Source organism: Schistocerca serialis, chromosome 10, assembly GCF_023864345.2.
Source record: "Schistocerca serialis cubense isolate TAMUIC-IGC-003099 chromosome 10, iqSchSeri2.2, whole genome shotgun sequence".
Taxonomy (NCBI): Eukaryota; Metazoa; Arthropoda; class Insecta; order Orthoptera; family Acrididae; genus Schistocerca; species Schistocerca serialis.
In genome coordinates, this window is record NC_064647.1 from 62,333,371 (window position 1) to 62,477,549 (window position 144,179).

Consider the following 144,179-nt stretch of genomic DNA (forward strand, 5'->3'; position numbering starts at 1 on the left):
GTAAAAATGGTGTCGGGACAACAGAGAGCATTTTGTGTTCTACGTTTTGCACAGTGCAGGTCAGTAATAATTGTTCAGTGTGACTTTCGTACTAGGTATGGTGGGTGGATTCTCCTACAGCACAGAGCGTTAGACGATGGCATGGACAATTCTGAGAAACAGGTTGGTTGTGTAAAGGCAAATCGCTGGGTTGCCCCTGAGTGTCCGATATAGACATCGAATGGATCTGCCAGTTTCACAAGGAGTCCTTAGAAATCCGTTCACAGTGCAGCTCAACATGCTCCCGATGTCCATCTGGCATGTGTTGTGTTGACGTTTACACATGAAACCATACAAAATTCAGCTACTGCAAGCTCTTCATGAAGGTGACAAACAACAATGTGTGGAGTTCTGTAATTTTGTCCCTGCCAAGGTGGAGGATGACAGTTTTCTTCCATGCTTAGTGGTTAGTAATGCAACATATCATTTTAATGGAAAGGTGAACCATCATAATGTGAGAATGTGGGGTACACAACAACCACATGAAGCCATAAAACATGAGAGGGGCTGTACAATTTAATGTGTTTTGTGCAGTTTCACAGGAAAAGGTGTACTTTGCCGAGAACACTGTTACAAGAAGCACGTATCTCAATATGCTTGAGAACTGTCTTTTCCCGTAGTTGGAGACTGATTTGAATGATTTCATTCACCAACAGGATGGGGCACTGCCACACTGGCATCTGGAAGTGTGGGAATTTTTAAATCAAAGGATTACTGAACGATGTATCAGTCACACTGGACCAAATGATTCAGCCTTACATTACTGGCCTCCAAGGTCACCAGAACTGACTATGCGATTATTTCTTGTGGGGATTTATAAAAGACTCTGTACATGTGCCTCCAGTACCAACAACACTCAGCTAACTGAGGTATCGCATAACAGCAGCTGCGAAAGCTGTATCTCAAAACATGTCCGCTGCAATGTGGGAACAATTTGAAAACCGCACTGACATATGCCACGCATCTCAAGCGGGTGTATTGAACACCTATGAAAAGGAATGAGAAAAAACTTGAGTATCCTGTTCATCAAAAAACAAAATTCAATGTATATGTTTATCTGTTTCAGAAATAGACAGGTGCCAAAACAGATGATTCTTTTTGATACACCCTATATAATTTAAAAATACATATACACAAATATGAAATGACATTGCCCAAGTGGAGGACAGTAAAGAAACAAAGCAAAGCAAAAGAGTTTGGATGTCCAGTAACTGGCCAACTCAATGCTGAAACTGTTAAAACTTCTACGTCAGCACCAAGTATTCAAAAAGCACCAGATCAAAATGGCATGGAAGAAGTAAAATTATCTCAATCCGAGAGTGAACTTGTAGATAGTGAAGATAGTTACAGAAGCAACAAAAGTTAAGAACCAGTTAGAGAGGGCATTCATGAAGAAACTGAAAAGTTCAACAAAAATGTACGATAAATTGCAGTTGTTTCAAAGAAAATGCTTTTTTGCATCTGCACATCGAAATTTTTAGTTTTATTTATGCACCCAGACACGTTTTGCCTTTTTTACAAGGCATCTTCAGTGAGTGTCCTGAAATATTACATGATTTGCCCATTTTTACATATAGGTTATGGTTTCACATCTAGATTATGGATTTAAAACCAGTTCCTTAACTTTTTTTTTATGGAATGGAAAGGTCCAACACGTAACTTCTAATTCATTGCATCTAAGCAAACTGATTTTTCTCATCTGTCAACCAGGTGGACATCTTACAGTTCACTCTTTATGTTACACATCACCGTAACTGCCATCTTTTTAATACAGAGCTCCATTTGTTTTTCTAATTGTTACCAACATTCGCAGTTTCAGTTTTCTGCATTCAACTGTTTTGTGTGTGTGTGTGTGTGTGTGTGTGTGTGTGTGTGTGTGTTTGTGTGTGTAGAGAGGGAGTGAGATTTCTTTTTTTAATAAAATAAAAAATATTTATTTTATTTTTATTACTATTTTTATTCATTTATTTATTTTTAATAATAATAATAATAATAATTATTATTATTACTATTATTATTATATTTTCCTGTATATACTTATGAGAGGAATCATATGTGTATTAGTTGTTTCTCTTCAGCTTTTGTTTTGTATATATGATAATTTTGCTGTAATGTTAGGAAATGTCTTTCATTATTTATTCTAATTATTTTCATATCATTTTCTCTTGTAGTAGGTTTGTGGTTATTTTTGCTCACTGTTCTGCAAAAGGTGAGTGGCTCATTCCATATTTCCATGCTCTGATATGTTCTTTGTACCGGGTGTCAAATGTTCTGCTGGTTTGTCCTATTACCTTTCCAAAACATGTTGCTCTGTAGTTCGTGTATTCCTGGTTTTTGGAAGATACATGTGTTTTTTGTTATTTGGAATGTGCCTTTGGTTTGCATTGTCTGTTTTGAATGCTATGTTTATCCCTTGTCTTTTGAAAATGTTATTTTATGTGAAGGTTTGTGTTTGTATGTCATTGTGTATCATCTTGAATCTTCTTTCTTGTTTTCCTGTATTCTTTGTGTCGTTATTGTTCTGTCACTGTTTGTGTAGTGTTTTGCTGTACTGACATTTGTGGGTGTTTACGTACTGTGTTCACTGACTGTATTTGTTTTTTAATTTTTTTGTTTAATTTGGTGACTAGATCCCTATTGTACCCATTGTTTGTTGCTGTTTGTGTGATGATGTATAGTTCTTTCTGGTAATTTTCTGTGTTGAGTGGTATTGTGTTGAGTCTACGAAGGATGTATCTGAGTGCTGATCGTTTCTGTGAGTGTGGGTGACTAGAAGTTTGATGTAGGATTGTGTCAGTTGTTGTACATTTACGGAAGATTTCAAAGCTACGCTGATTGTTTTCTTTTTTAATGGTTATATCTAAAAAGAAAAGTTTATTTGGTTGTTTTTTCTTTTTCAATTGCGAATCTTATCTTTCTGTGTATTGTGTTTATATCTGTATGCAACTGGTCAATTTTTGCCTGAGGTTCATCTATTAAACAAAGGATGTCATCCATGTATCTAACCCAATGAAGTATGTTGTAATTCTTCTTGATAAAATTTTTGAAAATTAAGTTTTCTACATGGTTTATGAAAATGTTTCCTAAGGCACCTGATACTGGGGATCCCATTGGTAACCCATCTTCCTGTAAATAGTATTCATTATTAAAATGAAAGTAGTTCTGTTCAGTTATCAATTCCAGCAACTTGTGTATTTCTTTGATATGTTCATCTGGTAGCTGGCTGTTGTCCTTCAGGTTTTATTGTACGCTATTTATTGTTATCTTTCATAAGTTGTATTAACTGTGAGGTGTTCCTTATAGTTCTGCCACCTTCTATTTTATAATTTTCTGTTAGTAATTTCAACATGTGTCCTGCAAGTTTGTAAGTGGGAGCTTTTTTGAAGTTTGTAATGGATCTTACTAGAATATTTGGTTTATGGATTTTTGGTTGGCATTGGAGGGTGGGTGCTGTAGGATTGTTCTGTATTAATTTACCTTTTTCTCTGTCATCCAGTGTGTAGTCTATATTTTTTAACATATTCTTTATGTGGGGCCAGAAATCTGTTTGTTGGGTCAGTCTTATTTCAATTTTTTAATATTATTTTGTGAAATGAACTCTTGTGTTTTGCCAATGTATTGTTGTTTCAGCATAAGAACTACTGTATTTCCTTTGTCTGCTTTAGTAATAATGTTGTTTTCATTTTGGAGTTTCTTTCTGAGTTTTCTGAGTGTTGTGAATTCTGTGTTTTACTGTTTTTGTCAGTCTGCCCTTTTGTATCTGTAATAATTTTATGTATTTCTTTCTTTATCAATTCCCTTGTTAGCCCAGTGTTTACATTGCTGTTTTCACTTTTCTCATATCACTTTAGAATGACTTCTGATTGTATTTTGATGTTTTCTATGTATTCTTCATCTACTTTTGTATTCATGTTATATTTCTTATTTTTTAATAAAATAAAAATTATTTCTAAGAGCTCTTTTTCTTCATTGTTTAATTGTGTGTCTGTGGTGTGTGTTTTGGTTGTTTATTGTTTATGTTTCTTTGTTGTCTCATGAGCTGTGTTATCTTTTTCTTCAATTTCTTTCAAAAGTGTCTGTAACTTTGAACTTCTTTGACCAGATCAGAAAAAAACAGCACGACTGTTAATGTTATTGGCAAGTTGTACATGTGTATTATATAGTTTTCGAGTGTAGAGCTTTGATTTTGTATTTTAGCCAAACTTTCTTTCTTTCACTTTTATAGCACTAGACAAACTGTTTTTAACCTTTACATTGATGTGGTTAGGCACAAGGTTATTGGATTGACAAATATTGTTGAACTTTATATGTTCCATGGTTTTATGATTGTTGAGATGTAGTCTTCTGAACCTGTGGTAGAGGCCAACTGGAAATGCCTAGCAGGGCTTATATAACACGTTTCTTGTAGTGGCCATTTTCGCAGCAGCTGTATATAAATTGCAGTTGTTTCACAGAAAATGCCTTTTTTGTATGCTTCTAATCGAAATTTTTAATTTTATTTATGCACCCAGACGTGTTTCGCCTTTTTAACAAGGCATCCTCATCGGGTGTCCTGAAATATTACATGATTTGTCCATTTTTTACACATAGGTTATGGTTTCACATCTAGGTTATAGATTTAAAAACAGTTCCTTAACGTTTCTTTTATGAAACGGAAAGGTACTTACAGGTAACTTCTAATTCATTGCATCTATGCAAACTGCTTTTTATCATCTGGCAACCAGGTGGACATCTTACAGTTCACTTTCAGTTCACTGTTTACGTTGCACATCACTGTAACTACCATCTTTTTAATAAAGAGTTTCATTTGTTTATCTAAATGTTACCAACATTCTCAGTTTTCTGCAGTCAACTGTTTTGTGAATGTGAATGTGTGTGTGTGTGTGTGTGTGTGTGTGTGTGTGTGTGTGTGTGTGTGTGTGTTTTACAGAGGGAGAGATATTTCTTATTTTTTAATAAAATAAAAATGATTTATTTTATTTTTATTACTATTTTCATTATTTTATTTATTCTTAATAATAATAATAATAATAATAATAATAATGATAATTATTATTATATTTTCCTGTATATACTTATGAGAGGAATAAGATGTGTAATCATTTGTTGGGATTTCTGTCTATCATATGATCAGTCAGTGTAAACAGTGAGTTGGTCATTTAGTAGTTGTTTCTTTTCAGACTTTGTTTTGTATATATGATAAGTTTCCTGTAATGTTAGAAATGTCTTTCATTATTTATTCTAATTATTTTCATATCGTTTTCTCTTGTAGTAGGTTTGTGGTTATTTTCTCTCTGAGAGAAAAAGAGGAAACTTAGTACGAGGCGATGTCACGTTGGAAGCTGGACTGATGTTCACATGAAAAAATTTTGTAACCGCTACTCACTTTGTTCTTCTGGCGTGGCAGTCTTATTGTGATGAGCTAAGGTGTTTCTGTTTCTGTGGCTCTCTTGATCACTGTTCACAAATTTTCACTAACAAAAACAAGTCTGTAGTGCAGTGGACAAGGTGGTAATCAAAATACAGTTGGTTTCGATTAGACTATCAATCTGTCGATCTATGTGGTGTCAGAATTTTACATGTCTTCTGCACATCTTGTTATCATATTATAGATGTAGGTTGACAAAATACACTACAAATTAAGCACCTGTTACAGTATTAGTGTACAAATCTTGATATGAACTCTTTATTTTACATATCTCCAAGTTATTGCTGGGGTTAGAGTCAAACGACTGTCATGCTATGTATCTTTTATTCTAAGAGTACTGTAGCGAAACTGGAAAAGAAATGTGAATTTTTGAAGTCTGTCATTTGATTAAGGATCTTGTTATTCCCCATGTGGCCATGGATGAATATTTCAATTCCTTCCAAGATGCCCATTTCTATAAATACCAATTTCACTGTTCATTACTGTTGCATATTTTCCCACTAACCACTCATGATGGTCAAATTTTCTCATGCACACATTAAACATCTTCAAAACAGTAAGTTGTTGTATTTGTGTCTGCTTATTTGGTTATCTAAAATAGTGGGTAGCTGCTCCCAAAGATTCAACTTTGTCAAAATTTGTGCCAAATGTAACACAATTCTTGACAGGCCATCTAACAAATAAGACTTCACAGTTCCTTTTGAACAGATAGTCTTACTCACTTTGAGCTGTATTTTTCAGTTTCTTGCTGGTCTGGAGGGGACAGTCCCCAGCTTGACTTGTTTTGACAGTCCCAATTGCACAATAACCCAGATATCTGAGATGAATCAGAAGATTTCTACTAATGAAGAAAGTTTTGAAGTACACACAATGGTTTTTGGCTTTTGAATGCAATCCAGCATGTTTGGGACTACTGTTGATCCCAACAGTAGGTCATCCCTTTCAGTATCTGCTGGATCTTTTCCACAGTGCAAATAAAATTTGAAACAGTACACACTTTCTCCACAAAGAGACCATAACTTATAGCCAAATGTAATAGGCTTGCCTCGGATAAAGTGTTTCAATCAACTCTTTCCACAGTATTTGAATATCATTTAATCAGCTGGCAGATTTTTCTCAAATATTCCAAATTTTTGTGAAGATTTATTTATAATTTTCAAGAGAAGTCTTATTTTGAATCTCCGATTGTATTTATTTTCACTGGATATGTCATTATCTTGGGATGAATCAGTGTTTTCAACTTTTGAAATTTGTTCCTTGACATAGCTTTTGTGCGTGTGTGTGTGTGTGTGTGTGTGTGTGTGTGTATGTGTGTGTGTCTGTGTGTATCCGAATTGAACCCTGCCTGGAACAGTTCTGTCCTCCGTCACAGCGGGACACACCTCCTCTTCCTCAAAATACCCTTTCCAAACCTTCCAGGAATTTCTCACTTCCAGCCTCTTGCCTCTCAATCTTTCTTGAAAAACCTTAATCCTGCTTCCAACATCACCGCAGCTGAAGTCCAGGCTATCCGTGATCTGAAGGCTGACCGATCCATCGTCATTCTTCCGGCTGACAAGGGTTCCACAACCGTAGTCAGGAGTATGTGGCTGAGGGACTGCGTCAGCTTTCGGACAACACTACATACAAAGTTTGCCAAGGTAACCCCATTCCTGATGTCCAGGCGGAGCTTCAAGGAATCCTCAGAACCTTAGGCCCACTACAAAACCTTTCACCTGACTCCATAGGCCAGACATACCAACAATTAAAGGGAACAGCCATGGGCTCCAGGAAGGCCCCCTCGTATGCCAACCTATTTATGCGTCGCTTAGAGGAAGCCTTCTTGGTTACCCAAGCCTGCCAACCCAAAGTATGGTACAGATATATTGATGACATCTTCATGATATGGACTCACAGTGAAGAGAAACACCAGAATTTCCTCTCCAACCTCAACTCCTTTGGTTCCATCAGATTCACCTGGTCCTACTCCAGATCTCATGCCACTTTCCTCGACGCTGACCTCCATCTGTCCAATGGCCAGCTTCACACATCCGTCCACATCAAACCCACTAACAAGCAACAGTACCTTATGACAGCTGCCACCCATTCCATATCAAACGGTCCCTTCCCTACAGCGTAGGTCTTCGTGACAAACGAATCTGCTCCAGTCCTGAATCCCTGAACCATTACACCAATAACCTGAAAACAGCTTTCGCATCCCGCAACTACCCTCCCAACCTGGTACAGAAGCAAATAGCTAGAGCCACTTTCTCATCCCTTCAAACCCAGAACCTCCCACAGAAGAACTCCAAAAGTGCCCCACTTGTGACAGGATACTTTCCGGGACTGGATCAGACTCTGAATGGTGGCTCTCCAGCAGGGATACGACTTCCTCAAATCCTGCCCTGAAATGAGATCCATTCTTCTTGAAATCCTCCCCACTCCACCAAGAGTATCTTTCCGCCATCCACCTAACCTTTGTAACCTCTTAGTTCATCCCTATGACATACCCAAACCACCTTTGCTACCCTCTGGCTCCTACCCTTGTAACTGCCCCCGGTGTAAAACCTGTCCCATGCACCCTCCCACCACCACCTACTCCAGTCCTGTAACCCGGAAGGTGTGCACGATCAAAGGCAGAGCCACGTGTGAAAGCACCCACGTGATTTACCAACTGACCCGCCTACACTGTGAAGCTTTCTATGTGGGAATGACCAGCAACAAACTGTCCATTCGCATGAACGGACACAGGCAGACAGTGTTTGTTGGTAATGAGGATCACCCTGTGGCTAAACATGCCTCGGTGCACGGCCAGCACATCTTGGCACAGTGTTACACCGTCCGGGTTATCTGGATACTTCCCACTGGCACCAACCTATCAGAACTCCGGATAAGGGAACTTGCCCTTCAATATATCCTCTCTTCCCGTTACCCACCAGGCCTCAACAAGATCATCTGGACTTCTTTCTTCATCAGTCAGATAGTTACTTCAGAAGAATATATGGCGACATCAATAAGGTCCAGATGATCTGACATTGCATTTAGACTGCATCACTGTCTATTATTTCTTCTTCAGTGAGGTATCAGTTTCTTCTGAAGGCCATATAACCTAAATAAAATGAAATGAAATAAAACAAAATGTAATAAAATCAAATACAATGAAATTAAATACAATAAAATACAGTGAAATAAAATAAAATACAGTGAAATGAAATAAAATAAAATATAGTGAAATGAAACTAAATAATAAATATGTCTGCTTGTGTCTGTATGTGTGGATGGATATGTGTGTGTGTGCGAGTGTATACCTGTCCTTTTTTCCCCCTAAGGTAAGTCTTTCCGCTCCCGGGATTGGAATGACTCCTTACCCTCTCCCTTAAAACCCACATTCTTTCGTCGTTCCCTCTCCTTCCCTCTTTCCTGATGAGGCAACCGTTGGTTGCGAAAGCTAGAATTTTGTGTGTATGTTTGTGTTTGTTTGTGTGTCTATCGACCTGCCAGCGCTTTCGTTCGGTAAGTCACCTCATCTTTGTTTTTATATATATTTTTTCCCATGTGGAATGTTTCCCTCTATTATATTAATAATACACTCATTTTCAGAAAAAACACAATGACTAAAGAGAGGACATTCATATTCACAGGACATTTATATTAGTATGTTCTGCAGAACTGATTAGTATTTCAGTCATTATTGGTTCAACATGCGTCCTGTTGCCTAGTAGGCACAGTGTCCAGCATGGGCCCCGAATAACTTGTTCCATGTGTGATGGCACCAACCCGTGTATGACACAAATGGCGTCCTGTGGTACAGCCATCCATATTCAGACATGCCAACTTTCGAAAGTGGAAAATCAGGAGAATTTTGTTGGTGTACTATTGTGAATTACAACACATCCCTGACGATTAAAGTTGCAATAATTCAATAACTGTAAGAATGCAATTACATTTGTTTTATTATTTACATGTTGTTGTTGTTGTGGTCTTCAGTCCTGAGACTGGTTTGATGTAGCTCCCCATGCTACTCTATCCTGTGCAAGCTTCTTCATCTCCCAGTACTTACTGCAACCTACATCCTTCTGAATCTGCTTAGTGTATTCATCTCTTGGCCTCCCTCTACGATTTTTACCCTCCATGCTGCCCTCCAATACTAAACTGGTGATCCCTTGATGCCTCAGAACATGTCCCACCAACCGGTCCCTTCTTCTTGTCAAGTTGTGCCACATACTCCTCTTCTCCCCCAATCCTATTCAATACTTCATCATTAGTTATGTGATCTACCCATCTAATCTTCAGCATTCTTCTGTAGCACCACATTTCGAAAGCTTCTATTCTCTTCTTGTCCAAACTATTTATCGTCCATGTTTCACTTCCTTACATGGCTACACTCCATACAAATACTTTCAGAAACGACTTCCTGACACTTAAATCTATACTCGATGTTAACAAATTTCTCTTCTTCAGAAACGCTTTCCTTGCCATTGCCAGTCCACATTTTATATCCTCTCTACTTCGACCATCATCAGTTATTTTGCTTCCCAAATAGTAAAACTCCTTTACCACTTTAAGTGTCTCATTTCCTAATCTAATTCCGTCAGCATCACCCAACTTAAATCGACTACATTCCATTATCCTCATTTTGCTTTTGTTGATGTTCATCTTATATCCTCCTTTCAAGACACTGTCCATTCCGTTCAACTGCTCTTCCAAGTCCTTTGCTGTCTCTGACAGAATTACAATGTCATCAACGAACCTCAAAGTTTTTATTTCTTCTCCATGGATTTTAATACCTACTCCGAATTTTTCTTTTGTTTCCTTCACTGCTTGCTCAATATACAGATTGAATAACATCGGGGAGAGGCTACAACCCTGTCTCACTCCCTTCCCAACCACTGCTTCCCATTCATGGCCCTCGACTCTTATAACTGCCATCTGGTTTCTGTACAAATTGTAAATAGCCTTTCGCTCCCTGTATTTTACCCTTGCCACCTTTAGAATTTGAAAGAGATTATTCCAGTCAACATTGTCAAAAGCTTTCTCTAAGTCTACAAATGCTAGAAATGTAGGTTTGCCTTTCCTTAATCTTTCTTCTAAGATAAGGCGTAATGTCAGTATTGCCTCACGTGTTCCAACATTTCTACAGAATCCAAACTGATCTTCGCCGAGGTTGGCTTCTACCAGTTTTTCCATTCGTCTGTAAAGAATTCGCGTTAGTATTTTGCAGCTGTGACTTATTAAACTGATAGTTCGGTAATTTTCACATCTGTCAACACCTGCTTTCTTTGGGATTGGAATTATTATATTCTTCTAGAAGTCTGAGGGTATTTCACCTGTCTCACACATCTCGCTCACAAGATAGTAGAATTTTGTCAGCGCTGGCTCTCCAAAGGCTGTCAGTAGTTCTAATGGAATGTTGTCTACACCCGGAGCCTTGTTTCGACTCAGGTCTTTCAGTGCTCTGTCAAACTCTTCACACAGTATCTTATCTCCTATTTCGTCTTCACCTACATCCTCTTCCATTTCCATAATATTGTCCTCAAGTACATCGCCCTTGTATAAACCCTCTATATACTCGTTCCACCTTTCTGCTTTCCCTTCTTTGCTTAGAACTGGGTTTCCATCTGAGCTCTTGATATTCATACAAGTGGTTCTCTTTCTCCAAAGGTCTCTACATGTAAATACTAAATAATGGACATACCTGAGCCTTCAGACTGTATAATTTATCTTTGAACATGCTGAACAATATGAATCATGAGCTCTGCAGGTTTCTTTGGATTCACACACATTCAAATTAAGCACTCTCGAGCAAACTACAGTTCGAAATTACGATCTGAGGAAACAAATTAACATATATCAGATTTCTGTTTAGACATTAGCCCAGTTTTTGCATGAATAAATCACTGTTAAATGATCACATTTTTTCATTTCATAATGCAACCCATATTTGCGTGGCATCTTATATCCGTAAGACATCTTTCTCAAATTTAAATCAATTTTGTACATGATGTACATGTTAGGCTTAGCAAATAGTCTGAATAGTTTATCAGTCTGAATTTGTCTGATTACGGTAGTTACTTATGCAGCACATCTGTAACTGACTTAGCCTTCTTCAAAAACTCTGAACTAAATTTCTGCTTAAAGCACTTGCTTTTTGAACTGATTTTACACTCAAAAATTTCTCCAAAGACGTTTCTGAAAGCATGGACCTGAACTGAGTTTTGGTCTTTGTAACTGTGCTAAAAATTCTCTCACATTCCACATTACTATGTAGAATTGACAAAATAGCCAGCATCACTTTTGCAAGGTTATCATATTGAAGAACCCCATCACCCGATTTCTTCTGACCTACCAACGCCCACTGAACATCAATTCTCTCTGCTGCCAAGTTGGTTTCTTCCAGCTGAAAGTTACAGAACTGAGAGTGAAGAATATCAACTTCTGTATCTAAGTGTTCACTTTCGCTAGTCAGAATATTAAGAAATCTGTTTATGAAAAACCTAAGGCTGGAAAATGATGCTTTGCCAATTATAGAAATATTTGAAACTTCTGCATGCATTAAAACTTCATCTTTGAATGGAAATTTGTGTATCATGTAATCACTTGATGATAAGAAACATTTTCTTACAGACTTAAAGAATACAGACTTCTCCTCAGGCTTCAAAGTGGTCACCAAAGCAAATGTAGGTTTCCCTATCATCAGATCACAATCATCCTTTTGATTTGCTGGAGTGTGATAATCTACATCAATGAGAGAGCTGGAGGTTTTAATAATGAGTGGTCTCACAAATCTTGCCATCACATTCTTCAATAGTTTGTCCAAAATTGATCTCAATAAGTGGATATGCCTTCCCTATGAACCATGGACCTTGCCGTTGGTGGGGAGGCTTGCGTGCCTCAGCGATACAGATGGCCGTACCGTAGGTGCAACCACAACGGAGGGGTATCTGTTCAGAGGCCAGGCAAACGTGTGGTTCCTGAAGAGAGGCAGCAGCCTTTTCAGTAGTTGCAGGGGCAACAGTCTGGATGATTGACTGACCTGGCCTTGCAACGTTAACCAAAACGGCCTTGCTGTGCTGGTACTGCAAACAGCTGAAAGCAAGGGGAAACTACAGCCGTAATTTTTCCCGAGGACATGCAGCTTTACTGTATGATTAAATGATGATGGCGTCCTCTTGGGTAAAATATTCCGGAGGTAAAATAGTCCCCCATTCGGATCTCCGGGCGGGGACTACTCAAGAGGACGTCGTTATCAGGAGAAAGAAAACTGGCGTTCTATGGATCGGAGCGTGGAATGTCAGATCCCTTAATCGGGCAGGAAGGTTAGAAAATTTAAAAAGGGAAATGGATAGGTTGAAGTTAGATATAGTGGGAATTAGTGAAGTTCGGTGGCAGGAGGAACAAGACTTTTGGTCAGGTGAATACAGGGATGTAAATACACAATCAAATAAGGGTAGTGTTGGAGTAGGTTTAATAATGAATAAAAAAAATAGGAATGCGGGTAAGCTACTACCAACAGCATAGTGAACACATTATTGTGGCCAAGATAGATACGAAGCCCATGCCTACTACAGTAGTACAAGTTTATATGCCAACTAGCTCTGCAGATGATGAAGAAATTAATGAAATGTATGATGAGATAAAAGAAATTATTCAGGTAGTGAAGGGAGACGAAAATTTAATAGTCATGGGTGACTGGAATTCGAGAGTAGGAAAAAGTAGAGAAGGAAACATAGTGGGTGAATATGGATTGGGGGAGAGAAATGAAAGAGGAAGCCATCTGGTAGAATTTTGCACAGAGCATAACTTAATCATAGCTAACACTTGGTTCAAGAACCATAAAAGAAGGTTGTACACATGGAAGAATCCTGAAGATACTAGAAGGTATCAGATAGATTATATAATGGTAAGACAAAGATTTAGGAACCAGGTTTTAAATTGTAAGACATTTTCAGGGGCAGATGTGGACTCTGACCACAATCTATTGGTTATGAACTGTAGATTAAAACTGAAGAAACTACAAAAAGGTGGGAATTTAAGGAGACGGGACCTGGATAAACTGAAAGAACCAGAGGTTGTACAGAGTTTCAGGGAGAGCATAAGGGAACAATTGACAGGAATGGTGGAAAGAAGTACAGTAGAAGAAGAATGGGTAGCTCTGAGGGATGAAGTAGTGAAGGCAGCAGAGGATCAAGTAGGTAAAAAGACGAGGGCTAGTAGAACTCCTTGGGTAACAGAGGAAATATTGAACTTAATTGACAAAAGGAGAAAATACAAAAATGCAGTAAATGAAGCAGGCAAAACGTCTCAAAAATGAGATTGACAGGAAGTGCAAAATGACTAAGCAGGGATGGCTAGAGGACAAATGTAAGGATGTAGAGGCTTATCGCACTAGGGGTAAGATAGATACTGCTTACAGGAAAATTAAAGAGACCTTTGGAGAAAAGAGAACAACTTGTATGAATATCAAGAGCTCAGATGGAAACCCAGTTGTAAGCAAAGAAGGGAAAGCAGAAAGGTGGAACGAGTATATAGAGGGTCTATACAAGGGCGATGTACTTGAGGACAATATTATGGAAATGGAAGAGGATGTAGATGAAGATGAAATGGGAGGTATGATGCTGCGTGAAGAGTTTGACAGAGCACTGAAAGACCTGAGTCGAAACAAGGCCCCGGGAGTAGACAACATTCCATCAGAACTACTGATGGCCTTGGGAGAGCCAGTCCTGATAAAACTCTACCATCTGGTGAGCAAGATGTATGAGACAGGCGAAATACCCTCAGACTTCTAGAAGGATATAATAATTCCAATCCCAAAGAAAGCAGGTGTTGACAGATGTAAAAATTACCGAACGATCAGTTTAATAAGTCACAGCTGCAAAATACTAATGTGAATTCTTTACAGATGAATGGAAAAACTGGTAGAAGCCGACCTCGGGGAAGATCAGTTTGGATTCCGTAGAAATATTGGAACACGTGAGGCAATACTGACCCTACGACTTATCTTAGAAGAAAGATTAAGGAAAGGCAAACCTACGTTTCTAGCATTTGTAGACTTAGAGAAAGCTTTTGACAATGTTGACTGGAATACTCTCTTTCAAATTCTAAAGGTGGCAAGGGTAAAATAGAGGGAGCGAAAGGCTCTTTACAATGTGTACAGAAACCAGATGGCAGTTATAAGAGTCGAGGGGCATGAAAGGGAAGCAGTGGTTGGGAAGGGAGTGAGACAGGGTTGTAGCCTCTCCCTGATGTTATTCAATCTGTATATTGAGCAAGCAGTGAAGGAAACAAAAGAAAAATTCAGAGTAGGTATTAAAATCCATGGATAAGAAATAAAAACTTTGAGGTTCGCCGATGACATTGTAATTCTATCAGAGACAGGAAAGGACTTGGAAGAGTAGTTGAACGGAATGGACAGTGTCTTGAGAGGAGGATATAAGATGAACATCAACAAAAGCAAAATGAGGATAATGGAATGTAGTCGAATTAAGTCGGGTGATGCTGAGGGAATTAGATTAGGAAATGAGACACTTAAAGTAGTAAAGGAGTTTTGCTATTTGGGGAGCACGATGGTCGAAGTAGAGAGGATATAAAATGTAGACTGGCAATGGAAAGGAAAGCGTTTCTGAAGAAGAGAAATTTAAATGTCAGGAAGTCGTTTCTGAAAGTATTTGTATGGAGTGTAGCCATGTATGGAAGTGAAACATGGACGATAAATAGTTTGGATAAGAAGAGAATAGAAGCTTTCAAAATGTGGTGCTACAGAAGAATGCTGAAGATTAGATGGGTAGATCACATAACTAATGATGTATTGAATAGGATTGGGGAGAAGAGGAGTATGTGGCACAACTTGACAAGAAGAAGGGGCCAGTTAGTTGGACATGTTCTGAGGCATCAAGGGATCACACATTTAGCATTGGAGGGCAGTGGAGGGTAAAAATTGTAGAGGGAGACCAAGAGATGAATACACCAAGCAGATTCAGAAGGATGTAGGTTGCAGTAAGTACTGGGAGATGAAGAAGCTTGCACAGGATAGGGTAGCATGGAGAGCTGCATCAAACCAGTCTCAGGACTGAAGACCACAACAACAACAACAACAACAACAAGTGGATATGTGGGGCACTTGACTGAAGAACTACATTTGGGCTCTCAAAGACAGGCATAAAACTTGAAAGGAAAAGGCATATAGATTTATGTAAATTTGATGACAGAAACGTGAACAGTCGTTCCTCACATGATAAAGCATGGTCCACAGTGTCAATGGTTTTCCGTAAAACTGATGATTGGGTTTTTCTTTTAAGTGAGGAGTGTGGTGAAATCTTATCACAGTGCCTGGACTCGTGATATGAAGTAGACACATCTACATTTTGAGTATGTTTTGAAATTTTATAATTCTTCAAAGTTTCCACTTCATAATCCTTACTTACAATTTCACTCTTGAACAAACTAACCAAAGGGTCCCACTGCTCCAAAATCCTATCCAAACATCTTTTCAACGATAACCATCGAGTAGGCACATGTTTCAGAATTTTCCTCATTTCTGTGTCATGCAAAGTTTGAAACTTTCTAAATAATAAAATATGTCAACAATATTTTGTTCAATGTTTAAAGGCAAACATGCCACCCCCTTCTCAGCAGCAAGATTAATTAGGTGACAAGAACAGCCTACAGTGATTAAGTTAGCAATTTCTTGCTTCAAACATCCTGCCACACACTTCTTTAGCCCTACCATTATAGCCCTACCATTATAGGAGCATTATCGGCGCCAAAAGCGAGACAGTTTTTTAATGGAATACAGAATTCCCGTAAAGTTGAAAGTAGAAGATCAGCAATATTAGCTCCAGTGGCATCCCCTTGTAAATTAGGCACAGAGAGTAGGCAATTTTCTATTTCATGGAGTTCAGGGCCGAAGAACGATACGATAATAGGATATAACTTAAAGTCCGTTTTATTACTACTATCGGTAGCAATAGCGAATAGATTCGACTGCAAGTGCGTAATAACTTTCGCTTTTTCTTGCATGCACATTTCCGTAAGGATAGTGGTCGTTTTTGTTCTGGTACACCCATATCGTTTCGCAGTTTCAGAATCGGGAAACATTTTGCGAAACAAAGGCCCAGCGTGGTCGGCACAATTTATAGGCAAGTTATGCTCTACAATAAATGCGGTAAATAAAGCCTTGGCATTCGTCACAGAATCTACATTTTGGAGTTTACACGAGAGGTTAAGTTTCTGTTTCCGTTCTACACAATGGACACTCTCCTGGTGTTTTTTAGTTAACACATGTTTAAGAATGTCGCATTTCCCGCCATGAGCTACTGAAAAGTCACATCTACATACACAACAAAGTGCGTAAGATTGTCCCTTCCTCGATTCACTTAAACACGGAAATTCTTCCTTATACACGTTTCTGAACACTGAATCATATTTCTTCACCATTCTGCACACAAAATAATCAACACCTCCAAGATACGCAGCCAAAAACTACTCTTGAGTACACAAATCGTGCAACAGAACTGAGAACACAATGATCCTACGTTCTGGACAATGGTCTTGTAGCAGTGATGCCAACCCTTGCGCACCGTTTCCCCCTATATTGCACTTCAAATTCCCCTAAATAATTTATCACACCTTCGGGTAAGCAAGCGGGGTAGTGGGGTGGTAAAAGGGAGTCCAGAATGAAATTGTCGAGCGGAACATTTATTTCTCTAACTTCCCTCTAGGCAGCTTAATTCCCCCTAAATTTAGGGAGAAATCCCCTAACTTGGCAACACTGCCTTTTAGACACAACAATGTTAATCACTTTGCTTGGAACAACTATCGACTACTCCTTGTCCACAATAACTTTACGATTGTGCTGGTGCTACCAGAAGCAGAGGAAATTGGCACTAGTTGAAAGATATTAATTTGTCTCCGACAATAAGTTCTTTACTTCCTTGTAGATACGAAGCACGAGCTATGCTTACTGCCGCTCCCGACAGCCACCGCACCAATCTACCAAGTTAACATAGACAAGTAGCAGCCATACCTTGTCATCCACCAATATATCGAAGGCGCAGGATTTTCAAATAGTAAGGAAAGTATTGAAACTGCTCTGAAAATTGGGAGATTGGTCTTCACTGTCGGGAGATCGGGAAGAAGAAGGAAAAATCGGGAGTCTCCCGCTTAAATCGGGAGAGTTGGCATATCTGCATATTGCATACACCTGGTTCTAAAGTTCATCTATGGTGGTTGGTATTGGGTCAGAGCACTGCACCCATTGTTTCACCATATTGCACACATTTTCGATTGGTGACATGACGGGCCAGGGCAAAAGGCTAACATCCTGGGTGACCTGGCAGGCCAGGGCAAGAGGCTGAGATCCTGTCAACACCAAGGAGGAATGTGCTCATGCAGCAACATGTGGTCATAGATTGTCTTGCTGAAAATGGCGTTCTGGGATGTTGTGCAGAAAGGCTATGGCTATGGGTTGCTGGATGCCGTTCACGTAGGTCACACTGCTCACAGTGTCCTGAACATGCACCAACTGTGATTTGTGGTTGTACCCAACAGCACCACACACCATAAGGCCTTGAGTAGGTGCTGTATGTCTTGTGTGAATGCAATCACTGTGATGTCACTCTTCCTGCCTGCGAAGAATGAAAATGTGGCCATTATTTCCAAACAACCAGGACCTGGATTCGTCCAAGACACTATCTGATACCATTCATGTTCCCAGTGGCTTCATTCTATACACCACTGCCAATGTAGCTCATTCCTGCACATCATCAAATGTAGGTGGATAATGCGCACGTAACCGTGCTGGTATAAATGGTTACAGACTTTCACACCTGGTAGTGTATGATGTGTTTCACTGTTCCACTGTTGCACCAGAGCTGAGGAGGGCACAAATCTGTCCTGTAACGCCATTCGGATGAGGTGTAGATCTTATTGGGGGGTGGTCTGGATGGTGTGATCTGAACCATCTCATTGTATTCTACGGCTTACTGTGAACCATTCTGCACACACCCTTGCATTGCTGAAACACTTTGTCCCACACAAACAGCAATTTCCTGGATGGATGCATCACATTCTCTCATGCCAATACTGTGCCATCTTTCAAACTCACTGATTTGACAGTACGGTTTGTGCACATGTTTGTGAACCATCCTGCATGTCTGCTAAAGTCACACTGATCCATTACCTTTGGTTTATAGTGACAATGGGAGAGCTGGAGGCACATTTTACTGGTGGGTGATGTTGCACTGCAATATCGATGCTGACCTTGAACCCGTGGGCAGACATGGTTCAAATGCTTATCATTTCTGCAGAACACACTGTGAATATGAACTTACTGTCTCTCTTCATTCAAGATGTTATGTTTTTCTCAACAAGACTGTACATATGTACACTAGGGGAAAAGGGATGTGTAAATTCCTTAGTCCATCTGTATGATTTAATGAAGGGCAACATATTGACAATAAATAAACCTATATAATACACTATGAAACTCCTCACTCAAGGACAAATAATTTCTGCAGAATTGCAGTTACATCCCTATGGCTGCTAAGAAATAAGTAACCTTCTTTAGATAATAAAGTGGTGCCTTAACCATTTCACAATTTAAGTTACTTCATAAGTAATAAAATATATTTAATATAAACATAAAATATATTTAAAAATATAATTAAAAATCATTATTTACTTCAGTACATAAATATTTCGAGTTTCAGTATCTCACACAAAAATAGTATACTGAATGTTTAAACACATCACTTGGTATCTGCAATCCCGGCATGTCACATTGGAACAGGCACCAATATGACTGAATGGAATGATAATACCAAGTCCCAGTGTCCTATTTAATTTACACCAAAATTCACAACAATGCAAAATAATGAACAAGATTGATATCCAATGTCTAGCTAACAATGCAAGGAGTTCAAAAGGCAAATTGTTGGCTATAAACTCTCACAGAAAGGTCATTGTCACATACTTAAAATATCCATATATTATCAATAGCGTAAATACCTGTAATAACAAAAAGTGTCGCTCAGTATTCAAGAAGCAATTATGGGTGGAATTTATTGTTTTTAATTTTCAGTGAGAGTAATTTTTTCAAAAAGCATCAATAAATGTCACAGAGCAGTAATTTTAAACAAATAATAATTAATTATTGATTTGTAAATTAATATGTTTACTGTCTTCTAAATAGGACACTGGGACTTAGTCGGTTAATGACCTAGATCACAATACAATGTAATAACAGCTAGATTATAGCTGGCTAGATGATAACTGGTTAAGGCTGATTAGCTACCATCCTCAGTTCAAGCTTACATTGCAGTTGGTATCTAAATACAATGTTAATAAACAATGTTGTTGTGAAGTGTGACTTGAAAATAAATAATTATATTTTGTGCTTAATTTTTTACTGCTACAACTTTTTCAAATAGAACATAACAACAATAGTTTTAGCATATCTGACTCAAAATGCCAGTTATAACATTAACTACACTACCTGACCAAATGTATCCAGATACCCTATGTAATGCGGATTTGACCACTACATGTCATTAAAGGCAGACCTACCAACATAAAAGGAAGTGCAGAGTATTGTGTTCTCAATAGAAAATCAGTAAAAGCAGAATTTCTCTAGGAGGAGAGTTCTGTGACTTTGAACGTGGACTAGTCATTCGATGTCACCCAAGTAACAAATCTATGAGGGACATTTAAACCCTTCTAACACTACCCAAATTGACTGTTGGTGATGTGACTGTGAAGCAGAAATGTGAAGGAACAACCACAACTAAACTGAGACCAGCCAGACCTCACATACTGACAGACAGGGACCATTGTGCATTGCAGAGGGTGGTTGGGTGGTTTCAAAAAATTGCACAAAATAAGTGGAAGGAATCACTCGAGTTCCAACGTGCTATCAGCATGCAACTAGCAGAATGACTGAACACATGGAGTTAAGAAGAATGGGCTGCAATGGTCAAACAGCTCCTGATAAGCGACACATGAGGTGGTGTTAACAGTCATGCCACTGGACAGTGGATGACTGCAGAGAAGTGATTGGGAATAATTATCACACTATACCTTGTGGCAGCATGATGGACGATTTTGGATCTGGTGAATGCCTGGAGAAAGTTAGCTTTCATCAAGTGCATTGAGAACACTTGTAACGCGACATCCTCCTGTAGCATTGCTTTCCCTCAACAGTAGTTGTCGACACCAGGATTATTTTTCAAATTCTGGACAGGTCAGTATTATCTGAGTTGCTTTTCTGAAAATTTTCATCAATTTTATACACAGTATGTTACATTTCAAGCTAACATTTATGTAAATGGATTACTTTATAAAATGTTTTAGTCTTGATTTATAATCGATAAGTACCAATTTTGATGTACAGTTAAAATTATTTTATTTTTGGAAACATGCGAAATTACGAATGAATGGCACACTTAAAATTTCTATTATTAATTATGCAATACTGTACTGGTTACTATGTTTATTTCTGGGTTTATTTATGAAATAATAATTGAAAGTAACAATGTAACAGAAACTAGTAGAAATTCATTTGTTAAGAAAAATTGGAATTCATTTCGAAAATGATTCTTTCTGCGGAGTGTGAGAGTCTTAAACATGGCTCTGATGTGATCAGAGGTATTTTTGTGCAAACAATGTAATTTCAGCTTTGTTAATGTGAAAAATCAAAAGATTGTATGATATACTAAAATGTGAAAAAATATATTTACATAAAAACAAATATTCTGCAACAACAATCTTCAAATTTATTTAGATCAATCCAACTGTGAGGACCTAAAATGTGACACTTTTAGCTTCAAGAATCAGACCCATAGGCAAGAAGAACTGGAGCCAACTATACACAAAAAGCTAAGTAAACTAGAAAGTTAATTGTAATATTCGCTCCTCTCAAATCTTCATAAAAGATTAAAATGGACAATAGATGGAATTAGGAAAGAGGGGGAAGATTACACACTGGAGAAAATGTTAAAGTATGAAGGTGCTTTTCGTAGTTAGGATATGATCCCCTTATTGCACTTAAGAAAACTTGAAATGAGTATTTTTACAAGGTTGTCTACTGATTAGAGTAGAGGAACAGTTTGGAGATGATGACTGTATGACAATGCACCCTGTCATAAAGCTGCATCTCTGATGCAATCATTTGTTGACAATTACACTCCTGAAATGGAATGGCCTGACTGAAGTAAAAAAAAAGTGCATCATATAGAGGGAGCAGGTAGAAAAGGTACAAATGTGATGAATAAAATTATAACACAAAGAGGCAATTTTGGCTTCCCCCAAAAACAATCATTTAGAGTATACCACCAATCCATATTACTGTCAGTCATAGGATGTGGTGTGAGCTCATAGATTGCAGCTAGTGAACTCAACCTTATTAGTGAGAAGAGTTCAACAAGGAGTGCTACTAAGATTAACAAGTACCAACTGCACTACCCCAAATGATTCTTTGTTAGTAATTCTAGGTATATATATCCACTGGACTTGGAAATCAGGAAATGGGGAGCCTTTTACTGGTTAAAGAAAAGCTATCAAATGGAAGTACGGAGGATGCTTGGAACTGAAGCCAATTCAAAAATGTAATAAAAAATCATATATGACAAGTGTGACAAAATGAATGAGATACTTCAGGCACAGCCAGGAGAACATACAAATTGCTCCCTAACATTAAGGAGAGATTAAAGGTGAGATTTCTTAACCTCTGAGTGGACTGATAGATTACTTGACTGGGTGTGGCATGTACGTTACATATCTATACAAAGTCAAAAGACAGATGAATGGTTGCTGTGCACACCAGAACGTACACTGAGGGACTGCATGCTCTATGAAGATGTGGTGGGTTATGGACATCAGGAATTAAGGATATTGGTCATAAAGCAGTACAAAGGAGCACATCAACCTGGTACATCTTGGACGATACTGCAGCTGCAGTATCCAAGACGGTCAAGGGAGACTTCACAAGGCATTCAACCATAGGTCAGCAAACTGCCATCCAGGATAGACAACATACTCTGCAGATGGAGAGAAGATAACAGGGCTGGTGACCACCGAATGAAATAGACTATGAAGAATCTACATTGTTGTGGTACAAGTAATCATGGAAGTGTGGACTCTATGACATAACAGTGATGGGTGGAATTCCTTGCTGTAGTGGAAACGCTGCTGATGTGCTGCCCGACACCCAAGGAATCGAGCAGACAATGGCTGTTGGCCGGGATAGTGTGAGGGTGGATCCAATAATGGAAACAACCATCTGCAAATTAAATGTATCAAAAGAATGAATGAACAGAGAACAGATTATGTAGGGCTTATAATAGTATTACTAGTTGGGTAACAGGTTAAGAGTTTTATTATAGTTTTGTGGTAGTAGAAGTAGTTCTAATATAAAGCATCACAAAGAAGTAGTTTATGTATTAATTTATTACTATCCACGAAAATGTTGTTTGTATACCCTATTTTAGCTAAAAAATAGTTTGGACAAGAAGAGAATAGAAGCTTTCGAAATGTGGTGCTACAGAAGAATGCTGAAGATTAGATGGGTAGATCACATAACTAATGAGGAGGTATTGAATAGAATTGGGGAGAAGAGGAGTTTGTGGCACAACTTGACAAGAAGAAGGGACCGGTTGGTAGGACATGTTCTGAGGCATCAAGGGATCACAAATTTAGCATTGGAGGGCAGTGTGGAGGGTAAAAATCGTAGAGGGAGACCAAGAGATGAATACACTAAGCAGATTCAGAAGGATGTAGGTTGCAGTAAGTACTGGGAGATGAAGAAGCTTGCACAGGATAGGGTAGCATGGAGAGCTGCATCAAACCAGTCTCAGGACTGAAGACAACAACAACAACAACAACAACAACAACAACAACAACATTTTAGCTTTTAAGATAACAGCCTGTAATTATGAATAAATAAATAAATAAATAAAACCACAATCTACTGGTTTTGGCTCTTGAGGTCGAATGGGCAACCATTCCTCCATGGATACCCAGACATCTCACAGAAAGTGTGCCGCCAGCAGTGTTCAAACTGTCATAAAGGCAAAGGGTGGAAGCAGTGCATGGAAGGGAGGGGAAGGGGGGGAGAGGTAAGGTCACTGGAACATTTCCAAAACACAGTACATCAGGGTGTTTAAAATTACAGGGGCTTCTTGTTCACCCCATTGGCCATTCAAAGTGAACATTACAATTGAAAAATCGTAACAAATGTGAAACCCATTCATTAATATGATTTTAGTGGTAAATACTCTCATAGCTGTTGACACTTGTTACAAAATTTATGCTGTATGTGGACTGAATGTGTTGAGGAAATGTGTTCTGTGTCAGCAGTGTCATTTGTTTAGAGTGGGAGGACAAATATTCATGATGAGTGAAGTGGCCCTATGTCTGGAACCTGCAACAAACTGCTGCATAAAATTGACAAAAAAATTTGTGAAAACTGGTATTTCAAGAACCCTAATTCATGAAAAACTCTTCAAAAGTTTATCAGTGTTTTGAATGAGTTTATGGTTAAAAATTCACTGCACTCAATGGGTACCAAATCTTCTTCCTAAGAACAGAAAAACGTAGTGGATGATTGCTTTGCTGGACCTTCTTTTTCATTATGACACAGAACAGAAGGCCTACTAAACTGAATTTGGCCACTGAGAAGACATGGATTTCCTATGCTAACATGGAGAGGAAACAGCATTCAATGATGAGGGGAGTTATACTGCTGCACACAACAAAGCAAAAAGACACGACACATTCCATCAACCATAAAGATTTTGATATATGGAACTTGAAAGTACTACCAATGCTGAAATTTACTATGACACATTAAGAGCCAAGTCTATAAAGCAGCTGATCTTAGGTTGCATTTATGCTGCCACCTTGCTGCTCTCCACCACAGCCTGGCAATAATGGAATGAGCCCACTGAGTCTTACCGAACCACTTAAGCTGCACCATCACTGTTCACCCCACAGCTAACTACAATCCTCACCAGATGACGATATCGAGCTGGTCTCCATTTCGTGCTGCGACCATTGCTGTGGATCCTGAAACTTGAACAGCATATGGCTATTTCAAAGTCACTCTAGCAGTTCCACGTTTGGCACTGCTAACACTATGCTAGATATGTGAACAGCTACAGGGTAACTACTCCTGGTGAACATTGAGGCAACAGCATAAACGTAACAAGATTCCTGGCGAGCGGCAAGGTGACAGCGGTGAGGCTGCTACATAAACACACCCTTAGATTAGCACAAAAAACTAACTCTGATCGAACAGAATTCTGAAATCTTTGCTGTATAACTGCTAATCTCAGATTATATCACTGTGAACTAGGATCATCTTTGGTTGGGAAAACTGGATCAGGTCCAGTTCAACTGCAACTGTAAGTTCACAACATAGTCGTTACAAAACCACAAATTTTGTTTTGGACAAATGCATTGAAAACAGGTAAATAGTGAAGAGGTTATTAAAACAAGAAAAGGTAGGTAAAGATGTGAAGACACCACTCCTACACCACTGAAGTCTGATATTTTTTTTTCCCAATCAGTTGAGTTAGATTAAGTAAATTACCAGTAACGTAAGTAATAAGAGCAGATAATAACTGATCTCTTAACAATTCTTAGAGATGACTCATAATTAATGTAATTAGTTTAAACACATTTAATAGAGCGAAATAAAGTCATTGAATGTGAATAACTTGGCATCGGCTGTATTAGGTACAAACATTCTACCTGCTGGTGACCTGTGAAAATCTGTGCTGGATGGGTACTCAAACCCAAATACCCTGCTTGTCGCAAGTGGTTGCCTTACTAATAGACAGACAGCGGATGCCTCCTAAACCAACCTTAACTTCAAGATGTCACACTGCCTGCATACCTATACATTAGTCTCTAAGCTTTGGTCGGTTTGGAAGTCATGCACAGATAGGCTAATAGTAATGTGACCACTCACGGCAGGCAGGAAATCCAGGTTTGAATCCCAGTCCAGTACAAATTTTCACATGTCACCAACAGGTGAAACATTTGTACCTAATGCAGTTGACACCAAGTTATTCACATTTAGCAAATTCATTTTGACCTAATTTTGAATGGCTGTCAATGATCATCAATGTAAACATTACATGCCGGCTGCTATTCTCCCATGGAGATGATCGTAGAGATGCTGGATGTAGTCCTGTGGAACGGCTTGCCATGCCATTTCCACCTGGCGCCTCAGTTGGACAAGCGTTCGTGCTGGACGTGCAGACCGCGTGAGACGACGCTTCATCCAGTCCCAAACATGCTCAATGGGGGACAGATCCGGAGATCTTGCTGGCCAGGGTAGTTGACTTACACCTTCTAGAGCACGTTGGGTGGCACGGGATACATGCGGACGTGCATTGTCCTGTTGGAACAGCAAGTTCCCTTGCCGGTCTAGGAATGGTAGAACGATGGGTTCGATGACAGTTTGGATGTACCGTGCACTATTCAGTGTCCCCTTGACGATCACCAGTGGTGTACGGCCAGTGTAGGAGATCGCTCCCCACACCATGATGCCGGGTGTTGGCCCTGTGTGCCTCGGTCGTATGCAGTCCTGATTGTGGCGCTCACCTGCACGGTGCCAAACACGCATACGACCATCATTGGCACAAAGGCAGAAGCGACTCTCATCGCTGAAGACGACACGTCTCCATTCGTCCCTCCATTCACGCCTGTCGCGACACCACTGGAGGCGGGCTGCACGATGTTGGGACGTGAGCGGAAGACGGCCTAACGGTGTGCGGGACCGTAGCCCAGCTTCATGGAGACGGTTGCGAATGGTCCTTGCCAATACCCCAGGAGCAACAGTGTCACTAACTTGCTGGGAAGTGGCGGTGCGGTCCCCTGCGGCACTGCGTAGGATCCTACGGTCTTGGCGTGCATCCGTGCGTCGCTGCGGTCCGGTCCCAGGTCGACGGGCACGTGCACCTTCCGCCGACCACTGGCGACAACATCGATGTACTGTGGAGACCTCACGCCCCACGTGTTGAGCAATTCGGCGGTACGTCCACCCGGCCTCCCGCATGCCCACTATACGCCCTCGCTCAAAGTCCGTCAACTGCACATACGGTTCATGTCCACGTTGTCGCGGCATGCTACCAGTGTTAAAGACTGCGATGGAGCTCTGTATGCCACGACAAACTGGCTGACACTGACGGCGGCGGTGCACAAATGCTGCGCAGCTAGCGCCATTCGACGGCCAACACCGCGGTTCCTGGTGTGTCCGCTGTGCCATGTGTGTGATCATTGCTTGTACAGCCCTCTCGCAGTGTCCGGAGCAAGTATGGTGGGTCTGACACACCGGTGTCAATGTGTTCTTTTTTCCATTTCCAGGAGTGTATTTCAGTCTAATTACAAATGGCTGTCAATCATTGTCAATGTGAACATTTACTAGACTCCATGGTAGAATAAGGAAATGTAATTAAAACTATCTGTGGTACACAAAAGGTAGGCAATAATTACTGGACATTTCTTACAAAATGCTCTCTAGGCTTGAATAGCAGTAACAAATCAAAACTTTTTACTTCTGAACATACAATTAAACTGCTATGTTGATAAACAGAAACAGTAAGCATATGTAAGTCAACTACAAATGTGATATTTATTAGTCATCTGTTAAGAAGAAATGGTTTTGGTGGCCCCATGGTTACATGATGGACTACAGTGCTTAAGCTCTGCGACTTGCTCTCAGGTTAATGCTTGAATTTCCCCTCCCTTCCTCCCACCCCCAGCCTTTCCACTTACCACTCCTACTGCCTCCGGCAATATTTCTTAATGTGCAAAATTCTGAGTTGCATCATGACTTGGCAACATTAAATTGTAGGTCCCTACATACATGTATCGGTATCATTAGAATGGATTACAAAACGATGGGGAAGGAAATCAAACATGCCCTTCTCAAAGGTATCATCCTGGGATTTGCCAGGCAAAATTCATGCAAATCACCAGGAACCTAAATCTGGTTGGCCAGATGAGTATTTGAACTGATGTCTTTCTGAATGAGAGTCCACTGAGCCATTGTGCTGTCAGTGCTGTCGGCGAAAAGCGTTTACCATGTGGGTACAGAAGTGGCAGCTGTAAAAGTTTCTTACCTCAATTTCTGGAAAAGTATGAGTTTTTGGACCCCATACCTGATGATGAAAAATGTTCTATTTACAATTATCTACCAAAACCGCCAATTTTGAGTCAGCTGCTCATCATAACCTTTAGGGGTGATTTTCTCAAAAACGCAGGGCTGTTGATCCAAAATATCTTAGATTCCTTCGTTTTAGGTTGTACACAAGCGACCTGCCAAATTTGAGCCGAATCGGTTGGCCATGTCTGAGGCCTTCCCCTAGTAAGATCAAAACTGATTTCCAGTCGGAACTGAGAAAACCCTTTCAAAAAAACCAATGTTGTATCTCTTGTATATGGGTGTCACACTTTTGCACAAAAATGCAGTTCACATTCTGCCTGGGGGCAGGGAGGTGGGAGTTGTTGCATCAGTTCAGTTTAAATGTGACCTTCGAGCATCCAGTCTACAGCACAGCCTTGGTTCAAAGTTCCATCTTATCGTGCACAGAAAGAAGTGGGTTGGCTCCAGACATTTTGACTCAGATGATGAATTTCAGGATACTGTCATTGGAAACACTGTAATCCGTGATGGCAGAATTTTATGCACAGGGAATTTGTAAACTTGTTAAGATCTATGATAAATACTTAAATCGGAATGGTGACTTATGCGGAGGAGAAATATTAAGATTATTAGCAGCTTTAAAATTTTTCCAATAAGTTTTCCATAATGATTCCAATATTTTATCTACTGTCCAACAAAGGTTACTTTCTGGACAGCCCTTGTATTTATAACAGAAATGAAAAAAAACTATATGCAGTTTCCAAAAAAATTTTTAGACTTAATTTCACAAAACTTGACAATTAATAAATGGTTTGCCATCAAAAATAGCATAGAAGGTGTTGACAGATTTTTAGATTAAAGAAGATAAGAAAGAAAGCAAGAAGAAGGGGGAATTTTTGTAGCAATGACATGTCACTAGAAATTTGTATCACAGCTCTGTTATTCTAAAACACTGCACTGTGCAGGATTGCACTGCCTGACAAGAAGCTGATTATTAAAGTGTCAGTATATCAAATTAAAAATAACTGCAACTGTACAATACCTTTCTGGTTCACTGGCACAACTTGTCAACTCCACTTCACTTTGGAACTCCTGAAAGGATGAAGAACATTAATAATAATGATCATAGTAACAGATCAATTACTACAGTGGGTACTGGAACATGGACCATTAGCACACCTAATAAAATAATGTTCATTCAGACAGCTGAAATGGAATTTGCAAGAAATGCCAAAGGATGTAATTTCTGACATAATGTCACAAATAACACACATGAGGAGCTTCTAACATGTGGAACGGAAATAGGAAGTCATGCAACCCAAAAATATGGTATAATGTGATTTGGCAAAAGCAGTGCCAACTAACAATACAAGTAAAGGAGTGACTCATAAAACTAGAATGGATCTGAAGCCTCTGCATGGATGAATGATGATTATATTGAATTAAATAAAAGCTCAATCTGAAAAACAGACAAGCAAATAACCATATTCATCACAATAAAAATCTGATCATTTTGCACCATGATATATAAAAATTTCTGACTCTCACAAATACTTCTGCTCTGTAGAATGGGTGACTGTCAGAAAGAATGAGAAATTTAAGAATATTTTCACACCTATTCAGAAAAAGCCATTAATTACATTTCATACTCTAGAATGTCAGGAAACCATGAACAGGTCACTCAAAATAAAGCACATCTCACAAACAAGTTGGGAGTTCTGTTGTATGGCAAATAATGGTACCTAGTATAGAAATGGCAGCAAGGAATTAGAAGAAACACCAGGTGCAATCAGTGTGTATGCCTGTGGGCCTCATTCAAAATGTTGGAGCGGCTGTTCTGGAAGTCATTGATGGAACAGAGCACAACAAACTACATATTCTGGCATATGCTGGAACAAACAATGCCTATCATTTGTGTTCTGGTACCATACTTGCATCATTCCAATGACTGACAGAAAAGATTGAGATGACAAGCCATGCTGACAATCTGAAGCAATTGTTCCAGGAGCTGATTGTGGCCCCCACCCGAGTCAAGTGGAAGGTTCTGTGGCAATCTAGGCTGCTACTTCCTACATCTATGCCATATGGCTGAGAACTGTAAGATCCCCCCTAAATGGGTCAGGTGTGCAATACACATCAGAGGCTGCTGCCCAGATAGGTAACTGTATGGGGTACACACAAGAGATTTTTAGATTAGGTGACTCTCCATCCAGTCCAGATGATAGCTGTAAGAGACCCAGAAGTATCAGAGTGAGAACCAAAGAAATGTGTCTTACAGGCCAGATGGATGGGTTGAAATCCCATAGCTGGATAAACAGGACTACTGCTCACATGAGAACAGAGTTATAAATGCAATGTGGCTGCACCTGAAATTTTTCTTAATCCAACATCGAGGTCGCAATCTGATTTGTCGATATGAGCTCTCAAAAACAATTACACTGTTTTCCCTAAGATAACTTAATCTTATGCTCATAAATTATGGATCAAAATAACAAACATAAATCAATGATATAATAATGAAGAGTTTATCTATTCTTCATGTCACCCCAACAAAACATTATCATCAAATAAGGAAGACCAACAAAAAACTATATAAAAGTGAAATGTTAAGCTCTATAGGCAGGTGCATGTGTAATAATGAATAAAAGAATAGTAATGTAGGTAAACTACTACGAAAAGAGAACTGAACACATTATCATAGCCAAGACGGAAATGAAGCCTACACCCACCCCAGTAGTATAAGTTTATATACAGGGTGTTTAGAAACTGTCTGAAAAGCTTGTAAGGCTATTGCGCGGTAGATTGCGTTGAGAAACAATTGTTAAGGAAAAAAATCTGATACATTGCACTGTTTCCAAGTTAATTAACATTCAAGTCAGCCAATCAGGCTGCACGTGCAAATTCAAGCAGCCTGCCAGAGACAGTGTCGCCAAATTTGTTCTTGTTTGTTTTCCTAAAACCAAACAAGAGAGCGACACAAAAACTGGACATGGGGCAGTAGTAAGGACTGAACCCTGCCAAAGGCTGAACTGTCTTGTGCACTATCATGTGTGCTATGAGGACAACTGACACTAACTGTATATGGCTGGCTACTGGAATTTACATGTGCCACAGCCTGATTGCTCAACTCCAATGCAACGTATCTCTTTTTTTCTTAAAAATTATTTCTCGGCACATTCTACCCTGCAACGCCCTTACAAGCTTTTCAGATTGTTTCTGATCACCTCGTATACGTCAAATAGCTAAGCAGATGATGAAGAGACCAAACAAATGTGTGACGAAACAAAGAAATTACTCAGACAGTAAAGAGGAAGGAAAATTCCATAGCTGTGGGGGATTGGAATCCATAAGTACAAAAAAGAAGAGAAAGGAAAACAGTAGGAGAATATGAATTAGGAGTGGGGCAAGGGAGGGAGGGGGGGGGGCGGGGGGTTGATGAAAGAGCAACCTGCCTGGTAGAATTTTGCACAGAGAATAATTTAATAATAATAATAATAATAATAATAATACTCAGTTTATCAACCACGAAGGAAGATTGTGTACCTGGAAGAGATTTGAAAACACTCGAAAGTTTCAGAATGATTATATAATTGTAAGACAGAGATTTCAGAACCAGAGTTTAAACAGTTGGACATTTCCAGGGGGAGATGTGAAAATAATTTATTGGTTATGAACTGTTCATTAAAATTTCAAAATAGTAAGAAATTAAAGAAATGGGACTTGGGTAAACTGAAAGCACCAGGGGTTGTTGGGAGCTTCAAAGTGAGCATTATGCAACACTTGATTGAAGCTGGGGAAAGGGACACAATAGAACACAAACAGATAGTTTTGAGAGATGAAATAATGATGGAATGGATGTAATAGGCGAAAAGATGAGGTCTAGTACCAATCTTTAGGTATCAGAGGTGATATTGAATTTAACTCGTGAAATAAGAAAATATAATAATGCAGCAAATGAAGGAGGTGAGAGAGAATACAGAAATCTAAAAAATCAGACTGTCAAAACATGCAAAAATATCCATAAGGATGTCAACATGGTATGTGTGATACGTTCATAATGGAACAGGAAATATAACTTTTTTTTTTTTTAATCACAAGATGACTGTCTTAACTGTTGAAACCAGTAATCAGGAATAAATAATACTGAATGCAATCTTGGCTATTAATTTTTTTCCAATATGTGCAGATATTAAAATTAGACATCTATTTTTTATACTTTTACAAGTAGTTATAGCCTCACATTGTAGGTTGTCATCTATTCTTGGTAGAACACATTTCTGTCTGCAAAGAGCATTGTACCTCAAATAGCATTTTTTATTTTAAAGAGTTTTGGCAATAATTTTTTTCGTCTTTATGACATTTTCAACATATAAATTATGGAGATAGTTTATACGGAGCACCTTTTTGTAAGTTATTGGGTTATTTCAACTTGCAAGGAGTATGAGTTGAGTCTATTTTTATTTGCCTTACCAAGAGGAATGGAAGACAAGTTCCCTGAACGTAAGTACTTCTCAGTCCATCCTGCATTTGTGGAATTAACAATTTTCTGAACTGAATTTTCCATCTCATACATATACATAGAGAGCAGGGTGTCTGGTTGTGCAGAGACAGATACATGTGACATAGTTTAACAGACAAACTGCAGTGGTTAAGTGGCAGATTATAGACTCACCAAGGTTAGAAAGTGGTTGACTAGCAAGAAATATTTTTAATATTTTTGTTCACCGACTGCTGAAGTTATTTCTAACTGCAGGTTTACAAACAGGAAAATTCAGCCAAAGGCTATTACACAATGTGATGAATGAATTTTGCTGTTACATGCTCTACAGCATAGGACCATGAATTCATCCCACTGAGGCCTGACTTGCAGCAGCCACTGAAAGGAGTGACATTGATAGCTCCATAGGACGCACTAGGTGTGCGAACCACTGGCCAATTACATTGTGTAGCTTTGCATTTAACTGCACCTGACACCATTATATGTTTCATCTGAACAATCACACATTAATTATGCACTTAAAAGACAACACACCATGAGGTAGATGTGACGTAAATGTACAGACAAACAAATGATTACAATTTCAGAAGAAATTGGCCATTTATTCCACAGAAAGAGTGTCACAAATTAAGCAAGTCAGTAACATATTGGTCCACATCTGGCCCTTATGCAAGCAATTATTCAGTTTAGCATGGATTAATAGAGTTGTTTGATGTCCTCCTGAGGGAGATCATGCCAAATTTTGATCTACTGGCATGCTAGATTGTCAAAATTTCAAGATGGTTGAAGGTCCCTGCCCATAATGCTGCAAATATTCTCAACTGGAGAGAGATCCGGTAACTTGGTTGGCCAAGTTAGGGTTTGGCAAGTATGAAGATAAGGAGTATAAACTCTCGCTGTGTGCGGGCAGTCATTATCTTGCTGAAATGTAAGTTGAGGATGGCTTTCCACGAAAGGCAACAAAGCGGGGCATAAAATATTGTCGAAGTAGCCCCACACTATAAAGGTGCTGCAAATGACTACCATATGGGGAAAGAAGTGGTGCCCATGACCAAAACTCCAAGCAGCCGGCTGTATTGTGGACGAATCAGTTTAGTATCCACTGCCATCCAGGGCATCTCCTGACATGTCTTTGCAGGTCACTGGGTCTCAGCACTGAATACAATTCTACTCCAGTCAATGAGATTTTAGGCCAAAGACGTGTCTGGAGATTCCCTGAACATTGGCTGTTCCTATCCACACAGCCTGACAACCAGGAGTGATTGTTTGGGGATGTCATTTCTTTTCATATCAGGACCCATTCAGTTGCCATCCAGGACACTATTACAGTACAGCAGTACACTGATGATTTTCTATGCCCTGTTTAGCTGCACTTCATGGCAAGCCATCTGGTCTTACATTTCAGCAAGATAATGCCTGCCCACAAACAGCGATAGTTTCTACTGTTTGTCTTCATGCTTGCTAAACCCTACCTCAGCCAGCAAGGTCACTGGATCTCTCCCCAACTGCGAATGTTTGGAGCACAATGGGCAGTGCCCTCCAACCATTTCAGGATTTTGACGATCTAACATGTCAATCGCGCAGAATGAGGCACGATATCCCTCAGGAGGAAATCCAACAGCTCTAGCAATCACTATCATTCCAAATAACAGCGTGCAAAAGGGCCAGGGGTAGGCAAATGCATTATCGTGTTGCTCAATTTGTGATATTCTTTGTCTTGAATAAATCATCCAATTTCTCTGAAATTGTAATTAGCTGCTTTTAAATGTACATCACATCTATCCATTTTCATCCCATTCAGATAATTCCTTCATGGTGTGCGTGTTTTTTGTCTTTGAGTGAATTTTGTCCAGTGACAAACTGTAATTAATACACTGTTATAATCTGTGTAATGATTTTTAATAGTGTGTGGTGTTTTGTGTTATTGATGCAGTTAATTCTTAACAGAGAGATAATCTGCTACTTTATTCTTCATCAGTCAGACTTGTTTGGGGGGGGGGGGGGGGGAGGAGGAGGAGGAGGAGGAGGAGATTAGTTTTTAACGTCTCCTCAACAATGAGTTCACTGGAGACAAAGCACATGCTTGGGTTAGGAAAGGATGGGGAAGAAAAACAGCCATGCCCTTTCAAAGGAACCATCCTGGCATTTCCTTTGATGTGGTTTAGGGAAATCATGGAAAACCTAAATCAGGGTGGCCAGATACGAGTTTTAACCATCGACCTCCCGAACGCAAGTCTAGTATGCTAACCACTGCACCACCATGCTCAGTAGGCTTGTTTGACCACCACCAATCCAGCAAATGATGGTTCATTGTTGCTGTACACCAGGAATACAGACTTGTGCCTCCTAGAAAACAAAAAAGTTATGAAACTTATATTTTTTGAAATGATGATTAACATTTATGACTATGCCCATGAATGTAATATGGCACTGACAATAAGAAAGGTTTAAATCTTACTGATACAGATAATAATGCAATTAAGAATGATTTTGAAGAATTTGCAGAAAAATATAATTTCCTGCTGCGAAAATGATTTGTAATTTCACTAAAGTGATGACAATAAGAAAATAAATGAAACTACATTAAAGTGAAGCATGATGTGTATTTTTATACAAATACTGGATGATGCATCAGGTTGGCTGACAAAAAATATGTCAGCAGTATCACCTATCAAACCTCACTAGTGTTTCAAGCACCTTGCTTTGTGGATGAAGTTGGGAGACCATATCAATAACTTTGACTGCACAATTCCTGGAATTTACTGTGACTCACAGCTGACATGATGTGAAAACATCAGACATCATCTTTCAAGGCTAAAATAGTGATAAACTTTCCCTATGCATTGGCTTGGACTTGGTGGGGCATATATCCATTACTGATTGCTAGCGTGACCTCAATTTGATCATTGTGCTATCTTTCACTACAGTGGCATTGAGTCAGCACTCACCAAAGTAGGCAAAGTACAGAACTGCTGTATTAGAATTTGTCTCAGACTAATGCTTTCAATATTGAAAGTTATGTCCTCTGAAGCAGTGAAAGAAATGCCTCTCTGTGTTCTGCCTCAGTACTTTTCACATAAAACCAAATTCTGCAGCTTGAAAATATTCAGAAATTAACTGATCTACACAAGCTCCTTTGTACCAGTTATGATTTTTCTACTGGAACAAAGCATGCTGTGAAACAGTAAGTGCTACTCTGTGGGAATGCTCACTCCCCTGCTGCCCAGGTCACAAATGAACCATGACTTTGTAATTCTTTTTCGGGGGTATTCACATACTGAAACATCTATTGACTCCCAAAACAAGAAACAGTAATCACTGACAATATATTCATGACAATATATTCATGACAACTTTGCAGATGCAGAGTCTAGACGTGAGTAGAATATTCGATGATAGGTCAAAAGTAGCCTGGAATGCCTTCTTTTCTCCTGATGTTGAACCAGTGTCCAACATGTGCAACAGGACCTGTTGGAAATTGAGGCAAGCAGCATTGCGAGTTCAAGATGTGTTCTAAGGATAACTACCATCTATGCTATTCAGAAAAGCTGGTATTGAGGAAGAGTATTTACAAGAGCTGGCCAACAAAGACTGAGATTGATTTTTTCGTGTAGCTTCTGTGATAGTTTCCTATATGCACCATGAATATTTGAAAAGAGTGGGTTTTTATGTATAGTGTCCATAGGCATCAGTACTCTTATAGCAGTAAGTTGGCAGTAATGCTCTACTTTGTAATACTTTTTGTATTTTGCTTATCGAACAGTGGAGGTGATGCAAAGGATACAGACTCTGAAACTTATGAAAAGCTGCAGCAAGCACATGACGAAGATGCAGTGCCTTGTGCAACATTGTTTAAGTGGTTCAAGGACTTCGAAGGAGGTCAACTAGTCTGTCTTCCAAGGTGAGCTTGGTGCTTTGGATTCTGCTGTGACAGAAGTCACCATCAACACAGCTGCTGTGACTGTTTGAGAGGATCAGTGGATAACATTACATAACTCAGTGAATTGTTGAGAATTTTATATGGTAGTGTCCTTAACATTATGCACAATCATCTCCATATGATCTGTGTTTATGCCTGTCGGGTGCCACATCTGTTCGCCCACGAACAAAAGGTTGTGTGAATGGAGACAAAGCATGAGGTTCTGAGTGTAGTGTCACCGCCAGGCACCACACTTGCTAGGTGGTAGCCTTTAAATCAGCCGCGGTCCATAAGTATACCTCGGACCCGTGTGTCGCCACTATCAGTGATTGCAGACCGAGTGCCGCCACACGGCAGGTCCAGTCTAGAGAGACTCCCTAGCATTCGGCCCAGTTGTACAGCCGACTTTGCTAGTGATGGTTCACTGACTACATACACTCTCATTTACAAAGACGACAGTTTGGCATAGCCTTCACCTACGTCATTTGTTACGACCTAGCAAGGCGCCATGTTCAGTTACTAACAGATAATATTGTGAATTGTCAAGGGCGACGTTCATCATTAATGGATTAAAGTATCAAACTAATTACGTCCGCTTTGTGAATTCTATTTCCTTGTCATGTTCCAGACCTCACATCAGTATAGTCCTTCCCTCCTCATGCCAGCCTGCGTGAGCTAAAACGCGTGCATTTCGGTCTCCTCTAGTAACACGGTGTTGGCTCTTCTGCCAACACAACACTGAGTCTCTTTGTTGTTGGAAGGGAATCAATTATCACCACTGATGCATCATAACTTTTTCATTATGATCCTGAAGGAAAATGACAGAGAATGGTGTGGAAATCACCAAGTTTTCGAACACTAAAAGGAGGTGAAAGTTGCTCCATCTGCAGTGGAATCGATGGTGGTCACATTTTTTGACCGTCATGGAATGATTTATCAGTATGCAGTTCTCCCTCACACTTCTGTTACAGCAGCTTATTATACATCAGTATTGGCTAAACTGAATAGCACACATTGCAACGAAATGACCAGAACTTTCTTGGACTGAGTGGTAGCTTCATCACAAAAATGTGTGTCCTCGTGTCACAAATCAACTCTTGCAGTTTCCGGTTCAATTCAACATTACTTGTGTACTGCATCTGCCTTATAGCCCTCAATCTTGCAGCCTGCGATTGTACTCTTTTTTTATTCCCATCACTAAAGTCAAAGCTTTGCGACATTCAATTTGAGAACTCTTGAACCAATGATCGAGTAAAGTGAGACAATTCTCAGGACCTGACGATGAATGGCACGCACTGTGTGTTCGAGGACTGGTACAGATGCTGTACAAAGTGCATTCAAGTTGGAGGGAAGTACTATGAAAAATATCTTGTAAACACTGAAATGGCGTAATAAACATAACATAAAAAAAGAATCAGTCCGAGTCTCTGTTGATCATCCCTCGTAGTTGGCACTGGTTATGAAGTGGCCTTTGGATACCAGCATACTGTGCTTGGCAGCATGTTCTAACCCTATTAGTCTACTGTCCTCCCAGCCACAGTTTAGTGGTAGCCATATAACAGACTGGGCTGAATGGCTGGCTAGACGTCACACCCATCTGAATGGCTATCCAGACGTTACAGCAGAGCTGGTATATGACACAAATGCTTTCACAGGTCATACTGCTCATGTTAGGGTGGGACATGTGTGTGATGGGAATCAAGTAGGACAAGCTGGTTGAGTGCATAAGACAGATCTCAGTCCCTGTGTCCCTTTGATGCCTCTCCCTCTCTCCGAGCCATAAGTTTTTCTTCCTTTGTGCCTCCCATCCCTCTCCTCCTCAATTTTCTTGCCACCCACTCCACCAGATGCAACTCCTTACCCCATCAGTGTGGTGACATAGTGCTATGGCCATGATAATGAAGCTCTCTCTCTCTCTCTCTCTCTCTCTCTCTCTCTCTCTCTCTCTCTCTCTCTGTGTGTGTGTGTGGGGGGGGGCAGAGGGGGGGAAGAGGGGGTAGGCATGTGTGTATCTGTGCGCGTTTTAGCCAGTCAGTCTGGAGGGAGGACATCGTCCCAGTCTTGGTTTTCCACACTATTAGAAGTCACAGTTATCTAGACTCAACTAAATCATAATGCTTTCACCATATGACTGCTCTTTATTTCCTTCTGAGTACACTAAAGCTGTTTGAGGTTCATAAGTATTTTCAAGTGATCTACAATCATTGTTTCACAATCACGTACATTTTATATCCGAGTATGTGTTGTCAGTGAAAGTTAGGAACAATTGCAGTACCTGTTTAATGTAATGAACAGTAATGAGCAAACATTTTGGATTCAGAGTGAAGTAAAGGAAGACGAAACTAAGGATAGTTAGCAGAATTAGAATAGAGAGAAACTTAACATCGAAATTGGAAGCCAAAAATAACATGTGACAGATGAGGCAAGGAGGATGTAAAAATCAAACATGTAGATGCTAAGATGGCATTCCTGAACAAAGAAAGTCACCTAGTATCAAATATTGAACTTTATTTGAGGCACACATTTTTGAGAAAGCAGAATTGTATACTAGAGAAACATAGACTGTGGGAAAACTGGAACAGAAGAGAATCAAAGTGTTTGAGATATTGGTGCTACAGAAATATTTTGGAAGGGAGGTGGACTGATAAGATAGGGGTTAGGTTATTCACAGAATTAGTGAGGCGATGAATGTGTGGATAACACTGACAAGAAGAAGCGACAGGATGATGGGACACGTATAAAGACATTGAGGAATAACTTCCATGGTGCTAGAGAGAGTTGTAGAGGGTAAAAACTGTAGGAGATGGCAGAGATTGGAACACATCCAGCTAGTGCTTCTTTTACGACATATCAACAAAAGTACCAATTCTACAAAAATATATGGCAACTTTTGTATGTTTGTATTACTTACAGGTTCTTCCTTTATGTGCACTGCATCATGTGGAGAAGTGATTTCTTCCTCTGACACACCATCCTGTCCAGAAAGAACAGCAATTACACATTGAATGTGCAACAAAGGATGCATAACAAACTAAAACAGTTATCTGTTTATGGGAGGATGCAAAAAAGTTCCTGGCATTGTTGCCCTACAGTTGAAATACAACAACAATTGGCGGTTCATTTGGAAGTTTGTAATCTTAACATGTAACAGTGTAAATATCAGGTGTTCATTATTGATACAATGTGCACTGTTGCAGCTGATAACCAAGATGGCAAGGTCACAAGCAAGTTTCTCGTCGTGGGAGGCACGAGCTGTCACGAAGTTTTCATTTCTGAAGTTCACAAAGGACATTCACACTGAGATGTCACAAATACTGGTTCCTATAGCACTGCAAAAAACTTTGACATCTAGTTTCAAGACTGACCACTGAACACAAGCCCAACAGTGGTTGCCCTCAAACTTCACCAGACATTGCAACATCGGATGCTGTCCTGTCTTTGAGATGATTCTTCACAACCTACAAATATCTACCAGAAACATAGCCAAGATGCTGGACATCTCCTGGGAGCATGTTTTCATTATCACCATAATCCTAGACATGTGCAAGCTTTCAGCAAAATGGGTGCTAAATCGTATTTGAACTGTGATCAGTGGAAGGAACACAGTGAGACCCTGAAAGTCATTTTGAAGCTATAGAGACCTTTTTGGCAAGGTTAGTGACTGAGGATGGAACCTGGCTTGACATTTGTGACTCTGAAACCAAGGAGCTATCAAAAGAATGGTGTTACATTGGGTCCCTATGGCTGGAGGAGTTTCACGCTCAGTAATCGGCCAAAACAATGATAATGTCTGTTTTCCAGGACAAAGATGGAATTGTGTTGGTGGGCTATTTACCTCGGGGACCTACTATAATTGGACAATATTACACTAATCTTCTGGATCAGTTGAGGGAAGCAGTTAAGAATAAATGCCAAGGGAAGTTTACCAAAGGGATCCTTTTGTTGCATGACAACATCGGGGCTGCCAAATTGATGAACCTGGATTTGCAACTTGTCAACCATCCTCCCTATGTGCCAGACCTAACCCCTTTGGACTACAATCTGTTTCTAAAACTTGAAGAAACACCCGAAGAGTAACTATCTTCAGGACAGTGAAGTTTTTTAAGAGGCTGCTGAGTGCTGGTTTCGCGACTGAACACGACTTATTTGCATGGACTAGAAAAGCTGCAACAACAATGTTCCAAGTGTATCATTCACAGGGGAGAATATATTGAATAAATGAGTAACTTAAAATCTCTAGCTATACCCTTTCTAAGCAAAGTCAGGAACTTTTCAGCACCCTCTCTTATACACTCATACTCATAAATTAAGGATAATCCTGATACATAGTGAAACAGCACTCTGGTGGGCAGTTTGCGGGTTTAAATCACCTCGGAGTATGACCATAAGGTGCATGTTCACAGACGGGTCCAGGTATAGTCTGAACACTGATTCTTGCCGGGTTTTCATCTGGCGTGAATCAGGAACCAGATACCAACCCCTTAATGTCCTTGAAAGGGACCTGTATGGAGGTCATGGTTTGACGGTGTGGGGTGGGATTATGATTGGTGCAAGTACACCCCTGCATGTCTTTGACAGAGGAACTGTAACAGGTCACGTGTATTGGGATGTCATTTTGCACCAGTATGTCTGCCTTTTCAGGAGTGCAGTGGGTCACACCTTCCTCCTCATGGATGATATTGCACGGCCCCACAGAGCTGCCATCATGGAAGAGTACCTTGAAACGGAAGATATCAGGTGAATAGAGTGGCCTGCCTGTTCTCCAGACCTAAGCCCCATTGAGCACATCTGGGATGCTCTCAGTCGACGTATTGCTACACTTCTTCAAACCCCTAGGACACTTCAGGAGCTCCGACAGGCACTGGTGCAAGAATGGGAGGCTATATCCCAGCAGCTGCTCGACCACCTGATCCAAAGTATGCCAACTCATTGTGCGGCCTTTGTACGTGTGCACGGTGATCATATCCCGTATTGATGTCAGGATACAGGCACAGGAAACAGTGGCGTTTTGTAGCACATATGTTTTGGGATGGTTTTCTCAACTTATCACCAATACTGTGAACTTACAGATCTGTGTAATTTGTGCTCCCTATGTGCCTATGCTATTAGTGCCAGTTTTGTGTAATGCCACATTGTGTGGCACCACATTCTGCAATTATCCTTGATTTATGAGCATGAGTATATTTCCACTAGCTACAAATGAAGTTACACTTCTCTCATAGTAGAAATGCTAGGAATACTAACATTGAACTACTTGTTGCAGACTTCAGTTCAAAGACTGGTTTAATGCACCTCACTGCACTAGTCTGTCCTGTACAAGTCTCTATGCCTCTGTACAGTTACTATAGTCTACATCCACTTGAACCTGTTTACTGTAGCCAAGCCTTGGTCTCCACCTACAATTTTTTTGAACACCCGTACTACCCTTCATTGCCATATTAACTGATCCTTGATGTCTCAGGCTGTGTCCTATCAACTGATCCCTTTATTTAGTTTAGTATGCAGAAAAAAGGACATCAATGGATTTAGGGCACTACAATTTTTTTAACTCCTCGTCACTGTTACCTGCCTAGTTTAGGGTCCCCACAGTTACATAACGTACACCTAGCGGGTATGGAGATTCTGGTTCCACCTTCAATGCACTCTTAATCTCTTCAGTAACTCTGTTGTGTCCCAGGGCTTTATTTAGTTCAGATTTTTCTGACTTATTACACACCTGTGAGGATCACTTCACTTAGGACCTGTGGAATGAACATTAACATATCTCTTTTTTAAAATGTCTGTTACATATTTTTTGTATTATGACATTGTGAGCATCCTGTACACTCAATTGTCACAAATAATGGTTATTTTTTTGGAAAATTTTTTGCTGAGTTAATTCTTTCTTCTAACTGTAAGGCTGATGACAACTGACAGTCGCAAAGCACAGTTAGTTATGTGGTGCAGAGTGAGAGAAGATTACCGTTGCTTGAGACAGTGCTTGGAGCTGATCTTTGGTGTTGTCATAAATTAGTAGTAGTGGTAGCAATTTGTAGTTTTAAGTTTCATTCGTAAGTAGAGAGATTGCAGTTGGCTGAAATGTTGCTGCACAACATGTGTGTTGGAGCACACTGTACTGCTGATTATGGTACATATGAGATGATTAGTTTTAGATTAATTAGTTGCTACAGCAAGAACAAACATAATTTTTGGAACATAGTTCTATATAAGGTGACATGTGAGATACTGCAGAGTACAGATTGTACGTAATACTGAACACATGGACTGAACAACAGTAATTCAGGTTACAGAATAGGTTGGGCTCTCGTTTGCGATCACTTAAATAATACTGTTTCTTTGGGGCTCACCAGAGCACACCGGGGAGCACCAGAGAGACAAAGCACGTGGCCTCTATAAGCAGGCCTGTGAACTGTATAGACACAGGATATCTGAAATCACATCCACCAGGAGGGAAGGTATTCACTTCGCCCTTACAGGGGATTGGAAAACCACATATGTACATAAAAACACTAGGTACATAAAGATACATGGTACAGAAAAATGCATGGTAGAGAAAAAAGAGACACTGGTACTGAAAAAGCACTGGTACCATGAAAAAAGCACTGATTACAGAACCACTGAGCTTACGAGTCATGGAAAACACCAACGACAGCGCTGATGTCCATTTTATTGCTAGATGATGCTGTAGCATGTGACGGGCTGTCACCAGCGTGTAAGGAAGTAAGTGATGAGGGGGCAGGTTGGCATGTGATCCCCACTCTCCACCTAATCTCACCGTCTTGTGAGAGGCCACAGAGCAAAACCGAGGACTGCATCTCCACAGTGATGTCCTCATCGAGGCCAGTAGTCGGTGCCAGGGCATCAGCGGGGGCATCTGATACGACAGCTGCACAGGATCCAGCAACGGAGGTAGCTGCGGCTGTAGCATCAGCTGCAGGGGGAGCTGCACCAGTGACGACAGTCGAAGAGGGGGGACACAGGTAGGAACTCCAGACAGCGATCTGCCAGGCAAGGACCCTCACTATTGTGCGAACCCGACCACTTGCGACTAGGAACAGGTATCGATGGTGGAGGAGGCAGTGGGCCCTCGAGACGGTACAAACTCAAAATGTGGTCTAAAGCAGCTTCAGGCGACTTCCCAGATACGTATTTCCTCGTCCAAGTGTTAAATATCCGAATCGTGCGACCGTCCTCACCATTAGATTCAGGATGAAACGAGTGAACTGTGAGATGGTGAATACCACTAAACATACAAAAACATGCAAATTCTCAAGAAACAAACTGGGGGCCATTATCAGTAACAATGGTACACAGAAGTCCCTCAATTGCAAAAGTTTTAGACAGGGCCTAAACAGTGGTCACCACAGATCTGGGTGGACAACATGCCACGTAGGGAAACTTGTAATAGGTGGCCACTACAGTGAGCCAATAATGATTTGGGAAGGGCCTAGCAAAATTGATGTGTAGATGCTCCCACGGGCACTATGGTGTCAGCCAGGGGAAAAAGACACCTGTGGGGCCACCTATTTCTGAACGCAGTGAGTGCAATGCCCAGTCAATACAGATACTGGCAGGCCAAAGCTTTGGTGCGAGAGGACCCCCCCCCCCCCCCCTCCGCCCCTCCCCACCCCCACTCCCCCCCCTCCAACTGTCTTGCAGAGGCCGGTGTACATTACAGAGTAAGGAAGTGTGAACCACGACTTGAAGCGGTGGCGCAGGGGGAGGGGGGGGGGGGGGCGGGGGAGGCGTCCTCCATAATTACAAAAGAACCCCATCAAATGAAGATATGTGGTGTGAGAGGGAGAAGGAATTATGCAAGGGATCCGAGGCATGGCGCATGGGTTTTTCTGGCCAACCGTGCTGCACAAAAGAGAGGATATGACCGAGTACAGGATCTGCGGCAATGGTCAATGCCATCGTGGCACTAGTGATGGAAAAACCATTGACTGTGTTCTGGTTCTCAGTGTCTAAATACAAAGATAGCAACTCGTCCTGATCGAACGCGGGGTCCAGCCTGATCACAAGGCGAGATAAGGCACTGTTGCTGGTGTGTGGTAATGGATCTGGTAATGACAGCGGGAGAGGAAGGGAGCCCGCCACGGCGAATGACACACTGTCCTGTCCAGTATTAAAGCCAAAGGGTTAAAAGGAGCAACCAGTGGCTTGTGGTTCATGATTAAATAGAACTTGGAACCATACAAGAGGATGTGAAATTTGTTGAGGGTGAACACCATCACTAAAGCTTCCTTTTCAATCTGAGAATACCACTGCTGAGCAGGAGTTAAAGTCTTAGAAGTGTAAGCAATGGGTCATTCAGACCTGTCCTCTTATATGTGCACCAACATTGCGCCAATGGTGCTGAGCGGCATCTGTAGCCGACACAACATTCTGATCTGGCTAAAAAGTGGCCAGATATGGGGTGGATTGAAGCTTAGATTTAAGCAAAGTAAACACTCGGTTACCAGCTGGGGACCATAAAAAAAAGACACATTTTTCCACAAAAGTGCATGCAGGTGCTCAGCAACAGTGGATGCATCCAGCAAGAACTAATGGTAGTATGTACTTTACCTAGAAATGTCTGCAGTTCCTTAACAGAGGTCGACCATGACAAAGTTGCATGTGTATCGACATTATGATGCAACAGCTTGGCCCCTGTCTGAGAAACCTTGAAAGCTAGGTACTTAACTGACAGCTGAAAATATATTGTCGCGGTAATTGAGGGTTTGAATGAGCAACTTCCAATATCCTCCTCCCCCCCTGCAGCAATCTGATTGCCTACAACCTGTGACACTTCAAACAGGTGTGCTATATTGAGCTCATCCGTATGTGTCTGATTCTCACACTGAACTGCTTTCTCGTGGACTTCCCTATTCACAGCCAGACGAATAATAACATTGTGCACCATGTGATCAGTATATGATGGTTACTGGTGACAAATTTACGATGGCTCAACCATTTTAATTCTGCAGCCCAGGCTTTGTAAGATTGGTTTGGACGTTTCTGAAACTGTCACAGCGAGACACTGAGAGAAGCTTTCACATTTCATCAAATGGATAACAACTGATGAATGCATGCTGAAAGCCAGGCAAGAAAGAAAGACCTGCACCTGTTTGCACTGACGATGTGAAAAACCTGGAAATGTTGGCATAATCGTGTCTCTTAGGAGTTCCAATGTTCAGCTGACTCATCATATGCTGGAAGGGGTTACAGTTGAACTGACAGAAGAATACCTTGCTGCGAATATGCAGATGCCACTTGATTGAGAGCAGTGGCTGGAGCCTGCAGCTGTTCTGTAAAAGCTTGCTGCTGGGCAGTGATATGTTGGAGTATTTCTTCCACTGAGACTTTGTCGGTTGATGGAGCACTGACACTAACATGTGGAGAAAACATAGCCGTCTCCTATCGCCAAGTTTGCTATAGCAAGAACAAACACGATTTATGGAACATAGCACTTTATAGAACAACATACACGACACAAATGAAGTACGGGTTGTACGTAGCACTGAACACATTGATTGAACAACAGTAATTCAGTTTACAGTATAGGTGGAGCATTCATTTGTGATTGCTTAAATAATTTCTTTGGCAGCTGACCAGAGTATGCCAGGGAGCCGAGCTAGGTGGCCTCTATAAGCAGGCCTGTGAACTGTATGGCTGCACAATCTCTGAAATGGCACATGTCACAAGTGAAGGTACATCACTAGTCATCTCAGAAAATTTGGCTGAGTTACACTTTCAGTGCGGAAAGATTTATTGGAAGTTCTGGCACACAGGTAATAGATATTATGTAGCCCGTTATTTGGTGTTCATGTAACAAATGTAAATTGTCTACATCACTGTCCAATGCTAATTAAAATTATTTTGTAATGATATTAAATCAGAACAGAGACTTTGACATATTGTATAATAAAGGACCAAATACAATGGACTAGGAGATGAGGATTAACAAGACACGACCATTCTGATAGGAATGTCAGAACATGTTCTACTGTCTTCAGGATCACCCCACTAAGGATCTTTGGAACAAAAGATATATCTAATTAAAGACCTCAGTTGCTTTTCGACACTACACATATAATGTGTGATAACATTAACAGAAATGACAGTTATCACCACAATGTGGTACATCATGTTAAGTTCTAGTATACCATTTAAGCGATACATCACAGCACAGTAAGAGCATTAACTTACTAATCACAATGCACTGTGAGTACAACAGCATTGCAAGCAACTGAAGCTGATTTTTTACTGCCATCCTAATGATGGCCTGAAGTGATTTCGGGAAAACATGCAGTGTTTGGGACTAGTTTACGGAGGATAGGGAATGGTGGAGATGGAGGGGAGGGGGGGGGGGAGGGAGGGAGGGGGAAGTAGGATGGATGTGGCCTCATCACGAGAAATGTTGAAGCACACAACTGAAGTGACTTAGGGAAAAATGAAAAATGCAGATCTGGATGCTCAGACAAATTGAATCTCAATTTATTATGTTGCATTTTAGAAATTTTCCACGCTGTAGCAAAGGAAAGTAGCCGACAAATTATTTGGTGGTCACAGCCGAGTGCTACTAGTGTTCAACTGTCACTCACTTTATTAAACTTTTAATTTGGCATCGCTCAGGTCTCTTTTACCGATCTTTTCAATCAGTATCTGGGCAATGTAATTACACAAACTGCGTAATTTTGAGATTGGTCACTGGCCTCTAAACAATGCCATCGGTCAATGTTCTTGTCAGTCTGATGGCAATCTGATGCTAGTTGGCGGAATATAATTTCATTATCAACAAGAAAAAATTTTCTATGTACCATTTCTGAAGCTTTGTCACTAGCAAGAGTGATAAATATAATATTATTTAACTCTTTAAATATCAGTAATATTATAATCCCTGGTTTACAAGAAAGAAATGTCAGCACCTGGTTTTAAGGCAAGCAAAACCTGCATCACTGCTACAGTATACAGAAATGTTACTGGAATACATAGGCTATACTTGCTGATTACATGAAAGTCTACAAATCTGTTGTGGTTTCAGGGACTACAAAAAACTGCTTGTCACCTACAAGTATCAAAAGAATTCATAGATGGATACAAGCATTTTTACAGAATGGTATGACACTGTATTTATTTCTGAAGTCAAAAAGCATCAACATACAACTGGTGGTTGTTAGCAATGTTTTGTTTTTGACCGATAACACCCCAAGTCTTCCCTCAAACCTTTCAATGAAAAGAGAAAACGGCAATTTTAAGGTTGGTCTTTTTACTTTTTTTCCCTCCTAACATTATTTCAGTCCTCCAACAGATGGATCAGGCAATCATTGAAATTTTCAGTTTGTATTATAGAAAGGCATTTCCACGTGTGGTTCAGATTGGGGAAGAAAGTCAAAAAGCAATTGAGGATGTGTACACTGAAATTAACTTGAGGAACACTGCGTACCATGGCAGCAGAAGATGGGGCTACTGTGGAGGACACCACCATGGCAAACAATTGCAATAAGCTCCTCCTACCATATGAGATTATCACCACAAGTGAAGACCCACCAAACAGCCAATTTGTTTCACAACTGCCTGGGATGATTAAAGAATCTTCAGGATTTGAAGACTGTGACCACAAAAACATTCAAGACTGGATGGAATGTGATGCTGGTGACCCTGGTTATCAGTTACTGAGGGTATGAAGTCATTGTTAGTGACATTGAAGACCAACAGCCTTGCAACAACAAAAAAGAACCTAGGACCATTCAACGACGAAGCTTTTAACAGCCTTGAGATGGCTATTAAGAAGTTTGAAAAACAAGAAGAGTGAGATGTTGTCCAATTGCTGTCTTTAATAAGATGTGCTGATTTAGAAGCAAAGAAGCATGTCTCAGGTCTGACACTAAAGTCAATTTTGGAATTCTTTTCATAAACTGTAGGGCTAAATGACTAATTGATGTAAGGTATGTACAGAATTTACAATACATATAAAATATATCCAGTTTTGTGTTTACCACATATATCTGTTGCTCTGTTTCATTTTATTCTCTTGATAGTGGCACATTTTCTCCACAAGGATTGGTTATCCAATAAATCAGTCATCTGAACACCTCCAGTCCCAAATTGTTTTGGATGATGGATGCTCTCCTGTACTTGTATAGTGGGATAGATAAGAAAATTTTGCATGTTAATTATATCCCAAAATATTTTCCTCTTGCTGTGCAATAATTGGCTAAAAATTTGTACTGATACCTGGAAGCATTTGTAAGATGCAAGGGATGTTATGAATAGTTCACTCTTGCTGTATTGTTTACGCATGTAGACAGAAGTGAGTGCTACACATAATTAATTTCCTCAAGAGTGGACATGTCTTCCCAAGTTTAAAGAAAAAAAGTATGTGTTAGCTACATGTCATATGCAGTAATGTATAATCAACATTGCATCAAATGTAAACTTATAGTGACTCCTATTTTTCATTGCAAACTATTCAAATATGGTGTGTGGGTTACTTAATTTTCATATAACTATGACTATTAACAAAAAGATAGGCAGTTCAATATCAAACTGACGAATGAGGCTATGCTTTACCACATATTTTCTTTAAAACCAGAGTACTAGTGAAAAGCAACCAGTGTCCTAGAGATATCCTATTCATTGCAATGCTGCTTCACCTCAACTGGCAGATTAACAAGTGTGTGCTGTGTCCACCAGCAGATGCATGTAATTGCACTTAGCCGTGTGGGCGGTTAGCATGCAGACTGCCAGCTTTCTTTGTGCTCTCACGCTACATTGCATTACACCTCTGATAAGGGTGGAAAAATGGTATCAGAAGTAGTCATAGAAATAATTATTGGCACAAGCTTACTAAATGTTGTAGCTATTTACAAAGGATTTGGAAATACAAATATACATGTATTATCTAGTTCAAAGAAAACAATGTGCAACAGTTAAATTTTGTCAGAATGAATGATCTTAGTTCAGAATGTATGTTTTAATTAGTAGTGCCATTTGTGCTGTTTTGCAATGACCTAGAAGCTAGAGCCCCACCTTTTGTAGACCGTGCCCTAACTGAACGAGATATCTGGGCAAAACAAATGACCCACACTCACAGTTACACTGCTGCCTTGCCTCTGTCCTATAGCTCACAGTCCACTGCAAATGTCTAGTGTGTGATAAATTGTTTGGACTGCTTCATATAGGAGTATTGATTTGTGGCAATTAGACTGATGTCACAGTGCAATTTTTTAAATACTTCATTCAATTTTTTTGTTTCTAATTCTTAACACTTTATAAACAATAAATAAAGTTAGCTCATATCTTGCGATCTTCGATTGACATTTGTTTATGACTTTTCTAACACTACAACAGGAAAAGTCACTGGCGTTATCAAAGATGCACCGTCCATTGCTAGTGGCAGACCACTAGCAATGGAGTGTGAAACTTTGGTAATGCCAGCTACTCGTGTTGGCAAAATGTCAGAAAAATTATAGAACAAACTTAGGATGCAGATTCCAAGACAAAAGCCAACACACAATATGTCAGCAACTGGCCATGAAAGCCAACAAAATTTTGAAATAAATAAACTGCATATCTACTAACCGTACATATGACAGATACAATGAAAAGACTGTTTCACATGTAGCTTTTGGCAAAAGCCTTCTGCAGAAAAGAAAACACACACATATTCACACAAGCAAGCATATCTCTAGCACACATGACTGCCATCTCTGGCAGTTTGGACCAGAATGCAACTGTCACACTGAGTGGCAATCTGGAGTGAGGCAAGGAAGAGAGAGGGATAGCAGGAGATGAATGGGAAGAGAGAAGAGCACTGTCTAGCGGAGTGTACAGGAACTAGATGCAGGCATGACATAACTGCAGCATTGGGAGTCTGTAGGGGAGGGAGATTTGGTTTGGGTGGGGGAGGGAGAGGGGAGTAGCAGGGAGCAGAAAAGTAGAGAAGCAATGGAGAAGAATGATAGGTAGGGGTGTTGGCAGAGGGCAGCACACAACGAGGGTGTGGGGACATGAAAGGGAGGAGGTGATAGAACAGAGGCGGTGGAAACTGTTGGTGGAGGGTTTGGGGGCTGTGGGTTGAGGATGGGATAATTTGGGAGCGGAGAATGTGTTGTAAGGATATCTCCCATTTACGCACTTCAGAAAAGCTGGTGGAGGAGGGAAGATCCAGATGGCCCGGGTTGTGAGCTCACAACTCAGGCCATCTGGTTCTTCCCCTTCACCACCAACTTTTCTGAATTTCGCAGATGAGAGTTTGCCTTACGACACATTCTCCACACCCAAAATCATCCCAGCCTCAGTCTACAGTAACCTACTGTCCAGCAAAAAATTAACTCACTAACTTTTTTTTTTCCAAGTGACTCTTATATGACTTCATGTCTGTCTGTCATACATTATTAATTATGGCAATTACATCGACATTAAATAGACCAGAATATTGCAAATAAGATATCACTTACCTCTTTCTTCATCTGTAGTGGGTCACATGCATCAGAATCTTCAAAAATCTGCAAAAATTAATGTGGCTTATATTAATTTACCTTCATTCACAACATACTAGTATGTACATACACAAATAAATTTGTATTTATAATTCCTATTCTTAGTAACTTTTTCTGAAAATCACATGATATAAGAAACTGGTGCCTTTCAAAATGATATAAGTAAGACCTTTTATCTCAAACTCAATTACAAGAACATGTTAAGCACTGTGCTTAGAAAATAGGCTTGCTCCCTTACTATGTTTTATGTGCTATTCACCGTCTAAATAAAACACACACTGTTTGATACCTAAAACCTTACAAGACGCAAGCATATTCTCTTTCCCACATCTCTGGTAGGCTATGTCACAAACAATAATGCTGTTCCTTGAGGCTCAGTAACAGCATGCAGCTATGAAGCGCCATTTTTTGTACACATTTTACCTTTTGTAAAAATAAGTGAAATCAAACCTGTTTGGATTCACTACATAATCTGTTCAGACCAATTTTTTGAAAACTGTTTAAATAAAAAATTTGTCTTTTTTTATCTGATAGTTTCATTTTGCAACTTGATTCTGAACTGGCTATATTTTAGTTTGTATTGTATTGTGTGGAACTGGGGACCTAGAAACGACAGAGAGGCTTCGTCCCCATCATAGCCCTCAGTGGTTCACAAACCCACAAGAGGCTGCAGCAGTTCACGTCACCCCACCGCCGCCCCACACTGAACCCAGAGTTATTGTGCAGTTCAGCCCCTGTGGACCCCACCGGAAATGTCTCACACCAGACAAGTGTAACCCCAATGTTTGTGTGGTAGAGTAATTATGACATATGCGTATGTGGAGAAAGTGTTTGCGCAATGATTGCCGACATAGTGTAACTGAAGCAGAGTAAGGGGAACCAGCCTGCATTCACCAAGGTAGATGGAAAACTGCCTTAAAAACCATTCACAGACTGGCCAGCACCCCGGACCTCAACACTAATCCGCCGGGCGGATTCATGCCGGGGACCGGTATGCCTTCCTGCCAGGAAAGCAATCCGTTAGACAGCACGGCTAACCTGGCGGGCCATATTTTAGTTTAGTCATATAATACATAGAAATTAAATCAGCTGCCAAACTCAAGTGAAAGGCTATGCTGTTAGAAATCTGAGCACTACCCACTTTGTGGAACAGTGTACTTTCAGTCAAACATTGCTGGAAGTAAAATCTGGCTAACATATTCCCACTGTATGGCTTTTCATACATGAATGTACCAATCCAGCAAAGGCACAAATGGATACAAAGGAAGTCTCCACCTCTCTAATCCAGCTGTTGAGCATGCTCTAAAAGGAGCCGAGTGCCTACTACTGCAATTACACACATAACATTTACTTGCTCCCACCTAAACTACATTTCCTAGAATTCCAGATATAGGAACTTGTCCTCTAACATATCTCCTCCTCCTGTAGATTTCCTGAACTTTACCATATTAATGACAGATTTAAATAGAGCATTAGATAATAGGTAACAGTGAGGGGAAAGTAATACAACAGAAGATGGATGAGTAGTTTTGAGTGATGAAGTAGTGAAAGCAGCAGAGGGTGATCAAACAGGTAAAAAGACAACGCCTCATATAAATCATTTCATGAAACATGAGATATTGAATTTATCGATAAAAGGAAAAAATATCAAACTGCAGCAAATGAATCAGACAAAATAAAGTAAATATGCCTACAAAATTAGAGTGACACGGTATGCCAAGTGGCAAAGTGGAAACATGTAGAGGAGAAATGTAATGCTGTAGAAACATATATGGCTAAAAGAAAGAAAGTTGTCACTTATAAGAAAAACTGAAGAAACTGTTGGAGAAAAGAAGTAGCTGTATCAGTATCATGAGCTCAGATAGCAAAACAGTACTGAGCAAGGAGGAGGAAGTTGAGGTGTGGAAGGCATACATACAGGGTCTATAAGAGGGACACAAAATTTAAAAAAAATTATAGAAAGAGAGAAGGAAGCAGAAGAATTTAACACAGCACTGAGAAACCTAAGTTGAAATAAAGCACCAGGGCTACCCGACTTTCCCTCAGAACTATCCCAAGGAATTCCAGCAATGACAACATTGTTCCACTTGGTGTGTAAGATATGAAATACAGGAGAAACATTCTCAGACTTCAAGAAGACTAATAACCTCAGTACCAAATGAGGCAGATGCTGGTAGGCGTTAGTATTACCAAACCACCAACCATACAGAAAAATACTAACATGAATTATTCACAAAAGACTAGAAAGACCAGCAGAAACTGACATGGGAGATGATCAATTTGTTTTCCAGAGAAATGTGGCAACATGTTAAGCAATACAGGCTCTATGACTTATTTTTAAGATGGATTTGAAACAGGCAGACCTATATTTAGAGTATTTCTATGTTTACACAAAGCTTTTGATTATGTTGACAGATATACATTCCTTGAAATTTTGAAGCTACCAGTAACAAAATACAGATAGCAAAAGGATTTACAGAAACCAGTTTTTAGAAACCACTTTCTGTTACAGTCAATATTACCAAGGTTCTCTGTAAATCTACAAATGCTATACATAAAGGTTCACCTTTTTTCAATCTATATTTTAAGATGTCCCTCCCCTCTGTCCCCAAATTTGCCTCTGTCTGTTGTCTCATTTTTTTACTGATAATTTGTGCTATTATTCTGCAACCATGACTTGTTAACATTCACACGGGTCTTTGGTATTGAGAGAAGTCTAGGGTGGTTTGCTTATTTCATACATTCTACACAGCAGACAGAATAGTTTTGTCATACCTGGTTCTCCCAAAGGTCTTGATAATTCTGAGGGAATGTTATCTCCTCTAGGTGTCTTACTTTAGTATTTCTCTCAGTGCTCTGTTAAACGTTCCTTGCAATATTACACATGCCGTGTCATCTTCATCTACTTTCTCTTCCCTTTCAGTAACATTGTCTTTGAGTTTATTTCCTTTATATAGATAGCCTTTCTGTACATACGTTCCACATTTCAGCTTACCCTTCTTTGCTTGGTCTTGAATTGCCATCTGAGCTCTTGATATTGTAAAGCTGCTTCGCTTTTCTCCAATGGTTCCTTTAATTTCCCTGTATATGACATCTGTCTTTCTCATACTCATTCTTACTGCTCCATATTTGCATGTTTTGTCAGTTTCTCTTTTTATGTATGAACTCAGTTTTATCTGCTTCACTTACTGTGTTATAATATTCCTTCCCCCCCCCCCCCCCCCTCCCTATTTTTCAGATTCAGTATTCCCCCTCCCCCCCCCCCCCCCCCCCCCAAGGAAGTTGTATTCACCATTGACTGTAGAAGTTATTTATTTCACAATTGCAATTTCAGTCTTTGGGCCATTTTCAAGTGGTACTGCAAACACTTATGCTTCAGCACATGCCAGAGTTTAAAATCCTTCGACATGTATACAAGCCCCTGTGGCGTCGATGGTCGTATTGATCACGATTAACACAATCTTTGGACTCTGATTGCTCTGCCGAGCCACCATGTTAGTTTTTAGTTCTGGTCTGTATCGCAAGCTGTGTACACATATATGACTTACTGTGAAATATATCTTTATGTGGAATTTAATGGGGATAGTTATTGCATTCAACCAATAATTGTATACTGTTCCCATACTGGTGACCCCGAAGTTTCTACGTCTTCCGCGACTTCCGCGGTGGGTGTTGTAAATCAATAGGTTATGTGCCCAACACCATGGCTACCTCAGCCAACGCTTTGTTCGAAGATTTGGAAGCACAACAATGACTGCTGGACATCTTCATTCCTTCACCAACGACCGGTTCTACATTAGTTCATAGTGATTCACGATCTCCAGCCATGTCAACTTCAAACTTTGTCACTCTACAATGGTTGAGTGCTACGCTACTAACACAAACAATGGACTTGGGTTTTGTGTCGCCGGACTGGGCTCACCAACACGTGAAGTGAATAATATTCAGAACTGTGTACTTACTGATCGATCGTATAATGCTCAAAGTGATCTACATTCGCACACATACTTTGACTCCCAACAGACCGCAACAACAGTTTACTGTTGTGCAGTGTGCAGCACCGCCATTATTGCAAAATGCACCTGGCCACTATCAACCGCGACCTATTCTGGTTTCGCCTCATTGGCAAAATAATCAAGAACATTTTGGTGCACACAGTTCTCCATTCTCACTTAAGAAGAACTTAAACTTTGGTCATACAAGTTACTGCCCCCCCCCCCCCCCCAAACACACACACACTTGCAGGGGGCCCCGGTTTTGGTTGCTGAGCCGCTCGCCTCTCTCACAGCACCGCCTATGTCTGCCAGGCCAGCATTCCATGTCCAGAGTGGGTCAATTCAATTCAGTACCTGTAATCCCCGGTCCAGTTTATGGGACCCCTGCACGTATTGCGCAACCACTCATTCCTATGGTACCGACCGTGCAAGCCGCATCGTGTTTTCACGACATGTCAAGGACAGTGCAACCCGCTGTTGCTATGGGCGTGCTTGCCAGTAACGCACCTACGCCTACTGCGCCAGTCTGCTGTACGGGCTCTCCTACCACGGACCAGCCGGTTTTCCAAGGGACACCGAAGCCGCCTTCGTCTCCTCCCCCTGGTCGTCTGCCGAAGCTGCTTCCTTTATATGAGGACAACCCTGTATCGTGGTCTGCCCTTGTTGAGCATCTTTTCGAGTTGCATCAAGTGTCCGACAACAACTCTAAATTCTTGCGTCTCATCATGCACCTCCATGATCACTTAGACTTAATTTGCAATCTACTCCTCTCACCACCGCCTCCACCAAAGTTTTTTTTTTTTTTTTTTTTGGTCATCAGTCTACTGACTGGTTTGATGTGGCCCACCACGAATTCCTTTCCTGTGCTAACCTCTTCATCTCAGAGTAGCACTTGCAACCTACGTCCTCGATTATTTGCTTGACGTATTCCAATCTCTGTCTTCCTTAACAGTTTTTGCCCTCTACAGCTCCCTCTAGTACCATGGAAGTCATTCCCTCATGTCTTAGCAGATGTCCTATTATCCTGTCCCTTCTCCTTATCAGTGTTTTCCACATATTCCTTTCCTCTCCGATTCTGCGTAGAACCTCCTCATTCCTTACCTTATCAGTCCACCTAATTTTCAACATTCGTCTATAGCACCACATCTCAAATGCTTTGATTCTCTTCTGTTCTGGTTTTCCCACAGTCCATGTTTCACTACCATACAATGCTGTACTCCAGACGTACATCCTCAGAAATGTCTTCCTCAAATTAAGGCCAGTATTTGATATTAGTAGACTTCTCTTGGTCAGAAATGCCTTTTTTGCCATAGCGAGTCTGCTTTTGATGTCCTCCTTGCTCCGTCCGTCATTGGTTATTTTACTGCCTAACTTAACTTCATTGACTTCGTGACCATCAATCCTGATGTTAAGTTTCTCGCTGTTCTCATTTCTACTACTTCTCATTACCTTTGTCTTTCTCCGATTTACTCTCAAACCATACTGTGTACTCATTAGACTGTTCATTCCATTCAGCAGATCATTTAATTCTTCTTCACTTTCACTCAGGATAACAATGTCATCAGCGAATCGTATCACTGATGTCCTTTCACCTTGCATTTTAATTCCACTCCTGAACCTTTCTTTTATTTCCATCATTGCTTCCTCGATGTACAGATTGAAGAGTAGGGGCGAAAAGCTACAGCCTTCTCTTACACCCTTCTTAATACAAGCACTTCGTTCTTGATCATCCACTCTTATTATTCCCTCTTGGTTGTTGTACATATTGTATATGACCCGTCTCTCCCTATAGCTTACCCCTACTTTTTTCAGAATCTCTAACAGCTTGCACCATTTTATATTGTCGAACGCTTTTTCCAGGTCGACAAATCCTATGAGAGTGTCTTGATTTTTCTTTAGCCTTGCTTCCATTATTAGCCGTAACGTCAGAATTGCCTCTCTCGTCCCTTTACTTTTCCTAAAGCCAAACTGATAGTAACCTAGCGCATTCTCAATTTTCTTTTCCATTCTTCTGTATATTATTCTTGTAAGCAGCTTCGATGCATGAGCTGTTAAGCTGATTGTGCGATAATTCTCGCACTTGTCAGTTCTTGCCGTCTTCGGAATTGTGTGGATGATGCTTTTCCGAAAGTCAGATGGTATGTTGCCAGACTCATATATTCTACACACAAACGTGAACAGTTGTTTTGTTGCCACTTACCCCAATGATTTTAGAAATTCTGATGGAATGTTATCTATTCCTTCTGCCTTATTTGACCGTAAGTCCTCCAAAGCTCTTTTAAATTCCAATTCTAATACTGGATCCCCTATCTCTTCTAAATCGACTCCTGTTTCTTCTTCTATCACATCAGACAAATCTTCACCCTCATAGAGGCTTTCAATATATTTTTTCCACCTATCTGCTCTCTCCTCTGCATTTAACAGTGGAATTCCCGTTGCACTCTTAATGTTACCACCGTTGCTTTTAATGTCACCAAAGGTTGTTTTGACTTTCCTGTATGCTGAGTCCGTTCTTCCGACAATCATATCTTTTTCGATGTCTTCACATTTTTCCTGCAGCCATTTCATCTTAGCTTCCCTGCACTTCCTATTTATTTCATTCCTCAGCGACTTGTATTTCTGTATTCCTGATTTTCCCGGAACATGTTTGTACTTCCTCCTTTCATCAATCAACTGAAGTATTTCTTCTGTTACCCATGGTTTCTTCGCAGCTACCTTCTTTGTACCTATGTTTTTCTTCCCAACTTCTGTGATGGCCCTTTTTAGAGATGTCCATTCCTCTTCAACTGTACTGCCTACTGCACTATTCCTTATTGCTGTATCTATAGCGTTAGACAACTTCAAACGTATCTCATCATTCCTTAGTACTTCCGTATCCCACTTCTTTGCGTATTGATTCTTCCTGACTAATGTCTTGAACTTCAGCCCACTCTTCACCACTACTATATTGTGATCTGAGTCTATATCTGCTCCTGGGTACGCCTTACAATCCAGTATCAGATTTCGGAATCTCTGTCTGACCATGATGTAATCTAATTGAAATCTTCCCGTATCTCCCAGCCTTTTCCAAGTATACCTCCTCCTCTTGTGATTCTTGAACAGGGTATTCGCTATTACTAGCTGAAACTTGTTACAGAACTCAATTAGTCTTTCTCCTCTTTCATTCCTTGTCCCAAGCCTATATTCTCCTGTAACCTTTTCTTCTACTCCTTCCCCTACAACTGCATTCCAGTCGCCCATGACTACTAGATTTTCGTCCCCCTTTACATACTGCATTACCCTTTCAATATCCTCATACACTTTCTCCATCTGTTCATCTTCAGCTTGCGATGTCAGCATGTATACCTGAACTATCGTTGTCGGTGTTGGTCTGCTGTCGATTCTGATTAGAACAACCCGGTCACTGAACTGTTCACAGTAACACACCCTCTGCCCTACCTTCCTATTCATAACGAATCCTACACCTGTTATACCATTTTCTGCTGCTGTTGATATTACACGATACTCATCTGACCAGAAATCCTTGTCTTCCTTCCACTTCACTTCACTGACGCCTACTATATCTAGATTGAGCCTTTGCATTTCCCTTTTCATATTTTCCAGTTTCCCTACCACATTCAAGCTTCTGACATTCCACGCCCCGACTCGTAGAACGTTATCCTTTCGTTGATTATTCGATCTTTTTCTCATGGTAACCTCCCCCTTGGCAGTCCCCTCCCGGAGATGCGAATGGGGAACTATTCCGGAATCTTTTGCCAATGGAGAGATCATCATGACACTTCTTCAATTACAGGCCACATGTCCTGTGGATACATGTTACGTGTCTTTAATGCAGTGGTTTCCATTGCCTTCTGCATCCTCATGTCGTTGATCATTGCTGATTCTTCCGCTTTTAGGGGCAATTTCCCACCCCTAGGACAAGAGAGTGCCCTGAACCTCTATCTGCTCCTCCGCCCTCTTTGACAAGGCCATTGGCAGAATGAGGCTGACTTCTTATGCTGGAAGTCTTCGGCCGCCAACGCTGATTATTTATCAAAATTTAGGCAGTGGCGGGGATCGAACCTGTGACAGAAGACGTTTTGATTATGAATCAAAGACGCTACCCCTAGATCACGGGTACCGAAGTACGAGTTCGCAAAAAAAAAAAAAAAAAAAAAAAAAAAAAAAAAAAAAAAAAAAAAAAAAAAAAAAAAAAAAAAAAAAAAAAATCGTGGACCGGCTCGCCTGCTTACCACAAGAATTAATCATCAAGATCCTGTACGAGGAACATCTGGGGGACCGGACTCCGTCACAACTCTGGTGCCACCTTCAGTTGCTCGTGAGTGAGCATACAGTGCCGGACATCACTCAGTGGGCGGTATGGTCCGCCAAATTGCCTACCAACCTACAGATTCACCTGCTACCGCGTTCCTTCGAGCCAATCGTCTCTTGCCTCTACATCGCATACCAGCCGTATGCATTTCTACGACAACACCAACCAGCTCACCACTCACCACTGTTCGCCACAACTGCTCCTGTTTACCTGCTGTCTGCTGGCAGAGGCGGAGCTTGCCCCACATCTGCACATTCTACACCACTTGGCAGTATCCGCTTGCTCTCTCCACTGTCCGAACATTTCAGGATCGCCCATACACCATATGTGCCGGTATACGTGCCAGAACAAATCGACGAGGACAAGCCTCCTCCGCTGCTGCAGTCACCACCACCACCACCACCACCACCACCACCACCACCACCACCACATCCGGCTCATCCGTACTGCTGGTACCACAAGATTTTCGGCGATAATCCTAAAAAGTGCCGGTTACCTTGTCAGCACCAAAGCCGACCGCAGGACCTGAAAGATGCCGAGTCCTGCAGGGAACCTCACAGGTGTCCCCATACATTGCACTCCGTCCACTCGTAGCCCAGCCGAGCAGTCGTTTATACGTGACCGACATTTCGTCGCGGCTCGTTTTCCTAGTCGACACTGGTGCTGATGTGTCTATCATACCTACATCGACGGCTCCCCCCGTCTTTTCACCAACGAGGTCACTTCTGGGAGCTGTCAACAAATCAACATTGCAAACCTCAGGCTCTGTCAAAGTTACGGTGCACCTATCTCCTTCTCTGTGTTTTCCGTGGACTTTCTACATTGCCGACATTGGTGAACCAATTCGTGGTATGGATTTTTTGTCCCATTACAAACTCTTTCCGAACATGGTTCAGGGCTCAGTGCTACACCATCCCACTAACATTCAAATACTGTGCCCCCGCACTTATGTTCCACATTCTGTTTCTCTCGCAACATGTGAGTTAGTACACGAGTGCTCTGCCCTCGCGGGCAACACTGTGAGCTGTGTCACTAACCTACTGTCAGAATACGACTTGGCGGCACAACTCAGCCAGGAAAATGACGAGCTGAAACAATGAATAGCACACACTTACAAAGAGCTCGTTGCGGCTCGTACCTCACTGCTGAAACTGCAGTACACAGTGCCGCCACATAACCTTGTTTCTCCAGCAGACACCAGCTCGGACTCTCAGCAGGTTAGACCTAAAACATTAACTGCGTGTGACGATTCGCGTCCGGTAGACACCGCATCCCTGACGCGCTCGCCACATTCAGTGCCATGTGTTTCAAACAGTGTTTCTAATGACAGTCATGCGTGCGATACGAGCACGCCCACTGCACAGGCATCTACATCAACATCTACATGATTACTCTGCAATTCACATTTAAGTGCTTGGCAGAGGGTTCATCAAACCACAATCATACTATCTCCCTACCATTCCACTCCCGAACAGTGTGCGGGAAAAACGAACACCTAAACCTTTCTGTTCGAGTTCTGATTTCTCTTATTTTATTTTGATGATCATTCCTACCTATATAGGTTGGGCTCAACAAAATATTTTCGCATTCGGAAGAGAAAGTTGGTGACTAAAATTTCGTAAATAGATCTCGCCGCGACGAAAAACGTCTTTGCTTTAATGACTTCCATCCCAACTCGCGTATCATATCTGCCACACTCTCTCCCCTATTACGTGAGAATACAAAACGAGCTGCCCTTTTTTGCACCTTTTCGATGTCCTCCGTCAATCCCACCTGGTAAGGATCCCACACCGTGCAGCAATGTTCTAACAGAGGATGAACGAGTGTAGTGTAAGCTGTCTCTTTAGTGGAATTGTTACATCTTCTAAGTGTCCTGCCAATGAAATGCAACCTTTGGCTCGCCTTCCCCACAATATTATCTATGTGGTCTTTCCAACTGAAGTTGTTCATAATTTTTACACCCAGGTACTTAGTTGAATTGACAGCCTTGAGAATTGTACTATTATCCAGTAATCAAATTCCAACGGATTTCTTTTGGAACTCATGTGGATCAACTCACACTTTTCATTATTTAGCGTCAACTGCCACCTGCCACACCATACAGCAATCTTTTCTAAATCACTTTGCAACTGATACTGGTCTTCAGATGACCTTACTAGATGGTAAATTACAGCATCATCTGCGAACAACCTAAGAGAACTGCTCAGCCGCCCCATGCATTGATAAACATTCCCCTTCTCTCGTGCGCCAACCATGTGACTCGGCAGTCACTGCTGTTACCTGTGAGACCCCAACACCTCTCTCGCCCACGCCAGTTACCCAAGGCAAGACTGACAACAGACAGTCGCTGTGCATCCTGACCCGCTCCGTGCCGCACACGCATCCGACCTCTCCAAACAAGCGCACACCGTGCTGATGTAATAGACATGTGACTTTCGTGCTGAATTTTCCCATCCACGCTAATGGTTATGCCTTGTCGTGCCCATTGTCGTGTCATGAGTCGTGCCCAACTCATCCGAAAACTTCACGTCAGGATGTTACTCAGTTTCGTGTGGAGTTCTCAGTTTCTTCGGTCACTGATGGAATGACACACTAGATAATTACCACTGCCAGCCCTCCTATTAGGCACAAGGTTAGACGCCTCAACCCCATTAAATTGCACGCGGCCCGGCAGCAAATTAATGAACTTTTGCAGGCAGGTATTCTACAACTGTTGGACAGCAACTGGTCTTCACCAATTCGTCCCCTAACACGACGGTTCTTTTCGAATGTGCGGTGATTACAGACACTTGAACGCTCGTACTGTCATGGGAAATTACCCCGTGCTGAACATAAGCAATTTCACTCGTATGTTATCAGGTGCCACAATCTTCAGTGTGATTGACTGTAAAAGTGCCTATCACCAGATTCCTGTAGTGCCCGAAGACATTCCATTGACAGCTATTATCATGCTGCTCGGTTTGTTCCAATACAACTTCATACCGTTCGGCCTGAAAAATGCGGCACAAACATGGCAACATTTCATCAACTCAATCTTATGACAGTTCGAGTTTTGCTTTGCATATCTGGATGACTCATTTTCAGCAACTTGGCAGAGGAACACGAAAATCATTTATACAAGGTTCTCCAGAGCTTGAACTCCAATGGCGTCGAGGTCAACAAGAACAAATTCTAATTGCACCAGTACTCTGTCACATTTTTGGGTTACACCATCTCCACAGACGGAATACAGCCTCCCAAATCCCGCATGCAGGCCATCACGTCACTGCCGCCTCCGGCTACTTACAAAGAACTCTGACGTTTCTTGTGTACAATAAATTACTACCATCGGCACCTGCCTTCTGCTGCCACCATGCAGGCCCCGCTGACAGACTTGTTGTTGGGCAAACAGACTTTAGGCCTTAAACCAGTTTGCTGAACTGAGCCTATGCTGGAGGCCTTCAAGGCACTAAAAACTTCCTTACCTCATGCCATGACATTCGCCCATCCCGACCCGTTGGCTGAGTCGTTCATCACTACGGACGACGACGACATCGCTGTGGGGCAGTACTACAGCAATGCAAGGGCGACACAGTTTCTCCCCTTCATTTCTTCTCTAGAAAACTGTCAACAGATCAGAAGAAATATTCCGCTTTTGATAGGGAACTTCTGGCGGTCTATGATGCCGTCAAACACATTTGCCCCGACGTTGGGGGCCGCTTTTTCTTCATCCTCACTGATCACAAACACTGGCAGATGCTTTCTGCAACCGTCCCGAGGACCAACCCGCTCGGCATCTCCACCACTTTGATTTAGTCTCTCAATTCACAACAGACATCCGCTACATCAAAGGCACAGAAAACATCCAAGTTCCCCAGAGTTTTGGATGAGGTGTGGTGGGATTCTTCTACCGGCATCCTGCGGCCGTTGCTCTGCCCCACATTGCGCCGGCAAGCCTTCGACGCCTTGCGTAACCTTGCTCACCCTGGCGTCTGCACCACTACATAGCTCGTATCCGAGCATTTCATTTGGAAAAATATTGAACGAGTCTGTCAGACTTGAGCACGCAGCTGCGTCTCCTGTCTATGCAACAAAATCGGCCACCACACCACTCCTTCACTAGGCAAGTTCGACATTCCACAAGGACGATTTCATTACGTACCTATTGACCTTATAGGTCCACTACCACCGTCGGAGGGCCACAGATATACTCTCACCACAACTGACTGCATATCTCATGGGGTGGAAGCTGTTCCTTTACTCAACATCACTGCTGAAACCGTGGCCAAGGGTTTCGTCTCCTCATGGATTGCGAGGTTCGGCTGCCCGACCACCATCACTATATACCATGGTCGGCAGTTTGAGTCTGCCCTGTTCACCATTTTACGTAACATCTGCAGCATTAAAAAAATTAATACAACAGCCTACCACCCGCAAAGCAATGGGTTACTTGAACTGTGGCACCGCACCCTCAAAACTGCCCTCAGGTGTCATGACTGCCTCTGGTCTGAGGCACTTCCATGGGTGTTACTCGGTCTCCGTTCGACCTTTAAACCAGACTTACAGGGAACCATCCCTGAATTCGTTTGCAGGGAGAACCCAGTCCTACCAGGGGAACTTATCCTGCCTTAAGCACCCGAGGATTTTCCCCCCTCCACAGATTTCATTAGTCGCATGTGCACTCACTTCAAACATGCACGACTACACCCGCCTATCAGCCATTGCCCGCCGGACACTTAGATGCCAACTGCACTCAACACTTGCTCCCATGTTACGCTCAGGGATGATTCCGTTAGACAACCCATGCAATCACCCTACCTCGGCACCTTTAAAGTACTCTGGTGGGATGAGACAACGTTCGACATTATGGTTAAAGATCGTCCTCAAACTGTTTCATTGCACAGGCTCAGACCTACTTTCATGGACTCTGACACCCCTCTGCCATCTCAGTTGGACCATCCTGGTGACTTTTCCACCACAGAGCCTGAAAATGCTTTGTCTCATCCCATGACGCTGTTTTCTCCAACCCATGATTCATTGTTGCCATTCGCAGGTTTTCCAGGCATGTCGCCATCCATCCCATGTGTGGGTTTCACCGCCACTTCACCATCAGCGGAGACTCACTCTTCCACATTCAACCTGTGCTGCAACATGCCACCACACTGCGTCGACAACGTGTCGATCATCACCTTCGATGACCGTGTGCTTGTGCTCCTAACGGACACCGTGGCCTTGCCATCGAATGGGCAGTTAAATGTCAGAAATCCACACATTCATCTCTTTGGATGGCTCAATCTGCATAGGGGGTGGACACGTCTGCACCACGCCGCAGGCCGTTGTGCATGCCTGTTCTCGGGCCGGTCGATGCATCGTCTGCCCCCGCTGGTTAACCAACCACGAGGTGGACCTGCCGCCAGTCACTCCGCCTCAACCGAGATGGAAATACCAGTTGTGCGCCTGCCAACTCACATGACTACTACTGACGCCAACAAGACCTCCACTCAAGCCTCTCTGGCAGTACTCCATACTGCGGAGGAGAGGGGGGGGGGGGGGCGGAGGGAGGGAGGTGATCTGTGTGGCATCGATAGGTCGTATCGACCACGATTAACATTATCTTTGGACTGTGATTGCTCCGCCGAGCCACCATGTTAGTTTTTAGTTCTGTTCTGCATCACAAGCTGTGTACACATATACGACTTACTATGAAATATATCTCTATGTGGAATTGGGATAGTTATTGCATTCAGCCGATAATTGTATCCTGTTCCCATACCATCACAAAAACAAACTTTTTAATCTAATAAAATCTGATGATGTTCACATTTACCTACAAAAGGTCTCAACGAGGTTAAATACTTGGCCAACCAATAAGTAGGTGCATCTACATTACTCACTATTGGTGTAAATGTCAATCATTTTAGACACCACACTTGCTTTGTCTTATTCTTAGAGGCATAAAGTTTTATCTATGACTGACACTCATTACTGTCAGTGTTATCTCTGACATGCGTGTGTTTACTCCACAATGTACGGCACTTTAATTTTGCGAGCACCTTACCTTGAGAACGACTGAAAGGTTGTCAACCATAATATTGGAACAAGGTTTAATAATATCTCAGATGTAATGTTTCAAAAAGAGGTTATAAATTGAACATCAACCAAAGGAAGTCAAGGACAATGGGATGTATTCGAATTATAAGGGGTGCTCAAAAAGTTTCCATCTGAGGATGTTGTTGCAGCATTTGTGCAATAAAATGTGACTCTAATGAGGATATACAAGTACTGACATACAGGCAAGGAATTAGTGTGGCATTTGTGTCCTTCTGACATGTGTGTGGTAAATGTGGAAACGTGAAATATGACAACGTTCTTACCAAATGTGTCCAAAGAGGACCAAGTTGCTGTAATTCTTTTCTTAGCTGTCAAAGAACAAACACCAGAGAACCGGAGAATGAAGAATGTGTGTGGGACAGCATATCTGTCAAAAAGCACTATTGTGGAATGGTATGACAGCTGGTGCTGCTGCTTCATGATAATGTGTGTGCTCAGATCACAAATATCTTAAGACGGAAGTTATGCCAACTCAAATGGGAGACACATGAGCACCAGCCCGATAGTCCTGATCTTTCCCCATGTGATTATCATGCCTTCAGTCACTTAAAAGAGGCCGTGAAGGGTCAATGATTTCTGTCGCACAATAATGTCCAGCAGGCTGTTACAGACCTCTTCACACAGCAGGACACAGTGTTTTACTAAATGGGTATCTACAAGCTGGTGCATTGGTTGGATGATTGCCTCAATGCCCACAATGATTTTGCCCAATTGGAATACTGGTTCTGGACAGTGTAATGGTTTTCGGACAAAAACTTTTTGATCACCGCTTATAAACTATCTGATGCTGAGGGTAATGGGACACTGAAAAGAGTATATGTGTTTCATTTTATACTGGCAGCAAAATAACTGTACATGGCTGAAGTAGAGAGAACTGCAACCTGGCCATAGCAAGAAAAGAAGTGGTTCTGAAAAAGAGGAATTTGTTATATTGTGTATAAATTAAAGTGTCAAAAAGTAAATGTATAGATAAAAAAAATCTACTTGCCAAACGGCGGCAGAAGAAGACACACACAAATAAAAAATTTAAAATAAAGGAATGGTTTAGAAAAAGGGGAAGAGTTTGGAAAAGTCACCTATAACACCGGGTTAGGGGAGACTTGCTGTGTGTTCTCCTGCTGCCAAATCGTGAGTACATTTTTTTACCCATCCAATTACTTTACATTCTCCAAAAGTGTTAAGAAGTGTTTTCCGAAAGCATCAGCCTTGAATTTCGCATTATATGGAAGTCACCCATGGATGTCTAGCTGTTCAGACTAGAAGGGAATAGAAGTTTATGCAATGTGGTGCTTCAGAAGAATGCTGAAGATTAAGTGGGCAGATCAAATAACTACTGAGGTGATACTGAATCGAATTGAGGGGAAAAAAGAATTTTTGTGGCACAACATGGCTAAACTAAGGAATGGCTCATAGGGCACATCTCAAAGCATCAGGAAATTATGAGTTTGGTAAAAGATGTTTAGTAATGCCACCAAAGTTCCAATTCCAGCAGGAAAAATGCCAATACTGTATTCTTGCCTCATCTGCTGTATTCCAACTCCCCTCTGCCTGTGCAATGTTCCAACTGTTTACTGTGTATTTAGTGTGATAAATCAGAAACTTGTGGTCTGCCGACTGGAACTTTGATTACGAAACACATGTTATACAACTGACTTTATTCTACTTCTCTGGAATGATCTAAGAATAATTTCTGTGTGTGATTCAGATGAATATTTTGCCAAGAACTATTACCATCTGGTTCACAGACCAACTGACAATTTACGTCATCGTTACCTAAGTTATTTATATTCAATAAACGTTGTTGCTTGACGTGAGCTTCACGACATTGATGACAAGGTGATCACAGTTTTGTTTCAAAAAGTGCTAAATGGATGCCACATTTCTTGAACTTTGGCAGCAACAGCTAAACTAACGACAGCAACATCATCACAAGTTGATCAAGCACTTATTTTGTTCACAGGAACAGTAGCACCACTTAAATGAACGACAACAGCAGCTGCAGTAGTCACAGATGGTCCCAGCCATACTCACATTTCAGTCATTTAACAAGGTTCAACAATAATGGTAAATACATCAAAAAAGCTTTGTGGTGCTTTTCGAGGCAAGTGACGTTAAATGTCCGCATCACAGACAGGTCTCTCTGCTGCCTGCGAATCCTCAATCAATTCCTTGGCTGAAAAGTTAGCCCCATTGTCTGATCCTTTAGTGTTACCATAGTCTGACATATTCTCTTTATTGTCTGAGCATTTTTCCAACAAAAGACATGTGGTGGTGGCAAGGCTAGAAGTCTTACAACATCACAAGTCCAACATTGTATGTTACACAGCTTGGATTGGGAAATTTTAGGGACTGATTTGAAAATGCAATTTCACACCTGAATGTGGTAAATCATAAACAGATAGTTTAATTTGTGACTTAGTGAGCCACTTAGCCTCGGATAAAGAGGTTCACATACAAGCCTTACAACAGTCTTACACTCTCTAGCTAAAGTGCCACAAACTTCTCGTGCATTTGAAATCGTGCAAGTGTCACAACAAATGTTTTCTGCAGGGTTTGACATTTTGTATGCGGCCCAGAGGCATAGTAATGTAATGCAGTGAGTTCTAGTATCAGATTGTAAGATGGTAAATAAGTTAGGCAGTGGTGGCCAATCTGACACATTCTCCACAATCCCAGGCTAGTACCAGGTTTTGTTCACAACGATACACTGTTTTCCAATTGCCCTGATGGTTATTTCTTGCATCCACATTATGAGGACAAGTGTTGTGAAGTGCTTACATAAACCTTTACATAAAGGTCACACTGTGTAATTATCCCACAGCACAGGAGGCACCAGGCAGCAAATCTAGCTGATGAAAATTTATAACATTCCCAGCAGTGATGTGGTGCTGGTGTCACATAACATTTTGTTACAGGCAACAGTGCAAAACAGCTCTGTGACCCTTCTTTTTTTTTTTTTTTTTGACCTGTCAACCAAGACTATACTCGGTCTCCAATGCATTTTCTGCTTTTGGGTTTTCATTACATCATGCAGTACTACGTTTCCTCAGCTGGAAGGTTCCTTGTGCTGCTACTGAGAAATTTCATACACAACTCGCACAACTCTTTGAACGTGTTTTGGGGAAAACAGTTGAATTTCCAGCCTTTATTGTCTTAAAACCTACAGCAAATTCTGGATTTTGCAAAGTCAGTGCAATTCCATTAGGCATTACAGATTCTGTCAGGACTCAATTGTATCAATTACAAAAACAACAAGTCCCATTTCCTACAGTCATTAGGCTTCACTGTTGGTGATGGTCAGGAAACTTGGGGGTTTTGAGATGTCAAGCAAACCATTACTGATCATGCAGACAATGATTCTGATCTCTTGCCTCATTCAGATGAAATATTTTTCTAAATTTTCAGGAGGTAAACAATCCTCCAAAACTGATCTTGCAAAGTGTATATTTACCTCCTGATGAAGATTCAGAGACAATATTAGTCTCAAATGCACCATTCAGACTATGCCAATTTCACGCATTGCTCTTTGATGTGAGTAGCACCTCCATCGTGTTCCAGAAGTTTCTTCAAAGATTACTGCCAGAATTCTGTATTGTGTCAGTCACACTGATGATATTTTGGCCACTGGTTGCACAAAGGATGAACATTCGAGCAATCTTTGCCTGGTCTTTGCAGTCCTTGCACAGAAAGAACATTAATGCAAGATCTCAAAATGCACCTTTTTTCAGTCACCAATCACTTACTTAGGTTACATCCTCAGTGGAGAGGGTCTTCTGCCCACCACAGAATATGTAGCACACACTTGACAAGGGCACTGCATCAGGAACAAAGCCAATATCACAGGTTGGTCACATGAACTTTTGTTGCAATACAAGTACAAGGTAAAACGGTAGTGCTGTCCACCTCATTTGACCTGTGGCTTCAGACTCTGCAATGCTCTGACTGTTTACTGTGCGATTAGTGCTTGCCTATTGGGAACTCTGATTATGAAATACTTGTTATCTAGCTAAGTTGTGTTTGGGCTTTATTCTACTACTTGGGAATGACCTCAGGACAATTTCTATTTGTGGATAAGATTAATATTTCACCCAAAACTCTTAATGTTTGATTCATGGACTAAGTGACAATTTACTGAAGTTATTTATTTTCAATATATGTTGTACCCTGAAGTGAAGCTTACAACGGGAGGGAAGTGTGGAGGTAAAATTTTTTAACGAAGATCAAGACTTGACTACTGTTAGACAGATCAAATAGATGGAGGTTGCAGTAGTAATGTGGAAATGAAAAAGCCTGCAAAGGGTGAGCTAGCACACAGAGCTACATCAAATCAGCATACCCATAAAAACAGCAACAACATGAAGCCACGCAAAATGGTAATTCAGTACTGTCATTTCATTCCACAGTTCCACTCAGTAGATTGTGATCAATTTAAGAAACTTTTGAAGAGGATATAGAACAATATAACATTCACAAGCGGTGAAACGAGCAGATTTCAAATCACTGGCATCAATATAACATGCACAGTAGAACACTGTAGATTGAGTACTTTGAGATAAGACTTAATCGTCAGAAATAAATACATAGTTTTTCATTATTATAAACAACTTACAACTTACACCTTACAGCAGCAACTTAAGCCCAAAGCAACTGGCCATAGTGGTGAGTGGCAGTCTCAGTCTCAATGCATGTAATCGGGCTAGTGTTCTGACACAAGTGCGACTTGTGGAATTCCATCACCCCACACATGGCTCCAATGGCAGTTGATGGAACCAACACAGCTGAAAGAGGCCTCATCATGAGCAGTTCATGCTGGATAACATACTGAAACAACTGAACTCTGGCTTCAGAATTAGACTGGCCCATTGCTTGCAGACGTTTATGATACAGGAGTGCTATTGCTGCATCACCACGACTCCACATAATATATGAGGATTATTACAAAAGTAAAAAATGTTTAGATCTTAGAATCTGCACAATTTGCCCCCCCCCTCCGCCCCCCCCCCCCCCCACTGCTACTGTCAGTGGGGGAGAATCATCAGTGCCAGTATAATGCTAACAATGACCGGGAACACTTGTTTATTGTCTATTTGTCTGATTTTTAAAAGTGAGAGAAAAATAATGAACCAGATAAATGAGAGGTTCATACTGTAATATGGTTTCTGAACGAAAAAATAGTTCGATCAAAATGTATTGACAGATAACTGAAATTTATGGAAATGTTTATCATGTTCATGGTAACCTTCAGTTGTGACTGACAAAACTAAAATCAAGAACAGAGTAAAAATTTCAACACAAGAGACGTTTCACAATTAAGGAAATGAGCTTATCTTTCTTCAGTAGCTCTACAGCCCTTGGTGAGCCGTGGCTTCTTCAACAATCTTCCTCCACACTTCTCGGTTATTTGCTGCTCTTTTCCACCCCCGGACCCCCGTATTGCTGATATCCATTATTACCTCATCGATCCATCTTCTTCTAGGTCTCCCTTTTCGCCTAACTGAATGGATCATACCTTTCATCATTTTCTTTGGAATTCTATCCTCTGCCATTCTCTCCAAGTGTCCTAGCCATCATATTCGCTGTGATTTCACAAATTTTACTATGTCCCTGCCTTGTATTAACTCTTGTAATTCGGGGAAATGAGCTTATGCTTTCCTGAAATTTCATGATCAGTTCCTTATCCAATTGTTATGGTGATCTGGATACAGAGAAGTCAGTGTGTCAGGTGAACCTTCCTCGCTTGGTATTACCATGATGGTAAGGTGTTTTTGAAATATTTTGTTACTGATGGTGAGACTTGGGTTTCACATGAAAGTCCAGAAATAAAATGCCAGTCAATGGGATGGCATCATTCACAACCCATAAAAAAAATCAAGACAAATTCTGAGCACCAAAAAGGTTATGGCAATGTGAGAGTCATCTTAGGAAATCTATGGACAGACCAAGGTGGCCCCACTGCTCGGTCACCTATGTTGCCTGACCTCGTGTGTCGGGATTTCTTCCTCTGGAAGCATATGAAGCACCAGGTGTTTGAAACAGCTGTGGGAGCAGATGAAGATCTCTTTGCTGAAATTGCCGTTGCTGCTGGTACCATTGTGGACATGCCAGGAATCTTCCAACAGACACAACAATCGATGGCCCAATGATATAATGTGTGCATACAGGCTAATGGTTGTGCATCCTAGTAGTTTCTGTGAATGCCACTACTGTAATAAGCTTGCTAAACTACCTTCTGCATAAATAGCCCCCAGCATCAGAAAGTAATGTCAGAGACCATATATACCACAGCTAAATTTCTTTGGTCTTGATGGTCTCTATCTACGGTATTAATTTGAATGAATAGTTTTGGAACACCCAATGTATCCAGCTTCTGTGGTCTGCCTTGGAGCACAATTACAGGTCTGTTGTTATGGTCCTGCACCTCTATAGGAATTGGAACAGTTTCTCTGTGAAGAATTAATTGCTGTCAGGTCATACCACAGAGGTACGAACAATATGGCTGTAGATGGATGTTCACAGCTGTAACTATATGTCATGATGGTATAAAAAGTTGCATAAAAACTTATGTTACATATGTGCCAACATTACCTATAGCTGAGGAGGCATGGTCTCATGTGCATGTAACAGTTACTTCCAAACTGTGTGTGTTATTTAGTACACAAATTGCTACTTGCTTTTTGTTACTCTTATTTCAGAAACTAATACACTACAGAGGGCAGTGACATTCATGTGGAGCAGACGCCAATCTCGTTGCATAAATACAGACGTCACACTGTAGCTCGTGTCTTCACTGGATTGTCTTGAAGGCCATAGTGAAATACAATCAATGTTTCTTGTTCTATGTCCATAGTCTGCAAATTATGGGGTGTAACTGTGTATATCTTTTAATTAGTTGAGCACTGATTGTTGCTCATTAATGACTAAGTATGAAAGGTTGGTGTCATAAAGAAATAACTTACTAAAAAGGCTAATATCTCATGATTATGAAATCAACAGACAAATTATACTGCCAGAGTTAAATTCAATGACAAAATCAATACGATTCTAACTCATATACGCTAAAACATTATGACAACTGCCGCCCCCCCTCCTCCCACCAACATTGGATGCTGGCTTGTAGTGTAGTGTAGTGTACATGTTAAGGAAACTATTTAAGTTTAGCAGAGAGGAACAAGGTGTCATTCCAGCCATGACATGGTCCATAACTGGGGAAATTCACTAACATAAGCAGCTTTGACAAAGAGGAAATTGTTATAGCCTGATGCTTAGCAATAAGTGTCTCGGAAATAGTGATTCTGGCAGAATGTTCACATCTTGCTGCCACGAGTACCTATGGAAAGTGGCCGAATTACGTTGAAACCACGAGATGGCAACGAGGAGTTGGACATCCACACCTCATCGTAGAATATGTAGTTTGGAGCCTTCCTCACTTCTCCCCCTGTACTGGTGGAAGTAAAGCTTTTAGGTTGGGTCGTCAGTCGTGCTTGATTAGCTCAATTGATAGAGCACTTACTCATGAAAGATAAAGATCTTGTGTTTGAATCTTGGTCCTGCACACAGTTTTAATCTGCCAGGAAGTTTCATATCAGCACATACACTCTGCTGCAGAGTAAAAATTTAATTCTAAAATAGCCTGTGATCTATGGCAAACCAGATGACAAGAGTACAGTGCTGCCATGGGCACAAGTGGTTTTGAGCATACTGTTCAGCACACACTATTGAGCATGTTGATCTGCAGCATATGACCACTGCATGTTCCCATGTTGACACAATGACATCATCAATTGTGATTCCAGTAGGTTCTGGATCATCAAGTGAGGACCACGGATCAATGGACATATCTCAGCTGGTCACATGAATCGTGTTTCTTGTTATATCGGATTGATGGTGGTGTCAGGTGGGGGCGGTATCTTGTCACTGGGAACATTCACCAAGGATTCTGCGAGGCTTGTGGTAGTAACCGAAGGCACGCACACAGCTGTGGGTGATGTGAACCTCATTATAGACCAACTGCATCCTCGCAAGTGTGATGTCTTTGTCAATTGGGGTGGCATCTTTAAATAGGATAACTGTGCATGTGACACGGTCAGGAGCAAGCTGCTGAACTACCACTGATGTGTTGGCACTGACATCATTTACTTGGAATCTGGCGGAACATATCTGGGACACTATCGGGTGCAATCTTCACACTCATAAACCAACAGCTAGTAACTAATGGAACTGCACGACCTGTGTGCAGACATCTGGTGGTTCGTACCTTCAGACACATACCAATGACCTGTTGGATCCACGCCACACGGGCTTGCTGCTTACTGCATTCCAAAGGGGGAGTAATATGCTATGAAGCAGCTGGTCATAATGTACGGACTCATCTGTGTGGAACAGAGTGTATACGTGACATCAGAAGCGACAGCTTGAAATATGTGGGAGCCCTGGTACCACTAAGAGCTCATATGATCTTTCAGGAATTGTGTGCTTCATTCCCAGGATATTATGACTGGCCTAAGAATTACATTAGACAGAGAGTAATGTTATTTTATGCAACTACCACATGAATAATCTACAAGCTGTGGGTGCCAACACTGTTGTTGTCTGCAGCAGCTAAAGAGGAAAAGTCTTAAAACCAGTTAAATCTTTCTTTTTAAACCTCATATATTTATATTCCATAAATGTGTATTAGCCCTCTTTTAACACTTTCGCAATGTAAAAACCAAATATTTGTGTAATATACACTATTTAACTAAAAACTCCACATAAAATACAGGAAGAAATAGCTGGCAATACTTACAATATTTTCTTCTTTAATGATGATGTGTTCATCTTCTTCACATGGTTGCTGGCTGGGTTCAGTTAATATCTGCCAGTAAGAAAACTCAATGAGACCCCAGACACACAGGATTTTTTTTTTTTTTTTTTTTTGGGGGGGGGGGGGGGGGGGATAAAAATGCCAATTATACATTTCTGTATATAACATTTTAGTTTGTGAGTTAACTTCAGTTAACGCATATAAAAATGTATGAATACTACCACCAGGATTGATATACTCAAAGAATGATTAATATTTTTCTAAATTCAAATCTCTCTTAGCTCGGTGCCTGATACTTTAATCTATTCATCACCACTAACTGTAGTAAGCTTATCACTTTCTTTAAACTGGGATAATTTTTAGATATAAATGCATGATCCCTCACCCTTTACAGAAGTCCTACAATAATAGTTAACGTTCCAATATGTGGACTTCTGTCCCCCTACACCAGTTTCCTGTAATGCGCACTATTGTAGTATTTAAATATTGAAGTCGGATCTGAAATTGTTGTTCTTTATTTTTAATTGATTGCACACTTTTACAATGATCTGCTTCATCTGTATGTGTTTCAATTTCACAAGTCATCTTGAGTACATTTTTCAACAATATTATGAAAAGGTTAGATTGCTACTAATTGTAACGAAGGCACATCGAGTTGCTGACATGCACAATAAAAAGCTGTTATACATTGAGCTTTTGCCAAAGCCTTCTTCAGAAAGGAAAAGAAAAATACACACACACATTCACACAAGCAAGCACACCTCACACACACACACGACCACTGTCTCTGGCCAGAAAGCAACAGTATCATGTTGAGCAGATGCAGCAATGTTGAGTGGGGCTCCAGAAATCATCCCTGTCTCAATCAAGGGTAACTACTGTCCTGCAGTCCTCCACCCAACAGTTTCTGCCCCACTGTCCCATCACCTCCTCTCAACTCATGTCCTCTCACCCTCATTATGTGCCACTCTTTGCTAATGTATCCAACAGTCTTTTCTACTTCTCTGCTCCTCTCCTTTTCTGCTCTCCACTCCTCCTCCCTAAATAAATGCCTTCCCTGAAAACTACCTAGAAAAGGTAGTTAGGAGCTCCACTCATGGTGAAAATATATGTGATCTAATGGCAACAAACAGACCTCACCTCTTTAAGAACGCCCACATCAAAACTGGTATCAGTGACCATGATGCAGTTGTGGCAACAATGATTACCAAACATATGTATGTTAAGTAAACATGATAAAAAGTCAGTAGTTTCATATCTCAATGAAGAACTTGAAACTTTCAGCACAAGGCGGAAGCGTGTAAAGGAACTAAGGCTCAAGTTTGAAAGAATAATTCACCATGCGCTGGATAGATATGTATCCAGTAGAACAGTTCATAGTGGTAGGGAATCTCCATGGTATACAGTCACTGTAAAGAAATTTCTAAGGAAACAGAGATTACAGCATAATATGTGTAAAACAAAGCATAGGGCTACAGCTAGAGGGATGCTGAATGAAACACATTTGGCTGTCAAGAGAGCAATGTGTGATGCCTTCAATGACTATTGTAGCAGAATACTGTAAAGTGATCTTTACAGAACCCAAATAAATTCTTGTTGTATGTAAAGGCTTTTAGTGGGACTAAAGTTAGTGTCCAGTCCACAGTGAATGAAACAGGACCTGAAACTGAGGATAGAAAAGCAAAAGTTGAAATGCTTCACTCCATTTTCAAATGTTCCTTTTCCCCGATTTAATCCTTGTATCACTGAAGTCGTTAAAATTGAGCATAGGTTCAGTCATGGGTAAAGCAGGTGGTAGACTTCGGTTTATTGGTAGAATACTGGGGAAGTGTAATCAATCTACAAAGGAGATTGCTTACAAATCACTCATGTGACAGGTTCTAAAATATTGGTACCAAATAGGATTAACGGGGACACTAAACATCTACAGAGAAAGGCAGCACGAATGGTCACAGGTTTGTTTAATCCATGCGAGAATGTCACAGAGATACCAAAGGAACTGAACTGTAAGACTCCTGGAGATAGGTGTAAACTACCCCAAAAAGAAGTCTATTAACAAAGTTTCAAGAACCAGCTTTAAATGATTACTCTAGAATATACTGCAGCCTCCTACGTATTGCTCTTATTGGGACATGAGGATAAGATTACAATAATAACTGCATGTGTACAGGCATTCAAACAATCATTCTTCTTGCACTCCATATGTGAATGGAACAGAAAGAAATCCTAATAACTGGTACAGAGGGATGTACCCTCTGCGATGCAACTCATCTTGGTATGAAGAGTATGGATGTGGATGTGGATTCTGCTCACAGCCCTGTTGTGACACTTCCAGATTTCCATCTTTTCACTGCTCTGAATTTGTTTACAGGCTAAAAGGATTTTCTACTGAAGGTGAGGTCCAGTGTGCATTCAAACATGGGACAAAGAGCCAGACGATTACATCAAAAAATACTGTCTGATATACAGTTCATTTGTACATTCCTCATTACTGCTTTTTTCCCACATACACTCCTGGAAATGGAAAAAAGAACACATTGACACCGGTGTGTCAGACCCACCATACTTGCTCCGGACACTGCAAGAGGGCTGTACAAGCAATGATCACACGCACGGCACAGCGGACACAACAGGAACCGCGGTGTTGGCCGTCGAATGGCGCTAGCTGCGCAGCATTTGTGCACCGCCGCCGTCAGTGTCAGCAAGTTTGCCATGGCATACAGAGCTCCATCGCAGTCTTTAACACTGGTAGCATGCCGCGACAGCGTGGACGTGAACCGTATGTGCAGTTGACGGACTTTGAGCGAGGGCGTATAGTGGGCATGCGGGAGGCCGGGTGGACGTACCGCCGAATTGCTCAACACGTGGGGCGTGAGGTTTCCACAGTACATCGATGTTGTCGCCAGTGGTCGGCGGAAGGTGCACGTGCCCGTCGACCTGGGACCGGACCGCAGCGACGCACGGATGCACGCCAAGACCGTAGGATCCTACGCAGTGTCGTAGGGGACCGCACCGCCACTTCCCAGCAAATTAGGGACACTGTTGCTCCTGGGGTATCGGCGAGGACCATTCGCAACCGTCTCCATGAAGCTGGGCTACGGTCCCGCACACCGTTAGGCCGTCTTCCGCTCACGCCCCAACATCGTGCAGCCCGCCTCCAGTGGTGTCGCGACAGGCGTGAATGGAGGGACGAATGGAGACGTGTCGTCTTCAGTGATGAGAGTCGCTTCTGCCTTGGTGCCAATGATGGTCGTATGCGTGTTTGGCGCCGTCAGGTGAGCGCCACAATCAGGACTGCATACGACCGAGGCACACAGGGCCAACACCCGGCATCATGGTGTGGGGAGCGATCTCCTACACTGGCCGTACACCACTGGTGATCGTCGAGGGGACACTGAATAGTGCACGGTACATCCAAACCGTCATCGAACCCATCGTTCTACCATTCCTAGACCGGCAAGGGAACTTGCTGTTCCAACAGGACAATGCACGTCCGCATGTATCCCGTGCCACCCAACGTGCTCTAGAACGTGTAAGTCAACTACCCTGGCCAGCAAGATCTCCGGATCTGTCCCCCATTGAGCATGTTTGGGACTGGATGAAGCGTCGTCTCACGCGGTCTGCACGTCCAGCACGAACGCTGGTCCAACTGAGGCGCCAGGTGGAAATGGCATGGCAAGCCGTTCCACAGGACTACATCCAGCATCTCTACGATCGTCTCCATGGGAGAATAGCAGCCTGCATTGCTGCGAAAGGTGGATATACACTGTACTAGTGCCGACATTGTGCATGCTCTGTTGCCTGTGTCTATGTGCCTGTGGTTCTGTCAGTGTGATCATGTGATGTATCTGACCCCAGGAATGTGTCAATAAAGTTTCCCCTTCCTGGGACAATGAATTCACGGTGTTCTTATTTCAATTTCCAGGAGTGTAGTACGCCCATTTTTGGAAGTTCCAATCCCAGCTGCCTTAAACACATGTTAACATGACTTGTTTAAATGTTGATATCTGAATCTGGCTGTTGGCTTAAGTGTACATGTCTGGCAGCTTGGGTTTCACTAGTGGCACTATATTTGAAATATTTTTACTTGTTATATACTAATGCATACTTTTGAGTTTCTGGGTGTTATATCCCATACACATTCACAAAATGACGCATTTAGAATTATAAGTTATTGATACAGCATGTCAGGAAGTGTGGTGTTATGGGATCACATATTGCCCCAATGTGCCACTTTTAACTACACAATTTCACTGCCGAATAAAAATCAAATCGTTGCCAAATTATGTATTTTTTCAGTAGTACATTTTCCCATCAAATCTGTGGTCCTTTAGAACCTAATCTAAAAAGTGAGGGACTTGATGATATTTCAAATACCCAAAAATCAGGCACTGAAACAATGTAGGCTCTTTTCGAAACTGGTTTGGGGGACAGAGCAGTCCAAGATGTGGAAAAGATCTCTAATAAATTGGACCAGATCAGGATCAAAGCCTTGTCTAGGGCACAGAGGAGGAAACTTCTAAGAGAACTAAGAGAAAAGGAAGCCAAAGAATGGCTTCCTAAGAACAAATATGGGAAATTAAAGCGTCTTGAACCTAAGGTCTCCAAGAAAAGTGCCATCTCCAAGTGAAGAGGGTAAACAGACCTGCACCACTTCCACAACAGTGAATAAGAGAATGAGGGAGGAGTTCCTTACTCCCACTTCCCAGGATAACTGAATCCAGCAAAAGCTGAGACAGGACACAGGGAAACAGACTTACAGGACTGCAGTCTCATATTTTAGGATGGTGGTAATCCACCAAGGATATCCACTTGTTAACATCACTGTGCAGCAGGAGGAGCTATTTCAGTTTGCTCTCTTTCAAAAGATTAGGGCAAGTGTAAGTCAAGTCCCCCAATTGAGGAGGTCTCTAGTCTTTGGCTGTGAGGAGATGGGAACAGCAAATTGGATGAAGGAGATGATGCCCAAGATATCTCCATAGGAGGAGGTGAAGCTGCTGGTCAGTACAGCACAGGGACTCTTGAAAACCGCTGAAACTGTCAATCTGGGTACTTACAACTACTTAAGGGGACACTGCATGTGAAATTCGTTGAAATTTGACATTTTCTGTTTTCTACTCCATACTCTACTTAGGATTTTCCTGAACATTTTGGTATACAATACCTTAAAATCAGACAATTGTGAGATCTTCAAACAATATTTTGAATGTTGACGTGTGACAATCAAATTTTGTGGCTACGCATATACTACCACAGTTGAGCAGTCATATCTTGGGAACTACACAGTCTAGAAAGCTGTGAATTGCTTTGTTTTGTGCCTTCTGCTATGTCTCTAAAGTTGGCATTACGAATAAACTAATCAGTCCTTTGTTTCTGATACAAGTTTCTCTTGAAAGTGTGATTATCAGCTATTTATGTAGTATGCTAACTTCTATTGCTTTTTATATGTAAATAAAATGACTAAGTGTAAAAGTAACTTCAAGAAACACAAAGTTGCGGATAACAGATAAGTGAGACCTGCATTTTCTTCTGAAGTACTTGAAAATACGTGTGCTAACAGTGAAGGGATCCACGATTATGTTTCTGAAGTGACCCCAACCCCTAGTGCATCAAAAAGGAAAGTAACTTTAGGAATAGATGACAGTCGTAAAAGTAATGATATTAGGGCAATCAAACCTATTTACAGAGATTTGGCAAATCCTAAGCTACTAAAGAAGTGTTTACATGAGAAGATCCAGAATGTGAATGAGTCTTTCAATAATGTTGTGTGGTGCCATGTTTGTTGGCCTTATGACTTTAAAGTTAGCAGTCACTGTAATAACTTTCAATGGTGGGAACTATAAAAGACTTAAGGTTCTGGAGAAGTTAGGGGTAAGATTTGGACAGAACACAGCTAAAGGACTGCGGGAACTGGACGAGCTTCATGTACGTGCAGCAAAGTTAGCTGCTCAGCAAATGACAAAAGAAGCTAGAAAGAAAGGGAGGAGGCAAGCACTGGGCTGTTGTGACACTGAACAAGACACAGATTATGGGCCAGGGCAACTCTAGTGCATAAAAGACGTAGAAATGTAAGTCCGCATAAGAATTTGCAATAAAAAAGTTTTAAACCTCAGTATCTCTGAACTACATTTTTTGCAATAAATAGCCAGTTTTCTAAAAAGTACTGATGGTATGGACATGAAATTTTCACAGCATGCCAAGTGTGAGATTCAACACATATGGAACTAGAATAATTAAAATATCCTGAGTTGTTTTGTTTTTATGTTCATTTATTTACAAAATTCTGTCAAAAAATTGAGTGTTTGACCAAAAAAAGAAAAAAAAGGATAACATGCCCCGCAATACAATTTTAGTAATACCTCTAATTCAGTGTATCTAGAAAGGTGCATTCAATAACTATGGAAAATTGTAAGTTGGTGTCTTAAAAAGTTTTCAAGATAATGGGTCACAAAATTTGATAATTTAACATTAATGGTGTAGGACATACAATGTCCCCTTAAGGATGTTCCTCCAAAGACAGTGTTTGAGAAAGTACAGATTCAGAACCAGAATGTCTCAAGAGATATAAATGTGTGAGAAGTTTACATATTACATTTTTCATGGAAAATAATGTGTTCTTGAAAAGATTTCAAACCACGTGGGGGCAGATTTGTCCACCTCCCTCTTCTCTTCTCTCACCTTCAACATCCTGTGAACAGAAGGGCTCTGGCTATCACTCTGTTGTACACCAGTTCATGCTCAGGCATTAAGCAGCTGCAGTGGGGTGGATCAACTGATACATAACCGGTGCATGAAAAACTTTACAAGCTTTATTTTCAGAAGGTAGTAACAGCATACTGTCAGAAGCACACCCTGTAGGCCGCTGCATGTGATTGACTGCTGGGGGAAATATCTTAAAGTGTGCTTTTTTTCTCCTTAGAGTATGGGGTCAAGTTGGTTATGTTTCCTTGTAAAATAAGAAGGGAAACCTGAAATGTGGAAGCAATATACAGGAGGGCTATACAAGGGAAATAACTTGTAGGCAGTAAACCAAGGGGTTATAATTAAACTTTCCCTATTTAACACATCATAATATATAGACCTGTGGTCTGGGGCAGCATCTTTGACAAGTAATCTAAATGTCTTTGCTCCCAGATTTGAATCCTGCCACTGCTTAAATTTTGGTTAATAATCAGCACTGGCAGCCGAAGACTTCCAGCATAAGAAGTCACTCTCATTCTGACAACGGCCTTGTCAGAGAGGGTGGAGGAGTGGACAGAGGTTCAGGGCACTCTCTTGTCCAAGGGGTGGGAAACTGCCCCTAAAGGTGGAAGAATCAGCAATGATCAATGGCATGAGGATGCAAATGCATTAAAGGCACATAACGTGTATCCACAGGACATGTGGCCTGTAATTGAAAAAGTGTCATGATTCTCTCCATTGGCAAAAGGTTCCAGAATAGTGTCCCATTCTGATCTCCAGGAGGGGTTACCAAGGGGGAGGTGACCATGAGAAAAAGACTGAATAATCAATGAAAGGATAATGTTCTACTAGTCGGAGCGTGGAATGTCAGAAGCTTGAACGTGGTAGGGAAACTAGAAAATCTGAAAAGGGAAATGCAAAGGCTCAATCTAGATATAGTAGGGGTCAGTGAAGTGAAGTGGAAGGAAGTCAAGGATTTCTGGTCAGATGAGTATAGGGTAACATTAACAGCAGCAGAAAATAGTGTAAAGGGAGTAGGATTCATTATGAATACGAAGGTAGGGCAGAGAGTGATTTACTGTGAACAGTTCAGTGATAGGGCTGTTCTTGTCAGAATCAACAACAAACCAACGCCAAGAAATATAGTTCAGGTATACGTGCCGACATTGCAAGCTGAAGATGAAAGGATGGAGAAAGTAGATGAGGATATTGAAAGGGTAATACAGTATGTAAAGGGTGATGAAAATCAAATTAACATAGGGGACTGGAATGCAATTGTAAGGGAAGGAGTACGAGAAAAGGTTAGAGGAGAAAATGGGCTTGGGACAAGGAATGAGAGAGGAGAAAGACTAATTTCAGCTAGTAATAGTGAAAACTCTTTTCAAGAACCACAAGAGGAGGAGGTATACTTGGAAAAGGTTGGGTGATATGGGAAGATATCAGTTAGACTATATCATGGTCAGACAGAGATTCCAAAATCAGACACTGGATTGTAAGGTGTAGCCAGGAGCAGGTATAGACTTGGGTCACAGTATAGTAGTGATGAAGAGTACGCTGAAGTTTAAGACATTAGTCAGGAAGAATCAATATGCAAAGAAGTGGGATACGGAAGTACTAAGGAATGACAAGATACACTTGACGTTCTCTTAAGGCTATACATACAGCAATAATGAATAGTTCAGTAGGTGGTACAGTTGAAGAGGAATGAAGATAGAAAGAGAAACATAGGTACAAAGAAGGTAATTATGAAGAAACCACGGGTAACAGAGGAAATACTTCAGTTGATCAATGAAAGGAGGAAGTACAAAAATGTTTTGGGAAACTCAGGAATACAGAAATACAAGTCACTGCAGAATGAAATAAATAGGAAGTGCAGGGAACCTAAGACAAAATGGATGCATGAAAAATGTGAAGAAATAAAAAAAAAAAGAAGTGAATGTCGGAAGGACAGACTCAGCATACAAGAAAGTCAAAACAACCTTCGGTGACATTAAAAGCAAGTATGGTAACATTAAGAGTGCAACAGGAATTCCGCTGCTAAATGCAGAGGAGAGAGTTGATAGGTGGAAAGAATACATAGAAAGCCTCTATGAGGGGGAAGATGTGTCTGATGTTATAGAAGAAGAAACAGGAGTCGATTTACAAGAGATAGAGGATCCAGTATTAGAATCAGAATTTAAAAGAGCTTTGGAAGACTTAAGATCAATGTTCCTCCAAACAATTAAAATGCAGCCTTGCTTCATCAAGCCGACCCTATTACGCCATTTTATTGGTAAATAATGAAAACATTATTATTGGAAAATGACTGTCAAAGCACTCAGTATTTAGATTTATGTCACAGTCTGTATTACATGTTATGAAGTGGTACTGTAAGAGCCAGCAGTCTTTATCATCCACACAATTCCGAAGATTGCAAGAGCTGACAAGTGCTAGAATTATCCCACAATCAGCTTGACAGCTCATGCATCCAAGATGCTGACAACTGAAGAATGGAAAAGAAAATTGAGGATGTGCTACATGACGATCAGTTTGGCTTTAGATAAGGTAAAGGCACGAGAGAGGCGATTCTGACATACAGCTGGTAATGGAAGCACGGCTAAAGAAAAATCAAGACACCTTCATAGGATTTTTTGACCTGGAAAAAGTGCTCGACAATGTAATACGGTGCAAGGTGTTTGAAATTCTGAGAAAAATTGGGGTAAGCTATAGGGAGAGATGGGTAATATACAATATGTACAAGAGCCAAGAGAGAATTATAAGAGATGACGACCAAGAACAAAGTGCTCAGATTAAAAAGGCTGTGAAACAGGGATGTAGTCTTTTGCTCCTACTGTTCAATCTGGACATTGAAGAAGCAATGGTGGAAATAAAAGAACAGTTTAGGAGTGAAATTAAAATTCACGGTGAAAGGATATCAATGATACAATTTGCTGATGAAATTGCTATCATGAGTGAATGTGAAGAAGAATAATATTAGCTGCTGAATGGAAGGAACAATCTAATGAGGAGAATATGGATTGAGAGCAAATCGAAGAAAGATGAGAGTAATGAGAAGTAACAGAAATGAGAACAGCAAGAAAACATCTGAATTGATGGTCGCGAAGTACATGAAGTTAAGTAATTCTGCTGCCTGGGCAATAAAATAACCATTGATGGATGGAGCAAGGAGGACATCAAAAGCAGACTAGCACTGGCAAAAAGGGCATTCCTGGCCAAGAGAAGTCTACTAGAATCAAACATAGGGCTTAATTTGAGGAAGAAATTTCTGAGAATGTGCGTTTGGAGTGCAGCATTGTATGGTAGTGAAACATGGACAGCGGGAAAACTGGAATGAAAGAGAATTGAAGCATTTGAGGTGTGATTCTACAGACGAATGTTGAAAATTAGGTGGGATGATAACATAAGGAAAGAGGAGGTTCTGTATAGAATCGGAGAGGAAAGGAATATGCAGAAAACACTGATAAGGAGAGGGGACAGGATGGTAGGACATCTGTTAACACTCTGCCATCTGCACATCTCGTACAAACTTATTCGCTTGGCACTGGCAGCGCTAATTCGGATTACTTGGCATGTCGCGAGTCGTTCTAGACATTATCGAAAAATTATAAATTGTTATGTTTGACTAATATCATCGTTAGTTATTGTAAGTTCTCAACCCTGCTCCCCTACTTTCACGAAATTTCGAAGATATACATGTGTGTTATAATGTGTTAAATACGGAAAGTTAAATTATAACTACCCAGTAACAGAATGGAGAGAGGAAGTAGATAAATGTGAGTTGGGAGATACGATACTGTGAGAAGAATTTAGCACAGCACTGAAAGATCTCAGGCAAAATAAGGTCTTTGAAGTAGACAACATTCACTCAGAATTATTAAGATCTGTAGGGGAGCCAGCAATGACAAAACAGGTCCACATGGTGCGCACGATCTATGAGACAGGCTAAGTAGTCTCAGAATTCAAGAAGAGTAATTTGTACCCCAAAGAAAGCAGGTGATGACAAGTGTGAATGTTACTGAACTTTCAGTTCAAATAAGTTGTGGTGGCAAAATACTGACATGAAATATTTACAGAAGAATGGAAGAACTATAGAAGCCACCCTTGGAGAAGATCAGTTTAGGTTCATTATAAATGTAGGATCATGCCAGGCAATGCTAACCTTATGGCTTATCCTAGCATGTAGTTGAAGAAAAGAAAACCTGCACTTACAGATTTTGTAGATTTAGAGAAAGCTTTTGCCATTGTTGACTGAACACTCTTTCCAATTCTGAAAGCAAAAGGGATTAAACCCAGGGAGCAAAAGATCATCTACAATTTGACAGAAACCAGACTGCAGCTGTAAGAGTTGAAGGATATGAAGGAGAAAGAGTGGTTGAGAAGGGACTATTAGATACCTGTAGCCTATCCCAATGTTATTCGATCTGTGAGCAGAGCAAGCAGTTACAGAAACAAAGGATAAGTTTGGAAAGAGAAGTAAATTTCAGGGATAAGACACTCAGAGGTTTGTTGATGACATTGTAACTCTGTCAGAGAAAGCAAAGAACTTGGAAGAGCAGCTGAACAGATGGACAGTGTCTTGAAAGGAGGTTGTAAAATGAACATCAACAAAAGTAAAAGAAGGTTAATGGAATATAGATAAATTAAATCAGGAAATGCTGAGAGAATAAACTTAGAAAATGAGAAACTAAGAATAGCTAGTAAGTTTTGTTATTTGGGCAGCATAATTGCTGACAATGATCAAAGTAGAAAGGATATAAAATGGAGACAAGCTATAATACGAGCAGCACTTCTGGAAAAAACTAATATAAATCTAATATAAATTTAGGTGTAGGCAAGTTTATTCTAGTACAGAACTGAAACTTGGACAATAAGCAGTTCAGACAAGATGAGAATAGAAGCTTTTGAAACATGGAGCTAAAGAAGAATGCTGAAGATTAGATGGGTAGTTTGAATAACAAACAAGAAGTTATGGAAGCAAACTGCTGAAAAAAGAACCTTCTGGCACAACATTAAAAGAAGGGATCAACTGACAGGACACATCCTGGTGCATCAAGCAACTTTCAGTTTGGTACTGGATGGTACTGTTTGTGTGTTGTGTGTGGGGTGGAGAAGGGCAGAGGGGGAGGGGGGGGGGGGTGAATCACAAAGGCAGGCCAAGGGATGAATATAGTAAGTAGATTGACATCCGATGTGATCACAAAGTAATGGGAAATTTTTAATTTTGCAGGCTTTAAAAACCCAATTTTCAAATGTGTTTCTTTTTATCTTGTTGGTACATATGTTCCTGATGTACATTTATCTTTTCAGATGTTTCAGTTATTTAGTTTACTGTTGACAGTCGAAAAAGTTATATGTGTTTTCAAGTGCTTGGTGAATTTTTACTTTGCAAAAAGACAGAGCAAAGAATTTCCATTAAATTTTGCTTGAATAGTGGAATAAAGAGCAGTGTAACATTCAAAATGTTGACTGTGGCTTTTGGCGAATCTACTTTGAGTAAGACAAGAGTTTAAGAGTGGTATAAACTTTTCAAAGAGGGTTGAGAAGGCACTGAAGAAGATGACTGCCATAGACATCCTAGCACAACAAATACTGATGGCAGAGATGAAAAAGTAAAGAATTGGTTCTGGATAATCTCCATCAGAAAGGTTGCTGATGATGTCAGCATGTCCTCTGGCTCATGCCAAGCAATTTTTTTTAGATGCTTTGGGTATGAAACATGTAGCAGCAAAATTGTTGAATCACTCGGAGATTGCTGGATCCAGCGCTTCTAAATGAAGTTATAATAGGTGACAAAACATGGGTATACAGGTGTGATGAAACCAAGGCCCAATTGTCCCCGATGGAAACTGCCTGAATAGTCAAGACAGAAAAAAAATTAAGTTCAATCAGATGTGAAGGTTCTTCTCACCGTTTTCTTCAATTATAGTGGCATAGGGCATCATGAGTTCCTGCCTTATGGTTGTACCAGTCAATAAGGAATACTACCTGGAAGTCGTGCACCATTTGCATGAAGCACTCCTTGGAAAATGACCACAACTGTAGCGAAAGCACTTGTGTAAATTGCATCATAGTAATGCTCCTGTTCACACCTCAATGCTTGTTTGTTATTTTTTGACAAAACAAAACAACATTTTTATATTGCCTCAGCCACTGAATTCAACAGAAATTGCCCCCCTATGAGTTCTTTCTATTCCTGAGGCTGAATAGAACTATGAAAGGATATCATTTTGCCACCACTGATGTAATAAAAACAGAATTGCTGAAAAGCTGAATACAATAATGAAAAATGAATTTCAGAAGTGCTTCAAAGGCTGGGAAAAGTGCCCAGCATAAGTGTATTATAGCTGAGGGAGATTGCTCTGAAGGGGACAAAGTTGATGTTGATGAATAAATAAAGGTTCTTTAAGAAAACAAAAATTCGTGTTACCTTTTGATCACGTCTTGTATATAGGTTGAAGCAGTCATTCAGAGATGATGAGGCTTGAACAGGATGACTAGCATTGAGAACTACATCAAACTATTCTTAGGACTGATGATGATGATGATGATGATGATGGAGACAACAACAAAAACAACAACAGATTTGAAACATTGGGAGACTTGAACCGGGTGCCTCTCTTTTTGCAGACAAGTGCTCTAACAGTTGAACTATTCAAGCACGAATTAAAATTTGTGTTGCAGCCGGGTCTCAAACCCAGGTCTTCTTGCTTGCTAGGCAGAAATGATAACCATTACACCACCACAGCACTATAATTAACATTGCTGCACGAACTATCCAAACTGAGTGCCCTCCTAAACACAAACTTCTTCTGCATATTTTCCCTTACATTGTCACTACTGCCAGGGCTCTCCAGCATCAGAATAGTACCACAGCATTGGACGTAAAGGGAAAGTCCTGTACCATAGGCGACCTTATAATCGTATAGATATAGGGCAAAATATAAAATCTATAAGATCACCTCTGGTACAGGACTTTCCCATTACGTCCAATGCTGTGGTACTATTCCGATGCTGGAGAGCCCTGGCAGTAATGACAATGTAAGGGAAAATAAGCAGAAGATATGAACTGAAGTTTGTGTTGAGAAGGGCACTCAGCTTGGGTAGTTCGTGCAGCAGTGTTAACCATAGTGCTGTGGTGGTGTGACGGTTAGCATTTCTGCCTAGTATTCGAGCATAGCTGACAATCCACACTCACAGATTCACTTCTGTCAGTACCTGTCTCCTAACTTTCAAATGGCAAAGATGTTCTCCCGCATGCTTTGTGGGAGTAGGACTCCTGGAGGTAAGGAAATGACAACAGATATCACGTGACATAATGACAAGAACAGTCTTTGGAAAAGGGGTGGATGGGTTAGGGGATAAAATGAGGTAACTTGTTAGAAAATGTTTGACTGTAATCTGGTAGTCAGGTCAGTAGGTGATAATGGGTGCTGCAGGAGGAGTGGCTGCGAGCAGAGCTACAGCATGCCAGAGATGCACCAGAGACAGCTGGTAGGACACCAGCTGTATAGATACAAACCAAAGTAAGACATACAGATGGGCTTTAGGAGAGAGGAAAAAACAGCTACAGAACACAGTACAGCAATGGAGGACAGATGATATGAGGTAATAGGATGAAACGGAGCCATGTGGCGGTATAAATACGATAATGAAAAGTTCTGTGTGGAACAAAATAAAGGAAGGGGTAAAGGTAACAACTCAGCATACAGTTGCAACGTTGACTGATCAATAGGCACATAAAGAAGGCTAACAACATTGCTAAACTTTTGGACAAGTATCTTATTCAGAGATAACTAGCACAGAAAACACACACGCACTGCAGTACCCCAATAAAATATAGTCTGCCGCGAAAAAATATATATATCTGTGTGTGTGTGTGTGTGTGTGTGTGTGTGTGTGTGTGTGTGTGTGTGTGTGTGTGTGTGTTTGTGTGTGTGTGTTTTAGGAAAGCAATGCACTGACTTTATTGCCACAATGGCTACACAAAAAGCAATATGTCAATGAGAAGCTACAATGAGTATTTGCATTCGTATGACTTACTGGTTCTTCCTTGATATCCACTTCACCACACACTGCTACTGCATCTCTCTCTCCTGCAGATTCCTGTGAGAAGAGAACAGGCCAGACAAATAAGCAAATATGGAGAGAAAACAAAAGCTCAGCAGACGAATATTCACTCATTTATTCACAGATCACATTCGATAAATCTCATTGTGTACGACAGCCTTTAGGGACATGAAATGAATCATGAAATTACAATGAAATCAGATCTTTAGTTGCTTACAGGCATTGATGAATATCAACTGGGACAGTTGAAAAATGTGTGCCCCGACCGGGACTCGAACCCGGGATCTCCTGCTTACGTGGCAGATGTCCTATCACTGAGCCACAGAGGATAGTGCGACTGCAGGGACTTATCTCTGGCACGCTCCCTGTGAGACACATGTTTCCAATTTACTGTCCACACACTACATGTGTAGTGTCCCTGCCCACTCTACTAATTACTCGCGGCAGTCAATCTACCGATTCCTGTAAGAGTTTGAGTAATGTGAGTGCATCCGCACTGAAGAAGACCATTGGCCAGTAAGCCATATCTCTACGAATATGGTATCTGTTCTTTCAGACATGTTCAAAAGAACAGATACCACTGGTGATCTCGCAGCTCTTTTCAACTGTCCCCGTTGATATTTATCAATGCCTGTAAGCAGCTAATGGTCTGGATTTCATAGTAATTTCATTCTTTGAGAGCTGCAAGATCACCAATGGTACCTGCTCTTTTGGACATGTCCGAAAGAACAGATGCCATATTCATACGGATAAGGCTTACCGGCCAATGATCTTCAGTGAGGATGCACTCACATTGCTCAAACTCTTACAGGAGTTGGTAGACTGACTGCCACAAGTAATGAGTATAGTGGGTAGGGGCACTGCAAATGTAGTGTGTGGACACTAAGCTGGAAATGTTTGTCTCACGGGGAGTGTGCCACAGGTAAGTCCCTGCAATCGCACTATCCTCTGTGTCCTCAATGGCTCATTCGGATAGAACATCTGCCACGTAAGCAGGAGATCCCGAGTTCGAGTCCTGGTTGGCGCACACATTTTCAACTGTCCCCGTTGATATTTATCAGCACCTGTAAGCAGCTACAGGTCTGATTTCATTGTAATTTCATTCTTCAGGAACTGTAAGATCACCAATTGTATCTGTACAAATAACAGCTTCATATTAAATGAATCAAGTTATGCTTTAACAGGCACAAGCTACAATTGCTGGCTAGTCCTGTGAGGTAAATTAACCACAAATTGTGGATATCACTAATTTTTTCAAACGATTTTTGTTTAACACTTCAAACAAAGTATTTCCTTTACATGGATCCCTATTAACTGTCTCCTCACTTTAAAAGTAAAGATCTGTTTAATATATACATTTGAGTTATGCAGAATTTACATCTGTGAGTCATCAGACAAATCATAGATGTGGTTAATGAGGTATTTTTATGGAATAAGATTGTGGCTAAAATTGCTCCTGATGGATCTGTCATTTGCAGGCCTCAAGCCAATGAGAGAAACAGCTGGCCAAGGCTGTGTTGATATCCTTGTGATAGTTATTAATGTCCAGTGATGTCAACACGGATACACTCAAAGCTTTGAGACGGGGTAGGAAGTACTGAGCAGAATCACAATGTGGCATGTTATTTTGTTGCACTGGTGGACCAATACCCTGTAGTCCTTCTGGCCAAACAAATGCCTTTACCAATAGTCACGCTGTAGCATTTAATCCAGTATGGGAGAAGCTGTAGATGGCAAGATTGCTTGCTTAAGCAAGCACACTTGATATGAAGAGATGCACTTGTGAAATTAGCATTTTGCAATACAGTGCTACATTTTAGTATGGGATATGAAGAAGCCTGGGCAGCAAGCCTTCGGTTTATTGTCTCCTGCTTGAGTGTCAGCAAGTGCTAGCTAGCCAATTCCGTTTGTAATGGCATCAGTCAGAGACAAAACTGTTGTGACAGTGCCACGACATTTAACATTGCCGTCACGACAGTACGCGCAAATGGCAACTCGGCTGAGCACAGGAGCGCCATCTAGCTACGAACGGCGCCAGCCGCATGTCACGGCACGGCAGTCGAATAAGAGATACTGAGTTGTTATCATGTAATGAGATATTGTTCCTAAGTGAGAGTGTTTGAATATCCATGCAATTATTAGTGGTTAAAGGTTATAACACTTTTTGGTGACGAGAATGGGATATTTTCACTGCGTTGTGGATTTGTGTGTTCATGATGGGGCAGACATGGAACAGCTTATGCAAGCGCTCATTGAACAACAAACACAGCTGACAGCTGCTATTCAGGCGTTGTCGACGTCGCTTACTCATCGTCTGTCTTCCTCTTCTCCACCTCCATTCCCTCCTTACGACAAAGCCACTGAAGACTGGGAGGATTATGAGAAGCGTTTGCGGCAACACTTCTTGGCTTTCGGCGTTGTCGACGCTCCTATGTGTAAGTTGTTATTTCTATCTTGGATTTCCCCACAGATCTATCAGCTGCTATCTCAGTTAGCCCTTCTGCGGGAACCTGCCTCTCTGTCCTTCCAAGAAATGTGTGACTTATTGTCTAACTATTACCGAAAAAACACCCACGTCGTTGCCGCCCGTGTGGCGTTCTACCGGTGTCGTAAACAGCCCCATCAATCTTACTGGGCTTGGGCAGTGGAACTACACGGTTTGAGTAGGAAATGTCAGTTTGTCATGGACATTCATCATGAGTCTTATGCTGATTCAATGGTTAGCGATGCTATTCTACAGCTTGCTCCTGATAAAAAACTTCGGCAATGTGCCCTACAACTGCCAAACCCGTCGTTGTCGGAAGTTCTAGCATTGGTCAATCCTTCGAAGTGTTCCACGCTGCTGGCACGCAAATAGACGTGTGGTGTGATGTAAGCGCTGTACAGTCAACTTTCGACATGGACAATTTGCCTGTTCACAGGAGAACGAAGATGTGGCGGCGGTTCACTCGCGTAAACAACGTCGCGTTGAGCCGCAACGCTCGCAGCGAAAACAGCAACCACAGAAGCAGGTTCGTTCTGCACTTCCTTCTTGTCCACGTTGTTTCGTACAGCATGACAGGGCCACGTGTCTAAAACGTTCGGCCACGTGTAATTCATGTAGGAAAAAAGGCCACATTGCTTCTGTGTGTCAGTCCCCTAAAGTTTCTGCCAACGAGGACGAGGCATCAGACATGGATGTTAACTGTGTGCTTTCTCAAACAAATAAGTTGTTTGTTACTGTTTGTGTTCTGTATAAAGACATTCGCATGCAAGTGGACACTGGCTCTGCAGTAACTCTCATTAATTCTCGCACGTATTTGGAGTTGGGCTCCCCTCCCTTGTCTCCAGTTACGCGAAATCTGAGAATTTATAATAAACAGAAAATTCCTATCACTGGCCAGTTTGATGCTTCCACTGCCTACAAGTCTGTCGTTAGGCCCCTCACGTTTTATGTGGTGGATCATGCGGGCACTGAAAACCTGTTCGGTTATGATGCTTTCCAGTTGTTCGGGTTCTCCATTGATGATGATGTGCACCTCATATCTGAGGATATTCCGTATCAACAGCTGGATGGATTGTGTTCTGAATTTTCGTCCGTGTTCTCTGCTGGTCTGGGTCGTGCCAAGAATTTTGAAGCCCACATTACTCTTAAACCTATAGCTCACCCTAAGTTTTTCCGGGCACGCCCTATTCCGGTGGCGTTGCGTGCACCTATCAAGGCTGAGATAGACAGGTTAACAGCTTCAGGGATTATCCTTCCTGTTACCTCCAGCGAATGGGCATCGCCAATCGTGGTGGTTTCTAAACCAAACGGGAGTCTGCGACTGTGTGGTGATTTTAAAGCCACTGTCAACGCTCAGAGCCTCATTGACATTTATCCTCTTCCCCGTCCTGAGGAGTTATTTACCAAGCTCGCTGGGGGCCAGTTCTTTTCCAAACTTGACTTATCGGAGGCGTACCATCAGTTGCCGTTGGATGCTTCTTCCAAGGAATTTCTCGTCATCAACACTCCTTGTGGGTTGTATCAGTACCAGCAGTTACCATTTGATGCCGCTAGCACGCCGGCCATTTTTCAGCGGTTTTTGGAACAGCTCACGGCTTCCGTTCCCGGCTGCATAAATTATCTGGATGACATTGTTGCCATGGGGGCCTCCACTGAGGAGCACCTTCGCAATTTGCATTCACTGTTTCAGGTTTTGCATTCGGCTGGGTTGAGGTGCAATCTGGACAAGTCACAGTTCTTCCAACCCTCCATTGTGTATCTTGGTTTCCACTTGTCCCATGAGGGTATACGTCCTCTACGTCAGCACGTTGCAGCCATTAACGTTCTACCCCGGCCGTCTATGGTAAAAGAACTTCAGGCATTTGTAGGCAAGATTGTGGATGGAATGAATTCGTGATCATTCCATCCACGGCGGCGGTAGCTCATCCTCTGCATCAGCTGTTATGCAAAAACGCCCCTTTCTGTTGGTCCGACGAGTGTGAGCAGGCTTTTGTCCACCTGAAGGCTCATTTGCAGTCGGCGCCTTGTCTTGCCACATTCCGTCCGGGTCAGCACTTGGTTCTGGCGACTGACGCGTCCCAGTATGGCCTAGGGGCTGTTCTCACCCATCGGTATGAGGATGGGTCGGAACTACCCATCGCCTATGCTTCCAAGACCCTCAACGATGCGCAACGGCGTTACTCTCAAATTGAAAAGGAGGCGCTCGCTATCATTTATGCTCTAAAAAAGTCCAGCGTTTTTTTGTATGGTTCTAAGTTTCACCTCATCACCAACCACAAGCTGCTGTCTCTCTGTTCAGCCCATTGGCGTCACTTCCGAATAAGGCAGCTCACTGTCTGCAACATTGGGCCTTATACTTGCCTCGTTTTCACTATGAGATTCACTATCGCCCCACGGCCCAACACGCCAACGCTAAAGCATTGTCGCGTTTGCCGATGGGCTCCGACCCGGTTTTCGATCGTGATGAACTATTCTGTTTCCACATTGATGAGGCAGAACATCGTGCGGTCGAGGGTTTTCCACTTACAGGTTCACAGGTCGCGTCGGCTACTGTGCGGGACCCGGTCTTGCGTCAGGTGATCGGTTTTATTCAACGGGGTTGGCCGGACAGGACCAAGGGCCGCGCATCGGATCCCCTTCGCAACTACCATGCCTTGCGCCTTCGTCTGTCTGTTCGTGATGGTGTTGTTCTTCTGGCCACGGATGGCGCATCTCCACGGGTCGTGGTGCCAGCCTCTCTTCGCAAAGATGTTCTCAAACTGTTGCATGAAGGCCATTGGTGGATTTCTCGGACTAAGTCGCTGGCCCGCAGGCACGTTTATTGGCCCGGTATTGATTCGGACATCGCCCACGTGGTTGCTGCGTGTGGTCAGTGTGCTCAACAACTGGCTGCACCCCATACAATGCCCTCTCCGTGGCCCGACCCGGCGCAGCCATGGAAACGGGTGCACGCTGACTTTGCCGGCCCCTTCCTCGGCACTTATTGGCTGCTGTTGATTGACGCCTTCTCGAAGTTTCCGTTTGTTGTTCGATGTCCGTCGCCCACCACTGCAGCGACAATGCTGGCTTTGTCCAAAATCTTTGTGCTAGAAGGTCTTCCATCCACGATCATCACAGACAATGCCCTCAGTTCTCTTCGCAGGCCTTCCGTGATTTTTGTACTGGACACGGGATCATCATGTTACAGCACCACCCTTCCATCCGCAATCGAATGGGGAGGTTGAGCGCCTTGTCCGCACTTTCAAAAGCCAGATGAAAAAATTCCTTAGTGATTTTTCCACAAATGACGCTCTGCTGCAATTTCTGAGTTCTTATCGCTTCACGCCTCTGGGCGATCGCAGCCCTGCTGAACTCTTGCATGGCCGCCAACCGCGCACTCTACTGCACTTGCTTCACCCTGTCAGGCCTTGTGCTGTGTCCCCTAGTGCGGGAAAATACTCGGTGCGCGCCGACGTGTGGGCACGAGGGTATGGATCTCGCCCTAAATGGATTCCAGGGGTGGTCAAGGCTCTTCGCGGCCGCCGGCTTTGTGAAATACGTACGGACGATGGCACGGTTGTTCGCCATGTTCCCACGAGTGGTGGCCACGCTGGTGCCACCGCCCCTTCCTTCGCCTCCACCAGCCCGAGAAGCCAGTCCTGTCGCTGCTGCCGACCTCCCGTGTGTGTTGCTGCAGCCGACGTCACTACCGTTTCCGAGGACGCCGGAACCGGCCCCAGTTGCGACGCCGCCTTCTCCGGGACCCATCTCGCTGGAGCACACCCCCAGGTCCACGACACCTATGGATGCTGCTCCGGAGTTTTCACCCATCATCTCATCCAGGAGGCACGAGCTTCCGTACTGGACATTTTCGACCGTACTCTTGTGTCTCTCCGCGGGATCTTCTCGGGGCCTCACAAGAAGCCATGGATGTCTCCGCACTGTCCGTGTCTCCAAGGAAGTGAGTGTTTTTTTTTTTTCAAGGGGGGAAAAGTGTTGTGACAGTGCCACGATATTTAACAGTGCCGCCACGACAGTATGCGCAAACGGCGATAGAGGCGCTCCGCAACTCGGCTGAGCGTGGGAGCGCCACCTAGCTACGAATGGTGCCGACCCTATGTCACGGCATGGCAGTCGAATAAGAGATACTGGGTTGTTATCATGTAACGAGCTATTGTTCCTAAGTGAGAGTGTTTGAATATCCACGCAATTATTGGTGATTAAAGGTTATAACAAAAACATTTGCTCATCCATTCTGTTTACCATAAACATGTTAAATTTCTGGAGTGAAATGCACCATAAAGTCCAAATCCCACTACTAGCGCAGTGATGAATTACCTTGCTTCTGATGGAAGGTGAAAATGAGTGGCTTGTGGTTCACAATAACAATGAAATGTCACCTCAAAGCATATACAAAAACTTTTTGAGGATGCCATATGCTATGTAGAGTTTGCTGTTGTATGTTAACCAGTTTGCTAGCAATGAAGATATTTTGCAGCAACAAATACTTTCCTAGACAACTGAAGATCTAGAACAATTACTGCTGATGAAAAGGTGGCAAACTGAGACAAGCTCAAAGCTATTCAATTACGTTAATGAGAAAATATTAAACTATTCTAACTACCCCTCTTATTCGTTGCAGAAAAAAGCATTTCTGTAGGCTATATGTGACAACTTGTGTGATAAGCATCCAATCAATACAGATCACTCCACCATCTTCCAGATAAATAACTCTCTCAAAAGGAAAAATTCTGATGAGTTTGATAATCTTCCAAGCACAACATTAAAAGCATATTCTTCTGATATTCAGCAATATATTTAATGCACTGCATTGCTTTCACAGTGTTGCTTTCCTGACAGACTAAACTATGTCGCTGTCAGACTCTTCTGTAACTAGGAAGATGATGATGATGATGATGATGATGATGATGATGACTGGTTTGTGGGGCGCTCAACTGCGCGATTATCAGTGCCCATACAAATTCCCAACCCATGCTCAGTCCAATCTCATCATTGTCATGAATGATGATGAAATGATGAAGACAACACAAACACCCAGTCATCTCGAGGCAGGTGAAAAAACTAGTAAGACAGTCCTTAACAACTATCACCTGATTTCACTATTAACTTTCTCCTCAAACATTCTGGAGAAGGTAATGTATTTCATGATGGTAGAGCATATCAACAAATATAAGATTCTGTATCAATCATAATTTGGATACCACAAGAACCTCTCCGCTGAACACGCTATCTACCATTTCAGCAATTGTGTATTAAAATACCTGAATGACAAGATTTTGCCTAAATGGTTATTCTGCGCTCTGTCTAAACCATTTGACTGAGCAAGTGACAAAACTTGTTTGGAGCTAATTAAAGTTTATGATTTTTTATGTACTGTGAGTACATGGTTCACTTCTAATTTCATTAATATGAAGCAAAGTGTCACGCAGCTCTTGTGATGAATAATCTTCTTAATGGGGTCAAATTACTATTGGCATTCCACAGGTATCAAGTCTGAAACCACTACTCTTCTCCCTATATGTAAATGATCTTTCATCTTACTCCAATAAAGCAGAAATAATGTTGGACATCAGTGCTGATGTAAGAACCGCAATCAAGTCCAACAGAGCTGCTCTTGAACGGAACATGAATTAGAAATCATATATATAGATGTTCTCTAATGCTTAACTTTAGTAGCATTTTATCTACAAGTAATAGTTGATTTTACTGATGAAAGCATTAGAACATTAGCTTACACTGCATACTTCCATTCACTGATGTCAAATGGAATAGCCACAGATGTGTTCATGTGTATGTGAGTTTCTTAGTTTCCTTTGTGTGTGTTTGTGTGATTTGTCTAATTTTGATGAAGGCCTGTTTGGCCAAAAGCTTTGTTTGACATTGTTGTGCCTATCTATGACTCAGCATCTCTGCTATATGGTGAGTAGTTACTATCCTTTTCATAATATTGTCATTATTCCATCCTGGACTTTCCATTGTTTGATTTTACACTAAGAACAAAAATAGATTTGACTATTCACAACATTGCCTTACTCTTGCACAAAAAGGAGTGAAGTATGCAGTCATAAAAATATTTGACCTTATCTCTTGTGAATTAAAGATATTGGCAGATAATGAAAGGCTTAAAACCAAACTTAAATAATTTCTCCATGACAATTTCTTCTATCCTATAGGTAAATTGATGAGAAGATAGTACCTAAGTGGCTGGGTTACTTTTACCAATTCTGTGACACATTAAGCTTTACAAATTCAGCCGTGTGAACAACCAGCATGCTAACATGTTTACACAAAGAAAATGTTTCTTATTTGTAAATCCACCAACATGTTCCAAACCATGGCAAGTTGACATGAACATGACTCACGAAACATGCAAAAACAAACTAACCTAGGCTTACGAAGAACAGACAATGATCACTACAAGAGCAGAAATGAGTTCATATACTGTACTACTTTACATGGATTAGTTTGTAATAATGTAGTATGCTGCATTTTCTTTGCAGTTAATTTACATAAAACCTTGGTGTATGTATGAATAACATCCATACAATGTTTATTGTCTGTTGCTGTTTTTGTTGTTGTGGTGGTGGTCATCAGTCCGAAGGCTGGTTTGATGCAGTCCTCAATGCCACTCTATCCTGTCTGAGCCTCTTCATCTCCAAATAACTAGTGCGACCCAAATCCTTCTCAATCTGGTTACTGTATTTACTTCTTGGTCTCCTTCTACAATTTTTATCCCCCCCACCCACACCCACACTCACTTCCCTCTAACACTAAACTGGTGAGCCCTTGATGTCACAGAATGTGGTCAAGCTGTGCCACAAATTTCTTGTCTCCACAGTTATATTCAGTACCTCCTCATTAGCTATGTGACTGACCCATCTAGTCTTCAACATTCTCCTGTAGCACCATATTTAAAAGGCTTCTATTCTCTTTTTGCCCAAACAATTTATCATACATGTTTTACTTCCGTACATGGCTACACTTCAGACAAATACCTTCAGAAAAAAACTTCCAAACACTTAAATCTATTTTCAATGTTAACAAATTTCTCTTCTTCAAATTGCTTTTTTTGCCATTGCCACTTTTATATCCTCTTGCCATTGCCACTCTACTTTTATATCCTCTCAACATTGGCCATCATTAGGTATTTTGCTGCTCAAATAGCAAAACTTATCTACTACTTTAAGTCTCTCATTTCCTAATCTAATCCCCTTTGCATCACATGATTTAATTAGCCTACATTCCATTATCCTTATTTTGTTTCTGTTGATGTTCATCTTATGTCTTCCTTTAAAGGCACTGCCCATTCTGTTCAACTCCTCTTCCAAGTCCTTTTCTATCTCTGACTCAATTACAATGTTATCAGCAAACCCTACAGTTTATATTTCTTCTCCCTGAATTTTAATTCATACTTTTTTTTTTGGGGGGTGGGGGTGGGGGGGGGGTGGTAGGGGAGCATCCTTTACTGCTTGTACAGATTGAATAACATGGGAGATAGGCTACAACCCTGCCTCACTCCCTTCTCAACCACTGCCTCCATTTCATGCCCCTCGACACTCATAACCACCGTCTAGTTTCTGTAGAAGTTGTAAATAGCCTTTCACTTCCTGTATTTTACTGCTGCTACTTTCAGAATGTTAAAGACAGTACTCCAGTTACCTTTGTCAAAAGCTTTCCCTAAGCCTACAAATACTATAAACGTACATTTGTCTTTCCTTAACCTGTCTTCTAAGATAAGTGATAGGGTCAGTATTGCCTTGCATGTTCTTACGTTTCTCTTGAATCCAAACTGATCTTCCCCAAGGTTGACTTCTCCAGCTGTTCCATTCTTCTGTAAAGAATTAGTGCTAGTATTTTGCAACTATAACTTATTAAACTGACAGTTAGGTAATTTTCACACCATTTTGACTATTTTTCGACCGTGTCTGCCTCAAAAAATATGTAAAGGTTTTTAACTACCGCTACCAGTCACAAAATTTGTTAACTAACGTATTATTTATCATGTGACATGTTTTGAGGGTATACCTCATCCTCAGGCAATATGACATTACAAAAACAATTTCACAATAGGAACATGCAGACGTTAAACATTCTTTTCATAAATGCTGTGGTTATCCTGTTGTGAAAATTTGTGAACAGTGATCAGGAAAGCCAAGAGAGCCACAGAAATGTATACACCTCAGCTCATCATGACAAGACTCCCACTCCATAAGAACACAGTGAGTGACTGTTACAAAACATTTTCATGCAAACATTAATCCAGCTTGCAAAGTGGCATTGCCTCTTACTAGGTTTTTTTTCTTCTTCCACAGGATGACCACAGCTTTTATGAAAAGACTGTTTAACACATGTATGTTCCTACTGTGAAATTGTTTTTGTAATGCCATATAGCCTGACGATGGGGTATACCCTTTCAGCCGTACGTGGCTTGTCTTCATGCCATCTCTTATTTAATATCCTGTTTTTACTGTACTGTCACCTTGTTATGCTAATTTCTATTACCGGTGTCACTGAGATGCTACCTTGCCCGCCCGTGAGCGGCAGCAGCAACGCTTACCGATATCGGCCCTGCTGTATTATCTTTGCTGTACTACTGTTACTTCCCGGTCGTTGTGTGTCGACCAGTCAGTTGGAACGCACCAGCAGTGGAGTTCGGACCTGGCAGTCTGAGAGTTGGGACGTGGCAGAAGTTCAGTCGGCTTGGAGCAGCAGTGAGGTTTGGATAGCCGTGACTCACCCGACCATTGCCGGCACACATGGCTTGAGTGGGGATGGTCTCGGTTGATCGTCGGTTGGTCGTCTTACCGGACGACGTGCATATGCTCGCCGATCGCTTATGGGTTGGCGGTGTGTGGCTCAACTCGCGGTTCGTCCTTGTGATTGCACAGGGACTGCTTTTAGCATTTGTCATGTTCTTCGTCCAAGTGTTTGTGAAATTGTGTGTAGCCTGTCATGTTGACTGACCAGTTATTTTAGTGCTGTCTCCGTGCTAATGTGTAGCAGTTGGTCGGTTGGCACAGTCACGTTGTAGCACCAGTGGGGCATGCAGCGACAAGGAGGCACGGATAGCCATCACTTGCCAATGACTGCCGACCCACTTGATACGAGTGGGGACGACTTTGGTCGATCGTCGGTCAGTCATCTTGTCGGATGACGTGTATTTGGCTGGCGATCACTTATGGGTTGGCTGTGGGTGCCAACTCATGATTTGTCCTTGTTATTGCACACTCACTGCCGTTAGCATCATCTAGTTCTTCGTACTAGTGTTCGTGAAACTGTGTGTAGTTTATGTGAGTTTGAATGACAAGTTAATTTATATATTGTCAGCGTAATTGGCTCTGAATTGGTCGGTTGGCGTGGGGCAGCGAGGGAGGACAGGATAGCCGTCACTCGCCCGATGATTGCCGATACACACGTTTGAGTGGCAATAACCTTGTTTGGCCGTTTGGTCGGTCGTCTGATTAAACAACGTGTATTTGGGTCGTCCACAGCTTATGGGTTGTCTGTGATCTGCTCTTGTTGTTGCTCCATTGTCTCTGCTGTTAGCATCGTTTTGAGATTTGGTGCAAGTGCGGAGCGGAACTGATCTCAGTCATTGGTCTATTGACTGACTGTCGGTTAGGTTGCCGTCGGATTGAGAATGGTTGGGCCGACTGCCTGTCTCACCCAACGAGCGTTAGTGTTTTAATTCCAGGCCAACCCTCAAACATATGAGTGCTCTTGGGTGTACTGTGTTTTTTATTTGTTCTTGTTGTTTGTACTTGTATGGCTTCTAGACGGTTTTTACATTAAGGTTGTTTTGCCCTTAAGGCATAAGATTCTTTAGGCCTTCAGCCTAATTTAAAGAACTGTTTGACGTATGGCCTTTGGCATTTTAAAAATTTTAATGTTGATGAATTTTAAATGTTAGGCTTTCAGCCGATTCGGAGTTTGAGTTTTTTGCTCCTAATGCCTTTAGCCTAAATTAAAGAAGTTTCATGTAAGGCCTTTGGTATTTTTTTTAGAAAAAAATTAATGTTATGGAGTTTTAAGTGTTAGGCCTTCAGCTGATTTGAATTTAACTTGTTTGCTCTTAAAGTGTCTGTTTCTTTGGGCCTTCAGCCTAACTAAAGTACTGTTTTAAGATAAGGCTTTGCCTTTTAAATTTTTTTTAGTTGAGTATTGTTTTATGTAAGGCCTTTGTTTAAAAAAAAAATAATGTTGTTTAGCCTTAACTGTTGGGCTATCAGCTGATTTTGCATTCAAATTGTTTGCTCTTAAAATCTCAGATTCTTTGGGTCTTCAGCCTAAATAAAGAACTGCTGTAAGATAAGGCTTGCCTTTTAAATTGCATTTTAAGTTATTGGCCTTCATCCGTTTTTAAAGTAAAGTGGCTTTCAGCCAGTAATTAAGTCCCAAAAATTAAAGCTGTGTGTTAAAAAAAAATTCTTAAGGTTCTTGTAATGTTTTATCAAGTAAATAAAGTTGTATGTTCAAGTGTAACCGACAGCCGCTTATTTTGACCCCTTTCCACAATTTAAACTACCTGTCCTGTCCTGCAGGTTCAGCAGGGCGTCTTACCCTCAAAACATGTCACACAATAAATAAATAATACATTAGTTAGCCTAACAAATTTTGTGACTGGTAGCCGTAGTTAAAAACCTTTACATAATCTTCACACCACTCAGCTACAGCTTTCTTTGGAATTGGAGTTACTACATTCTTCCTGAATTTTGAGGGTATTTTGCCTGTCTCATAGATCTCGCACATCAGATGGAAGAGTTCTGTCATGTCTGCCTCTCCCAAGGCTATAAGTAGTTGTGATGGAATGTTGTCCACTCCTGGGCCTTGTTTCAACTTAGATCTTTCAGAGATCTGTCAAATTCTTCTCACAGTATCCTATCTCTCATCTAATCTTCATCTACGTCCACTTCCCTTTCTATAATATTGCCTTTAAGTTCATCACACGTGTATAGAATCTCCATATATTCCTTCTACCCATCCCTTCTTTGCTTAGGACTGGTTCTCCATTTGAGTTCTTCATAATCATACAGCTGCTTCTCTTTACTCCAAACTCCTCTTTAATTTTCCTGTAGGTAGTATCTCTTTTTCCCCTATTGTAATACGTTTCTAAATCCTTACACTTGTCCTCTAGCCATTCTGCACTTCCTATAACTGTCATTTTTTAAACATCTGTATTCCCTTTCTCCAGCTTCATTTGCTGCATTTTAAAATTTTCTCCTTTCATCAATTAAATTTAATTTCTAGTTGGCCTCATCTTTTTACCATTTGATTCTCTGCTGGCTTCGCTATTTCTTCTCTTAAAGCTATCCATTTGTTTACAACTGTATTCCTTTCCCCTATTCTCAACTGTTGCCTAATGCTCCCTCTGAAACTCTCATCAACCTCTGGTTCTCTCAACTTATTAAAGTTCCATCTCCTGAATTTCCAATTGTTTTGCAATTTCTTCAGTTCATTACCAATAAATTGTGGCCCAAGTCCACACTTCCCCCTTGGTCATGTCTTACAGTTTAAATTGTGGTTCCTAGATCTCTCTCTAATCATTATATATTCAATCAGGAACCTGCTGGTGTCTCTAGGTTTCAACCACATATGCAGGCTTCTTCCATTATTCTTAAACCAAGTGTTAGCAATGATTACATTATGTTCTGTGCAACCAGGCAGGTTCCTCTTTCATTCCTTTCCCCCGCCCCATATTCATCTACCATTCTTCCTTCTCTTCTTTTTTCTGCTATGGAATTTCAGTCCCTCATCCCAGTTAAATTTTCATCTCCTTTAACTATCTGAATAATTCCTTTAATGTCATAATACATTTCTTCTATCTGAATAATTCCTTTAATGTCATAATACATTTCTTCAATCTTTTCATCATCTGCCGAGCTAGTTTGCATATAAACTTGTACTACTATGGCAGGTGTGGGCTTCGCCTCTATCTTGGCTACGATAATGCGTTCACTATGTTCTTCATACTAGCTTACCCACATTCCTGTTTACTTATTTATTATTACACTCACTCCTTCATTATGCCTACTTGACTTTGTACTTATCATCTTGTGCTCATCTGAGCAGATGCCTTGTTCCTCCTGCTGCCAAACTTCACTAATTCCCATTATATCTGACTTCAACCTGTCCACTCTCCTTTATGTTTCTAACCTACCTGACTGATTAAGGAACCTAAATTCCATACTCCGATCTGTAGAATGCCAGTTTTGTTTCTACTAATGACAACATCCTCCTGAGTAGCCCCCTCTGGAATATTTTACCTAAGAGGATGCTATCATCATTTAACCATGCGGTAGAGTTGCAAGTCCTCAGGAAAAATTACAGCTGCAGTTTGACCTTGTTTTCAGCCATTTGCAGTATCAGCACAGTGAGGCTGTTTTGGTTGATGTCGCAAGGCCAGAGCAGTCAATCATCCAGACTGTTGCCCGTGCAGGTACTGAACAGGCTGCTGCCCCTCTTCAGGAACCACACGTTTGTCTGGCCTCTCAATAAATAACCCTCTGTTGTGGTTGTACCTACAGTACAGCTATCTGTATCACTGAGATACACAAACAAGGTCCGTGGTTCATAGGGAAGGGGGGGTGGGGGGTGTTTATTGTCTACAGAGGGGTTAATAATAAATTTACACTTTTCATAACAGTATAATACCACATCAAGTGGTCTTCGACTGACCATCTCCAGTTTCAATCAAATTTCATGTTGATGTTCCCTGTAGAGAAAACCTAAACTAGGCACAATTTGTTTTCAGATGCAAAAATTAAATATTTTAGGATGGTTTCAGTGGTAGGTTAAGAAAAATGAGAGCTCTATGGCAGTTTTGGCCAAATTTAAGATGGCTTAAAATTGAAACTAGTAGTAATTAAAAATATAAAGGGGTACATAAAGTCTGGGAGCACTTTCAATTATTTATTACACAAGAACTAAACACTGAACAGATGTCAACATATTGCATTTTGAGGAGAAACTCTGAATGTAGTAGTTGTTTTTTTTTTTTTTTTTTTTTTTTTTTTTTTTTTTTTTTTTTTTTTTTTTTTACAAACATTCGATACATGAACCATGAGTGACTGGCAGATGGCAATATGGTAACTGAATTCTTACCATACCCGTTCAAGCATGTCTCCCATGTGGGCTGCACATTCTCTTCACTCACACTGGGTCGTTCGCTTCTCTTTGCCGGGCACAAGCAACCCGTCTTAATGAATTTGTTGTGCCAATGGTGAATGGCCTTCCTTGTTGGTGGCTTCTTACCACATTTGGTTCTAAACATCCATTGAACAGCTGAAGCACACTGTTTTTGTTGAACTCCAACACACAGAAAGTTTGCTCCGCAACTAAACTCGCCATGTTGATGACTAGCGCTGACTATCGGCGATTTACTAAACTATGCTGTGGTGGTATACATGAAAAAAACTTTCAGTTTCTCTTCAAAATGACATATGTATGATACCTGTACAATGTTTAGTTCTTGTGCAATAAATAATTCAAAGTGTTCCCAGACTTTATGTACACCCTGTATATTTGGGTCAGATAAATTTCTTTCTTTACACAACCATTTTTTTTAAATTTCAGGGCTATAACATTCAGCATTTTCATGCTATGTGAGGTCAGATTTGAGAAACAGTTGAACATGACAGTTTTTCAACCATTTTGGGGCTTCAGTACTCTTTGTACAAAGCACGTTGAGAGCCATTTAGCATGTTTGCAGAGAAGTTAGTTGTTATCAATGTTACCAAACTGCAGCAGTTATTGTGAGTATTATAGAGGTTGTTAAAGTGTAAACATGCAATTAATTTATCAAATTTCTTTGCACTTTTATGCCTCTCTACTAAATATTACCACTTGTTTTCTTACTTCTTTGTTGATTAGAAAGAGTGTTTCTTTACCAAAAAAAGTTTTGTTTGCTTTGAAGACTCTGCGGATAAGATTTATAAAATGATCTTCAAAGTTATAGAGTCAAATACACTGGTGTCAAAAATTAGAGCAGCAGACAGAAATTTTCCATGGCTGCATTCATTTTGTCACAAAACAGTATAAACAGGTGACAGTAGAGTAGAAACAATGTAAAGGATACAGAATGTAAACAACTGCAACATGCATAATGGTAGACAATTTTTTTTTTTTTTAACAAAACTGGTTAATGTGCTCAGTATGGGGTTTGACCATATCTGGCACCAATACAGGCCTGACAATGATGGGGGGCATGCTGCTTTGCGTTGAGGCAACAATGCACATTCTCTATAATGCACATTCTCTCTTGAAGAGTGGTTGGTGAATTCTGATTTGACGCAAATCATCTCCCTCATGCTTCCCAGACATGCTCTATAGGATTCAAACCGAAGAGTGAGCAGGCCACGCCATGCATACAATATTTTCCATTTCCAAGAAAACATCAACAACCCTTGCTCCATCAGGTTGAGCATTATTATCCATCAATAAGAAGTGTGGGCCTACAGCACCTCGTGACAACCGCAGGTTGACAGTTTGTATGTTTATCACATGAATTAGACACAAGATTCGGAAATAGTGGTTTGTTGCTTTAATTTCGGACACCAGTGTATTTGTAAACTGTCATATATAAGTTCCTATACCTATTTGTAATTTTCAGGTTTGCTACTTTTTTAATATTTATGATATCTAATCATATTCATGAAATTATGACACATGGGAAATGTCCAAAAAGGAGAACAAACTACAATTCAGCAATAAATGACTTGTATAAAATAAAACACATTCACACACTGTTGATTTCAGATGCACACTGGCTGAGGTATGCTGTGTTATAATTTTTAGTGGCAGTCCAATCGTTAGGGTGATGATTATTGATGCTGCCACCAGAAATTAAAATGCATAACACGTAAGAAATAATGTGTCTTGGAAACCGCTATGGGTGGATATGGCTAGCACGTGAAAAATTACATTTGTACAAATAGGTTTTTTTCTAATTATAATCATAAATTATTAACTTTTGAGTTCTTCTTTGCCAGTTTAGTTGTTGAGCCTAAACAAGTACAACTTTCTTGTTTAGAAGGTAAACATAAGGTGTTGTATCAAACGGTGTTCAAAATTATGGTGTGTACACAAATGAATCAAGATGTGGGCACTGACATTATCATCTCACACAACTGGTTGTTTGGAAAATTCAGAGTACCATCAGGCCCTTCTTATCGCTTAAGAAACTGGTGTATCACTAACTAGATTCCAACCTGATCAAGAAAGATTGTTGATACCACATCACATCCTGGTTATGACAATGAAACAGATTCAAAGATCTGCTTCTAATATTAAGCCTTATTTCTAGCTCAGTTTGAGCCCTTGCGAAAAATGAAGAAGAGAAAAAAATATAGGTCATCAAATTGTCTTATTTGCTTTTGATAAAACAAGAGCAGCTGCACTTATAAATAAAACAAAAATCATGTTCAATATGTCAGAATGAAGTCACAATAAACTTGTTGCTCTATTATCATCCTGAAAGGTTTAAGATGGTGATAAACAAATGGAAACAGCAGAAAGAATCAACTGTACTTTCCCAAATCTTGGCCATTCTCCTCTAAAATTGTCAGAAAGTCCCAAAATAAGATTCAAAAGCCTACATACAGAGCAAGATTAGTCAGGTATAAAGTGAAATTTGTGGTCGGATTGCAGGATCTGATGGCTTTCAGCCACATACATTTTTCAGCAAAATTATAATAATCAGTAATGATGATATTCTTTTTGTTATGATGACCTAAAGTGAGTTGAAATAAAAAAAATGTGTTTCTTCATACTGAGATTAGTAAATGTTGACAGCTGCTACAAAATGTTGGTCAGTACTATGCTGTGGCTTCACAAGTCTTTTCTGATAACATAAAAACTATGGTGTTTAGCTTTCTTTGAATAAGATGAGTTAGATTGGAATTGTCTAACATGGGCTGTTAAGTGTAACAACAATAAAATTTTTGTAAGAGCTGTAAATCATAAGATTAATGAATGCTTGACAGAAGTATTTTCAAGCTCATAATTTGAACCTTACCTGTAGCATCTCCAAACTGAAAAAAACATTTTCAGTAGAAAAACACCTGCGCTCTCTTAATAAGCAGAAATAAAAAAATTGGTGGTGTTAATATTTACCAATTTTGAATCAAAATATGTAGAAACTTAATAAAACTGAACTGTTAAAACTGTGTTGAGCAAAACAGTTGTGTATGTATCTCATACGTATATTTATATACATTCTGCACCAGATTCCACTTTAAGCAGCCTTGTTGTTTTCCAAAACTATTGTAGATCCCATATATCTTGTAGCTCTCCACTGAAAACCTCGTAAAACCAGGATTTATTTACTAGCTCAAATTTTGCGCATATTTATTACTATTCTACAAGAAATAACTAAGTAAAATTCCATTCACGGTGGATATGGGTATATAGGAGCCACTGACACGCTTCCTATGGATGTCCCAACATGTAAATATTTCGTGTCAAGTGGCACGTTCAATAATCGTCGTTGGCTTTGGCGGATGAGGTAATGTTAACTGCTGCTGTCACGCTACCTTTCGGTGCACATGTTCACAGTTTTGTTTTTTGTTGGTGACGTCACCTAATGAAGAAGAAGGAGGAGGAGGAGGAGGAGAAAGCAGAAAGGAAAAAAAGAAGTGTGATCTGTAGCCCGCTTTAGAACTCGTATCGAACATTTCTCTAAATCCAATGTTCTAAGATTATTTTTGCACGAAGGCAGATTTCATTTCATTTCAGATCTTACATGAAATATAACAAATGCGCAACCGGGTAATCAGCTAATTAACAAATAATTCCGAATGCACGGAATAATATAACAATCCTTAAAAGACTACTAATGTTAAACCGAATTCATATGAAAACACCACATATTGTATTTAATATGCTGTTCTCGTGCGAACAAACTCTCATCATGATTTAATTTCGTGTTGCACGTTACGCATTAATTATCCTACTAACTTAACTTTAGTGACAAACTTGTTTTGAGTTTGCTAAAAAATGTCACTTCCAACGATAAAGATTGTACACAGCTCAGTCAACAGTTATCATATACTCACCATATTCACAGCGACGTGTTTTGAAATGGAAATCAGGAATACTTCTTTAAATATTCTATTCGTAAATTTCTTAACGTCAGCAACATCTGGCACATTGTTTGTAAACAAAACTTGACGTTTAGTCGAACTGCACGATAGGGTTGCCAAAGGCGTATCGTCAGAGATATTTAGGCTATTTGCTGCAGTGATGAAGCATTGCTATAATGTGCCGCCAATTGCGCAATTTTAAGAAATAAGTATTGTGTTGATACACAGTTATTATACAGCATTTTTTCAGTGATAAAACGTTTTATTAAGGTTTCGTAATAAAATGAAGCTTTGGTGACATGATGGTAGATCTGGCAGGTCTGGATAATCGATGAAAAATATATGTCGATGTGAGTGAGAGACAAAATTCGATTTGAAATGATTTAAAAATCAACGTCTGATCTACAAAAAATATTAAATGATCTTTTCCTAGGAAAGGAATTAGCTAGCATGCTCCCACAAAGCTAACGAGATGATGAGTTTATTAAAAGAATTTATCGATTGACTTTGTACTTGATTTGATCTTTGTTGGGACTTTATCGTAAAGGCCCGTCCACACGCAACGATCTGTCTGCGCAAATGTCTGCGCACATCACATCTGCACAGACAGATCGTTGCGTGTGGACAGAAGATTTGCACCAACCTGAGGTGTGTGCAAACCTGGAAGTTGGAGTTGGAGGTTTGAGCGAAACCTCTCAAATCTGTGGGTTCAAACCACATCTGCGCAGTCAAGTTGGAGCGTGTGAACAGGAGATCGCCGCAAATCTGGCGCGAAACAACTGTTTGCTCAGTCTAGTGTTTGTATTTGTGCGCACAGGGCTTTAAAATGGCTGATACTCGTCAGTGTTCTCGAGAGTTTGTAAGTGAATTCATTGAAATATACAGAAACCACCCATGTTTGTGGAAGATTAAAAGTAAAGAATATAGTGACAGAGGCAAAAAGACAGCAGCATGCAATGCTATACTTGAAAAATTGCGTGCAGTTGACGCCTCGCAAACAGAGAAACTAAAATAAAGAAAATTGGTTCCGAACTGTTTACCGAAAAGAGTTATCCAAAGTTCAGATTGGTTGGTTTGGGGAAGGAGACCAGACAGCGTGGTCATCGGTCTCATCGGATTAGGGAAGGATTGGGAAGGAAGTCGGCCGTGCCCTTTCAGAGGAACCATCCCGGCATTTGCCTGGAGTGATTTAGGGAAATCACGGAAAACCTAAATCAGGATGGCCGGACGCGGGATAAAGTTCAGAAATCTAGAAGATCTGGTGTAGGATTAGATCAAGTATACCAGCCAACGTTATGGTATTTTGATCTGCTTGGCTTTCTTAGTGATCAAGAAACGCCAAGACCAAGCAGGAGTACAATTGAAGATGAAATTGGAGTGTCAATGTGCGAGGAAACGGAACACGAGGTAATGTAAAACAATATATTTCACATACGTTTATCAAAAGTTTATTCAAAAGAATATATTTGTGTGAAAACATAATAGAAAATTAACTACTGTTATAAAAAGAACTCATCCTTCAAGACAGCGTAAATAGATTCACATGTGTTGGGTATTATTTCACTCAACGCTTGTTTCGATATTGCAGTTGAAAATTCCAAATCCTTGTAGCTCCTTCCTGTTGCTAGGAATCTTAATGTTACCGCCAGCCGTTCATGAGGAGAAATTGCACTTCTCATACAAGTATTTTTTCTCATATGGGGGGTTACAAGCTTTAAGAGATAATTATAAGTTTCGACATCCATCCGCAAATAATTTCGCCAGTCGTTAGGTTCGCTCTGCAACTCTCGCACTAAATTTGCGTGAGAAAACTACTTTCGCTTTAGCAGCCACTGTCTACACCAATTTGACCGCTTTCTCTGTTTCCTACGGTTGGTCTGAATGCTTTTTTGCAACACAATTTGCGAACACAGACCACAACAGAACTTCGTCCATTTCTATATTTCAAAATAACTGAATTAAATTTTTGACGTTTACGGGGAGCGTAGTCGCTGATGTTTCTTTTCTACACCGACAGATGGCGGGCGAGTAGTAGATTGGGGTTTGTGTCTTGTGAACACACCACATTTGCAGCGATCTTTTGCATGTACAGACATCTGCGCCGATGTCTGCGCAGACAGATCGTTGCGTGTGGACCGGGCTTAAGTGTTTGGAGATAATGTGAGACAAAACAGACGAGTGTTACCGGCAGGTAACTTCTGCTCTATACCTTGTGTTACGTTGTTTAAAATCATTTTCCATATTTTCCCGTAATATTGTTTAAATCATTCTATAGCAGCATGTGTCTAGCAGTAAATCAAAACAGCTAAACTTACAAAAAGACGAGCACACGCTCTGCTTGTTCGCGGTAAAGAGCCAAACTTAGCCCACCTACAGACTTAATATCTGCCCTGACTTCATGAAAGAAGATATTACCAGGTCGGAAACTGCATAGCTCCTTACTGTTTTCCTCCAGCTCCAACTTTTCGCGATCACAGTTAACATATTAACAGATTCCGTCATCGTTAGCGGTTATATCCAACGTTCCTGTTGTTACATTTTTATAGCTTTGTCGAACAAAGGACTGGTCCAATCCGACATGTCGAAACCGAGAGAGGTGGCGCAGTGGTTAGCACACTGGACTCGCATTCGGGAGGACGACGGTTCAATCCCGTCTCCGGCCATCCTGATTTAGGTTTTCCGTGATTTCCCTAAATCGCTTCAGGCAAATGCCGGGATGGTTCCTTTGAAAGGGCACGGCCGATTTCCTTCCCCATCCTTCCCTCACCCGAGCTTGCGCTCCGTCTCTAATGACCTCGTTGTCGACGGGACGTTAAACACTAATCTCCTCCTTCTCCTCCGACATGTCGAAATCTACTTTGTAATTTATCGCACCGAAAAAAATGTATCGTCAAAATTTTAGCTGCCAAGGTTCAATGCAAGCATTAAAAAACTTCAGTTTTGTCGCACGGAGACTCGCTTATAACAGCGGTTTGCACCACAGGGTATAAATGTCTATCGTTAGCGCACGTGATCAGGCGAATAACAAGTTACAAGAGAGAATGTAGCGCCGCTTAAATAGAGCGAAGCCGAAAGTACACTCACGCGAACTTCAAGTACCTAAACTGTACCAGAAATGTGTCAAATCGTTAATTTTTTGAAAACTGTAGCATATGTAATTGTCAAACTGCCTACTGGCTTCTGTCTCGGGTTCTTCGGCCGACGTTCATCTAATGATTTTTCTGACGTTTCGCCAGCCCACCGGCAATGGAGGGTGAAGCTTTGACAATGCCAGCCACTCGTGCTGGCGAAACGTCAGAAAAATCATTAGATGAACGTCGGCCGAAGACCCCGAGACAGAAGCCAGTAGGCAGTTTGTCAACAAGTGACCACGAAAGTCTCAACAATTTTGTATATGTAATTGTTACATAAATGACTGGTACAAGAAACGAATTCGGGGCAGTGTATTATGTTGACATTAAATATTTTTTAAAACGTTCCTGTAGCACAGATCTTAAGATAATTTTTGAACAATGTATATTTTATTAACAATGAAACTGTTCCTCATTTATTTCCTGTAGTCGTCACAAAAATGAGAAGTGTGTATTGGATGATGAAAACAAACATTTCCCTTACTCAAGGCACATCTGCTGAAAGAAAAATTAATGCATTCTGGCACTTCACAGTAATTACTAGACTACGAGGGCAGTTCAATAAGTAATGCAACACATTTTTTTTCTCGGCCAATTTTGGTTGAAAAAACCGGAAATTTCTTGTGGAATATTTTCAAACATTCCCGCTTCGTCTCGTATAGTTTCATAGACTTCCGACAGATGGCAGCGCTGTACGGAGCTGTTAAAATGGCGTCTGTAACGGATGTGCGTTGCAAACAACGGGCAGTGATCGAGTTTCTTTTGGCGGAAAACCAGGGCATCTCAGATATTCATAGGCGCTTGCAGAATGTCTACGGTGATGTGGCAGTGGACAAAAGCACGGTGAGTCGTTGGGCAAAGCGTGTGTCATCATCGCCGCAAGGTCAAGCAAGACTGTCTGATCTCCCGCGTGCGGGCCAGCCGTGAACAGCTGTGACTCCTGCAATGGCGGAGTGGTCGAACACACTCGTTCGAGATTATCGACGGATCACCGTCAAACAGTGCTCAACTTGACATCTCTGTAGGTAGTGCTGTCACAATTGTTCACCAGTTGGGATATTCAAAGGTTTGCTCCCGCTGGGTCCCTCGTTGTCTAACCGAACACCATAAAGAGCAAAGGAGAACCATCTGTGCGGAATTGCTTGCTCGTCATGTGGTTGAGGGTGACAATTTCTTGTCAAAGATTGTTACAGGCGATGAAACATGGGTTCATCACTTCGAACCTGAAACAAAACGGCAATCAATGGAGTGGCGCCACACCCCCTCCCCTACCAAGAAATGTTTACAGCCATACCGTCAGCCGGTAAAGTCATGGTTACAGTCTTCTGGGATGCTGAAGGGGTTATTCTGTTCGATGTCCTTCCCCATGGTCAAATGATCAACTCTGAAGTGTATTGTGCTACTCTTCAGAAATTGAAGAAACGACTTCAGCGTGTTCGTAGGCACAAAAATCTGAACGAACTTCTCCTTCTTCATGACAACGCAAGACCTCACACAAGTCTTTGCACCCGAGAGGAGCTCACTAAACTTCAGTGGACTGTTCTTCCTCATGCACCCTACAGCCCCGACCTCACACCGTCGGATTTCCATATGTTTGGCCCAATGAAGGACGCAATCCATGGGAGGCACTACGCGGATGATGAAGAAGTTATTGATGCAGTACGACGTTGGCTCCGACATCGACCAGTGGAATGGTACCGTGCAGGCATACAGGCCCTCATTTCAAGGTGGCGTAAGGCCGTAGCATTGAATGGAGATTACGTTGAAAAATAGTGTTGTGTAGCTAAAAGATTGGGGAAAAACCTGGTGTATTTCAATGCTGAATAGAACAACCTCTGTTTCAGAAAAAAAATGTGTTGCATTACTTATTGAACTGCCCTCGTAGTTTATTTAGACAGAATTAGGTTGGAGTAAGATATGCTAGTTGCCATTGTTCCTCATATTGTGCTGTGAACAAGGCATACTTGACCAAATTCGTAAAATGTGATGATGCAAACTGAGAAGCAAAACTGACTGAAGTTAACAATAATGTCGCGCCAATGACAAAGGGCTACTGGAAATTATATTGTGTGGTTTGCACGAAGCTCTTGCACGGAACATAACTGATTGGCTTTATACACTGCATTTTTGGGGGGTAACAAGAAGCTACGAATTTGTCTCCCAGCAGAAAAATGCTCTTATTGGAGCACAAAAAAGACGAATATGCTACTCTTTATTAAAAGACTGACTCAAAACTGGGGCACCGGGTGCCTCTCTTTACCTTCCTCAGCACTTTTAAAAAAAATTTTTGCGAAAATATTGGCGTGCAAACATATCACACTCTGTTTAACATTCAACTCACCTCTCACTCGCACAAGCTGCTCCCTTTCACATCCACTAGTCCTTCGCTGTAAATCTCTTGTGCCCATTCAGTCCGAACTGGCCAACCTCACTCACTCATTCCGCCCTGCTCATTGTTATTACCTCTTTGTGGCACTACAACTGTCAGTGACTCCCATCTCACAGCTACAGTCGGCTTCGTTGTTTCCTACTACGAGGGTGGTTTGAAAAGTTCTCGGAATGTAATACAAAAAAGCACTTAACATCACTGTACCTTTTTTAATTTTTCAATTAGTTTCCTTGGAGATTAATGCACTTGGTCTAACTATGTTCCAGTGCCTTGATCTCATCTCGAAAATGAGTTTCCTCCAGGCCTACAAAACAGTTGTCAACTCCAGCTATCAACTCTTCATTTGGAGTGAATCTTCATCCACCAAGAAAAAATTTCAATTTTGTGAAGAGATGGAACTCTGACGGAGCCATATCAGGTGAATAAGGCGGGTGTTGCAACAATTCATACCTTAGTTCGTGTAATTTGGCCATGGGGACGGCACATGTGTGCGGGCGCGCATTGTCTTGATGAACGATGACTTCCTTCTTTACTAAACCTGGCCTTTTTTCGCGTATTTTTTGTTGCAATTTGTCCAGGAGGTTAGCATAGTATTCTCCAGTAATTGTTTGCCCAGTGGGGAGAAAAAATACAAATAGAATCTCCTTCGCTTCCCAGAACACTGTTGCCATGACCTTTCCCACTGAAGGAATTGGTCTTTGCTTTCTTTGGTGGCGGAGAATCGGAATGTTTCCATTGCTTTGACTGTTGTTTTGTCTCTGGGGAATATTAGCGCACCCAAGTTTCATCTGTGGTCACAAACCAGCACAAAAATTTTGTTCGTTTCTCCTAAATTGGGCCAAACATTGTTCTGATATGTCCATTCTCATGTATTTTTGATCCAGCATGAAGAGTCACTGCACCCCTATTGCAGATATTTTTTTCATTTCTAATTCTTCAGTTAAAATGTGATATACCCTGTCAGATGACATTTGGCAAATGTAGGCAATCTCACGCACTTTCAATTGACGATCCTTCCTGACCATTTTGTGCACTTTTGCAATGATTTCTGGTGCAGTGACACATCTTGGCCGACCACTGCATGGACCATCATCTAAGCTCTCTTGACCAAACCTAAATTCATTTGTCCCCTTAGCAACAGCTGAATATGAAGGAGAAGAGTCCCCCAGTGTATTCTGGAAATCGGCATGAATGTCCTTTGCTTTCATTCCTTTATTTTTCTTGAGGCATTGATTGCTGTTGCCAACTCACATGCAAACTAAGCCTTGGGCTACACCACAGATAAGTCTGTCATCGCAAAATCATAGATAAGTCAGTCATCGCAAAATCATAGAAAAGACTTCGTTGTTTCTGTCTTAAAATGGTTCAAAATGTCCAAAGTAGGTCTGTGAGGGCCAGTAATAATGGCTACAGTCAAAAGTGCCACCTCCAGGTACTGTATTCACAAGTACAGCACAGAAAAATCAAAATACACTCCCACTGAAAAACTTGGATCCAAAATTATATACTCCTTGGTAGATCCACTAGCTACATTAATTGCAACAGCCTCCAAAAGTAGTAACTCCGCTGTACTGGTCCCTAACCTAGGGCTTCATCATGCCAATGGGAAGGAGAGAGGTAAGGGTACGGTGACAACCTCAAAAAAATACCGAGGGTTCAGCTGGTGCAGGTGATTATGCCTGTAATAACCCCTTGTTAGGATGACTGTGAAGATGTTAGTAACAATAATGCAGGCAGAGAGGTGAATCTTATTCTGGCGAAAGTAGCTGAAGAGACAACTCTTTTAACAAAATTTACTTCTTTGTGTTTGACTTGGAGCAAGTGGTAACGTGGTGAGGGATGGGGGAGTGTACAGCAGCAAACTTGATCTTTGAATAGTTTACAGTACCAGTTCCTAAACTACTAGTAGAAACACCAGACAAAATCATTTTAAGCAATCATGTTTTGTGGGAACAAAGCAACTTTACCCCATGGAGTAACCAACCATCAACAAAAAGTAACCAGGTATGGGCCAGTGGCGACCTATCTCATCATGATCACAGAGAAAATCGGAATTCTCTGGCAAACATCCAGCAAAGGGAGATACACTATGTGATTAAAAGTATCCGGATACCCCCAAAAACATACGTTTTTCATATTGCGCTGCCACCTACTGCCAGTTACTCCATATTAGTGACCTCAGTAGCCATTAGAAATCGTGGGAGAGCAGAATGGGGTGCTCTGCAGAACTCATGGACTACGAATGTGGTCAGGTGATCGGGTGTCACTTGTGTCATACGTCTGTACACAAGATTTCCACACTCCTACACATCCCTAGGTCCACTGTTTCCGATGTGATGATGAAGTGGAAACGTGAAGGGACACATACAGCACAAACACGTGCTGACAGAGATGACTGATAGTTGAAGAGGGTCATAATGTGTAAAACGCAGATACCTATCCGGACCATCACACAGGAATTCCAAACTGCATCAGGATCAACTGCAAGTACTATGACAGTGAGAAAACTTGGATTTCATGGTCGAATGGCTGCTCATAAGCCACACATCACACTTGTAAATGCCAAACGATGCCTCGCTTGGTGGACGACTGAACAGTGGAAAAACGTTGTGGGGAGTGTCGAATCACGGTACACAATGTAGCGATCCGATGTCAGGGTGTGGCTATGGCAAATGCCCGGTGAACGTCATCTGCCAGTGTGTGTAATGCCAACAGTTAAATTCGGAGGCGATGGTGTTATGGTGTGGTTGTGTTTCATGGAGGGGGCTTGCACCCCTTGTTGTTTTGCGTGGCACTATCACAGCACAGGCTTACATTGATTTTTCTCACTGTTGAAGAGCAATTTGGGGATGGCGATTGCATCTTCCAACACGAATTGAGCACCTGTTCATAATGCACTGCCTGTGGCGGAGTGGTTACACGACAGTAACATCCCTGTAATAGACTGGCCTGCACAGAGTTCTGACCTGACTCCAATAGAACACCTTTGGGATGTTTTGGAACGCCGACTGACATCGATACCTGTCCTCAGTGCAGCACTCTGTGAAGAATGGTCTACCATTCCCCAAGAAACCGTCTAGCACCTGATTGAACGCATGCCTACGAGAGTGGAAGCTGTCATTATGGCTAAGGGTGGGCCAACTCCATATTCAATTCCAGCATTACCTACGGAGGGCGCCACGAACTTGTAAGCCATTTTCAGCCAGGTGTCTGGATACTCCTGATCACACAGAGTGTATACACTTTTACACATTTAAACTGGCCGTCGGATGGCTGCCGCAGAGTCGTTCACATAAGGCATAAAAAGTAGTTCACTTAAGGTGGCCACCGTCCGCCCTTAGAACTCGAAGTGTAGCAATATGTCCAATATGGCAATGCTGTACAATACAATAGCGTCTGGAGGAAGTACGAACTTCTTATATGGGTGTTACAGTGCCATATCCGCTCGCCCCCTAATAGTAAACATCAGGCAATGTAAACATAAAATTGTGAAATTAAGCCCATCCCATGCTCTATTGCTTAGATCACATTTCGAGGGTGTTCTAGTTATCGGTCTGTTGGAACATCAAAGACATGTCGCTGCGCTTCCTAACCCACCAGTACCAGCAAAAATTTCCAGAAACAATTCTGCAAAACAGCTCGTGGCTTCGTCAAGTTCAGTTTACACTTGAGAGTTTCCTCTCTCTATAATGGCCACTGGCTACCGGCCCCAGGCCATAAGGGACTCGCTGCTGAACATCAGGCGCCATCCAACAAGCTGGTGGTGGCGAGGCACTATGGGCATATTTATCAATTTACCAAGTTTTGTAAACTCGAATCGCAAATAAATGGAATAATGTCTAACATTAGCAACGTATCGTTTGCTTTGGGTTTAATAGAAGGCAGCAGAGGCAGGTCTAAACCTTCGTGTTGCATGTGGGGCGAGTGATTTTGGGAAAAACATTTCAAAAACGAATTTTCTTGTTAGTAGATAATAAATGTATGTTCTGGGACACTAAGACAATTTTAAGAAAATAACAAATATCGTTCGTTAACGCCCACAATATTTGCTATTTTCATAAAATTTCCTTAATCCCCAGAACATACACTTATTATCTACTATCCCTTTTACCTAATAATAATATAATATAATACAATAATAATTATAACAAAAAATACTTACTATACATACATTTTCCATAGGTGAATATAATGTAATAAAATATAACAAATTAAATATATTAGAGATTTAACTATTATTTTCAAAACAATTGTTAAAAAAGCATTTTAAAAAAAAAAATTTCTTAGTCGCAAGAATTGTCCTATTTTTTACTTTTGTGAAAAACGTGTTTTTTACAATTATTTTCAAAAACAATTTTTAAGAAAGCATTTTTTACAACTTTTTCTTAGCCCCAAAAATTGTCCTATTTTTGACTATTGTGAAAAACGTGTGTTTTAAAATTATCTTGAAGAATAAGTATCTAAAACTATTTACTTCCTGCTTTAGTAGCCATAAGATTATTATGAGTTGTTGTTTGTAAATGTGTTTTGAAGGAAGACTTATTTACAGTTCTACCACATTCAGAAACGTAAGAAAAATACTTTACTTTCCTTTCATCTACCTAATTTCAGCTACTTTTTGAAAATAATTTTTATGAATGTAAGTAAATTAATTAAAATGTATTAGTTACAAAAGTAAATTATATTAAAAATTAAATGGACAGCAAAAAATGGACAACAATAAGAAAATAAATAATATGAATTAGTCAAAAAAGTACATTACTTTAAAAACCACATTGGGAATGTAAGTAATTAATTAAAATGTATTACTTAACAAAAGTAAATAATTAAAATGAATTAGTTAACGAAATTAAGTTATATAAAAATTTTCAGTTTTTATTTTTTATATCTTTATTAAAATGTTCAGAAATGTATATAAACATGAAGTTAACATTTTTTTTAATTTTTTAAGTTTTTCATTCATTTATATAGAAGTAAATATTAATAACTAAAAGTTTTGAGTAAGTATCCTTTGTCATGCATCATATGTTAGACTTTTTTTACCATACATAAATACATAAGCAAGTGTATCATTTGGAATTTTATCATTAAAAGTTGCAAAAAGCTACATAGTTGTTTTTTATGTACCTACAACATTCTTTATACATGTCATATTGATTACATAAATTGGATAATTATTTATAAAACTAAATGGACTAATATCAATATCCGATTTTAGTCAAGCAATTCTTATAAAATCAAGAAATGCATACTATGCTTCAAGAAAATTATTTGGTGGATTAATATTACACATTTCGTGAGGAAAAACTTCATTTCTACCATTTTTTAAATATATAATTTGTAGTTTAACATGATCAAATAATGATGAATCAACAAATTGATTATTTTTACGATTTGTCTGAAATGCAACAAATACAAAATATAGCATATCCAATTCTGTAGTGTTATAGTAATTTGGTATATCTAGTTCAAAACTGTTTTTACTAGATAAACCAGCAATTTCTTTTGTTTGAAGTTCATAAAAAGAAATACGAATTTTAGGATTTTTTAAAATATTTTCATGTTTTACAAGTTCATAATTTGGTTCATATTTAACATCAGTTACACGAATTTCCTTCTTTAGGTAATTTATCCTTTATTTCAATTCCAGCATCATTTGTATCAGACCAATGTAGAATTAGATCTCCAGAAGATGAACTACATGTAAAAATTACAGTTAAGTCTCATTCAAACATAATTTCTTTATAATCTTTAAAAAAATCCACCAAGTAATGATAATGGATAAAGTAGTTTATTTGTTTTACTATTTATTTGTTCTGTATTAAGAATATGTCCTTCTAAACTTATTTTGTCAGTAACAGATGAAGTTAAATCTAATGAAACTGTTGATGAAATAAAGGGATGTTCATTTCTAGATAAAATATTATTTCCTTTGTTTATTGTTACAATGTCAAATAATTTAGTTACGTAATTATCGATTAATTTTTTGTTTGATTTTCCATCACAAGTTGGATAATCAGTACCATCATGTCCAATAATACTAAAATTCATGTGTAATCGAGCATGATTTGGATGTAGCCAACCATCACCAATATTTATTTCAATTTCTGTTTCTTTGTTAGGGAAATTCAAATTATTTTAATTTCTTCACTAACAGGAAATGAGTAAAAGTGATAACTTTCAATTTTATTCGTGACGCAGTCTAATATTGTTTTAGTAATTATTTACTAAGGAAAAAAATTAAGATGTTTTTAAAATAACTGTTACAGTAGCACCATTAAAGTCAATTAAATTATCATTATCATCAGTTATAGTAACTGCTATATCTTGAATTGTATTAAAAATAGGAACATGTACAGGATATTTTGGTTCGTAAATTATAGTCCACCAAATTCTGCATTCTTTAAATAAAGCAATAATATTACTTTCTTTACGAAAATAATCATTATGTTTTATACAGGGTGTTACAAAAAGGTACGGCCAAACTTTCAGGAAACATTCCTCACACACAAATAAAGAAAATATGTTATGTGGACATGCATCTGGAAATGCTTAATTTCCATGTTAGAGCTCATTTTAGTTTCTTCAGTATGTACTGTACTTACTCGATTCACCACCTGATGGCCCAATTGAAGGAAGCTAATGTTGACTTCGGTGCTTGTGTTGACATGCGACTCATTGCTCTACAGTACTAGCATCAAGCACATCAGTACGTAGCATCAACAGGTTAGTGTTCATCACGAATGTGGTTTTGCAGTCAGTGTAATGTTTACAAATGCGGAGTTGGCAGATGCCCATTTGATGTATGGATTAGCACGGGGCAATAGCCGTGGCGCGGTACATTTGTATTGAGACAGATTTGCAGAACGAAGGTGTCCCGACGGGAAGACGTTCGAAGCAATTGATCGGCGTCTTAGGGAGCACGGAACATTCCAGCCCATGACTCACGACTGGGGAAGACCTAGAACGTCGATGACACCTGCAATGGATGAGGCAACTCTTTGTGCAGTTGACGATAACCCTAATGTCAGCGTCAGAGAAGTTGCTGCTGTACAAGGTAACATTGACCACGTCACTGTATGGAGAGTGCTACGAGAGAACCAGTTGTTTCCATACCATGTACAGCGTGTGCAGGCACTATCAGCAGCTGATTGGCCTCCATGGGTACACTTCTGCGAATGGTTCATCCAACAATGTGTCAACCCTCATTTCACTGCAAATGTTCTCTTTACGGATGAGGCTTCATTCCAATGTGATCAAATTGTAAATTTTCACAATTGGGCTGACGAGAATCCGCACGCAATTGTGCAATCACGTCATCAACACAGATTTTCTGTGAATGTTTCGGCAGGCATTGTTGGTGATGTCTCGATTGGGCCACATGTTCTTCCACCTATGCTCAATGGAGCACGTTATCATGATTTCATATGGGATACTCTACCTGTGCTGCTAGAACATGTGCCTTTACAAGTACGACACAACATGTGGTTCATGCACAATGGAGCTCCTGCACATTTCAGTCAAACTGTTCGTACGCTTCTCAACAACAGATTCGGTGACCGATGGATTGGTAGAGGCGGACCAATTCCATGGCCTCCACGATCTCCTGACCTCAACCCTCTTGACTTTCATTTATGGGGGCATTTGAAAGCTCTTGTCTACGCAACCACGGTACCAAATGTAGAGACTCTTCGTGCTCGTATTGTGGATGGCTGTGATACAATACGCCATTCTCCAGGGCTGCATCAGCGCATCAGGGATTCCATGCAATGGAGGGTGGGTGCATGTATCCTCGCTAACGGAGTACATTTTGAACATTTCCTGTAACAAAGTGTTTGAAGTCACGCTGGTATGTTCTGTTGCTGTGTGTTTCCATTCCATGATTAATGTGATTTGAAGAGAAGTAATAAAATGAGCTCTAACATGGAAAGTATGCATTTCTGAACACATATCATATTTTCTTTCTTTGTGTGTGAGGAATGTTTCCTGAAAGTTTTGCCGTACCTTTTTGTAACACCCTATATACGTTCCATCAGCAAGGTTAAATTTAAATTCATTAAATCAAAAGGAATTATTTTAGGAACACCTTTAGCTACATCTTTTTCATTAGGTAAAACAACTTGATTATTAAAGCCAGGTAAATTTCCAATACTATCTTGTAAATCTATATCTAATTTTACATCAGTTTCAATAATAATTCTATTCAAAACTTCATCTGCTTTAATAAGTATATTACGTTTTTTAAATGTATAAATTTTTAGAAACTTTTAAAACTATATTAACCTACAAGAATTTCTATTGTTTCTCCATCGCAATAAAGTTTATTATATTTTGTTGTAATATTTGGTGTTAAAAATGTTGAATAAAAACCAACTAATGAAACATTAGTATAATTATCACAGTTATTTTTAAGTATACTAGATTTATCACTAAGTTGAAAAAGGCGTCTCATTCAATACTGAAAAATTATTAATATATATATAAAATTATTAAGTATTGAAAAAAAATAAGCAAAAAATATAAATAAATAAATAATTATTAAAAAATGAACAAAAAAGATTGGAAACCTAAAGTAAGAATTCCAGAAAATAACTTAAAAAACAAAAATGGTAAAGTTTTACGAAATTCTATAAGATATGCAATAATAGGATCACGTGGTTGTGGAAAAGCAACATTAATGATTGATAATTATATTTTAGCTCCAGGAAGGTTAAACTGGAATAAAATTAAACATGTGTACATTTATTCAAAAAGTTTAGAAGAACCAAAGTATTTTATTAAAATTTATTGAACAATGTAAATAAAATTAAGATAAAATTAGTAAACAAATTGTTAGTTTTATTGAAAATAACGAAGAAATTATCCCATTGGATGAATGTAAAGAAAATTCAGTTGTTGTATTTGATGATTTAGTTTTAGAATATCAAGATATTGTTAGAGATTATTTTACTGGAGGCATACACAAGGTATAGATTGATTTATTTAACTCAAATGTATTCAAAAATAACAAAACAGTTAGCTAGAGGCATTTTAAATTTTTGAAATATTTTTAGATCAGATGATACAAATTTAAATCATATTTATCGTAAATTAGTTGGTGGAGATTTAATGTTTGATAATTTTAAAGAAATATGTAGTAAATTTTGAAATGATTAATTTGGTTTTTTAACAATAGGTATGTCTAGAAAATTAAGGTAAATTTAGAAATAAAATACAATGTTTTTTAAAAACATAAACATTAAATAAAAACATTAACTGTAACATTAACTTTAACACTAAAAAAGCATAAACATAAACATATACATTAAACACAATTAATGTTTTTTCTTCCTTCATAAATGTGTGCAAAGTATGATGAAGAAGTTGTTAAAAAAGCTAATCAAAATAGAAAGAAAGCTGAAGAATTAAAAGAAAAATTTGAACTTTGGAAAAAGAAACCAACAACAGAATACGAAAAATATAAAAAGGAAGATCAACCTGTCATTGATGCTATTGAAAAAGTAAAACAAGGTATTGAAGGTTTAGGAGATAATGTTTTGAAAGCAACTGAAGAAAATAGAGAAGCGGAAAAACAAATGATTCCATATCGTCATCATATAGCAGATTTTAGAGATTTATCACCAATTAAAACATTAAAAGATTGCTCTGATGATATACCTGGAAAATATGATAATACATTAAGTGAAACCGAAATTAGTGATATATTTAATGAATATGAAGAAGAAAAGGAAAGTAAAACTATAAATGAAAATTAAAGTAAAAATGTAGACAAAACTAAATGTTAAAGTATATAAAGGAAAAAAGGCAAGGAAGTTGGAGGAAATTTAGGTATTCCTGTGGTAAAAAAATTATTGAATATTTAACAAAAAAGGAAGAAGGTAAAGGATTAATACAACATGAAGGTGGTTTTTTACCATTATTATTAGCTGCTTTACCATATTTAGAAACAATTGGTTGTTTAGCTGGTGGTTCTGCAGCAATTGGAAATGCAGTATTAAATAAAAAGAAAAATCATACAGAATTAGAAGAACAAAATAGACAAAACTTATAAATGGGAAAGAATGCTGTTGTTAATGGAAAAAAGAAAACAAAAAAATTCGAAAAAGTAATTGATATATATCCTAATGCATTAAGTGATTTTGATACAGAAAAACTCACTGAATAATTAAAAATTGTGGTGTATACATGATGGATGAATTGCCAAATAAACAATTTAAAATTGAATGTGGTATAGTAAATTTAGATACATCTGATAAACCTGGTACACATTGGATTTGTTATTATAAAAATAATGATAAAAATTAGTTTTTGATTCACTTGATGGTAATATACTAAAAAACGTAGTTAATTATTTAGGAAAAATGAATTATACTACAATACAGAATGAATATAAAATTTTAATGGAGTAATATGTCGTCATTTGTGTCTATTTGTTTTAAAATTTATTTGTGATAATTATAATTTTAATGATATTTTAGATTTAATAAATCGACATTTTTGTATATAAGATACTTAATACATCTACAGTAAATTTAGAAAATTTTGAAAGTATTGTTAAATAATTACAATCATTAATAGATCCAAAGATAACTAATGTAATTAAATATCTTTATGCTATTTTTAAAATAGTTAAAGGCAATATTGGTTTTAAAAATGGAAGACTTGTTAATGTAAATGATCCAATTGATGCAAAGGATGCTGTTACTGAACAATACATAGAAAACGAATATGTTAGATAACCTGAGTACACAAGCATTCTAACACAATTTTATAACTGTCAACAATGCTTAATTTAATGAAAAAATTAACAGAATCAACAAGATAACTACAACACTTTCAAAAATTTGTTTTCAAAAAAGGAAGCAGAAAAGCTTTTTCAGTGTTTTTCTCAAAAACAGATTTACTTCCATACTTAAATGAGTGAAGTAATCTTAAAGTGTATGGAAAATAATACTATTATAACAGGTGGTGAATAAAATATTTACAATTTTGGATGTGATTTCATACTTAAATGGATTATTGTAGTTGGTAAAAATATAAATAGAAATTTAAACATTGGTGATTTTTATATTACATTAAGTGTGATTGATAAGCTATATCAAATAAATGATAATAATTAATCAGTTATGGTACACAAATCAAATTTTATAACTGTAACATTGAAAGATACTGTTAAAACTGTTCCGGTAAATGTAAATATAATTGTATTTTGTGAAATAATTTAGAATTTAATAATTTTTTATCTAAATAAGTGTAAAATCATACTTCACAGATTATCATATTTATTGTAGCTCTTCAGGCTTTTCTGGCGAGATCTTGAGATGTGGAAAAATTGGGTCTACAGCTGGATGTTTGTGTCACTCTGGCACAATATTTCAGCCATGTAACTCGTTGCCTTCTTCAGGTGCTACCTGTGTCTCAGGTTTTAAAATTTTAATTAAATTAAATTTTCTGTAATGTTCAATATTCTTAAACCAACGATCTTTATAATCTTCTAAACGTATTTTGTTTTTAACAACAGATTTTTTGATTCCTTTAGTTTTCTTTTCTATTTTGTCACCAACATTATAAGCATACATCTCTTAAACCCCAAAATTCTTCCATTACTCTTCTATTACATTTATCTTTCATTTTACCAACAACTTTCTTGTTTACTTGTGTAATACCATATATATTATCTGTTGGATAATCACTTGTATCAAAGTAATCAATCATCGTTTTCATATATTCATAGAAATCTTCAGTTTTAATATTATGCATATAACTATCTGTATCTTGATAATATAAGTCAATATTTTCTTCACATTTAGGTTTCATAACTCTATAATGAAAATCATACATTAATTCTTGAGGTAAATCAAGCATACTTAATTCAACATAAATAGGTTTATTAAATATTCAAAAATGGCTCTGAGCACTATGGGACTTAACATTAATGGTCATCAGTCCCCTGGAACTTAGAACTACTTAAACCTAACTAACGTAAGGACAACACACAACACCCAGTCATCACGAGGCAGAGCAAATCCCTGACCCCACTGGGAATTGAACCCGGGAACCCAGGGCAAGTGAGAACGCTACCGCACGACCACGAGCTGCGGACTATTAAATATTATTTTAGTTTTTTTCGTAAGAATAGTGGCTAGATTTTCATTAAATATATTTCTGTCTTTAATGTTTGGTTTAACTACTAGTTTATCACATATTTTACTATTGAAACTAATTTTATATCTTGTCATTTTTTTATATTTACCATTGCTTTGGCAAATGCCAGAATTATTCATTAATTTACAGAAATACTTTTCAAAATCATTTGTGGCTTTAGTTCTTGACTGTGTATTTAGTTGTATATACTTTTTTGACGAATGATATTGTTTAAATTTTAAAATTTTACGTATATTTGTATGTTGCATTCGTAAAGATAAATATTGTTTAAGGTTTCTATAATGTACTACATAATTATGCTTGTTATCTAAAGTAGTTTTTAATTTCTTTCATTTGTACCAGGAACAAATTTTAAACCTTATATAAATTATTTAATTCTTTTGGATATTCTAAAACTACTTCAACCATTTTCAGAATTATTTGGAATTACATTTATCTTTTTACAATTATAATTATTTGGTTGTTCCCATTGAAATCCATCATATGGTAAATATTGGTTCATAGCATTATCCATATTAATTATTTGCATCATGATACATTATGTAATTTGATATTTCTTTATTTTTAAACTTTTTTGAATATTTTTATTTGCTTTTACATATCTTTTACAACATTGTGATATTCCACCTCTTATTCCATAATCATGGAATAATTCAAGTTTTCGATCGGTAATTTTTACCACTGCATCCCAAGATACACTGGGTGCTGTAAAATACCAAGAAGGATCTAGCTTATATGTATTTATACATGTTGTTCTAAAATTTTCAAAATCATCATTTAACGATAGTACATCTGTTTTAAGACATAAATCATGATGTTAACCAAGATTTTTTTATACTGAATTTTTCCCAAACTACTTTTGCATGTTCATAGTCTGCATCAGTTATGTTACAATAATTAATTTAGTATAAAATTTATCTTTTGTTGGTAATTTTGTTTCTTCAAATTTATTCCAAGAATTCATATAATCGTATGGATTAATACACTTTCTAATTACTAAATTAAATAATTTTTAATATATTTTATTTGATTTTTCTTTAAATGTGATGAAAGTTTATCAAGTGAAGAAGGCGTAAATCTAAATGTTTCAATAAATCTTATTTTAAAGTTTTGTATTTTTAGCAAAACAAATATTTTTATTTTCATTTTTTGGTATTAGTTCTATTTCTTAATCATGATAACCAAGTTCTTGTAAATAACGATTTGAATCATAACCAAATAAATTATGTAAATAAATAGCCCCAAAATCAGGTTGTTTTTGTTTTAAATTCCAATTATTACATAATGTAGCAATATATTTTCTAGTTTGATGATCATGATAATGAACGTTTTTATTAATTTTTGCATAATAACATTTACATAATGTACAAACTGTAGATGTGTTATATATTTTGTATTCATGAAATGTAAGTTTTTTCGTTTCTTCAATTTCAGAATACAGACTTCCAATTTATTCATCTTTTTGTTTCATACATTCTATAATTTTTTTATGACAATTTGGTCTTCCATAAACATCAGGATCTTTATAATTTCCACATATATATTAAATTTAATAACAAAATCCACTTGGTTCATGTTTTTGATATTTTATTGTATATGGTGATTCTGGATTTGGTTCACAATTACCCATTTTTAAAAGTTAACTTTCAAAATGAGCATAATTAACTAGTGGAAGTTTTTGTTTAATTTGATAATTTTTAAAATAAACCAATCGTTGTTCACTTGACATTTCAAATTTCATTGGTTTGTTAGTTAAACAATTTGGTGTATGGTTGTAGATTTTCTTTACTATTAAAATGTAATAAACATAAATCACAATGAAATTTTACTTCTATATGCCTAGTCGTTTTTCTTGATACAAGTCTAGATAAATTTTTTTATAACAATAATGTGAATTATTATCTTTCTTGTAATAAAGTAGATTTACATGTTTTTCTTTCCTACATTTTGTAATTTTTAATGGACAGGCTTGATAATTTTCTTCTTCTTCATCAAGTAAATGATACATTAATTATATTTTCTATTTTTGAATATGATCAGCAAATTCAATATTTTCAAGTCTTTTATCAAGAACAAGACCAACATTTTTATATTTTGTTATTCTTTCTGGATGTTCATTTCTAGGAAACAAAACTGCTTTTATAGACCATAAAAACATTTTTGATCATTATTTTTTGCATTAATACAAGATTTTTATATTTAACTTTATCTGGCAATGCAATATAAAATTATCCTCTTAGTGGAACATATTTATTAACTCCTAGTTGTAAACCAATATTTCTATTTAATGTGCATCCCAATTCTTGTGCTTGAAATTTTTTATAAAATGTGTCTCTTACCATATTTGAATTTTATATTAAAATAATTTTTGTTAAAATAATTCAGTTTGGTGTGTGTTGTCCAAATTCTTGAATTTTTTCATCTATTTCATCATTTTTTAGTATATATTCATATAATAAATCAAAATTTATCTTTACACTAAGATGTACCTTCAAATATTACTTAACAATTTAAAAATTTTTTGTTTTTGCTGCATTTAAGAAATGTTTAGGATCAATTATATCTATACATATTGTAGATTTATTGGTTGTAATCTATTTTCAAATGTTTTTCAACTAAGTAATTTTTAATTGTTTTTCTATCCCTTGTTTTTACAAATAAATATGAAGAAAATGGAAATATTCTTTTAATGGTTTATCTTATTTAATCGAAGAACATCATAAAAATTATAATATTGTACCTTTTTCCAAAGATTTTCTCTAATGTCATTTTTAACATTATTTCTATTATCTTAATGAGGTAACTAAATATTAACAATATTTTTATATTTTTTGCTTACTTCGGTTATGTAATATATTTATTTCTGCTTACTTGATATTTATTATTAGTTTGAATAATATTAGTATTTTTTCCAACAATATTTAGATGAGTACTAATAATATTTGAACTATTACTAATAATAAATCTAATTCAATTAGCTTTACATAAATTTGAATACCCTAATAAATTATTTATTTTAGAAAATTCACGAAGTCTTGCAACACTGAATTGTTGTAGTTGAGCAGCAGAGTAATTTCCATTTTACTCTTCTATTTCTTAAAAAAAAATTTTTAGATTTGTAAAAAATATTATTCTTTAGTAAAATTATAATTATTTAATAGATGAACGAGGATTATGATTTAATAAATAATTAATGAAAAAGGGAATTAGTTTATTATTTAGTTTAACAATCAATAAATTTTTAAACATTTAGTTTCTTATATAGTTTAATAAACATTTAGTTTATTATTTACTTTAACAGTCAGTTTGCTTTTCTATTTATTACAAAAATTTATTAGATTTTTATAATTATTTTTATTAATAAAATGATAATAATTTAATCTATGGATAAGTACTAGTATATAATAGATAATTAATCCTAAAGGATTATGATGTAATAATCCATAACATTAAGTCGTTGTTATTCTTAATATGTTCTGAGGTACATTTCTTACATTTATTATTATGTTTACTTTATGTGATTGATATATATAAAAACAATTTAAATCTTTAATTTCTTGCCAACTTCGACATTTCTTTGTTTCTTCAGTTGTAACTTCTTCATTACTCATTGTAGATTTAGATTTTTCTTCATTTTCCATTCTTGTATGTTCTTCACTTTGATTTCGTCTTAAATGTTCTTTAAAATAATATTTAGCAACACTTTTTCCGCATACACAAGGAATTCTATTTTTATTGTATTTTGGACATATTTATTTATACATGGTCTACATATAGTTCTATAACCATCTTTTGTTTTTTTTGTAATGTAAAATTATCATACGACTTCTCTGTATTGGAATATTTACAAAATTTAGTTTTAAGAGAACAATCTTGTTGCACTTGCTCCATTAATATAGAAAAGAATTTATTAGATTTGATAAAAGTAAATCTTGATAATGTCTTAAATTTTAATTGTAAATTACTCATATAAATAACTTTGAAAAATAAGAATCATCTGATTCATCAGGATCAATGTCAGATACGTAATACTGATTTCTAAATTGTTGAATTCTATCAAACAGAGGATCTAAACATCTTGTAGTTACTGGTAAAGAATCAAAAAATTCTTCGAATTTTTCATCTGATGTTTGTTCTTTAGTGGACAATTTTCTTTTTCCTTAAAGCATCTATCAATACATTCTTCATGGAAAATATGATTCAATTTGTTTTAACAAATTGATTATTATTTTCATCACTTAAACACATAGGACAATCAATATCCTTTTCACATACCTCAAATATTTCGTAAGTATTTTTTCTTTAGCTTGCATTTCCTTTTGGTTTTCAATTTATAAGAAATAATTATTAGATTTATAAAAAATAAAAATTAAATAATTTAGCTATAATTTCCAAATCAAATTATTTTTAAAAATCACATTGTGAACTCACTGTAAAGAAACTCATTATTTCTATTTTTAAGTTTGTTCATTGCTTATTTTTAAGATTCATTTGCCCTTTTCTAATTATTTCAATTTCCTAAGCATCAATTGATTTGTAATGTTTATATGGAAAAATATGCCTACATCCTTCTGAATCTGCTTAGTGTATTCATCTCTTGGTCTCCCTCTACGATTTTTACCCTCCACACTGGCCTCCAGTACTAAATTGGTGATCCCTTGATGCCTCAGAACATGTCCTACCAACCGTTCCCTTCTTCTGGTCAAGTTGTGCCACAAACTCCTCTCCTCCCCAATACTATTCAATACCTCCTCATTAGTTATGTGATCTTTGTATATAATCTTCAGCATTCTTCTGTAGCACCACATTTCGAAAACTTCTATTCTCATCTCGTCTAAAGTATTTATCGTCCATGTTTCACTTCCATACATGGCTTCTGAAACGACTTCCTGACACTTGATGGAGAACCTTTTTTAAGATTTACTTAGAGATTTTTCTATGTGGCTGCTTGAACCTCTCTAACAGAAATGCTAAAAATATGGCTCCCAGACAAACTGGAATCGCAAGCTAACACAGCCTTCGTTTGACAGATGACCACGTTACCTCAGAGCTAGTTAAGAGATGCCATGTCTGTTTCTCATTTATAGCCCCAGTATAGCTAGGACACATAAATTGCAATGTGAAAGAGGGGATTAGTTGGAGTTTCCAGATGGAACGACTTTCCTGGCCTCAAATCTATAAACTAATAACTTTAAAGCTCACCTTAAGAGAAAAATCACAAAAATTATTCAACTGACATGACATGTAAAATCAAGTGAATTAAACAGGATAATTCTGTGGCATCCAGGAACTAGCTCATTGGTTGTAGAGTTGCCAAACTTGTTCTGTGTTGCTGTCGAGATTCAATTATACTACCAGCAGGAAGAATATCAGATGATGTAAGCCTTGAACAGGATCAGAAATATATGTCACTCAGTTTTATTCCTCTTTCTGTAACAACCACTAGATTGCAGTTACTAATAACACTTACCGTAAAATATGTTAAAAACTGTCTTGATCCAACAAAATATTTATTTACAATGGTTACCGATGTTGATTAGGATGTGGCATCCTTTGGACCATTTATAGCATGATGGTAGGCAATGGCAGTGAAAGGAGCAGGTGTTACGAGTCTGTGAACGTCAACTGCAGTGCTAGTTGTGGTGTCGTAATATTTGCTCTGTTCACCACTACCACCGGCCATCATGGTCTAAACAGGCTGATGTGGTCATATTCTGACTGGAAGTGGTAACTATTGTAGACAAATATTTTATTCTTGTCAAGACTGTGTTTAAACCATTTTAACGTACTTACAGCCAGACCACTGTTTCTCCATGAGAAATGTTCTCAAAAATTTTTGTGGACTGGCAAGACAGCCAATCCACGAGGACGGGAGTCCGAAGGGCACACGTTTAAGCTCATGCAGGATGGCGTGAGGTCTGGAAAATGACAAGGAATTGAGACTAGCAAAAAAGGTACATAGCTGCTGGAATACTTAACTTTAATCCATAATTGGTGAACATCGGTCTGACGGTACATGCATCACAAGATAAATAGCAATTGATAATGGCGCCTTGCTAGGTCGTAGCAAATGACGTAGCTGAAAGCTATGCTAACTATCGTCTCGGCAAATGAGAGCGTAATTTGTCAGTGAAACATCGCTAGCAAAGTCGGCTGTACAGCTGGGGCGAGTGCTAGGACGTCTCTCTAGACCTGCCGTGTGGCGGCGCTCGGTCTGCAATCACTGGTAGTGGCGACACGCGGGTCCGACATATACTACCGGACCGCGGCCGATTTAAAGGCTACCACCTAGCAAGTGTGGTGTCTGGCGGTGACACCACATTCCTCCCCCGCAAATCGGCGTACAGTTGTGTTATAAGGCTTCCGCCCGCCGTGGAGAGGACCCCATGTTGACGTATGCGATGAGGTGGGGAGCCTAACAACAGGGAGGCTGTGCCACCCGCACCCTGCCATTCGGTCCGAGGGGACCTAGGAAACGCCTGAAAACCTAGTCCAAGGTGCACGCCAACATGTGGTGTACCGCCCGTAGAGAGACAGGAGGGGCTGAAGGGTCGACCTCCATCGGGTCGGGGCACCCGACGGGGGAAGACGCCATGTGGTCCGGAGTGGGCAAGAGTTCCATGTCGGAGGACAACGGGTCACGGGAAGCGATCGGCGGCACGTGACCCAGGGAGGCGCCCGGCGGTTGCAGCGACGCGTCCACTGCGGGCGTCGCCGGCGGGAGAACAGGCGGCGCGTCGCCATGGGGCAAAATGGAAGGCAGCGTCGGTAACACCTGGGGATGAGGCGACCCAGTAGATGGGTCCCCAGAGCCCTGACCGGACGGCACCGTCGCTGAAAGCAGACGGGGAGCGGCAGAACCCGTGCGACGACAGAGGCGCAGCTGATTGAGATGCCGATGCACCTCACCAGAGGCCCCCACAACCAGATACATAGCGCGGCCGAGGCAGCGAAGAATGCGTCCTGCGAGCCAACGCCGTGAACCTCGATAGTTGCGATAGAATACAACGTCGCCTGGGGCAAAAGCAGGTGTCTGCCGCTGCACAGGAACCTGATGCGGCGGATGTGGCAAAGACATCAAGGTACGATGAGGGCGACTGTGGAGCAACTCAGCCGGCGAGCGACCATCTCGGGGCTGAGAGCGATACGAGGACCAAAAGAGCAATAACGCGTCCTCCCGAGAATGCGACTTTTTCAACTTCAACATCTGGGACTTGAAAGTCAGGACCAGTCGTTCAGCGGCACCGTTTGACTGCGGCGAAAACGGCGCGGACGTCAGATGTTGAATACCATTGGCCTTGCAGAATGACTGAAATTCTGCGGACATGAATTGTGGGCCATTGTCGGAAACAATAGTCTGTGGAAGACCTTCAATGCAAAAGATAGCGGATAACGCTTGGATGGTGACAGATGACGTCGTGGAAGACATCCAGACAACAAAAGGAAAATTACTGAATGAATCGACCAGAACCAACCATCGAGCATTCGAGAATGGACCAGCAAAATCGATGTGTAAGCGTTGCCAAGGGGTAGTGGCTTTCGGCCATGCAAAGAATTTCCGCGGTGGTGCGGATTGTTGTGCGGCACACGCCATGCAAGAAGAGCACATATTCGTAATCGCAGCATCGATTCCGAACCAAGTACAGTGCTGACGAGCAAGTTGTTTCCCCAATGTCCTTGGTGGAGAAGCCATAAGACAGAGGACTGTAACGAACGTGGAACCACGACCCTGGACTGATCATTATCAGAACGCAACAGCAAAACACCACGTCGTACAAAAAGTCTCTCCTTGTGAGCAAAAAATCAGCGAACCAACGGATCCCCGATCCATGACTTTGACAAGGGCAATTGCGTAGCAACAAAACGCAGAACGGTAGCAAGGACAGGGTCAGCAGCTGTGGCTGTAGCTACACAACGAAAATCAATCGGAAACGATTCGACCACGTCATCGGTTTCCGAATCAATGAACATGCAAGCAAGTTCAGAGGAATCGAATGCCCTATCCTCAGCAACAGGCAAACGGGACAATGCATCGGCGTTTCCGTGCTTAACAGTGGACCGATACAAGATATCGTAGCGGTACTGCGAGAGGAAAATAGACCAGTGAATGAATTTCTGCGTTGTACGTGGAGGTACAGGCTTGTTCGGATGAAAAAGCGACGTCAAAGGTTTGTGGTCTGTGATGATGGTAAAGCGACGACCGTACAAGAAATCATGAAACTTAGTAACACCAAATACGAGAGCCAAAGCTTCTTCCTCGATCTGTGAATAATTTCTTTGCGCAGACGGAAGAATTTTGACGCAAAGGCAATAGGGCGATCGTGCGATCTATCTTTGTGCACAAGCACAGCACCGATCCCGAAATCCGATGCATCTACTATCAACAAAAGGGGCTTCCGGGGATCGAATGGCGTAAGGCAAGTATTGGAAAGCAACGCCGATTTCAACTGGCGAAAGGCGCGTTCGCATTCCGTCGTCCAGACGAACGGAACACCTTTACGGCGTAAGCGATGAAGTGGAGCTGAAATGGAAGAGGCGTGGCGCACATAGCGGTGATAATAATTGATTTTTCCCAGCACACTCTGTAACTGCTTCAAATTCTGCAGCGAAGGCAAGTCTTGTATGGCACGGAGGTGCTCTGGACTGGGATGTATGACTTGGGCATTGAGTACATGGCCCAGATAGGGTAAGTCACGAGCAAAAAACACACATTTGTCCGTCCGCAAGCGAAGACCATTTTGTCGCAAGACCTGAAATAATGTTCTGAAATTGGCTAAATGTTCTTCTTCCGTCTCTCTGGAGATCACAATATCGTCCATATAGTTTGCTGCAGTAGGGACCGATGCACAAACAGTTTGTAAATATTGCTGAAACAATGCAGGGGCAGATGCACACCCGAATGGCAGTCGTTTGTGTGGTGTCACCGCCAGACACCACACTTGCTAGGTGGTAGATTAAATCGGCCGCGGTCCATTTAGTACATGTCGGACCCGCGTGTCGCCACTGTGTAATCGCAGACCTAGCGCCACCACAAGGCAGGTCTCATGATACGAACAAGCACTCGCCCCAGTTGGACGGACGACCTAGCTAGCGACTAGATGTACGAAGCCTTTCTCTCTCATTAGCCGAGAGACAGAATAGGCTTCAGCTAAGTTAATGGCTACGAACTAGCAAGGCGCATTTAGCCTTACAGTGATTGTAATTAAAGTCTCCTGTGTATAGTCAAGAGCGATGTACCACAATGATTGATTAAAGATAAGTATTAATCCAGCTACGTACTTTTCTTCATAGCATTAATTACGTAGCCTGTTCCAGTACTTCACGCCCGTCTGCGTTAGTCTAGCGTGCATTTTCAGCCATCTCGAACTACAAGGTGTCGGCCCAGCTGCCGACACATCACATGGCGACGAGGATGGGATTCGAACCCACGCGTGCACAGCACCGATCCCGAAATCCGATGCATCTACCATCAACAAAAGGGGTTTCTGGTGATCGAAAGGCGTGAGGCAAGTATCAGAAAGCAACGCCGATTTCAACTGGCGAAAGGCGCGTTCGCATTCCGTCGTCCAGACGAACGGAACACCTTTACGGCGTAGGCGATGAAGCGGAGCTGAAATGGAAGAGGCATTGCGCATATATTTGTGATAATAGTTAATTTTACCCAACACACTCTGTTTGTGGGACGATCACAGTCACTATTAGAGAAAGTGGCACTGGACGAAGCGGAATTAACGACATGAATGTCCATGGGCGAAGGTCCACGATCCTGAGTGTCCTTGGTCCGATTCCGGTGCGAAGCAAAGGGCCTGGAATGATTGTGATTGTCCGATCGGAGCTTTTTCTGGCTAACACTTTGAACATGTCCTTTCCTATTGCAGAAAAAGCAAATAGCTTGGCGTGACGGGCAATGTTCACGCGAATGTCTAGTAGTACACCGCATGTTGACGTGCACCCTGGACTAGCTTTTCAGGCGTTTCCTAGCTCCCCTCGGACCGAATGGCCGGGTGCGGGTGGCACAGCCTCGCCTGTTGTTAGGCTCCCCACCTCATCGCATACGTCAACATGGGGTCCTCCCCACGGCGGGCAGAAGCCTTATCTCACGACCGTTCGCCGATTTACGGGGGAGGAATGTGGTGTCACCGCCAGACACCACACTTGCTAGGTGGTAGATTAAATCGGCCGTGGTCCATTTAGTACATGTCGGACCCGCGTGTCGCCACTGTGTAATCGCAGACCTAGCGCCACCACAAGGCAGGTCTCATGATACGAACAAGCACTCGCCCCAGTTGGACGGACGACCTAGCTAGCGACTAGATGTACGAAGCCTTTCTCTCTCATTAGCCGAGAGACAGAATAGCCTTCAGCTAAGTTAATGGCTACGAACTAGCAAGGCGCCATTAGCCTTACAGTGATTGTAATTAAAGTCTCTTGTGTATAGTCAAGAGCGATGTACCACAATGATTGATTAAAGATAAGTATTAATCCAGCTACGTACTTTTCTTCATAGCATTAATTACGTAGCCTGTTCCAGTACTTCACGCCCGTCTGCGTTAGTCTAGCGTGCATTTTCAGCCATCTCGAACTACAAGGTGTCTGCCCAGCTGCCGACACATCAGTTTGAATCGGTACAAACCAAGATGCGTGTTAACCACCAAAACGCGCTGGGATTCTTCGTCCACCGGTATTTGCAAGTATGCATCTGCTAGGTCCAACTTCGAAAATTATTTACCCGGGCACAGTTTGTCAAAAAGATCTTCCAGGCGGGGTAAAGGAAAAGTTGCAATCACTAGTTGTGGATTCACTGTTGCCTTTAAGTCTACACAAAGTCTCAATTTTCCGGAAGGTTTTTGCAAAATTACTAAGGGTGATGCCCAGAGAGAAGCCTGCACACGTTCAATTACACCTTGTGATTCCAAATCGTGTAATGTTCTTGCGACCTCATCACGTAATGCGTGGGGAACATTGCGTGCTCTGAAAAATTTCGGTTGCGCGTTTACTTTCAGTTCCAAATGTGCTTTATAGTTCTTAGCACAACCAAGACCCGGTGCAAAAATGTCTGCAAACTCTTCACATAGACGAGAAACACTGTCTGAAGGCACAGTCTGGTTCACTGATTGACTATAGACAAGTTAAACAACTGAAATAAATCTAAACCAAACAAGTTCACTGCAGAAGGAGAACGAAGGACGTACAATGACACAAGTTTTGTTTGTCCTTTGTATGTTGCAAGAAGGCTGCACTGTCCTAACACAGGGATTGCTTGTCCTGAATAACTACTTAACTTAACATTTGCGGCACGCAACGGAGGGGTGCCCACCTGTTTGTACGTGTCTTGATTGATCAAGGAAACTGCAGCTCCGGTATCGATCTGGAATGGTATCACGTTGCCATTAATGTCCAAATCTACAAAAAGTTTATTGTCCTGTTGATGACAAGAGCGACTGTCTCATGCAACGCGAACTGACACTGGTACAGAATCACTTGCGACTTGACGGGATTTCCGTCGATGTCGATGCACACTTTTTGTGGGACGAACACAGGCCCTGTTAGAGAGAGTGGCACTGGGTGGAGTGGAATGAACTACATGAATTTCCATGGGTGAAGGTGCACGAGCCCTAGTATTCTTGGTTCGATGCTGGCGCGAAGCAAAGGGCCTGGAATGGTTGTGAGTGTCCGATCTGAGCTTTTTCTGGCAAACACTTTGAACATGGCCTTTTTTATTACAGAAAATACAAATAGCCTGGCGTGATGGGCAATTCTCACGCGAATGTCTAGTAGCACACTGCAGGCATGATTTTAGCACTGCATTTGCTTGCTTGCGCGGCACACGCAACTGAGAGCTTGGCGGCAGCTGCGCGGATGGGCGCGAGGGCTGTTTACTGTTCCGTGCAGCGCGCCCGGCGGGCCGGTTAACCTGACACATGGGTGGCGAAGTTTCAAATGATTCCTGAGCAAAGTCAAGTGTGTCCTGCCGATCCAATATGTCTACCACTTGTTGAAGGGAGGGATTGACTAGTTTCAAAATCTGTTCCCGTATACGAATATCAGAAACGTTCTGTGCAATTGCATCACATACCATTGTATCTGAATAAGGAAGTCCACATTCACACTCAATAGCACAATCCCTAGTAAGGCCTTGCAAAGTTGCAACCCACTCCCTATTAGTCTGAATGGCCATACATTTTGTACGAAAGAAGGTATACCTTTTTGCAACTACATTGACTGATTCTTTGAAATATGCATCTAATGCAGACAAAATTTCTTCGTAGGACAGAGCTGCTACATTGCGTCGGGAAAATAATTTCACTATCACACGGTACGTCTGGACACCTACGGCGGAAAGGAGAAAATGCTGCCGCTCATTACCTTGAATTCTGTAGGCGGCGAGATGGAATCCAAATTGGCGTGACCACACCGTCCAGCTTTCCAGTGCCACATCAAAAGGACGAAAAGGTGGTGCAACTGCGTTTTGTGGCTGCGTGAGCGGTGAAGTGGCGGCTGCTGCATCGTTTTGCATTGCACGTTGGCGCAGGACAAGCTGGCCAAGGGCATCCAATAAGGCCTGCGTCTGCTGATTCTGCAAGCGATAAAATTCGGACAGTACATCTGGAGATTGTGGCGAAGCCATGACACAAGTAAATTAGGGCAACAGCAAGACAAACGCAAAATCCTCGTCGTCAACTTTTGTGGACTGGCAAGACAGCCAATCCATGAGGACGGGAGGCCGAAGGGCACGCGTTTAAGCTCACGCAGGATGGCGTGAGGTCTGGAAAATGACAAGGAATTGAGACTAGCAGAAAAGGTACATAGCTGCTGGAATACTTAACTTTAATCTATAATTGGTGAACATCGGTCTGACAGTACATGCATCACAAGATAAATAGCAATTGATAATGGCGCCTTGCTAGGTCGTAGCAAATGACGTAGCTGAAAGCAATGCTAACTATCGTCTCGGCAAATGAGAGCGTAATTTGTCAGTGAACCATCGCTAGCAAAGTCGGCTGTACAACTGGGGCGAGTGCTAGGGAGTCTCTCTAGACCTGCCGTGTGGCGGCGCTCGGTCTGCAATTACTGATAGTGGCGACATGCGGGTCCGACGTATACTACCGGACTGCAGCCGATTTAAAGGCTACCACCTAGCAAGTGTGGTGTCTGGCGGTGACACCACAAAAATTTCTAATAATACTTCAGTGCGCCAACTGCAAATTAAACACAATATGTTAATAACTGTAAAGATTATTTATATTTTATGTTTTAAATGCACTGAATACTGAAAAGTTCATTCACGAGACAGGATTCACATTTTTGGAGCATTCCAGTGGTTATACTCTAAACAAGTCGTTTGATCGTTATATACTACGAAAATATTTTTCTTAAGATACTATGGTTGGCACTATCCCAAAAACAGGGGAAGACAAATGAATAGTACCAACACAGCAGTGACTGCAAAATGTGAACATTGAAAGCGAAACTTCTTAAGGTATTAATAATAAAGTACCAAATCAAACAAGTCGACAGTACATGGAAACTCGAAAAGGAGTGGTGACAATTAAACCAGCTAACATGAAAGGCGTAGCATTTATCGCCAGAATGTGGAAAGAGGAACACAGAACGCTGACAGTAATGTCTAGAATAAGTAATTCTGAAGTAAAACTGTCACTCAGTCTATAAATACTGAAAGAACGACAAAAATCGTTTACTTATAATGATTACATTATTAACACTTGTGCTGCTTTGTCAAGAAAAGTAAGAAGCGTCTATGTTGAAGACTTTTTCAACTTGCAGTATGCTTAAGACAGAGAGAACCCGAAATAACAAGAGATTCACCATTCTGAGCATGGTGCTGGGATTCTATGCAGAGTCTGTGGAGAGTGTTATTGATTTAGCCCCAGACGTTTCCATATGAACGACACCTCCAGGCTACCACAATATTCAGATGAGGGTTATCGAACTGTGATGCCACTGTGTGACGGCATAGGGGTAAACAGTTGTAGTACTTGAAACTTCATTCTAGTTGTAGTACTTGCTGAGACTGTACATATGTTGCTGATTCATAATACCAAACTACCATTACATAAATGATAGTCCAAGCTTTATTTCTGCCTGTGACAACAATGGGTGAATAGCATCAACACCTCTGCACCCCAGACAGAACACAGACTCATTAGATGCCAAGTAATTGCAGCAAAATGCTCTATGTTTGTATCTTTCTGCCAACGACTTAATTTCTTTTACAGTGGACGGTCATCCCCCTGTGGAGGCGAGAAAGAAGAATTATGGTCTACCACACCATCGTTCAAGCCCACTCCCTCACCCCACCCACAAGACTCACTGTAGATGACTAATAACTTACGACTGAATGCAGATTTATGATTACAGAATGATTCTGTGATGATGGTACAAACATTCAGGGGTCATTAAGAGGGGTCATCATCATTTTCTTTGGGCCTTTGTCCCACTTTAATGTGGGGTCGACCTTGTTGCTATGAATTTGGCGATGTTAGTGTCAGAGGGTGGACAGATGCCCTTCTTGTCACCACCTCTTTACCCCAGGGACAGAATGAGTGTAGCCCAGCTGTCTGTGTCTACTGCAAGCCATGAAACAGTGCGAATGGTTTCAAATGTCTGCGAGTAGTGATGTGGGGGCCAGCCCAGTATTCATATAGTGGGATGTGGAAAACGACCTAAAAACCACATCCAGGCTGGCCGGTACATTGGCCCTCGTTAATCCGCCAGGCAGATTCGACCTGGGTGTGGCGTGCCTACCCGAGTCCAGGAAACAGCGCATTAGTGCTCTCGGCTAACCTGGCGGGCCAGGATGATTAAGAGGGGTAATCGTATTAATTTCAGGTAAGGAATCCTGGTCCAGAAACAACCAAGTGGTAAGTTATAAACGAAAATCGTTCTGATAGCTCTGACAGTGGACCTCTTCTGCTGCAAGCTCTTTGCTCTTCAAAATTTGAGAATGGGATCTGGATGTAGATCTACCATTAAGGTTAATTAAAGGGTTATACACATCATGCGTGCACATTTATAATAAACATCATTCTGCTGTAAGAAACATACAGATCTAGTCTCACATGTGCAGATCTTATTATTATTACATCAGAGAACCACAGGTAGCACAAACACTGAGCACTTTAAATCAGTTCAGAATTCTGCATTTCCAAATGATTGTTCTGTTCTATGCCATTATTACATTACTGAATCACAGATTATAGTGACAGGGAGTATGGTGAATGAAGCATTCTGCAACTCACAGCAATTACATCTATAATTATAATATCTTCTTGGGCTTCCAGCCATGTCAAGTGGCTAAAATCCCACGTGCTTCCGACTGAAATCTCTTCGGCTATTGTCGCTGTGGCCTCGCCATTATACAGGTTGTTCCAAAATAACGCATACGCTGTTTGAAACTGAAGATATCTTTAATGAATGGGGTTAGAAATACAATTTCAGTGGTGTTAGGTGCCTCATGGTCCGATTCACGGTGGTAAGTGTTGAAAGTGGTGTCCGTCTATTGCAATACACTGTCGACAACGATCTACGACTGAGCGACATGCCAACTTTATTGTTTCCAATTGAATAGCATCACAGACTTACTCAATTTGCTCTCTAAGATTATCTACATCTACATCTACATCTACATCTACATCCATACTCCGCAAGCCACCTGACGGTGTGTGGCGGAGGGTACCCTGAGTACCTCTATCGGTTCTCCCTTCTATTCCAGTCTCGTATTGTTCGTGGAAAGAAGGATTGTCAGTATGCTTCTGTGTGGGCTCTAATCTCTCTGATCTTATCCCCATGGTCTCTTCGCGAGATATATGTAGGAGGGAGCAATATACTGCTTGACTCTTCGGTGAAGGTATGTTCTTGAAACTTTAACAAAAGCCCATACCGAGCTACTGAGCGTTTCTCCTGCAGAGTCTTCCACTGGAGTTTATCTATCATCTCCGTAACGCTTTCGCGATTACTAAATGATCGTGTAAAGAAGCGCGCTGCTCTCCGTTGGATCTCCTCTATCTCTTCTATCAACCCTCTCTGGTACGGATGGCACACTGCTGAGCAGTATTCAAGCAGTGGGCGAACAAGCGTACTGTAACCTACTTCCTTTGTTTTCGGATTGCATTTCCTTAGGATTCTTCCAATGAATCTCAGTCTGGCATCTGCTTTACCGACGATCAACTTTATATGATCATTCCTTTTTCAATCACTCCTAATGCGTACTCCCAGATAATTTATGGAATTAACTGCTTCCAGTTGCTGACCTGCTATTTGGTAGCTAAATGATAAGGGATCTATCTTTCTATGTATTCGCAACACATTACACTTGTCTACATTGAGATTTAATTGCGATTCCCTGCACCATGCGTCAATTCGCTGCAGATCCTCCTGCATTTCAGTACAATTTTCCATTGTTACAACCTCTAGATACACCACAGCATCATCTGCAAAAAGCCTCAGTGAACTTCCGATGTCATCACCAAGTCATTTATATATATTGTGAATAGCAACGGTCCTATGACACTCCCCTGCGGCACACCTGAAATCACTCTTACTTCGGAAGACTTCTCTCCATTGAGAATGACATGCTGCGTTCTGTTATCTAGGAACTCTTCAATCCAATCACACAATTGGTCTGATAGTCCATATGTTCTTACTTTGTTCATTAAACGACTGTGAGGAACTGTATCGGACGCCTTGCGGAAGTGAAGAAACACGGCATCTACCTGTGAACCCGTGTCTATGACCCTCTGAGTCTCGTGGACGAATAGCACGAGCTGGGTTTCACACGTTCGTCTTTTTCGAAACCCATGCTGATTCCTACAGAGTAGATTTCTAGTCTCCAGAAAAGTCATTATACTGGAACATAATACGTGTTCCAAAATTCTACAACTGATCGACGTTAGAGATATCGGTCTATAGTTCTGCACATCTGTTCGATGTCCCTTCTTGAAAACGGGGATGACCTGTGCCCTTTTTCAATCCTTTGGAACGCTACGCTCTTCTAGAGACCTACGGTACACCGCTGCAAGAAGGGGGGCAAATTCCTTCGCGTACTCTGTGTAAAATCGAACTGGTATCCCATCAGGTCCAGCGGCCTTTCTTCTTTTGAGCCATTTTAATTGTTTCTCTATCCCTCTGTCGTCTATTTCGATATCTACCATTTTGTCATCTGTACGACAATCTAGAGAAGGAATTACAGTGCAGTCTTCCTCTGTGAAACAGCTTTGGAAAAAGACATTTAGTATTTGGGCCTTTAGTCTGTCATCCTCTGTTTCAGTACCATTTTGGTCACAGAGTGTCTGGACATTTTGTTTTGATCCACCTACCGCACTGACATAAGACCAGAATTTCTTAGGATTTTCTGCCAAGTCAGTACATAGAACGTTACTTTCGAATTCATTGAACGCCTCTCGGATAGCCCTCCTCACACTACATTTCGCTTTGCGTAATTTTTGTTTGTCTGCAAGGCTTTGGCTATGTTTATGTTTGCTGTGAAGTTCCCTTTGCTTCCGCAGCAGTTTTCTAACTCGGTTGTTATACCACGGTGGCTCTTTTCCATCTCTTACGATCTTGCTTGGCACACACTCATCTGACGCATATTGTACGATGATTTTGAACTTTGTCCACTGATCCTCAACACTATCTGTACTTGAGACAAAACTTTTGTGTTGAGTCGTCAGGTACTCTGTAATCTGCTTTTTGTCACTTTTGCTAAACAGAAAAATCTTCCTACCTTTTTTAATATTTCTATTTACGGCTGAAATCATCGATGCCGTAACCGCTTTATGATCGCTGATTCCCTGTTGTGCGTTAACTGTTTCAAATAGTTCGGGTCTGTTTGTCACCAGAAGTGTGTGGTCCCACAGCGTAAACTGTATTCTTGAGATTACTTCACAGAAAGAAGTCGAGAGGAGTTAAATCTGGAGATCGAGCGGCGTACTCCATACTCCCTCTTCGTCCTATCCGTCTGGCAGGGAAGGTACGACTGAGAAATGCCCTCACATCGATGTGAAAGTCAGGTGGCGCCCCATCCTGTTGAAAATAATAATCTTCATTTCCAAACACAACGCTAACATCAGGAGTTATCATTTCCAACATTTCCAAGTACGAGTCACCCGTGACTGTGCTGTCAAAGAAGTGCGGCCCGATTAACCCTCTAGACCACACCAGACTGTATACTACTAGTAGATTGACATGTCTTTGCTCGGCTAGGTATGGATTCTCCCTGGCCCAGTACAAGCAATAATGGTGGTTAATTGTTTCATCGAGTGTAAACGTCGCTTCATCTGACCAAATAATTCGAGCTAGGAAACGTTACTCTTCTTCACATCTGTTAATGAAATAGGACCATCCTCGTTAAGAGCATGGAGACGTCTTGGAATGTAAGGCTTAAAGTTCTGAGACTGCAAAATTCTAGGAACACTGCTTCTGCAGATCCCAGTCTCACGAGAGCATTGCCTCAGAGATTTCTTCGGGGATC

The 144,179-nt window shown here is 40.4% G+C and overlaps 1 protein-coding gene across 1 annotated transcript; it reads right to left on the minus strand.

Annotated features, from left to right (window-relative positions):
* Positions 1–5,774: 5,774 nt before the first annotated feature.
* On the minus strand, positions 5,775–108,067 carry LOC126425029 (uncharacterized). The gene is made up of 7 exons (XM_050087938.1): positions 107,978–108,067; positions 88,415–88,477; positions 73,676–73,744; positions 50,452–50,499; positions 38,919–38,981; positions 28,633–28,682; positions 5,775–8,555 (listed from the first exon to the last, which is right to left on the minus strand). Exons 1-7 carry the CDS (start codon positions 107,978–107,980, stop codon positions 8,519–8,521), a joined length of 333 nt encoding a protein of 110 aa, XP_049943895.1. The 5' UTR covers positions 107,981–108,067; the 3' UTR covers positions 5,775–8,518.
* Between the last annotated feature and the right edge of the window lie 36,112 nt (positions 108,068–144,179).

Coding starts and splice junctions, on each gene's coding strand:
- LOC126425029 (XM_050087938.1), bottom strand. Junction 50,500..73,675: donor TCATTAAAGAAGAAAATATT/GTAAGTATTGCC, acceptor TAATTTTTGCAG/ATTTTTGAAGATTCTGATGC. Junction 38,982..50,451: donor CACTACAGATGAAGAAAGAG/GTAAGTGATATC, acceptor CTTTCTGGACAG/GATGGTGTGTCAGAGGAAGA.